This window comes from Oratosquilla oratoria, chromosome 12, assembly GCF_046742065.1.
Source record: "Oratosquilla oratoria isolate Oo_2021 chromosome 12, ASM4674206v1, whole genome shotgun sequence".
Lineage (NCBI taxonomy): Eukaryota > Metazoa > Arthropoda > Malacostraca > Stomatopoda > Squillidae > Oratosquilla > Oratosquilla oratoria.
In genome coordinates this window covers 35,430,573-35,574,751 of record NC_134788.1, presented here as the reverse complement: position 1 = coordinate 35,574,751, position 144,179 = coordinate 35,430,573, and the positions used below count along the sequence as shown (strand labels likewise).

The following is a 144,179-nucleotide window of genomic DNA, read 5'->3' as shown; positions in this document are numbered from 1 at the left end:
TGTGTGTGTGTGTCTTTTTTCAGGCAATTAGATTTGAGGCGACCAGGGGAGGGCTGGGGGTGGGGTTAGATTGAGAACGGCAATGAAGACCCATCTGGGGTGTGGTTGGTCCTGCAAGAGGGGAGGACGTCGGGGAGAAGCATCCCCCACAGCTCATCCCGAAATTCCCTCGGGTGATGAACATGGTCTTGGGCCCAAGATGTCTGTTTGCCGTGACCCGCTCTCCTCCACTTCTCCCACGAGGAGACCTGAGATCAGATGTTTGCTTCCCTAATCTTTCTGCTTGCCAGTAGCATAGAAGCTGTCCTACACTAGCAGTTGACCTAGGTTTCCCCGGGACCTCCTGGTAACTGGCAAAGACCCTTGGAGCTCTTGTTGATGAGATGCTGTGTTGTTGTTGGGGAGCAAAACTAGTGTAGGGAAGATTAACACAACACTAACCCACACTAACACAACGCCGACATTAAATTTGTTCAACATTTCCTCCCAAAGGGATCTTCGAGTGCATTTTTTTTTTTTTTTTTAACCACAATGGGCCTGTGGGTTTCTAGTTGGTGGAATTCAAGGCAGGAGCATTCATTGGATACAAATGTTCACTCAAGAATACATATTGGTTTGCGACTTCTTTCATGACTCCTTCCTGTCATCCAACATAAGTCTTAGAGGGGGTTTATACGGTCTAACGGTTCGTCGAACGCGGTTCGACAGACACGTGTGTGTCTAAAGTGATGTGTGAACGGGGTATTTGGGGTTTAACCAACGTGTTCGGCAACCAAATACCCCGTTCACACGTTCACACATCACTTTAAACACGTGTCTGTCGAACCGCGTTCGACGAACCGTTACACCGTGTGAACCCCCTCTTAAAGGTTCTCCTTGCAATTTTCCCTCGGGGCCCCATGTGGCCATGGACAAGAACGCTACCACGGTGTTGCCCCCGTGTGACATAGAGTGGAAGGGAATGTGGTGGAGCAGAGGGATGGATGAGGGACCCCAGCCCTTTCCGTGTTCTTCTCTTGCAGTTAGTGGTCTGGGCACGTGGAAAGAATGAGCGGGAAAAAAAGACGAACAAGGAAAGGAGGGGTGGATGGGGTGAGTTTGAGGTGAAGACCAAAAATGAGGTAGAGGATGCAAGAGAAATGTCTGTTGAGCAAGAAAGAGAGAGGGCAGTATGTAGGTGTGAGTGTAGAGTGGTTTTGAATCGGTGAGGAAGCAGAGGGGATAAACCAGCTTTGGCTAATGAGACCTGACCTACTGTGGAGGTGCTCCATTTTGTTGCTTTCCCTCTTGACTTGAGCAGTGTGGTGGGAGATGGGTGACCCTTCATCCAAGAGGAGCTAAGATGTGAGGGAAACAGTGAATGGCTTTTTGGATGGGTGGAGGGGGGTAAGTGTAGGATGGGTGTGTGTTTTGACATAGCCATCCCCTTTAATAGGTGGGCAGGACCATTTGTGTGTGTGTGTGTGTGTGTGTGTGGCCAAAGGAAGATGCAAGAAGAATTGTGGAGAAAGAGGCCATTCTTTGAAGTTGTGGGAGCAACTAGTCTTTTCTCTTTTCGTTAAACTTGCTCCCCACCTCCCTCTTTTTGTCCTGTTGTTGTTCTTGTTGTTGTCGTTCTGCCTTACTTCTGGTAACCTTGTCTTTCTGCATCCTGATACTTGTGTAGTCAGTACTGGTGTTTTATAATGTGTAATATATACCGTTCTTGCAATGTTAGGGGCCAGCAGTGGTCACGGACTAGAAGTTCCTTATCGTGCAAGATGGATGTGAAGAGGTAGTTGTTGTCTCCCTTTTTTAGGATTTGCATTTTTACAAATGTTTGATCATGCAGTCATGTTTATAGAATTCAGTCTTACTTTTTTCCCGCTATTTGTTTTTTTCTGACCTCTTCATTTGAGCTTCAAGATGCTGTAATTGTCTTTTGTGTACATGTGTAAATGGAAACGGGTCGTGCTCCATCATCGCACGAGAGCGAGAAAAAGGAACGGGTGTGCCTTGGAGCCGTGGTGTTCAGTTTGTGTGTTTGGCACGTAGTTTGCTTCACGTGTGTTTTCTGTGCTCAATCTTTTGTCATCGCGTATTTGCAGGAGTGCACGCGAGGGTGGCAACCAGTATGACAACCTTGGGTTGCACGACGACAATGCCCTCACCACCACCGACGATGATGACGACGACGACGACGACGACATTGGCGACGAGGGTGAGGAAGATGACGAGCCGAACAAGCCCAACAAGAAGATGCTGCCCTCCCATTCCCATCACCATCCCCATCACCATCATCACCACCACCATCACCCTGGACACCATCATCACCACCATCACCACCACCACCGCCAGCAGCAGCAGCAACATCCACCTCCTCCCCTTGAGCTGCCAGGAAGTGGCTGTTCCAGATCTCTCCAGAAGGCAGGAGGGACGGCTGCAGACTCCTCAGTCAGTAGAAGCAACAGCAGCGCCGGCGGCGGCGAAGGAGGAGGCGGAGGCGGGGTAAGAAGAAAAGGCGAAGGGGAAGAACTGAAGCCGAGGGAGGGAGAAGAAGAGGAGGAGGATGTTCGGGCATTTGAAGAAGAAGAGCGACGGCTGGCACACGAGAGCAGTGCCGAGCGGGAGTTGGCAGCGGGCTCAGGAACGGGAGGTGGCGGTGGCGGTGGAATGAACTGTGCTCCTTATCGTGCGGGAGCTGGACCTCCTGTTCGGGTCTGCCTGGAGGTGAGTAGTGACAGTAGTTGTCTGGGATCCCCTCTCTGCTTGTAGGAATGTTGGTCTTGTGAGTGTGTGGTTGAATATGGTTGTACTTAATATGGATGATGTTGTGATGCATGAGGTAGAATGGGTGGGGGGATGGGGGGTGAGGTAGTATGTGTGAGCAAATTTTGACGCAGCCCGAAGGGATTTCTCCCCGTCTTCTCCTTTATGCATGGGGGGGGGGAGAGGAGGGGTCGCCGATTTAATGAAGCGGCCGTGCTGTGTCTTGTGACACTGCTTCTGACCCAGGGCAGTGGACAAGGTGCAGGGATGACCCGTCATCCAGGAGGTGCTAAGATAAGAGGGAGGGTGGAGGGGAGTGGAATATGTAGGGGACGGGATGGGTGGGAGTGGTTTCTATGCCTTTTTCTTTTTGGCTACCCCCCGTGTAAGGGGAAAAAGCCTTTGGTATATGTATGTATATATATACTGTATATATATATATATATTATATACAGTAGTACCTCTCATTAACGGACGTTAATTAGCTGTGTTTGCGGTGATTTCGCTGTGTTTTGAGTGTTTGGAGTGGTTTTTGGGTGATTGCATAATGATTGCACAGCACTAAACAACAAAAACACCGAAACACAGCGAAAACATCGCAAACACAGGTAATTAACGTCCGTTAATGAGAGGTAGTACTGTATATATATACATACATATATACATATATATATATAAACATATATATATACATATATATATATATACATATATACATATAAACATATATACAGTGCTCGACAAAATTCGCGCCTGCTTAGGCCAGACCGGGCGCAAACTATGGCGAAAAAATGATGGTCATTTTGATGGTGAAACAAAGATGTCAGAACTCGCGCCTGCCTGTATGACGTCACTGCATCCAAGGACGATGCGACCAGGGAAGCTGGAGCGCGTCAGTTGCCTCAGGGCATTCGTGGAGGTAGGGTGTGTGTGGCGTTGTGCTCGTGTGGGGGCCAAGTTTTGTGTCGCATTTTATTTACCTTTTTTCCCTTTTCAGTGTAAATATGGCTCCGACCAACCATTTAAGCAATGAACAGATTGCACAGGTGCTGGTATTGAAAGATGCAGGCCATGGAACGAAAGAAATAAGTGACTTGATGAACATAAACCCTTCCACAGTGCGCAGGTGGATAAGGCGTCGACGCCAAGAAAACAGTGGTGCAGACAGATCCAGTGCCTAGAAAACACACTGGCAGGCCTAGGAAAACTTCCCATAGGGCTACTAATGGCCCTATGGGAAGTTTTCCTAGGCCTGCCAGTGTGTTTTCTAGGCACTGGGTCTGTCTGCACCACTGTTTTCTTGGCGTCGACGCCTTATCCACCTGCGCACTGTGGAAGGGTTTATGTTCATCAAGTCACTTATTTCTTTCGTTCCATGGCCTGCATCTTTCAATACCAGCACCTGTGCAATCTGTTCATTGCTTAAATGGTTGGTCGGAGCCATATTTACACTGAAAAGGGAAAAAAGGTAAATAAAATGCGACACAAAACTTGGCCCCCACACGAGCACAACGCCACACACACCCTACCTCCACGAATGCCCTGAGGCAACTGACGCGCTCCAGCTTCCCTGGTCGCATCGTCCTTGGATGCAGTGACGTCATACAGGCAGGCGCGAGTTCTGACATCTTTGTTTCACCATCAAAATGACCATCATTTTTTCGCCATAGTTTGCGCCCGGTCTGGCCTAAGCAGGCGCGAATTTTGTCGAGCACTGTATATATATATATATATATATAAATAAAATTCTTTCTTTTTTTTCTTATGGTAGTTGTACATGGAGTTACCCCTGGATTATGTGAACTGGTTTGATAATGTTTTCTGTATATATATAATATATATATATTTTTTTCTTTTGGTAGTTGTACATGAGTTACCTCTGGATTATGTGAACAGTGTTCATTATTACTCAGAGTAAAAGAGAACAAAGCAGTGGATTTATATTATATAATGTGAGTAGTGTGATGCATCGTACATATGGCAACCGATGCTGGATGCGAGAATTCGACTTGTACTGAAGTGGTTAAACTCTTGTTGCGGACTTGCATCCATTTCACCACCACTCTCCTCTGGTTGCCATGATTGACAATTTACAATTGCACCTGCCTTTCAAATTTTAGTTTTTCTTCTTTTGATAGATGCAATATCAGTCTCAGCTATTTCGTATCAAACACTTCCAAATCCAGAACTGGGCGTGTTATTGCCGGACAGGCCTCTTCGCATAATATGGAGGTCACTCATCTACAACTAGAAAATAAATATAATTGAGACGACAATACCGTCATCCTTGTATACCCAGTCGTGTGTCAGGACACCTGCATTGACGTCATTGTATGGAAGGGGTTCATTGTGTCTTTGTAAACCCCAGATTTATTCATTTTTTATTCATTCATTTATTATGATTTTTTTTACGTAATTGTAATATACAAAATGTTTATTTTCTTGCTTGCCCACCTCTTGTTAACGTGAGCATACCCATCCTCAGGTTTGTGGTGGAGGTGGCATGCCAGGGGACGGTGGTGAGACGAGCCCTTCGGAATGGAGCGAAGAAGAGGAAGAGGACTGTGCTGCGTCGGAACCTCTCCTGGACCATGAGTCTGCGGGCTACGTCACAGACGATCCCGCACTGGACCATGCGTCAATGATTAATGACGCTGGACTTACAGACGCTGAAGGTGATCACGGCTGCACATTTCAACTGTAAAGGAGGGTATTGTGACCATTGTTGCCCAAGATTAAGGCTGTGTTTACACCAAGCAAATTGAATCGATTCAATTCATGAAGGATCAACACGATTCATGAATCGTGTTGATTCACCATACTAGTTTCAATGTAACCGTTTACACCTGGCAAATCGGCACGATTTGAATTGACTCGATTCGCCTAGTGTAAATGGGTACATTGAAACTAGTGTGGCAAATCAACATGATTCATGAATCGTGTTGATTCTTCATGAATTGAAACGATTCAATTCACTTGGTGTAGATGCAGCCTAAGTCACCACTCTCCAGTCAACACTGCTCATGATACACAGCTACCTTGATATCAGGCTGTAGGACTATAGATATTCCCTGATGCACAAATATACAAAACAACAAACCCCCAGAGATGCAAACTTGTCTTTAAATTTTGAACAACACCACAAGAGTTCCCTAGTTCAACTGCAAGAGAGGGGCACGTTTCTTGTTCCTATTTTTGTGTTCATTTATGCTTTTTGGCTGCAGGTGCTCTAAGCGACGTCAACTCAATCTACAATGACCCACAACAATACGATGGTGACATGGACGACACCAGTATGTCGTCTCGGGCATCATCACGGATCTTTGACTCTGAGGCCATCCTGAATTTTGACTCCATCAATGCCTTTTACGAGTCTGAGTACGACAACTACCGGCCAGGTGAGAGTGGGAGCGGAAGTGGAATCTGGCTGATTCAGTGCCTCCTTTTCATGTTGGGCACACAGTTCACTGGAAGAGTCCTCAGTCTCGCCCATCCATGCCATCACAAAACACGACCAACCAAAAAAAAAAGAGAGCATATGACTTGTACATCAAGCTACCACCTGAACCTCGCATACATATACTAAAGGCTTTTTTCCCCCTGACAAAGACATATAATCCACTCCCACCCATTTCAACCCCATCACACTCCACTCCCCTCCATCCCCTCTCATCTTGGCTCCTCCTGGATGACTGGTCATCCCTGCATCTCTCCCACTGCCCTGGGTCAAAGGTAGTGTATCAAGACACAGCACATCCACAGGAAGGCCACTTCATTTAATTGGCAACACCCCCTCTCTGTCCCCACATGCAGAAAAAGAGAAGACTGGGAGAAATCCCTTTGGACTGTGCCATAAATATCATTCAAACATACTCCTCACCTCCCATCCCCCACCCACCCACTCTCTTCCATGCATCTCAACATCATCCATACACAACCATTCTCCACTCATCCTTATCTTCTGTCTTCTCCCTTCCTTAACAGACATTCCCCTCTTTCCCAATTCCCCTTTTACCCCATCCATTCATTTTATCCTTGGTCGCCCCATCATGTTCGCTCCTTCCACCTCTGCCTTCCTTCCACACCTCTTTTACTAATCTTTCTTCACTCATTCTTTCCATGTGTCCAAACTATCCTAATACTCTTTCATCAACCCTATTTCCCAGCTCCCTTTCCACCCCTGTTCTCCTCCTCATCTCATTTCTCACTCAATCCATAGCGACCCCAGTTGTACTTCTCAGCCAGGAACCTCGTCTCAAACACAAACTCCTCTCTTCCTTTCTTATGATCCATGTTCCTGCACCCATACAGTACTGTCAGCACAATCATTCCTTTATACAATCTCCTCTTAGCATTCATTCCCAAATGTCTTATTTCTCATTACAATTTTTAATCCACCTTAGGCATTTACTTGTTTTTTTTCAATCTACATTTACCTCTACCATCAGTCCTCCTTTTCCCACCACATTCACACCCACATATATAAAAATATGCAATTTCTCTAGTCTTTTTCCCCTAATACTCCCTTCCAACTTGCTGCCACATTCTCCCCTTGCACATATCATCACCTTATTTTTACCCACATATCTTCAACTTCCTTCTTTTGCACACCTTTCCAAACTCTGTCACTAACTTCTTGCCATTAAGGGGGTACGCGACACCTGGAGGTCATTTTCTAAAATATTTAGAGTAAAGAGCTGAAACTTCTCAGGTAAATAGGTATCCATATTGCCTACATTTTAGGTGAAGCAGAATGATGTATGTACACATGTACGTATACCAGTAGCGACATTTAAAAGTGCACAGCACCATAATACGTGGACCAATTTGTTTTATATTTTGGCTATGATTAGTCAGTAGGCACACCTAGGGCTGGTCATTGAGTAATTGAACAATTTCCTTTATACTTTTGCATACAGGCATTTCAATTTTAATGGCTGGCAAAAATAGTGAAAAATACAATTTTTTTGCTCTTGTTTCCATTATTACTCCGAACTCTTTCATCCTATTCAAAATATTCGAACGATCGGCCCTAGCAGTTACTAAAAGTAATATTCCCTGTAAGTTTCATCTAAATCTAATGTATATTATATTTTTTATGATTAAAAAAAAGTAGAAAAATATCGAACGGAGATATGGCAACTTGAAATATGAATATATCTGTAACTTGCTTATAGTTTCACCAATTTGACTGATTTTTTCATGGCTTAATTCTTATTATATAATAAGTAAGTACAGTAAAAATTATCAACATATTTTAATTATAAGTACTTTAAATACTGAAAAACTAAAGTATAATTATGTCACAGTAGTGACGACGCACAGACGACAACATCATATAATTTGCTTTTTTGCACCTTTGGCGGTTTCTTCATATGAAACCTCTCTGCTGGGGGTCTTCAGGGTATCTAAATCATTGGAAAGAGGTTTATTTTCCAGTAGTGGGCGCCTTCTCTTTCCTCATCAGATTCCCCTCGCCAATCTATGTTGGTAGGGCACCCCCTCCAGCATCATATGATGTCCCTTCTTCTTTCTTCTTCCTGTATAGCCTTGATCTTTTTCCTCTTGCTTTCTTCTTTGGATTTAATCTTCCTCTTTGAATTGTTTAGTCTAATGTTGTCCTTTACCTCTGTCACCGTCACAGAGGTGCAGGTGAGGGCGGTGGTGGAGTAAGAGGTGGTGAGATCTTTAGTCGTCTTTGACTGCTTGCCATCTTTAACTGCTGTTTTTTGTCATTGTGATGTTCTTTTGTTCTTTTTGCTACCCATGATGACTGTACTAAAGAGTAATATGTACTAGCTAAAGTAATAGATTGCAATGAGAGCTCATGAGACATGCGTACTTCCCTTTTCAGAGCTAGCCGGTAACTAACGCTTAGTTTCGCACAAAGTTGGCGAAATATTGTCCCTCCACCTTCCTTCCCCTCCACAATCGTATTGGCCGTTGATACACTGGGCGAGTGTAAATTCAATCAAATTTCAACGTTATTCGCTGCGCCTGAAGGTCCTAAGTGGCACGCCTCCTTCTAGTGTGGGTTGCGCCTTTAAATCTGTCCCTTTAATCCTCACCCAGGACCTTTAAATTGCGCGCGGCTGGAAAATTATTTGTCGGGATTTATTTCTAAGTGGTATACGAACATTTTGAACACAGTTTTGAAAAATGCCATATCTTGACCAAATTCACCCCCCCAGGTGTCGCGTACCCCCTTAAGTGTTGTGATGTCAGTAAACAACAACTGGCGTATCTCCCACTTTTCTCCATTTTCTTTAACCATCTCCAACCACCAACCCATTACCAGTTTTGTGGCTCACCATTGTACTTTTTCCAATCTGTCAATGTCTTTAATGAGATTCGGTAACTATACGGATACAGCATATTCAAAATGTGGATGAACTAATGATTTATATAGCTCGTTAATGACAGATGGACTTTTAAAATCAAAAGAACACACAGTCAGTCCTTGAATCTTACTTGCCTTCTCTGAGGTTGAAATACATATAACTTTCAGTTGTACTTATTGTTATTTTTACCTTTGTGCATAACCTTACATTTATTTGTGTTAAATTTCATTGTCTACTTTTCAGACCATTGTTGTAGTTTATCTTCTGAATATCTAATTGGTTTAAGTGATTATTTGCCATTCTGCACAGTATTGTTTCATCGGCAAATTTGGAGACAGTAGATTTCAGTCCTTGGTCTATATAATTTATGAATACTATGAATAGAAGTGGCCCAAGGACAGAACCCTGAGGAACTCCACTCATAACATTTTTCCATTTAGAAGTTTTGCCACTTAGAACAACTGTGTTTATGATCGTTTAACCAATTACTAGTCCTGTTTAATAGGCTACCACTTGTCCTGCTTAATAGGCTACCACTTATTCTGTGTGAAGTTAATCTAGTAAGTAGTCTTTTGTGTGGGATGATAATGATCCTTTTTAATTTGACAGATTGGCATTGTTTCCCTTTGTTCCACTGTTGATCCCTCTCATACATTATTGTTGTTTTTATACTTAACCACTTCATGCTGGGCCAAAACCTCGTGGGCAGCATTAGCTGCCAGACGTACAATGTTGCGTCATAATACTCGCATTATAAAAAATAAAGTCGCCGCTGTATCGATCGTTCTCTCTTTCACCCGTGAATTTTTGATAACCATAGAAAATATGATGAAGCCAGTTTACAGAGTATGGGGGTCATGCAGGTACAACTACAATAAATATAACGAAGACGCTGATATGACAGCCTCGCGTACCCACTTGCTCCTCATGACGCCTACGTAGGCGTCACCGTATGGAAGGGGTTAAACAGTGCAATTTCAGATTTCTGAGCAATGTTTTTTTATTTCTCGTGTGCAAGCTTGTTCTCTAAATCATAGGTTAGTTTCAAGAGGCGAGATTACTTTATTCGGTATTTGGATTTCAACTGGAATGCTGTTACGATAAAAGACACTGAACATGCCATCTTACTCTAGCCTTATCCAGACAACAACACAATATTTTTTCCCCTTAGTGCAAGGGTTCTCAGCCTTACTTGGCCCATTCACCCCTTTCACCATTTGTCTGAATGTCATTCCCCCTCCTTTCCAAGATTGCCTGTTTCAAAAAGTGCATTCTAAATAATATGCACTTTACTGAAAACCCTTTTATTTTTTCCAAATTAGTATATATTTTTCCCATATTAGTATAATTCCAGCCCAGGTGACAGGCCAGATAGGCCAAAACCTAAAATTGCTTTCCTCACTGCGTAAACTGACTGTGGTCACAAATCACCCCCAGAAAACCCAAAATTCCCCCTTGGGGGTGAATTTCACCCCTAATGAGAACCCCTGCCTTTGTGACTTTTGGCCCAATGTGGCTGTTGTTGTTTTTCCTTAAACTATCCGAGGAGTCCCGTCTCCCTGAGGAATGGCACAGTTGTTGGCGTGGGTGACTTTGTACAATGCAGTCTTTCACAATGTGTTATATAGGGGTGAAGTGTTTGGACAGTTATCTCTGATGCCTTTACTTGGATGGTTGTATATGAATGATGTTGTGATGCATGAGGTGGAATGGGTGGGGGGATTGGGGGTGGGGTAGTATGTGTGAGAAAAATTTGATGCATGAGGGGACGGAGAGGGGGGGTCGCTGATTTAATGAAATGGCCTTGCTGTGTATGTGCTGTGTCTTGCGACACTGCCTTTGACCCAGGGCAGTGGACAAGATGCAGGGATGACCCATCATCCAGGAGGTACCAAGATAAGAGGGAGTGTAGAGGGTGGAGGGGAATGGAGTGTATTTAGGGATGGAATGGGTGGGAATGGTTTTATGCCTTTGTTTTTTGGCTACCTTCCTTGTAAGGGGGAAAAAGCCTTGGGTATATGTATGTATCTGCGATGTGATCATCTAGTCCAGTGGTTCTCAAACTATGGGTCGCGACCCAAAGTTGGGTTGGGAGATCAATTTTGATGGGTTGCAGGGACACTGAAAATTCTCAAGTTTTCAGAGTATTTCAACTACTTGACTAATTAATTTAGTTTTCTGAAGGAAATGCAGTACCATGGATTCTGTTAGTTTTGTTAAAGAAAAGCTGTACACATTTTTTTTTTCTCCCGAAGTAAAGGGTATATATCAGTGTCCATTTTGTTTCTCTTTTTTTCTGAGTCGCGAAGGATTGAAATGTTCCAAATAGGGCTGTTCACAAAAAAGTTTGAGAACCACTGATCTAGTCCAATCTGGTTGCTTGGGAGCCACGGGTCTCTGCAAAGGCCCCATGGCACTATGGATCGATTAACGTGCAATCGATGATTTGTGGGCCCATCTCTTGGCTGTTGCTAGCTACCCAGGAACTGTGTGTCTCCAGCAGGAGAGACCTACCTAGGGTAGTGGATGGATTGATACAGTCAAAGTTTGATTTATTTTTCTATTTTTTGTGTCTGTTTTGGATCCTGCTCAGGATGGGCCAATTGAGCTCTTAGTACTAGATATGGGCCAAAAGGTCTCCTGTTGGTGGCATGCTCCGCCTTTGTAATCCTTTGTAAATGTTGATGATGACCTGAACCTTTCAGGCAAGCAGACAGATGCTGCTACAGATCTCGACCTGCCCTGACCCATGTTGTATCTTTCCCCAGGTGCCAGCGCCATAGCATCTGATGCCGAAGCCCTCGACACCGAAGAACCACTGTCGGACGTTGATATCGTTAATGTCGTGCCAGACGAAGTAAATGTGCACAAGATTCGTTCCATGTCGGAGAATATCACACGCAAGTTTGGTCAGTCGTCTGGCAACGTGGGAGGCCCGGGGAGTGGGGCCGGTGGAGGGCGTGTTGGACCTGACGGGGACAGTGATGATGTATGATGTTGGGTGCTGGCCGTGCGGCAGGGTCTGGCTCTTGAGACGAGTGTGTGACCTGCCAGCCGCTCGCTCTGCAGCTGCCGCAACCCAGCCAGCCCTCCAACCCTCCAAGGAGGCAGCCCTGTTATATAAGGGTTCCTTTCTAATGGAACCAGTAGATCGCCTTACGAGTGTATGCAGCAGGGGACTGCTAAAGTGTATCGTGGACATGGGCCGGAGAGCCTTTCTGAAATTGATGTTGCCCGCCCCACACATTCGCTAAGTGTAACCCTGCAAGTGTGTGTGTGGTTTCCTTCAGCCGATTAAAAGTGCCTGGCAGCACTCGGAACAAAACGTCCATTGTCGGGGTAATAAAAGGGTCAATTCGTCGAGGCGTCGACCCTTGCATTGGGGTCGAGGGTTCGCTACTTGGCCCAAGAAAGTTGTTTGGTGGTCGCCTTTTAAGATGTAAATCAGCTTATGCAGTGCAGAGAATGAGGTGTTGTAAGATGTGGTTAGACGCGGCTAACGTAGAACAGACACGTGCCTCACCCGTGCTTGCGACTGCATCGGCCACCAGCTTTCGCTGCCTCAGCTGTAGATAGGAGAGATTGAAGAAGAAGAAGAAGATGCTACGATGCTGTAGCGTAGGAGCCACAGGCCCATTCCCTGCACTTGACAACTCTTGTCCAGAGAGGCAAAACCTCGGCCAGACTGGACGTACAAAAACAACAATTGATGATGATGTCCGTGGGAGGTCTGACCCAGTGTATTCCTTCATGCAAAGGTTGGTGCGTGCAAGTTTTTAGTTTGAGTAAATGTGCTTTGTCACTTGTTCTTTCCAGACGGTAAAATTAAGTTTAATTCGAGGGGCTGAATGGGTGGTCAGGGCTGGTTTTCTGGAAGGCACCTCCAAGAGTGAGGACACATGTACACACACACACACACGGATCGGACGTATCCAAGAGCGCTCTGCAAAATAGTGCTAATCCAGCTATTTCTTGACCGAAAATTGCTGAATTACCTAGTTGTAAACAAATCGGAGGAGGGCTATGTCGAGTGGTACCGAAATGTAGAAAAGTGATTTAAGGGTAACAAGAAGAGTAAAACGAAGGAAAATGGATGATAAACCAATTTATGCAGAGACAACCAAAAGAAGACTGGATATGAATAAGTACGAAACACCTTTGGGAGTAGTTAGAAAGAAATGATGTAACATGGATACCCCCTAGATATGAAGACGAATCATTTCATGGACTCAAAGCAGAAAGAGGTTTCAACTTCAAAAATATATCAATAAGCCAACAAATATTTGAGATGCAGGGATGACCCGTCATCCAGGAGGTGCTAAGATGAGAGGGAGGGTGGAGGGGTGTGGAGTATATTCAAGGATGGAATGGGTGGGGATGATTTTATGCCTTTTCCTTTTTGGCTACCTCCCTTGTAAGGGGGAAAAAGCCTTGGTATATGTATGTATGTATGTATAAAGAGATGAGTGAATTGAGGAAGGAAAATGCACTATTAGTTAGGGATTGGAGGAAATAAAAAAGGAACTGGCTAAAGTAAAAAATTATAATGAAGAGATGAAAAATGAAAAAATATTAATAGAAGCAGGTAGAGTTGGTGAAAATATGAAAAATCAAACATGATGGAAATTAAAAACCAAATGGATGAAGACAAAGAACACCAAAAAATAATATTTAAAGAAATAATCAAAGAACAAATGAACGAAAATACAAAGGACACAGTAATAAAAGAAAAAAGAGATTGGGTAAGAGGCACAATAGATACATATACCAAAGGCTTTTTCGTTTTTTCACTCTAAGCACCTCCCTACATTTTGTCCTTTTCCTCTTTCTCCATCTATCCTCCACTCTCAACTTACTTTCCATCAAAAAATGATCTGATATTCCCTCACCCACTCCCCTTAGCACATGTACATCCTTAACTCTTCCTATTATACTCCTATCTACCACTACATAGTCCATTAATGCTCTATCTACCACCCTTCCATCCACCACCCTCTCCTAAACACAATACAACAATCTAAGAACAAACTTGATCTTGCGAGATACAAAAGTGGGTCACTACGAGCATAGCTCCTCTTCCTGTATAATACAACCAGGTAAATACACACACACACGGAGGTGCGGCAGTACCTGGTTCGAATCCTGCCCAGGGCCGAAATTATTTCAGTATCGCTGCGCTTCGGGTCGTTACTCCGACTCTTGTGGGCGGGGAGTTGGGGGTGTGTGTATGTGTAAGGTCATAGCATTACCCATAGATTGGTCATACGAGCTCTGAGCTCTCTTCTGGGAGGGAAATAGCTGTTGATCATGAGTCCAACATGTGATCCAAAGACCAAGGTGAATACACACACATACACGCACACACACACACACACACACACACACACACACACGTACACACACACCATATATGGAAAGACCAAAAACAATGGGTCTGCCAACTTTGAAAGATTGAAGAGAAAGAGGTGATGTGATTACAATGTTCAGGAGGTCATTAAAGGGGATAGATTCATTGCATTGACAGAAGAGATCTGATTAAAGATGAGAGGGCTTTAACCCCTTCAATACGGGCCAAAATCTCGCGGGCAGCATTAGTTGCCAGACGTGCATTGTTGTGTCTTAATACTTGCATTATAAAAAATAGTTACCGCTGTATTGCTTGTTCTCTTTCACCCGTGAATTTTGATAACCATAGAAAATATGATGAAGCCAGTTTAGAGAGTATGGGGGTCACGCAGGTACAACTACAATATATATAATCAAGACGCCGACATCGGCATCCTCGTGTACCCACTTGCTCCTCATGACACCTACGTAGGCGTCATCGTATCGAAGGGGTTAAGAGGTCATGGGAATCAATGAAGAAAGACCACATGATGTCTAAAAAATGTGAGGAAATATGGTTTTCTAAATAGATGTATAAATACGTGCAATAGCTTAGAAGTTGATATAGCCCAAGCTCAAACAATACACAAGTTTAAATCTAAATATACATACAAATTAGACCAACAGATTTTTCCTCCTTACAAGGGATGGATGACAGGTCATATCTGCATCTCGTCCACTTCGGTACAGTGAGACCTCTCATTAACAGACGTTAATTAGCTGCATTTGCGGTGTTTTCGCTGTGTTTTCGGTGTTTTGGAGTGGTTTTTGGTTGGCATAATAGTGATTGTACGCACTAAACAACAGCACCAAAAACACAGCGAAAACACCGCAAACGCAGCTAATCAGCGTCCGTTAATGAGAGGTCTCACTGTACATGAATTTGAGTCGAGGTATGTTAGAAAATTAGAGAATGAGAGATGGGACCCAACAAGCCTTCCTCCTCCTTCGCCGTATATCACAATTAGGCAAATACACATGCACGCACACACATACACGCACACCCAAGATAGGATGGAATAGGTATGCACCTTTTCATATGAAGTTTAAATCTTTCCGGAAATAAAAAGTTGAGTGTTTAAGCGGAGAAGTGAGAGCTCACAAAATTTCTTGTTTCCAGAAAATGCAGGCATTCCCCCTCTCCCTCGCTGAGGTTGAGGCAGGTCCAGGTGCTTGCTTGCCTGCCTGCTTGCTGGGTTCTCACACCAGAACACGGGAGGCTGATGCACCTTCAGTTTACAAAGAGGAGACTCTGGCGTCCTTATGGATAAGGTTTTCTACCCCCTGCCTTGCCTTGAAGAAGAAGAAGAAGAAGAAGAAAAAGAAGAAGAAGAAGAGGGTAGTGAAGGGTAGGAACTGTTTTGGGGACAAATCTTGACTTGACTTTGGTGAGAGTATACTAGCTGGCTGGCTAGTTGACTGGCCATCTGTTTTGCTGAAGAAGAGGTTAATTTCTGCCGGGGCAGAAGAACTTATCAGGGTACCTCGGGCGGAACCAATCTTCAAACCCGAGGAGGAGAGAGCTGTTGATGACTCAGGTTGGAGTAGTAGGAGGTGGCGGTGGTAACCGGGGCAAGGCAATTGACTGACTCAGACAGGGAGGGAGAAGAACGATGTCGCAAGTCTCCGCAGCAGGCAGGACGGTTAGCCACAAAGTTCCTCTTGTAGCATCTCTGTTTGCTTTTTCCTTGTGGATGACAATCCTTCAGTGGCTACCAGGGAGTACTTGAGTTCGCCAGCCAGCCAGCCATCAAACCGTACAAGCCACGCAGCTGAATGTAAGCGTCTGGCATTAGGCAGGACGAGTAACTGAAAGTATCTGCTGGGTTGTGACGATAGTGATGGTGATGATGATATGATGGTTACAACTATAACGACACCAGCAGGAGCAGTACCCCCGCTCTGGCGCTGCTGCTGCCGCCCTGCAGTACCGTAGTGAAATGGAAGAAAACAACCTCGGCAGGTAGATGGGTCTGTATACATGGCAATATAGTGGCGGCATCTCTGTCTGGCCCCTGAGGAGGTGCGGGCCGCCAGACGACAGAGAACGTCTTTGTGTACGAGTCTTTCAGCCTTGGTGTGTCTGTCTGTCTGGTTGTTGTTATTATCATCATCATTATCATCATTATTGTTATTGTTATTATTATTAGTATTATTGTTATCAGTGTCATTATTTTGATCATTATTATAATTATGGTGTTGTTACCTTGCTGAGATTTCCCGTTTCAGATTCTGACTACGTTATTGTAGTACGTATTTAAGTCTGTTGCAAGACGACATAACGCCCTGACGTGATGATGTTTTTGATGGAGGAGGAGGAGGGACAAAAGCTGTGAAGGTCAAGTCGGGTCAGGAGGGAGGCTCGACCCCTCTCCGCTGGGGCCGGCCGCCAGGAAAGGGTCCCTTCTTTCCGAGGGAGGGACTCCAAATTATTATTTTGAAGTGGCCTCCTTCCTCTTTTGTTTTGTATTAGTCTATGTGAATATTTGTATATAAGGATATACAACTATATATATGTGTGTGTGTGTGTGTGTGTGTGTCTGTATATATATAAATATATATATGTATATATATATATATATATTATACATACATGCATGTATGTATGTATGTATGTATGTGTACTGGATGGGGATCAAAGAATCAGGACTCACAACAAGTCATGCCAAAATTACAAATGTAGAGACCATACAGAGAGAAAGACGAAATTTTGAGAAGGGTATTGTATCGGGAAGTGAAGAAGCACTTAAGTGTTTGTCACTGGCACGTAAAGGAAAACAGACATGTACGGCAAATACCAAGAACAATAAGTGGTTTGGTGTAGGAACCGGAGGAGAGAAATGTGCGGATTATTATTATTATTATTATGGTTATTATTATTGTTGTTGTTGTTGACAAGATACAGGGATCCAGATGGTGCCAAGATAAAAGGAGGGTGGAGGGGAGTGGAGTAATGGGGATGGAATGGGTGGGAGTGGTTTTCTATACCTTCTTCTTTTGGCTACCTCCTGTGTAAGGGGGAAAAAAGCCTTTGGTATATGTATTATCATTAATAATAATAATAATACATACATATACCAAGGCTTTTTCCCCCTTACAAGGGAGGTAGCCAAAAAGGAAAAGGCATAAAATCATTTCCACCCATTCCATCCCTGAATACACTCCACACCCCTCCACCTTCCCTCTTATCTTAGCACCTCCTGGATGACAGGTCATAATAATAATTGATAATAATTGTGGTGGATGGGAGTGGAATAGGTATAGGCTTGGACTTGGATACCTCTCCTAAAAGGGGGGAAAAAACTTTTGCTCTATAGATAGATTAATTAGTAAAAAATGATAATTAACTATAAATTATTATGTTGAGAAAACACAGGGAATGCTACAAAGCCAGAACAGGTAGTGGGGCAGGGGGAAAAGCTCTTGCTGTATAGGTAGATTAATTATTAGAAAATTATTGTAATTAACTATGAATTATTATTATGATGTTGGAAAATACTGCAAGAACAGGTAGTGGGGCTCCAACCTGCTTCCTTCTGGATCACGTTTTCGCAAATTCACATCAAAAAGGAAAGTTCCCTCCCTCTAGAATTCAATGGTCTTCAACATAGTATGTCCCACCTTATCACTAATGTTACCCATGTGGCGATATACAATTATTATCATTCAAAAAATAAACTCCCCTTCAGCTGAAAAAAAGCATAAAACCTTGGTTTAAAACCACCTCAAAAGAACAAGGAATAAAAAAGAATATATGTATATTGCCCACCAGCACCACCCTAGATGGAAACTGGCAGTGGGTGCAGTTTCCATTTTCAGGAAGAGACCAAGTGTCATAACTGAGCGACGTACTTGTGCCGTTCACGAGCAGAGAAAGCATCTTTCGGAGAAGGCGGTTAGATTACACGAAGAAGGAAATGAACTGATGTTGGTTAAGATTTATTTTTTGATACAGGGTTGTTGTATTCCCTTGTTGTTGTTTCTTTGGCTTTTATGACAGGGATGTAGATATTGTGAAAGAGAAATGGAGAGCATCTTCATGAATTTGTGGGAGACTTATGACAGCATTCCATAAGTAAGGGCTGGATTGTTGTTTTTTTGGCTTTTATGACAGGGATGTAGACATTGTGAAAGAGAAATGGAGGGTATCTTCATGAGTTTGTGTGAGGCTTATGACAGCATTCCATAAGTAAGGGCTGCTGGCAGTGCTTTTCAGAACAGGGTGATGCTGTTGGGCAATTTTGTGGGAGGCTTATGACAGCATTCCATAAGTAAGGGCTGCTGGGAATGCTTTTCAGAACAGGGTGATGATGTTGAGCATCTTCATGAATAATTTGTGGGAGGCTTATGACAGCATTCCATAAGAGAGGCGCGTGGATCTGCTTGGGTCTCGTTCCTCAAGATTACGTAAACTAACTGTAGCAGTTGTAAGAAGGGACAGGCTGCCATGAATAGGGTTGTTGACACCAAAGTATTGTGTACAACAAAATTAATGGATCTTGAATGTGTGCATACATGTATGCATGCACACACACACACACACACATGACTTATTAAAGTGGGACAAAAGAGAAACAAGAAACAAGAGGACACAAATAGAAACTAAAGAAAGACAGCTACAGAAGAGACCTGAAAAAGAATAGCTTCCCACATAGAGTGATTGATGTATGGAACAAACTAAATGGAGAAACAGTGAGTGCCAAAAGTATACATGATTTTAAGAATAAGCTGGATGCGGAGAGATTCGAAAACGGTTCACTACAAGCATAGCTCTCATCCCGTAAAATACAACTAGGTAAATACACATACGCACACACCCTTCCCATAAGATACTAGGTAATTACACATACGCACACTCACCTTAACCCATTCAACTGCGATGACAAGATTCTCGTCATATGGTCAAATAAAACAAAAAATAAAACACCAAAATGTTTGATCAAACAGCACCAGAAAAAATATGACGCCAGTCCTCGCTTCGCACGAAGCGAGGACTGACGTCATATTTTTTCTGGTGCTGTTTGATCAAACATTTTGGTGTTTTATGATTTTTTGTTTTATTTGACCATATGACAAGAATCTTGTCATCGCAGTTGAATGGGTTAAAAAAAAAAAAATTCCACAGAGTGTCTGGAACAAATTGGATAAAACAATAGTGAGTGCAAGCACCGTACAAGAAGTTAAGAACAAACTGGATGCTGCACTTTGAGCATAGCTCCCCTTCCCATGTAATACAACTAGGTAAATACACACACATGCACACACCTTGTGGCACAGTGGTAGAGTTTCCAGCTGCCACTACGGCAGTCCGGGTTCAAATCCCGCCCAGGGCTGAAATACTTTCAGTATCGTGGGCAGGGAGTTGGGGTGTGTGTGTGCGTGTAAGATCACAGCATCACCCATAAATCGGTCATATACATGAGCTCTGAGCTCTCTTCTGGGAGGGAAAATAGCTGTCAGTCATGAGCCCAACACGTGATCCAAGACCATGGGGGTGAATCACACAATAGGAGATGGGGTGTAGTGAGTTTGATTCTTGTATAGTTTTTCAAGGTAAACACTCGGGGTCCTGAAGTTTGCTCTTGTCTGGTTGTCGTGGTGCAAGTGTATCTTCTCAGAGTTGGAGTAATGAGCTGTGTTTGCAGTGTTTTCGCTCTGTTTTCGGTGTTTTTGGTGCCGTTGTTTAGTGCGTGCAATCACTATGCAATCACCCAAAAACCACTCCAAAACACCGAAAACACAGCGAAAACACCGCAAACGCATGTAATTAACGTCCGTTAATGAGAGGTCTCACTGTACAACCATTGGCAAGTTACTCCTCTCCTTTGTCGTCATCAGCATACAGTCGTTCAAGGTCATTATCATACCGTGTCACGCCAGAGAGACAGCCACGCCTTTGCTCTGTTGTTGATTGACCTGACAGATGTCTGTGGATGTTATGTGCATCACACTCAAGGGGTAGGCAGGTACATAAGAACATAAGAATGAAGGAGACTGCAAGAGACCATAAGGCCTACACTAGGCAGCTCTGTATCCATCACCACCTTGTCATCCCCCCCATCCATAAAGTCATCTAATCGTTTCTTAACCCATTCAACTCCGATGACAAGATGTCTTGTCATTTGGTCAAATAAAACAAAAAATCATAAAACACCAAAATGTTTGATCAAACACCAGAAAAATATGACGTCAGTCCTCGCTTCGCTGCGAGCGAAGCGAGGATTGACGTCATATTTTTCTGGTGTTTGATCAAACATTTTGGTGTTTTATGATTTTTTGTTTTATTTGACCAAATGACAAGACATCTTGTCATCGGAGTTGAATGGGTTAAAACAACTGATAGTTTCAGTGCTCACTACTACATGGTTACTAAGTTTATTCCATTTGTCGACCACCCTATTAGTAAACCAATTCTTGCCTATTTCCTTCTTAAATCAAAATTTGTCCAGTTTAAATCCATTACTGCAGGAAGAAGATAATCCGTGGTCTGAATTTGTTGTCCGCATTCACCACAGGGTGTGTACTCAGCACATCCCGCATCTTACCAGGTTGGATTTGGTTTTCCCCACCCTGCTCTTGCCCGATTCAGCCAGCACACATCAATTCCTTCTCTGCAGTGTAGTTCCTCTTGGCAGATTTTCCCTGGGGTTGGTTGGCAATGGTCTTCTTTCAAGGTGACTGGCCCCATAGTTGTTGAAAAAGAAGGTCCTGCATCAAGAGTATTTAGAATTCAGAATATATACCAAATGCTCTTTCCTCCCTATCAGGGAGGTAGCCAAAGTCAAATTGTATATCTACTCCCACCCATGCCATTCCTATCCTCTCATCTTGGCTCCTCCTGGATGACGGGTCACCTTTGTATCTCGCCCATCGCCCTGGGTCAGAACCAGTGCAGCAAGACACACAGTTCATAATAAAATACTAGATTGGAACTATATATGTGTGTTTGTGTGTGTGTATACATACATTATATATATATATATATATATATGTATATATATATATGTTAGTGAATTTAGGGAGCAGGTTCTTTTCACTGCATTTCTTATTAAATAGCACAGCAAATTGGGTGTTAGTTATCTTCTATTGAGACTTTCTATTCTTCTAATAACTTTTTTCTCTGAAGGAAGGAGAGGGTATACAATACTTCCAAACGAGTCCATGATTGGGTAGGAAAACTAACATATATATGTATGTAAAGGGTTGGACTTTGGGAAACTTGATTAGGTGAAAAAGTAAGTAATTTGGGCCCCACCTGCTTGGCTCTGCTCTGCTTTGCTTGTTTCGAGCACCACGGGTGCTGAGCCAAGAGTAATTGGCAGCAAAGATCTCAGGATGTAGTCAGAGATCATACCTTGAAGCACATCATGGCCGGTGTGGATCTTTTGACCTCCTTCCACCTCCTCCTCCAATGGAAGAGGAAGAAGAGGGACTATAGATGTAGAGGGCCCACTTGCAGCAGCAGCAGCATGGGTACATAATGGACATCAATTCACTGGAATCAGTACAGAGAAGAATGACCAAAATGATACATGGACTCAGAAATTTGCCTTACAAAGAGAGGCTTAGGCACCTTAACTTACACTCTCTGGAAAGACGCAGAATGCGGGGTGATCTAATAGAGGTGTTCAAGTAGATCAAAGGCTTTAACAAGGGTGATGCAAACAAGGTCATCGTATTAAAACAACAGGGCAGGACTCACAGTAATGGTTTTAAACTGGACAAATTTAGATTTAAGAAAGAAATAGGCAAGAATTGGTTTACTAATAGGGCAGTCAACGAATGGAATAGACTTAGTGTCCATGTAGTAGTGAGCGCTGAAACTATCAGATGTTTTAAGAAATGATTAGACAACTTTATGGATGGGGATGGCAGGTGGTGATGGATACAGAGCTGCCTAGTGTAGGCCTTATGGTCCCTTGCAGTCTCCTTCATTCTTATGTTCTTATGTTCTCAAGGATAGAAATGTTGGACTTGGGGATTCTCTTGATCAGAAGGAGGTATCTGGTGTTGCATTTCATACTTGGGTCACAAATCAGAGCTAGTCAGGTTGGGTGGAAGTCTACTGAGAGGCAAGGTTGTCTAAGAAGACTCGGATGAACTTGGGTCAACTTAGATGTGGGGTGAAGTGACGACAATCTCAACCGTGCTAATCACGAATGTAAACGTAACTTGGTAAATTGGCATTTTGTTGTAATTGCAGTAGTAATGGTAATAAACGGCAGCAGTTTATTTTTTCACCCAAGACTGTCGTTTAACCACAAGTAGGTTGCATGAGAGCTGGCTGAAGTGTGGCAAGGTCTTTTGAGTTGCCCAGCAATCCTTTTCACTGCAGGTAAAGACAACCAGCCAGGTCCCGATGTTGTGTTTGATACATTCCCCAGTACGCATACGTGCGCATGTACATACAGTGGTAATCATGCAATTATCTAATTGAACCAGTAAGATAGTTAATGTTATCTTGGTCCAGTCAATGGTTCCCTGTTTAGGTGGTAACAGTCACTCATGTTATTAAGCAAGTAGAATTTTTGTTTATTATTTATTTACATATTTTTTTGTTTTGAATGTTTGTGTCCGTCTGCATAGTGTACATATGTTATATCCAAGCTGTGCATAAGTGCAGTACGCCGGCTCACCGACGGGAGTGTCGGGCCCTCCGTCAGTGTGAGCTATGAACTGCTTCGTACTACCTGGCATTGTCTATGTCAAGCTGTCAAGCAATTTGCATGACCCCTCGTTATTAAGACGAGGGATGCCTTGCCTTCCCGTCTGCCTATCTTCCTGTCTGCCTACTTGCCTGCCTGCCTGCCTGCCTGCCTGCTTATTAGCCTGTACATGAGCAGGCGGCATGTGGGTGGTGATGGGCAAGCAGACGTGTGGTTGGGTAGGTGGGCATGACATAAGGAGTCTCCTGGTTCACTTTGTAAATAATCATAATAATAAATAGAGTTTTTATGACTGGCTGCCTTTATTTCTATCCCAGTGATGTTTTCAGCTTATGTAGATGTATATGTATTATACTAATGACCCAATTTCGGAGAAGAATAGGCGAAAGTAAAGAGATCCGAATATTTCGATCACTATCTGTGATCCTCTTCAGCAGATGAAAAGAATCACAGATAGTGTTCGAAATATATGGTTCTCTACTTTCGCCTATTCTCCAAAAGTGGGTCATTAGTATAATTTTACCAATATGCTACGACATTACTTTGTTGTGATATATGTATATATGCGTAGTTCTTAATTTGCACGAGTTTATCTTATGCAAATTTGGCTTAACATAACTGATGAAATAATACATTTTATCTAGTAAAAGAGGTGTGGAAGGCAGATGTGGAGGGAGTGAACATGAGGGGGCGTCCTAGGATGAGGTGGATGGATGGGGTGAAGGGGGCTTTGGGGAAGAGGGGAATGTCTGTTGAGGAAGGAAGGGAGAGGGCAGAAGACAGGGGTGAATGGAGAATGGTTGTATATGGATGATGTTGTGATAGCATGAGGTGGAATGGGCGGGTGGATGGGGGGTGAGGTAGTATGTGTGAGCAAAATTTGACGCAGCCCGAAGGGATTTCTCCCTGTCCTCTCATTTTATGCAATGGGGGGACGGAGAGGGGGGGGTCGCCGATTTAATGAAGCGGCCTTGCTGTGGATGTGCTGTGTCTTGCGACACTGCTTCTGACCCAGGGCAGTGGACAAGGTGCAGGGATGACCCGTCATTCAGGAGGTGCTAAGATAAGAGGGAGGGTGGAGGGGTGTGGAGTGTATTCAGGGATGAAATGGGTGGGAATGATTTTATGCCTTTTTCTTTTTGGCTACCCTCATTGTAAGAGAGCCTTGGTATATGTATGTATGTATCTGAATTATGCAATTTGTTGGAATTAAACAAGTCTGGTTCAGATTTTCTTTTTTACATTTATTCCCCCACAGCCCCCCTCCTAATTCTCTTTGTCAATGTCTGTCATTGTGAATCCATTATTAGTTAAATTTTTTTTTTGCTCTATTTAGTTCTTGGTGGAGAAGGAGCCAATTGGAAGAAATTTTAAAGGCTCTTGTGACATAAGCACGTATCACACTAATTTTATATTTGGAAGGGCATTCACTCGAGCCATTCAGACATCTTCCTGAGTTGCTCGGTTTTTATAGACACAAGTGATGAATGCACCTTCCAAGCCATCTACCCACACATCTAAAAAAGGGATTTTATTATCAATGCTCCTCTCTATAGTGAAACTAAGGGATGAGTTTTCTTCCATTTTGTTTTCAAGGCATTCTAGTTACTCTTCTCCTTCAATATCTACAAAAATGTTGTCAATATATCTAAGGTTATCGGGGGTCTGGCTTAATGTATTAAGGATGTGGTTCTCAAGATGCCGCATGTAGGCCTGAGCAAATAGTATGCCTAAGGGACTAATAGCAATGCCATCTGTTTGGAAATAAAGTTTGCCTGAAGGGCATCTAAAGGGAACTTCTTTGGTACAAGTCCATAGCATATTTTCTAGGGTGAGGCATGGTATCTTTGGAGGAGGCAAACTATTGTGATTTAAGATATTCTGTAAAATGATCTTAATAGTGTCTTCTACGGGAGTGTCCATAAACTTTCTATGTCAAGGGAGGCTAGGATTCCTTGAGGATTAGTGTTTCTAAGGATATCTACAAATTCATCTGTGGAGCGGAGAGCATGGATAGTGGGAATAAATGGAGTGATTGGGTCATTTAGTTGTTTAGCTAGTTGGTATGTGGGTGTGGGAATTTGAGAAATAATATGTCTCAATTTGTGTCCTGGTTTATGGGTTTTCCCATTACCATAGAAATTCCCAGGTTCATAATGACCTTGCAGAGGAGAAAATTTAACCCCATCCCTAGAAGCATTTGCATTGTCGATTGATTGAGTAACTTTCTTCCGGATTTCCTCTCTAGGGTTCATTTTCACATGTAAAAACTTTGATGGGCCCTGCAACAAACTATCAACTTTATCAATGTATTCCAAGTGGTTCAGAATAACAAAAAGGTCTGATTTGTCCACTCTACGTATAACAATATCATTATTCTCGCACAGTTGTTTAGCTGCCTGGTGCAACTTGGCGGTGAGTAAGGAACTATGACCATGAGCTCTATGTTTGGTGCTTTCAGCTTGTAAGAGTTCTTTTATGTCAGGGTTGATATCAATCTTACCTTTCTTGTGGAGTTCACACAGATTCCTGATTAAGAGTTCCAGTTTAGCTGTTTTCTCCGCTTTCTTGAAAGGGTCCAACGAAGAGTACATAGGCCACACAACACAAACATTATCACAAAGGCTGACATTTCACATGCTATAAAAAATCACATCACAAAAACACACAACACTAACATACCACAAGACCAACTAAACGAAAACACCGTCATAATTTCAAAAACCAACAATAAAAGAAAACTGAAATGTCTGGAGGCAGTTTTTATAAGAAACCATATGCCAAACATTAACATCCAGCAGAACATGTGCGGACATTTGGAACTTTTTGGGGCACCCACCCCGTGTCATGCCACAAAGATGACGAGTCTGGTAACACTCATGAACCACCATCTCTCCTAGTATTCCATCTTTTGTATTTTTTTACTTATAAGCATGTATGTAGCTTTAAAAATAAAATTTACTAGAAGATGCCTATATAAGCGAAACGTCGTAATGTTCTAGTTTTCATATCCAACCACAATGGACTCGACCGGAAATATTGTTTATCATTTACCAATTTCTAAGAAGACAATAATTAGAAGAATCGAAAGTGTTAAGAAAAAGATCATGAATGCTGAGTATGCTGTGATAAAAAAAGTATATATATATATATGTGCAGTATATATATACACGTACAGCGAAACGTAATTATGAAATTAAGGTTGCTAGTCAAGCAAGATCCAACCCAAAGGGGTTTCTTTCATTTCTATAGAACAAAAAATAAAGAATAGGACCAATTAAAGACGATGAAAATATCATGATAGAATTGGAGAAAAAAATGAGTGAGGAGTTTAACAATTATTTTCTATTGGTGTTGACTAATGAGAGGTTAGATAAAGTACCTGACTGCAATCTGATTTTCAGAGGGGATGAAGAAAGTAGTCCATCTAATATCAGCATTAGTAAAGTAGTAGTCAAGCAGATTGAAAGGCTTAAAGCTACAAAATCCCCGGGTCCAGACGAAATTTTTCCGAGAATGCTAAAGGAGTGTAAATTTGAAATCTGCGACCAGTTAACTGAAATATTTAATAAATCAGTAGACACTGGTTTTGTGCCAACTGCTTGGAGACAAGCAAACGTTCCTGTTTTTAAGAAGGGAGATAGATCGTCTATATGCAACTACAGGCCAATCAGTTTGACATCGGTTATAGGAAAAATGCTTGAATCAGTAATAGTAAATAGACTCAGAGAACACATCGAAAGACATAATTTAATTCGTGATTCACTGCATGGTTTCTCCAAGGGTAAGTCATGTGTGAATCTTCTATCCTTTTACACTAAAGTATATAAGGCATCAGATAACAATGATAATTACGATATTATTTAACTTGACTTTAGCAAAGCATTCGATAAGGTGCCACACCAGATACTAAATAAAATCAAAGCCCATGGCATAGAAGGAAAAGTGTTAGAATGGATTAGAGCTTGGATTAGTAACAGAAAACAGCGGGTCACCATAAATGGAGTAAAATCTAGGTGGGACAATGTTACTAGTGGGGTCCCCCAGGGCTCGGTTTTGGGTCCCTTGTTCATTATGTACATAAACGACTTAGACGACGGGATAAATTGTGATGTTAGTAAGTTTGCGGACGACACTAAAATAGGACGCCTAATTAGGTCAGGAGACGACGCAGAGATTCTGCAGGACGATCTTAACAAATTGTTCACATGGTCGGTGAAATGGCAAATGAACTTCAATATCTCTAAGTGTAGCGTGTTAAACGTAGGGCTACACAACCCCGAAAATAGATACAGCATAGATAACACGCTTTTAGAGAAAACTGAGTGCGAGAGAGACTTTGGAGTTCTAGTGAGTCCGGACCTTAAAACCAGGAAACCGTGCATTAGCGCCAGGAATAAAGCTAACAGAGCATTAGGTTTCCTTGCTAGGACGGTAACGAATAGAAGTGCAGAGGTAATCATTAAACTTTAGCAATAGTTAAACCTATCCTTGACTATGCGGTACAGTTTTGGTCTCCGTCCTACAGAATGGACATAAACTCACTAGAATCAGTACAGAGAAGAATGACCAAAATGATACATGGACTCAGAAATTTGCCTTACGAAGAGAGGCTTAGGCACCTTAACTTACACTCTGGAAAGACGGAGAGTGCGGGGTGATCTAATGGAGGTGTTCAAGTAAATCGAAGGCTTTAACAAGGGTGATGCAAACAAGGTCATCGTATTAAAACAACAGGGCAGGGCTCGCAGTAATGGTTATAAACTGGACAAATTTAGATCTAAAAAAGAAATAGGCAAGAATTGGTTTACTAATAGGGTGGTCGACGAATGGAATAAACTTAGCAACCATGTAGTAAGCGCAAAAACTATCAGTTGTTTTAAGAAACGATTAGACGACCCTATGGATGGGGATGGCAGGTGGTGATGGATACGGAGCTGCCTAGTGTAGGCCTTATGGTCCCTTGCAGTCTCCTTCATTCTTATGTTCTTATATCAAACTTTGGTGTGATGAAAACTAATCTGTTATCTAACTTTTCGCCTGAATGCGGATTTTTTTTTTTTTTTAAAGCTTAAGGTGTTAGTCCATCTTGGACGAGGGCGTTACCCACGCCTGGCATGGCTTTTCGCGCGAAAACATGAAGGGTGTGGTAGGTAGAGAGGGGCTTGTTGCCAAGGGAAAGAAGTCACGTAGGTTGCCAGGAAAGAATGTGGGTACGCCTCACGGCTTACGTTTAATTGGACCTGCGATCAAATTGATTCCTAAAAACATAAACATACAAAAGTAACAGTAATTTTCGCCATTACAACAGGTCCCGTGGCCACTGTGGGGTCGGCCATATTGGACGTTTAACGTGAGTTACAAACACACGGATAGTTAGTGGACGTTCGGAGTTTATCAGAAAACTGGGGGATCTTTTGTGTAGCTGTTGGCTGCAATAACAGACAGGAAAAGTATCCGCACCTCTCATTCTATCGTTTCCTTACTGAGACTGAGACTGAGAGAAGGGAGAGATGGATTGCAGCTGTGAAGACCCAACTCAGTTAGTACTCCAGAGTTTGCAGTGCCCATTCCATATCAGGTTGGTATTTCATCTCTAAGGCGATATGGTTTTCAAAAATAAAAATAATAATTCAATATTTATTTAAAACCTTAAACCTCCAAAAATGGACTTACAACGCAAGTTCTATTAGAGTGAATTTGTACAATTTCAGTCTTTCATTCACTTGATGCCCCACAAGATGATATACCCATCACAGACGAGGTGGTTGTCATTGGTTGCTGTTGTTCAGAGGATCTTGGAGCAATGGGAAGCTCTTCGGTTGTTTTTCTCAGACATGTGGTTATCTGAGAAGCTAGTTGCTGCTGAGCTCATTTTCAACTCTACATGACCCTTTCATTAAGTTGTACTGTTACTTCCTAGATTGGATTTTGCCAAAGTTCGCTACTTTTAATAAGTACTTCCAGTCAGATAAGCTAGTGATAACAGTGCTCCATGAAAAAGTAAGTGTTCTTTTTAAGGATATTCTCCTTTCATTCAGGGAGAGAGAATATGTAATGAAAACAGAGCTTTGTTTGATAGATCCAAATATAAACAATAAGCATCTTAGTGACCTAGAAATATATCTAGGTGTAAGTGTTACGGGAAATTCAAGACTCCCGTGTAACAGCAAGAAAATCTGAGTTGCAGGATTTTTTCCAACGCTGCCGCAACTTTATATCTGTTACTTGCTGTGGAATTAAAAAAGAGTTGTGATTTCAGCGACAATGTCATCTCAAAACTGAATTGTTTAACTCCAACTAATGCTTTATCATTGAATTTTAGGAAGTCAGTTCCTTCTTTGGTACCCCTAGTAACTGCATTGCCCCTTCTTATACCTCCAGAAGACAATTCATTATTGCAAAGACTGGATGATCGATGGCGAATATTGCCACTGGAGTGTGACAGCTCAGCCTTGAGTACAGAGGACAGTGATAAGTTTTGAACCGCATTATTAAAAGATAAACCAAACTTAACAGAAGTTTTACAGTGTGCACTCTCTGTTCTTAGCCTACTCCATTCGAATGCAGAATGTGAGTTTGTAATAAAATTAACCTTTTCAAAATTAAGGCAAGAAATAGGTTGAAGACAGCAACTGCCGCATGGAGTATTTTTATGTCACCCATAAGAACGGACAACGATGTCGAGGGGTGGCATCATGCCATTAACCGTAGGGCAGGTGACAGGTGTGGCTTGCCTCTTTACCAACTCATTCAATTGCTTCATGACGAGGCAAGAATCGCCAGCCTTCAAGTCCGCCTCGTATCAGATGGTAAGCTACGTAGGATTCAGAGGAAAAAGTACATTCAGTTGCAGAAGAAGATCTTTGGTATTTGGCAGGCCTATAGCGACGGTAGGAAAACGGCGGAACAGCTTCTGAATGCGTCTTCTCACTTGAATGGTCCCGTGATCAGTCACCAATAGGCCCATCAAGTTGTCCGTCCACTAGGCCTATGTTTGTTTAGGTCCATCTTAGTTTTATTCCGTAGGATTTATTTTGATACCGGTATAGGCCCTAAAAACTTTGTAGTGGTGTCCAAACAGGCATATTGTACTTTAACGTCCAAACTATAGCATAAATATTTCTTTTTTTGAGATAACAAACCAATTTCTTTTCTTTGCAACTGACCAATTTCTTTTCTTTGCAATGAAAGCTGTTTCATTCCCGTTTGAAGTGTAAGCTATTAATTTTCATTTCTAGGTTAATTTGTTAACCTTATCTATCGCCAAATCGCCTGATTAGGCAAATACTTCTGTCTCCCATAAAGTTACTTTATAAACCTGCACACATCGTATTTTTTATCATATTCGGATCTCAAATGCGAAAAAATATAGTATAGAGAAATATAGCGAAACGACCGAACAATGTAGCTAAATGACCCAATGTAGCGAAACGACCGTGGTCGTTTTGCTACATGGCCAGTTCGCTACATTGTTCGGTCGTTTCGCTACAATTTTTTTCGAATTGGAGATCCGAATATGATAATATATATATATATATATATATATATATATATATATATATATATATATATATATGTATATATATATGTATATAATATATAATGTGCTATTTCTATAGAATACTAGTAGTTACCAATCCATTTGTTTTTCAAATGTGCTACTTTTTTTTTTATAAGACGCGAATAGAACAAAAAATCAACGATTTTTCTGCCAAATGTGAAGGGAAACATCGACATATAAAACCACAATCGACGGCATTTTGCCTAGTGTGAAGATGGAAATCAACAGCATTTTTGCCGTCGATTTACATGATAATCGACGGTAATTTTGCTTAGTGTGTAGATGGAAATCAAAGGAGGAAAACGACGGTATTTTTGACGTCTTTTCGCCCTGTGTGAAGGAGGAAATCGACGGCATTTTTACCTTGTGTGAAGATGGAAATCGACGGTATTTTTGCCTAGTGTGAAGACGGTGTTTTTGCCTAGTTTAAGACGACATGTAAGGTAAAGATGTCATGGTATCAGGGAGCGAAATTTTCAGGTCAGCACGTGGCCTTACGTAACAATGAACGAAACATTCTGAGAAAGCCGTGTAGAGAAAAATGTTTTAAGATGAAAAGACGATGAATTTTGACAATTGTGTTCTTAATTAAACTGAGCTAAACATTCTGAGAAAATCCTTAGATACATGTAGAGAGAAATGAAAAGACGATGAATTTTGACAATTGTGTTGAACGAAACATTCTGAGAATTTTTTTAAACACGTGGAAAAAAAGATGGATTTTGATGCGACGTGACGTCATAACGTCGGCATCAGAGCGCGGGAAAATTTTTCGGTCCTTGTGTATGGTCATGACGAATAAAACAAAAAATAAATGTGAAGCAAGACGTCGACATAGAAAACCAAAATCGACGGCATTTTGCCTAATGTGAAGATGGAAATCGACGGCATTTTTGCCTAGTGTGTACATAAAAATCTACGGCAATTTTGCCTAGTGTGAAGATGAAAATCGACGGCATTTTTGCCCTGTGTGAAGGAGAAAATCGACGGCAGTTTTGCATAGTGTGAACATGAAAATCAACGGTATTTTTGCCCAATGTGTAGATGGAAATCGACGGCATTTTTGCTTAGTGTGAACATGAAAATCAACGGTAGTTTTGCCTAGTGTGAAGATGAAAATCGACGGTATTTTTGCTTAATGTGAAGATGAAAATCAACGGCAGTTTTGCCTAGTGTGAAGATGAAAATCGACGGTATTTTTGCTTACTGTGAAGATGAAAATCAACGGCAGTTTTGCCTAGTGCGAAGCTGAAAATCGACGGCAGTTTTGCCTAGTGTGAAGATGAAAATCGACGGTATTTTTGCTTTGTGTGAAGATGAAAATCAACGGCAGTCTTGCCTAGTGTGCAGCTGAAAATCGACGGCAGTTTTGCCTAGTGTGTACATGGAAATCGACGGTATTTTTGCCTAGTGTGAAGCTGAAAATCGACGGCAATTTTTGCCTAGTGTGCACATGGAAATCAAAGGTATTTTTGCCTAGTGTGTAGATGGAAATCGACAGCAGTTTTGCCCTGCGTGAATGAGGAAATCTACGGCATATTTGTCTAGTGTGAAGATGGAAATCGACGGTATTTTTGCCTAGTGTGCACATGGAAATCGACGGTATTCTTGCCCTGTGTGAAGGAGGAAATCGACGGTATTTTTGCCTAGTGTGAAGATGGAAATCGACGATGTTTTTTTCCTAGTTTAAGTCGACGAGAAAAGGAAATTAAGATGTCATGGTATCAGTGAGCGAAATTTTCAGGTCTGCACGTGGCCTTACGTAACAATGAACGAAACATTCTGAGAAAGCCGTGTAGAGAAAAATGTTTTAAGAAAAAAAGACGATGAATTTTGACAACTGTGTTCTTAATTAAACTGAACTAAACATTCTGAGAAAATCCTTAGATACATGTAGAGAGAAACGTTTTAAAAATGTAGAAGAAACGATGAATTTTGATAATTGTGTTGAACGAAACATTCTGAGATTTTCTTTAAACACGTGGAAAAAAAGATGATGGATTTTGATGCGACATGACGTCATAACGTCGGTATCAGAGCGCGGGAAAATTTTTCGGTCCTTGTGTATGGTCATGACGAATAAAACAAAAAATAAATGTGAAGCAAGACGTCGACATAGAAAACCAAAATCGACGGCATTTTGCCTAATGTGAAGATGGAAATCGACGGCATTTTTGCCTAGTGTGTACATGAAAATCGACGGCAATTTTGCCTAGTGTGAAGATGAAAATCGACGGCATTTTTGCCCTGTGCGAAGGAGAAAATCGACGGCAGTTTTGCAGTGTGAACATGAAAATCAACGGTATTTCTGCCCAGTGTGTAGATGGAAATTGACGGCATTTTTGTCTAGTGTGAACATGAAAATCAACGGCAGTTTTGCCTAGTGTGAAGATGAAAATCGACGGTATTTTTGCTTAATGTGAAGATGAAAATCAACGGCAGTTTTGCCTAGTGTGAAGATGAAAATCGACGGTATTTTTGCTTAGTGTGAGGATGAAAATCAACGGTATTTTTGCTTAGTGTGAAGATGAAAATCAACGGCAGTTTTGCCTAGTGTGAAGATGAAAATCGACGGTATTTTTGCTTAGTGTGAAGATGAAAATCAACGGTAGTTTTGCCTAGTGTGAAGCTGAAAATCGACGGCAGTTTTGCTTAGAGTGAAGATGAAAATCGACGGTATTTTTGCTTAGTGTGAAAATGAAAATCAACGGCAGTTTTGCCTAGCGTGACGCTGAAAATCGACGGCAGTTTTGCCTAGTGTGTACATGGAAATCGACGGTATTTTGCCTAGTGTGAAGCTGAAAATCGACGGCAGTTTTGCCTAATGTGTACATGGAAATCAAAGGTATTTTTGCATAGTGTATAGATGGAAATCGACGGCAGTTTTGCCCTGTGTGAATGAGGAAATCTTCGGCATTTTTGTCTAGTGTGAAGATGGAAATCGACGGTATTTTTGCCTAGTGTGTATATGGAAATCGACGGTATTTTTGCTTAGTGTGAAGATGGAATTCGACGGTGTTTTTGCCTAGTTTAAGACGACGTGATAAGGAAATCAAGATGTTGTCATGGTATCAGTGAGCGAAATTTTCAGGTCAGCACGTGGCCTTACGTAACACTGAACGAAACATTCTGAGAAAGCCGTGTAGAGAAAAATGTTTTAAGAATATAGAAAAGACGATAAATTTTGACAATTGTGTTCTTATTAAAACTGAGCGAAACTTTGAGAAAATCCTAAATACATGCAGAGAGAAACGTTTTAGAAATATAAAAAAGACGATGAATTTTGACAATTGTGTTGAACGAAACATTCTGAGAATTTTTCTTAAACACGTGGAGAGAAAGATGTTTTAAAAATATATAGAAAATATGATGGATTTTGTTGCGACTTGACGTCATAACGTCGGCATCAGAGCGCGGGAAGATTTTTCGGTCCTTGTGTATGGTCATTGCGCGTAGGCAACTTTTTCCTTGACTTTGGCGATGAAGACATATTTCTGTATTTTGGGGACCAAAAACTCGATGGAGATAATCAGGAAACTTAATATATACATATATATACAAAAATAGCGTTTTCTATCGACGTCAGGAAAATAATGACGGCAATAGAGCGCGGTGCATTGTGGGATTAATGACGTCTTTCCCAATGTGAGAATCTAAAAATTAGTGTTTTTCTTTTTCTTTTTGTCATCTATGCATGAGCACAGTCGTATGATTAAGCAGTTGTTACACATAGATTATATTTCTGACAACAACATATTTCCACCAAAACGTAAATATTTCTTGTTCAAACTCACCCTTTTTGGCGCATTCCGTGTACTGCAAAGTATATACATTAAATACAATGTCTTCATTTGATTTCTTCTTCCTTAAAGAACCTAATATTGCAAATTAATCGACAAAAGTAATTATAAAGATACCAAGTATCAAGATGATATAATGTTAATCATCAAAATTCGCAAACACAATAGCAAATGTACTTCCAACCTCTATTTGAATAACGACAATATGACTTCCGTTGCAGACATCTAGACGTCTCTAAGGACATATTCAACAGCATATGACGGAAATATAATTTGTTGTTTGGAGCTTTGAAAAAAATGAAATTTGTAACCATATATCAAAACCCCACGAATCAAAATACCATAGTCAATATTATCCCATTGTTCATAATCACACACATAATATTCCAGGATGTTGATAGTATTAATAAACACTATATGTTAAAGTATAATTTCATTGGATAAATTTATTAATAAATATAGGCATAGGTTAATTGGCGTGGGATTTTTACCAATGGGATTATGACCTTCTGGGACTCTGTCATGGATTCGACACAGGCAGGGTCATCATATCAAGACAACAGGTCAGGACTCGCAGTAATGAATTTAAACTGGACAAATTTAGATTAAGTTGTTTTAAGAAACGGTTAGACAACTTTATGCACAGGGATGACAGGTGGTAATGGACATGGAACTGCCTAGTGTAGGCCACATGGTCTCTTGTAATCTCCTTCGTTCTTATGTTCTTAACCCACTGGGCGCCGACGACCGTTGAGAGTTTGTCCGAGTCAGAAACGACTTTGGTGCCAAAATTCAAATTTTCAAATATTCAAATATTTCCGTTACATCTAGCAAAGATGAAGGATGGACGAAGAGATTGTGTGAACCTAGATACGGATGTCAGACATACTGTTGAATTGTTCTTAGGGATGTCTAGGTTTCTGTAATAAGCGAAGTCATATTCTAGTTATATTCAAATGTTGGAGGTTGGAGGTAGGATGTCGGAGGAAAAATAGCCCAGTGTGATAACCTTCCTGGAGGTCAGCCATATTGGATTTGCAAGTCTGCACCTAGATGCTACGCAAGTTTGACGACAATTATTAAAAGATCAAACTATTTGTAACGAAAATTCCCTTAACGATAAGAAATATAAAATAATGAAAATAATAATATATATTTTGGCATCCGGCGAATTCACCGACAACAATTCATCGACACGCTCAGTTCATCGATATACACAATTCATCGAAAAATAAAAATGAAAATATTCTAATTTGAAATATATAACTAGGTCGTGTTTTCATCCTTGATTTAGCATAATTTTACTTTTGATAATTAAATAATTACTTTCATAACCTTTATTTAGGATAAGAATTTCTTTTCGTAGTATCTATCAAGAATAGTTAAAATTCTTTAATGACAGAACTATTGAAAATGACAAATTAGTTTAAACTAAACTTATAAATTGGTTTACTTAAAGTGATAAAGCTAGGTTATGGGCTATTGCCCGCAAATAATCAACGACGTTGCTATATGAAGGATATCTCTCTACAATGTTTTTTTATCCGTTCAGAAGTCACGATATTTCTTTCTTTGTGGTTGAGATGAAGTACCAGCCAAGTATTGATCGACTTTGACTTCATTATAGTTTTGTTCTTTCTTCAGGCAGTCGAAAAAATTCCAAATATTAGGGCCGTGGTGTCCAGCAACCTGTGTCTCAAATGTCCTATGCAATAGTTTTAAGTACTAATTTGTCATTTTCAATAGTGCTGTCATTAAAGAATTTTAACTATTCTTGATAAATACGAAAATAGTTTCTACCTTGTTTTTGTAGTGTTCTAAAAAAAGGCTATGAAAGTAACTATTTAATTATCAAAGGTAAAGTGTGCTAAATCAACGAACAAAACTATAATGAAGTCAAAGTCGATCAATACTTGGCTGGTACTTCATCTCAACCACAAAGAAAGAAATATCGTGACTCTTCTGAACGGACTAAAAAAAAAAAAAAAAAAAAAAAAAAAAAAAATGTAGAAAGATATCCTTCATATAGCAGCGTCGTTGATTATTTGCGGGAAAACATGTTTGTCAAACGTGTATGAAGTGATGTTTGACCGTGTGAATGGTTGTCAAACGGTTTGTCAAACGTATTTGAAGTTATGCTTGACCATGGGAATGTTTGACAAACTGTTTGACCGTGTGAATGGTCCTTTATACGTGAATATCTCCCTTCGACATGTCGATTTGTACACAAACATTTCACGTCGACACGTTTAGTCGACACGTTTAGTCAAAGGGTTTGTCAAACACGTTCGACAAACGTGTTTGAAGTGACGTTTGACCGTGTGAATGGTTGGCAAACGGTTTGTGCAACGTGTTTGAAGTGATGTTTAACCGTGGGAGTTTGACAAACATGTTTGTCAAACGTGTTTGAAGTGGTGTTTGGCCGTGGGAATGTTTGACAAACATGTTTGTCAAACGTACTTAAAGTGGTATTTGACCGTGAGAATGTTTGATAAACCGTTTGACAAACCGTGAATATCTCCCATCGACAAACATTTCACGTCGACACTTTTGTCAAACATTCCCACGGTCAAACATAACTTCCAACAAGTTTGACAAACGTATTTGTCAAACGGTTTGTCAAACATATTTGTCAAACGGTTTGTCAAACATTTCCACGGTCAAACATCATTTCAAACACGTTTGACAAACGGTTTGTCAAACATTCCCACGGTCAAACATCACTTCAAACACATTTGACAACCAATCACACGGTCAAACGTCACTTCAAACACGTTTGTAAAACGTGTTTGACAAACCGTTTTGGAAACCGTTTGACTAAACGTGTCGACTAAACGTAAAGACTTGAAATGTTTGTGTACAAATCGACATGTCGAAGGGAGATATTCACGTATAAAGGACCATTCACACGGTCAAACTGTCAAACGGTTTGTCAAACATTCCCACGGTCAAACATCACTTCAAACATGTTTGACAAGCATGTTTGACAAACCGTTTGACAACCATTCACACGGACAATCAACACTTCATACACGTTTGACAAACTGTTTGACAACCATTCACTCGGTCAAACATCACTTCAAATACGTTTGACAAACCGTTTTACATGCGCGTTAGACAACCAAATACTCCATTCACACGGTCAAACATCGCTTCAAACACGTTTGACTAACGTGTGTTTGAGAGCCACCATTCACACCAGTGCTGCACTTGTACAGCATCTTACTTAGGTGTTTATCTAAAGACACGGGAGTTCCATTATTCGTACCAAATAATCAAGCCTGAACAAATCAGGTACGTGGCTATAGGACATCCATTGTGATCGGTTTCTTCCATGCCCTGAGGCACCCAAACTCCTGCATACAAGGTATTCCTTGTCAATTAAATACTGACGCCGTGCGAACTCTTATTATCTTTTTTCGTCAGATATGCAATGCCGAACCTTGTGAGTGGATGTGTGATTCACTACCATTGTCTTGGATCACGTGTTGGACTCGTGATCGACAGCTGTTTCCCTCCCGGAATTGAGCTCAGAGCTCGTATGACCGATCTATGGGTAATGCACGCACACCCACCCACACACACACACACAACTCCCTGCCCACGAGAGTTGGAGTAACGACTCGCAACGTAGCGATACTGAAATTATTTCAGCCCTGGGCGGGATTCGAACACCGGACCGCCGTAGTGGCGGCTGGGAACTCTATCAATGCGCCACGAGTGTGCTATAGAATTAGTGTGTGTGTGCGTGTGTGTCTGTGTGTGTGTGTATCTACCTAGTTGTATTATACGAGAAGGGAGCTATGCTCGTGGTGCCCCGTCTTTGTATCTTAAAATCTTGAATGGTGTTTGCACACACTGCTTCTTTGTCTAATTTGTTCCAGGTATCTATCACTCTGCGTGGAAAGATATTTTTTCAGATCTCTTCTGTAATTATTTTTTTTTTAGTTTATTTTCGTGTCCTCTTGTTTTTCCATTGTCCCATTTCAATAAATCATTCTTATCTAAGATTTCCATTCCTTTCATAATTCTATAGATAGTAGGTCTCCTCTTTCCCTTCTTTGTTTCAGAGCTGGTAATTCCAATTTTGACAGTCTTTGTTCATATGTCATTTTGGAAAGAGTTGGTGCCAGTTTTATTGTTCTTTGTGTTCTTTCTATTTTTTTTTTTATATTATTTTTGGTACTAGGTGTCCATAGTGTTGCTACGCACTCGAGTTTTGGTCTTATTAGTGTAGTTATTTATTCATTTTTTTTTTTTTTTTATCATTTCCTCATCCAAATAGACAGATGCCACTTTTATTGACCTCAATAAATTGTAGGTTTCTCCGACTATTTTATTAATATGTTTGTCCGGTGTCATGTCTTTGCTGATCATCACTCCAAGGTCTTTTTCCGAGTTTACGTTTTTGACCTCTTCTTCACCAATTTTATAATCTCGATATTCTGTTTTTACTTTTTCCAAATTCCATTATACTATATTTCTTGATATTGAATTTCACTTCCCACTTTTGAGTACATTTCTAGATCCTGTCCAAGTCTTTTTGTAATGAGTTGCAATCCTCCTCCGTTCTTACTTTCTTTAGTATTTCTGCGTCGTCTGCAAAGAAATTCAAATAACACTACTCCTTCATCCATGTCATTTATGTATATGGCAAACATGATCGGGGCCAGTAATGATCCCTGCGGGACACCACTTATCATTTCTTTCCAATTTGAGAATTTATCTCTAATTACTACTCTCACTTTCCTCACAGTCAGGAAGTCTTTCATCCATTCCAATAATTTTCCTCTGATGCCACCTATTGACTCTATTTTCCTTATTAGTTTCTTGTGTAGTACCTTATCAAATGGCTTTTGTAGGTCCAGAAAGGCACAGTCTGCCCAAACCATCTCTCTCTTGAATTTTATCTATCAATATCGAGTAGAAGCAGATCAAGTTTGTTGTACACGATCTTCCTTGTCTGAATCTAAATTTATTTGGATTCAGTATAGTTTTTTCTTCCAAATGTTTAACCCATCTATTTTTAATGACCTTTTCACAAATTTTTGCTACTGTGCTTGTCAGGAGACCGGTCTGTAATTTGATGAATCTTCCTTGTTTCCTCCCTTATAAATCGGTACAATATTTGCATTCTTCCAGTCCGTGGGTTAGGCCTAGGTCTGTGTTTTGTTTTTAAATTCACCAATATCTTCAAATAAGTCTCTGTATGATACTAAAAGCTTAAAAACAATGTAAAAACGTGTGAGCGTACTAAAGAATAAATGCAAAAAACAAACAAAATCAAACTAAAATGTCTGTAAACGGAAGAAAACAAAGTGATTGTCGTTTGCTAACTGTCCTGCCCACGTCTAAAAAAATAATAAATCGTTCATTTACAAGAGTGTCTGTTTATTTGTAGACTCCCATGTCGTTTTCTTGAATATATGTATTATAAAAGAAAATGTGGAGATATTACGCCACTCAGTGCTGATCGCACCCATCGTTGTTTACGAAACAAAACCGGTAAAAGATGACCGCAAAGACGTGGAATCTGTTTTGGGGTTCTTCTTTTGTCAAAGCTCCTTTTCAAAATGGTGTTGGTCGGTACGTTCATCAGTTGTTCGCTAGATTCTTTGGTCGTTTCGCTACATCCTTTCGGTCGTTTCGCTACATTTCTTCGGTCGTTTCGCTACATTCTTCGGTCATTTCGCTACATCCTTTCGGTCGTTTCGCTACATTCTTCGGTCATTTCGCTACACTGTTTTTTTTCGCATTTGAGATACGAATATGATAAAAAATACAATGTGTGTAGGTTTATAAAGTACCTGTAACCCATTGGGCGTTTCGCTACATGGCCAGTTCGCTACTAACGATTTGCTACATTCTTCGGTCGTTTCGCTACATTTGGCTACGTTGTTCGGTCGTTTCGCTACATTCTTTCGGTCGTTTCGCTACATTCTTCGGTCGTTTCGGTATATTGCCAGTTCGCTACCAACCATTTCGCTACTTTCTTTGGTCGTTTCGCTACATTTGGCTACGTTCAGTCATTTCGCTACATTCTTTCGGTCGGTTCACTACATTCATTGGTCGTTTCGCTACATTTCACTACACTGTTTTTAACGCATTTGAGATATGAATATGATAAGAAAAATTCGATGTGTGCAAATTCATAAAGTAATTTTGTAGGCTACGGAAGCATAATTTGCAAACTGGCCATGTAGCGAAACGACCTGTAACCGCTACAATCTTTGGTCGTTTCGCTACATTTGGCTACATTGTTCGGTCGTTTCGCTACATTCTTTCGGTCGTTTCGCTACATTACACACACACACACACACACACACACACACACACACACGCACACACACACAATCACGCCGTCGTCGCCGTCCGCCGTCGTCACCAAGAAGAAGGGGATTTACGACGAAAAACGAAACCTGGTTTGTATTGTAGGGGTGGGGAGTGATCGTGAGTGTCCGAAATGATATCTCTGCAGTGCTAGTCAATTGTATTATCATGGAATTAGCGAAATTGAAAGAAAACAACGACTCGAGAGACAATCACGAAACAGAGCCATCTAGCGTCAGACGATCGAACCGCAATGTAAACAAATCCACGTGCGACGAAGACGACTTCACAGGATTTAACAAATATGAAAGTCGATTATTAAAGATAGAGAAAGATATGAACAAAACTAGGACTCGGTGGGAGAATGAAATTATGGACTTAAAGGTCAGATATCAACAGATATACCATTCACTAAAAATCATCGAAAAAGTACTTTTTAAAAGCATACAAATAAAGTTTTTACCTATTACAGAAGAATTTATTCAGAAAATTCACTTTTAATTGCGCCTCGCATACCACTTTTCCGAAGTCTAGATATTCAGAATAACAATATTGTTTGTTTGGCAACTGTGACGTCACGAACGCGGAATTCCCCGAACCTTTCCCGAAGCGCACGGGCGGAATGTTTCGAATAGCAGACGACGCAGTGAAATGAAGACAAAACTGTTTTTTGCCAAATTTGATAAGATGTAGATGGTGGAATTATATAGAATACTGTCAGTATGTTTTCTATGTACATTAAACTGTAAATACAAAAAGTTATTGAAGTCTTGATATCTGACCTTTAAAGGTCAGATATCAAGACTTCAATAACTTTTTGTATTTACAGTTTAATGTACATAGAAAACATACTGACAGTATTCTATATAATTCCACCATCTACATCTTATCAAATTTGGCAAAAAACAGTTTTGTCTTCATTTCACTGCGTCGTCTGCTATTCGAAACATTCCGCCCGTGCGCTTCGGGAAAGGTTCGGGGAATTCCGCGTTCGTGACGTCACAGTTGCCAAACAAACAATATTGTTATTCTGAATAACTAGACTTCGGAAAAGTGGTATGCGAGGCGCAATTAAAAGTGAATTTTCTGAATAAATTCTTCTGTAATAGGTAAAAACTTTATTTGTATGCTTTTAAAAAGTACTTTTTCGAGCAATACGATGATTTTTAGCGAATGGTATATCTGTTGATATCTGACCTTTAAGAAATTATATCATAGGATTAAGGGAATGCTTAGCACACGCGAATCACGAAATCTCTGACCTAAGAAAAACCAACTTGGATCTCACAAACGAGATCAAAGAAATGAAAAGGGATATAAATGAGCTGAAGAATGATAATGAAAAGAAGAAAACTAATGAAAATAACAGCAGCGACAATTTAAAGATAGAGGTGAACAACAGATTACATGAGTTGTCACAAAAGATCGAAGAGAATCTAGGTGAAGAAAGTATTCAGAAAATTAAGAAGTGGAAGGAAAACATCGAAAACAAGGAAACTGCTTTTAAAGAAATAGTCAAGCAGCAAATGCAGGATAATGCAAAAGACACAATTATCCAAGTGATTAATGAAAAAGCAAACTGGGTCAGGGATACAGTAGATAGGAAAAATGTATTGTGATCTATGGACTAAAAGAAAAACAGGGATTGGCGAGGTACATGAGAGAAAAAGAAGAAAATGAGACAGCAGTAGAAATTCTAAATGAAATTCAGGAGGGGGGGTGAAGAGATTCAAGCATAGACTTAGAAGAGACACACAGAATCGGTCGCTACTCTAAAGATAGAAATCGACCTCTAAAGATAAAATTAAGGTCACAGATGGTAGTAGAAGACATCTTTGAAAAAGTAGGCAATTTGGCAATGAGTGAAAAGTACAATAAGATATGGATAAAAAGAGAAATGAGTACTGAGGAATTAGAAAAAGAAAAGTCACTAAGAAAAGAAGCAAAAGAAAAAAAACTTGTTGAGAACGGAGACAGAATGCAAAGAATTCCATTGGAGAGTAATCGACATGAGATTGAAACAGTGGCACATCAAAACGAAAAAACCAAGGACAGAAAAGATAATGGAGAAGGAAGAAAATTAAAAGTGGCCTATACTAACATTGACGGATTAATTTCAGGTCTGAACGAACTCAATGATTATCTGTTAGAAGAAAAACCAGACATAATGGGAATTGTAGAGACTAAACTAAGAGGAGAAATACCATCTATTGATATTGGACAAGGGCTATACAATTACTGGATAAGAAACAGGGACAAAAAGCAGGGAGGGGGAATCATGTTCTTGGTCAAGAAAGACCTAAACGTGACAAAAATTGCAGAGGGCAAAGGTAATGTTGAACTGATCATGATAAAAGTCGAAGGCAAGAATATGAAAAATAGAAAGTTTGTGGTGACCTATGTGCCCCCAAGAACGAATGCTTGGAAAGAAAATGAACACACAAAAATGCTAGAAGATACAAGAAAATCACTAAATGAGATACTAATGGGTAAGGGTAATCTAGTAATTATGGGAGACTTCAATTGCAAAGAAATTTGTTGGGACAACATGACAGTACGAGGAGATGACGTGTGGGGCAATGTACTGCTAGACATGACCATGGAGTACACAATGACCCAGTGGGTCAGTGAAAACACAAGATACAGAAACAATGAAGAGCCATCAAAACTAGATTTAATATTTACAACGGAACCTGAAATAGTGGACAAAGTCCGCTACAAGACACCAATTGGGAAGAGTGACCATGTACTCATCGAAACTGTACTAAAGGAAGAAATAGAGATGAAGAGGAGCGAAAAGCATAGGAAAAGAAGATTGATGTACAACAAAACAGACTTTGCAAAACTAAAGACGTTCTTCCAGAATGCAAACTGGGAAAAATTCTATATGAAAGAGACAACAGTGGAAGAGAAATGGAACATACTGTTGGATAATTACAATGAAGGGGTAAACAGGCATGTACCAAGACAAAAGCGAGAGAGAGAGTACATTAAATGTTGGTTCAACAAAAGATGCAGTGAGGCAAAAGACAGAAGGGACAAAGCTTGGAAAAGGTGGAGAAAAGACAAAAAAACAAAGCAAATGGCAAATTTATATAAACTATAGAAATTAGTATGTTAATGTGAGAAGAGAGGAGAAAAGGAACCATGAGAAGGATATTATAGATAAATGCAAAAATCAGCCCAAGCTATTCTACCGGTATGTAAATGGTAAACTTAAAACCAAACAGGAACTAGTGAAACTACGCCAAGGAAATATAGAATACACAGAAGAATTAGAGATGGCCGAAATCATGAACAACTACTTTAAATCTGTCTTCACCAGAGAGAAAATACAAAATTGGGACGTAGATAGTAACAAACATTCTCCCCACATGAGTGAATTTACAACATCACAAAAAGAAATATCAGAACATCTATCAAAATTGGACGTCAGAAAATCACATGGCCCGGATGGAATTGCAAATTGGATTCTAAAAGAATGCAAAGAAGAGCTAACGGACAAAATACACATCATAATAAGTAGCTCACTCAAGGAAGGAAAGATACCTAATGACTGGAAAAATGCTAGCATTGTACCAATATATAAAGGAGGAAACAAGGAAGAACCCACCAACTATAGACCAGTATCACTAACAAGCACTATAGCCAAAATTTGTGAGAAAATCATCAAGAATAGATGGGTAAAACACCTGGAAGATAACATATTAAACCCAAGACAATTCGGGTTCAGACAAGGTAGATCATGCACCACAAACTTGATATGCTTCTACTCAAGACTAATAGACATAGTGCAAGAAAGAAACGGATGGGCTGATTGTGCATTCCTAGACTTGCAAAAAGCATTTGACAAAGTACCACACAGAAAAATACTAAAAAAAACTGGAACACATAGGAGGAATACGAGGGAACCAACTAAAATGGATGGAGGACTTCCTGACTGGAAGAAAGATGAGAGTAGTACTCAGAGAAAAATATTCAGATTGGAAATAGGTGATCAGTGGAGTACCGCAAGGATCTGTACTGGCTCCAATAATGTTTGCCATCTATATGAATGATATGGACGAGGGCGTGAACTGTTACATGAGCTTCTTTGCTGATGACGCCAAACTGTTAAGGAAAGTAGAAACTGATAAGGACTGTGAAGCACTGCAAGAAGATCTGAATAGGGTATGGAACTGGAGTCAGAAATGGGAAGTGGATTTTAATACTAAGAAGTGTAGCATAATGGAGTTTGGAAAAAGCAAAAACAGAATATCAAGAAAATATACAATTGGAACCAAGGAGGTAAAGAAAGTAGGATCCGAAAAAGACTTGGGAGTTATTATCACAAACGACTTGTCCTATGATACACAGATTAACAAAATTGTCGGGGAGACTTACAACTTGCTAAGATCAATAAAAGTGGCTTTTGCTTACCTGGACGAAGACATGATAAAAAAAAATATTGGTTACATTGATAAGGCCTAGACTAGAGTATGCGGCGACATTGTGGTCCCCCAGTACCAAAAAGAACATAAAGAAAATAGAAAGAATCCAAAGAGCAGCTACAAAAATGGCACCTGCACTTGCAAACCTATCATACGAGGAGAGATTGGCTAAACTGGAGCTACCGACACTGGAGGAAAGAAGAGAGAGAGGAGACCTACTAACCATCTACAGAATCATGAAAGGCACAGAGATACTTGATAGAGAAGAATTACTAAACTGGGACAAGAGAAACACAAGAGGACATGGAAGGAAATTAAGAAAACATAGTTATAGAAGAGAACTGAAGAAAAACAGTTTTCCACATAGAGTTTTAGACACTTGGAACAAACTGGACAATGAAATAGTAAGCGCAAAAACCATTCATGAGTTTAAAAGCAAACTAGACACTGAGAGATGCAATGGCGGGACAACACGAGCATAGCTCCCCTTCCCGCAAAATACAACTAGGTAAATACAACTAGGTAAACACACACACACACACACACACACACACACACACACACACACACACACACACACACACACACACACACACACACACACAAATAAGAGATCTGAAAAAGAACAGCTTTCCTCACAGAGTAATAGACAGTTGGAACAAGTTAGATGAGAAAGTGGTGTGTGCAAAAACAATACATGAATTTAAAAGTAGTTTAGATAAAATGAGATATGAAGACGGGACACCACGAGCATAGCTCCCCTTCCCGTACAATACAACTAGGTAAATACAACTACAACTAGGTAAATGCACACACACACACATATATATATATATGCACACACACACACACACACACATATATATATATATTTGTGTCAATTGACAATTGGAAATAAACTCTTCTGCTGGGATTCGAACCCTTGCCTGAGCGGCTTGCGTCTTTACAAGACAAGGACCGTAGGACGGTCCTTGTCTTGTAAAGACGCAAGCCGCTCAGGCAAGGGTTCGAATCCCAGCAGAAGAATATATATATATATATATATATATATATATATATATATATATATATATATATATTACATGGGGCAAATGTCCTCTACCCTTATGCAAACTGTCCTTGTTCCTTTTTCATGTATATATATATAATATATATATATATATATATATATATATATATATATATATAAAACTATGTACTTTTTGCACTGAAGATGTAATATACGAAAGCGCTCTGCTTCGTTAGTTTCTTTTTCCATGTGGTCTACTTTGCATGAGTGAACATACGTACCCGTGTTCTTATTAGTATACGTTTGTGTGTGTGTGTGTGCATCAGTTACCCCCGGATTCTGTGAACTGGTTTGATCACGTTTTCTGCGTTTATTATTACTCAGAGTAAAAGAGAACGAGTAATACAGCGCTGACTTTATATTTTATAATACGAGTAGTGTGTTGCATCGTTCATATGGCAGCCGATGCTGCGCGCGAGAAAATGACTCGTACTGGAGTGTTTAATCTTACTCATTATTTAGAAGCTTAACCCTCTACCCGGCAAAGACGAGTAAATTCGTCTTCACCCACATTTTCTCCTTCAGAGTATGACGAGTAAACTCGTCCAACACATAATGTTTCAAAAACAGACACAGACGAGTATAATTGTTGAATTAGGGCCCTTCTCATCCACCAACGAGTATACTCGGTGAATCGTACGTCTGGTAGCTGTGTCAAGAGTTTTTGCGAGACTAGTTGAGCCTCTGTTAGCATTAGAAATGGAGAGAGCGGTTTGAGGTGGGACTTCGCCAGGGTTGTGTAATGTTGCCTTGGATGTTCAATTTATACATGGATGGAAAGGTACAAGAGGTAAACGCAAGGGTAATGGGCCGGGGATTGGAGATGGTTACAAAAATTGGCGAAAATGGGGAACAAGCCTGTTGTTTGCTGGTGACATTGCGTTTGTGGCAAGATCAAAGGGGGGATTAAGGAAGTTAGTGACCGAGTTTGAAAAAGTGTGCGAAAGAAGGAAGTTGAAGATAAATCTGTGCAAAATTAAGATGATGAGACGTACAAGGGGAGTATGTGGCAGAAAATTGGAAGCGAGTAATAAGGGAGAAAGACTGGAGGAAGTGGATAGCTTAAGATACTTGGGTGCGAATGTGGCGGGAAAGGGAGTAGAGGTAGAATGCAGATTGAGACAAGCAAGTAAATGCCTTAGAGCATTAAAAAGTGTAATGAGAAATAGACATCTGGGAATGGATGCTAAGAGATTGTATGAAGGAGTGATTATGCTGACAGCATTGCATGGGGCACAAACATGGAACATAAATGAGGAAAACAGGAGTTTGAATGTGTTTGAGATGAGGTGCCTGAGAAGTAGTGCTGGGCAAATACCGCTAATTTCAATACCGGAATTACCGGTAAACAACAATGCCGTTACCGGAATTACCGGTAATTTACCGGTAAAAGACTCGTGAGGTAGTAGTGACGTCCCAAGTTCGAGTCGCCTTTATGACTTAAATCTAAACAAATTTCATCCTACTATGGTGTGTAGTCACAAGTTTTGTAACGTCGTCACTACAAAAATCCTGCGCTCCGAGTCGTTACTCCAACTCTCGTGGGCGGGGAGTAGGGAGGGGGTGCGTGTAAGGTCACAGCATTACCTCCTCTCCCTCAGTGCATAGGCCTACGCACCAATCCCCCCCTCCCCCTCTCACACTCCACTTCCGTCTCTATGTAAGTGCAATTTCATACAAAGAATATATTTTTCACATAGAAACACAATTTCATGAAAGAAAAATAATTACATGCATCATTTTTACACATTACACATAAAAATTCATTTCCAAAATCACCCATTTTTCATTTAGTCAGGACAAAGTTTTTTTGTACAATTGAGGTTTTAAAGGTTTTGTGCGAGATGAATTGACATATGTAGGTCATTTTCATAATGTTTTTTTTACCAAGTTCCTCTTATATTAGGCTCAGGAACACAATCCTCTTTGAATTTCTGTCAAAGTTTTTTTCAATTGTTCATAGTTGTCATTTTTTATATTGGAATTACGTTAATTTTGTATTAGCAGGACTCTACGATCCCTATATTTATATTATAGTACCTTTAAATGGACAAAAAACACACGCATATGTTTTATTTTAATTTTTTATTCTGTGCATCCATTTGGATACATGCCCACCGGAACATAGGCTGACTAATCGAATACGTACATTGTGCACTGAACCTCTGCGGGCCGAGATGCGAACAAAACGATCTAGCACGACTGTTAATTTTCATATTCGAATACGTACATTTCGTACTGTGCATCTGTGGGCCGAGAAGGGAGCAGGACGATCTAGCACGTTGAATACGTTCCTGTTAATTTTCATCCTACGTAGGGCCGTCAGTACTGTCACTCAGTACCACCAAGCCGAAACGTGCTTACCGCTCTCTGAGTATTATGGGATAGCTTATCGGTTAACGGAGCCTAAACGGTAGCAGATTTTTTGCTGGTAAGCTACCGTCAAGGTTGTTACCGATAAAACCCGTAACTACCGGTAGCTGCCCACCACTACCGTCACTCAGTACCACCAAGCCGAGACGTGCTTACCGCTCCACGAGTGTTTGGTATAGCTTATCGGTTAACGGAACCTTAACGGTAGCAGAATTATTGCCGGTAAGCTACCGTCAAGGCTGTTACCGATAAAACCGGTAACTTTACCGGTAGCTGCCCACCACTACTGAGAAGTATTGTGGGGGTTACTAGGCTGGATAGAGTGAAAAGCGAAGTGAAGAGGAGAGTGGGGGTGGAAAGGGAGTTCGGAGATAGGGTTGATAAAAAAAATATATTGGGATGGTTTGGACACCTGAAAAGAATGGGTGAAGAAAGATTAGTAAAAGAGGTGTGGAAGGCAGAGGTGGAAAGATTGAACATGAGGGGGCGACCAAGGATGAGATGGATGGATGGGGTAAAAGGGGCACTGGAAAAGAGGAGAATCTTACTACATTGCCTCTGACACAGGGCAGTGGGCGAGATGCAGGGATGACCTATCATCCAGGAGGAGCCAGGGAAGGGGGTGGATGGGAGTGGAGTATATGGGGGATGGAATGGGTGGGAGTGGATTTTATGCCTTTTTTTTTTTTTTTTTTTTTTGCTACTTCCCTTGTAAGGGAGAAAAAACCGTTAGTATATGTAAACTATATAGTGGGAATTCTATTGTGGGGTTGTATCATTTCCATACAATACCTTCACAAGTTGTGGTGACACTAATGTAATGCAAGTCGAGAAGTTTACAACCTTGAAGGTGCACTGGTTTACCACATTTGTCTACCTCGGGAGATTGATTGGGGTCACAGGACTTGTCCCTCGTGTAGATGTTAGACCTTTGGAGTTTGTTTTTTTTCCAATAAACAGTAGAGCCTCTTGGGAGCTGAAGCATGTGAAGTTCTATGTGATATCTTTGAAGACTGTCCTATAGCCCAGTGTCATTTCCTTTTTGTATTTACCTAATTGTATTTTGCGGGAAGGGGAGCTACACTCGTGGTGTCCCGCCTTTGTATCTCACAGTGTCTAGTTTGCTTTTAAACTAATGAATGGTTTTTGCGCACACTATTTCACTGTCCAGTTTGTTCCAAGTGTCCACCACTCTATGTGGAAAACTGTTTTTCTTCAGATCTCTTCTGTAGCTATGTTTTTTTTTATTTTCTTTCCATGTCCTCTTGTGCTTCTCTTGTCCCATTTTAACAAGTCCTCTCTATCGAGTATTTCTATGTCTTTCATGATTCTGTAGATGGTCAGTAGGTCACCTCTCTCTCTTCTTTGCTCCTTTTCGGTAACTCCAGTTTAGTCAATCTCTCCTCATATGACAAGTTGGCAAGTGCAGGTGTCATTTTTGTTGCTGCTCTCTGGATCCTTTCTACTTTATATTCTTTTTGGTACTGGGTGACCACAATGTCGCTGCATATTCTAGTCTAGGCCTTATCAGTGTGACCAATATTTTTTTAAATAATTTTTTCCTCCAAATATGTACATACATATACCAAGGCTTTTTCCCCCTTCCAAGGGAGGTAGCCAAAAAGGGAAAGGCATAAAAACACTCCCACCCATTTCATCCCTAAATACACTCCACACCCCTCCCACCCTTCCTCTCATCTGAGCACCTCCTGGATGACGGGTCATCCCTGCACCCTGCCCACCGCCCTGGGTCAGAAGCAATGTCGCAGGACACAGCACATCCACAGCAAGGCCGCTTCATTTAATCGGCGACCCCCCCTCTCCGTCCCCCCTTGCATATAAGGAGAGGACGGGGAGAAATCCCTTCGGGCTGCGTCAAAACTCACTCACACACACTACCCCACCCCCCCGCCCATTTCTCCCCATGCAGTCACAACATCATCCATATACAACCATTCTCCACTCACCTCTGTCTTCCGTCCTCTCCCTTCCTTCCTCAACAGACATTCCCCTCTTCCCTAAAGCCCCCTTCACCCCATCCATCCACCTCATCCTAGGACGTCCCCTCATGTTCACTCCCTCCACATCTGCCTTCCATACCTCTTTTACTAGTCTTTCTTCACTCATTCTTTCCATGTGTCCAAACCATCCTAATATTCTTTCATCAACCCTCTCTCCCAAATCCTTTTTCACCCCTGTTCTCCTCCTCACCTCCTCATTTCTCACTCTATCTAGCCTAGTAACCCCCACCATACTTCTCAGACACCTCATCTCAAACACATTCAAACTCCTTCTCTCTTCTTCTATTATGTTCCACGTTTCTGCCCCATACAGTGCTGTTGGCACAATCACTCCTTCATACAGTCTCCTCTTCGCATCCATTCCCAAATGTCTATTTCTCATTACACTCTTTAAACCACCAAGGCATTTACTCGCTTCTCTCAATCTACGTTCTACCTCCACCTTCACTCCACCTTTTCCTGCTACACTTGCACCCAAGTATCTAAAACTATCCACTTCCTCCAGTCGCTCTCCCTTAATGTTCACTTCCAGTCTACTGCCACTTTCACCCCTTGTGAATATGTAAATGCCATTTTTATTGATCATAGCAAGTTGTAGGATTCTTCGACAATTTTGTTTATCTGTTTGTCATAGGACAAGTCGTTTGATATAATTACATCTAAATCTTTTTCGAATCCCTCTTTCTTTACCTCCTTGGTTCCAATTTTATATTGTCCTGATATTCTGTTTTTGTTTTTTCCAAATTCCATTATACTACACTTCTTAATATTGAAGTCCATTTCCCATTTCTATACCTTATTTAGGTCTTCCTGCAGTGTTTCGCAATCCTTTTCAGTTTTTACTTTCCTTAACAGTTTGGCGTCGTTTGCAAAGAAGCTCATATAACATTTCACATCATCATCCATGTCATTCACATAAATAGCAGACATTATTGGAGCCAATACAGATCCTTGCAGTACTCCACTGATCACTTATTTCCAATCTGAATATTTTTCTCTGGGCACTGCTCTCATCTTACTACCAATTAGGAAGTCCTCCATCCATTTTAGTAGGTTCCCTTTGTATTCCTCCTATATGTTCCAGTTTTTTTTTTTTTTTTTTTTTTTTTGTATTTTGTCAAAAGCTTTTTGTAAGTCCAGGAAGGCACAATCAGCCCATCCATTCCTTTCTTGCACTGTCTATTAATCTTGAATAGAAACATATTAAGTTTGTACTATCTAGCATTTTCGTATGCTCGTTCTCTTTCCAAGCATTCATTTTTGGGGGCACATAGGTCACCACAAACTTTCTCATTTTCATGTTCTTGTCTTCGGCTTTTATCATGATCAGCTCTACATTACCTTTGGCATCTGCAATTTTTTTCACATTCAAGTTTTTCTTGGCTAAAACCATGATTCCTCCTCCCTGTTTCTTGTCTCTGTTTTTAATCCAGTAATTGTATAGACCATGTCCAACATCGATGGATGGTATTGTAATAAACCCAAGGTGTTTTGGGCTTGTGGCTTTGGGCCTGGCGTGTTCTAGTGCAGTTTGTGTAAAGTCCGGTCTTTTGGTCATTTAGTTAGAACTATCATTTTGATGATAATCTGTTTTATTATATATTAGGGGTGAGTTACATTTTCTTACAATATAGTTGAAGGGATCAATGCCTGCTTATAGTACTCATGAAAAATGGACTTGCGCTACCCAGTTTCAAAACCCATCAACCCTTTTGGCTCCATCAGGAAGAGCAGACACTCTGCCACTGAACTGGGCCCCAAAAATATGTATATTTAAAACGATTAAACTTTTCCACTCATGAAGAGCCGACAGCCAGTGACTCTTCCTTGCCTAATTTCACATGATGGTGTATGGAAATAATTCCACACAAATACAATACAAAGGTCCAAAGTTTATTCCTAGAGAGATTTGTGGAAGGGTCCAAGAAATGTTGCCAGTTTATGTGGGGTTGCATACTTAGTCTTTACTTTTTCTTTTAGGAATGTCCCCTGTGGGGCTACAAGGAGAAGGATGCCTAGTCCCAATCCTTGCCCCTTTCTTCTCGCCTCTTACGATCCAAGTGGAAATACTTGGTGGCAGTGTTCTTTTCCCCCATCACAGGGAATTGGAATGGGTGGGAATGATTTTATGCCTTTTTCTTTTTGGCTACCTCCCTTGTATGGGGGAAAAGCCTTGGTATATGTATGTATGGATACTTAGTCATTAAAATTCAAGGCAACAATTATAATTACAATATAAAGTTATTAATGTTTTTAGAACACACTTGTCCTGACAAGGCAATTATTTTCTTCTAATTATTTACCATGAAAATAATTTTCAGTTCTGATGTTATCAAGTCCTCTTAAAATTTTGTCTACATTATTGATCAACTGTATACAGTTGTTCCTTAACATACACAGGGGTTAAGAAATAAACACACATATGTTGAAAATATATATATTTTGCTGCCCTCATAACACCATCCTTGACCCCATTTACTTAAGTAAAGAATAACCCTATGTACATGTTTATGAACACCTTATCTAATACTGAAAAAGAAAATGAACTTGAATAATGTACAGTAAAGGATAACCCTATGTACATGTTTATCAACACCTTATATAATACTGAAACATAAAAAGAACTTGAATAATGTACAATACAATGCAGTACACTAAAGTGTAAAGATGGAGCCCTCATTCTACTCATCCCTTCAGCATCCACCTCCTCATCACATATTTCTGCTGTACTTAAAACTACTCTGCATCATTACTAACAGTACTTAAAGAAATACAGCAGACACAATTTCCACACTAATGCAAGTGGGGTTATAGCGAGACTGAAGAAACATGATAACATGGCTGGCTTAACAGGTGGAGTGCAATATATCATGTGACAAGCTATCCACAAGCTGAATCTCAGCAGCAAACTATGGATCTTCGACACCATTTATATATATTACTGCAGTCACCTATATATGCTTATAACTATGTACATTCCTCCTTGCAGTCAAACATTTACTTTCAAAAATGCACTATAAAACCAGATGGGTGAATAGATGACTGCATCTCAATTTTCGAAAATTTATGTTTATGCACATTATCAACACAACCAAAGGCATCTGTTTGTGTTGTTTGGATGAAAGAAGTTGTGAATGGCAGTGTTAACCTATGGTAGGACACAGGTCTCGTCTATGGTATCTTTGTGTCTTGTCTTTCTCCAACAAGGCTCACCCATAAGAACTGTATATTACAAGTGACCTAACAGGTGTGGCACCCACAAATGACCCACAACCACCAATCCAGTTGTGAATCAGTTTTGCTCAGAACCTAGATGTCTTGGAATAAAGCAAGAAGAATGAAGAGCTACTGATGTGAACCATCCCTACACTTGTACAGAGCTCCTCAATACCCAGACCCCATTGCCATGGCTGAAAATATTACTCTCAGAATAAATGAATGTGGGAGCAATAAACTTGTGGATTCTACATACTTTCTGTACATGAAATCATCTGGTGTGATTTTGAAATTAATAGTAATAGTTTAAAGAGCTGCAAAGATCATTTGGCCAATACCACTATCCACCCAGTAAAGAAGTACTGTACTTTTAGGTAGGCTTGATATAATTTTATTAATGGTTCAGAGTTTAAAAAGTAATAGTCTACAACACATGGATGGTGTAACTTTTGATGCAGAAATATGTACAACTTATTTCTTGGTTGCCATACAGCTCATCTATCTACACATAGAGAACAATGGTGATACAAATATCATGACTGTATTTCATATTCAAGGTTCCTTTCATACATGGGCCACCACACCTTTATTGAGCACCATCTTCCATGAAAAAGCAGCATAGGATAGGTTTTTTACTATGCTGGATTATTACATACCTCTTGAGATAACGTTTCTTGTGAGAAAGCCAAACTGCACATCACACAAAAAAGGTCTGCTGTGTGGGTTCTAAGTGTAGCTTGAATTCCCTCTTTTCTAAGAAAGCTGAACTGCGATGGTCACAACTTAAAGGCTTTCCTCCAATAGGGATATTTTTATCTCTTTCAGGATTAATCTTATCTTGGAAACTTACATCTCATATGTCACACTAGAAAGGCTTCTAGCCTGTGTGGGTCATCACATGATTTTTGAGACCACCCTTTCGTGAGAAAGCTGCACCACAAAGGTCACACTGGAAGGGCTTCTCCCCTGTGTGGGTCATCACGTGTCGAGTGAGGTTGCCCTTTTCCGAGAAAGCTGCAACACAAAGGTCACACTTGAAAGGCTTCTCTCCTGTGTGGGTCATCATGTGTTTTTTGAGATCACCCTTTCTTGAGAAGGCTGCACAGCAGAGACTACACTTCAAAGGCTTCTCTCCCGTGTGGTTCATCATGTGTTTCTTGAGATCACACTTTCTTGAGAAGACTGCATCACAAATGCTACACTTGAAAGGTTTTTCTCCCGTGTGGTCCGTCACATGCTTCTTAAGATAACCCTTTCTTGAGAAAGCTGCATCACAAAGACTACACTGAAATGGCTTCTCTCCTGTGTGGGTCATGACATGATTTTTGAGATCACCATTTCTTGAGAAGGCTGTATTGCAAAGGTCACACTTAAAGGGCTTTTCTCCTGTGTGGGTCATGACGTGCCTTTTAAGATCACTCTTTCCTGTGAAGGCTGCACTGCAAAGTTCACACTGGAAAGGGTCCTCTCCAGTATGGATCATCCTATGACGACTGAGAAGACCCTTTCGTGAGAAAGCTGCCTCACAAAGGTCACACTCGAAAGGTTTTTCTCCTGTGTGCATTATGACGTGTCTATTGAGAACACTCTTTTGTGAGAAGGCTGCATTGCAAAGGCCACACTGGAAAGGCTTCTCCCCTGTGTGGGTCATCAAGTGACGACTGAGACCGCCCTTTTCTGAGAAAGATGCTTCGCAAAGGTCACACTGGAAAGGCTTCTCTCCTGTATGGGTCATCACGTGCTTTTTGAGATCACCCTTTCTTGAGAAGGCTGCAGTGCAAAGGTCACACTGGAAAGGCTTCTCTCCTGTGTGGGTCATCACATGACGATTGAGATTACCCTTTTCTGAGAAAGTCGCATCACAAAGGCCACATTTGAAAGGCTTCTCTCCTGTGTGGACCCTCACATGACTGCTGAATTTGCTCTTTTTGGAGAAAGTTGAATTGCAAAGGCCACACTCGAAACGTTTCTCTCCTGTGTGGGTCATGACATGCTTCTCGAGATCACCCTTTTTTGAGAAGGCTGCATCACAGAGGTCACAATGGGAAACTTTTTGGGCCATAACATGTCTTTTGAAATCAGCTTCTCCTTGGAAGGCTGCATCATTAAGGTCACACTGTAAAGGCTTCTCACCTGTCTGGGTCATCATGTAATGATTAAAACTGTCTTTCTCCAAAAAGAATTGTACCACAAAATACACACAGGAAAGGCTTCTCTCATGTGTGGGTCATTACGTGTGTTTTGAGATCATACTTTTAGTGAGAAATCTGCATCATCAAGGCCACGCTGGAAAGGTCTCTCTTGTGCGGATCATCACATGCATTTTGAGATAATGATTTTGTGAGAAAACTGCATCATCAAGGCCACACTGGACAGATTTCTCTCCTGTGTAATCTAACCCTTGATGATCAAAAGAAGTCTTTCTGCAGAGAAATGTAGTTTAGAAACTAAAATTACTTTTCTTCAATGTTGGACATCACATCTTTTAAGATTACGTGAGAGGAGTATGCATTACAAAGGTTATATGTAAGTACTTTTTCTCCTGGATGGATGGGCCGTGACGAATTTGAGCTCATTCTCGTGAGAAATCAGAATTGCAATGTCCAGGGTGGAAAGTCATCCCTCTTATTTGGATGTTTGCATGACTGAGAAGATTTATGTGTTTTAACTAATTGTAGTATACAATAAAAAGAAAAAAAAAATTTGGGTCCCCTCTCTAATTCTCTCATTTTCTAACATACCTAGGCTCAAATTCATGCACGTGTGTGTGTAAGCTACACTGATTTTGACTCCTGCAGATTTTTTCCAGTAAATGTATAGAATTTTCAGGCAACTATTCCAGTGAAATCTGTTGTTTCAAGAAATGTCTAGCTGAGAATTTGGTTTCTGAGGGTATTATGTGCATTTTTTTTTTTTTTTATGGGATATCTTTGTTTCCTCAATTGTTAGATATTGAGCCACAAATACATGGATAAGTGTAGCTCTTGTAAGCTGTATGTACACAGCAATAAGTGTTTCTGCTCTCCAAATCCTTCACCTACCACTGTAGATTCTTTCGAGATATTTATGTTATGTTTGGTTAGGTTACATAATTTTAGAATATACAAGGAACAATTGTATTACAGTAAGGTTAGTTTATGTTTTATCAGAAAGGAGTATGGCCACTAAGGTCTATTAAAATAATGCCACTATTTTTGTCATGCACTTTCCATTGTTTTTTCATGTAAAGTGCTGCCAGCATACAATTTTATGAAATCTACTTAATGGTGAATGTTGTTTCTATTACATTTGTGTGGAATTCAAAATAACAAAGGGGGAAGGCAGAGCTGAAAATAATGGGCAAAAATATAGTAAAAGCCTTAAAAGAATTTATATTTATTCTCTTGTCCCTTCAAGCCTCAATAATAAATAAATCAGCAGCAGTTGGAATAAATCTCAAACTCATAACATGGGAAAATAATTAAGACTTTAATACTGAAGGAGATGCTTTTGCTTTTGCTTTTTGAGGGTAAGTGAGGGATACTATTGGAGAATTAAAATTCAGGAAACATAGTTTTCCAATAAGAGTGAATACCAAATGAACTACAACTTCATCTATTGGACATCATAAGCTGTACATTGAACACACACGGTATTGTACAAATTTACCAGAATATAGGTTAGGTTAGATTACAACAATTAGCATCAATCCTGCTTAATTCTACAATGCTATCCTGGCAGCTGGCTATTCCAATATGATGGAATTCTTGGCAAGAATCTCTTGCATAATATGATGTAATCTATCACTAATTGTTCAAAGGGTAATGGTGGGACATTGCAACCAAAAATGACACAGGAGAAAGACGGGGATAATAGTGGCCAACATTCAATTTGTCTCCACACATTGCAGATGACAAACTTTTACTATATTTTTGGTCATTCTTTTCAGTCTACCTCCCCCTTTATCTTAAATTCTGCATGATAATTGTAATACCAGATTCACCATTAAGGTTGCTGCCATGGTAAATTGTCAACTCAGCTTTTTTATGAGAAAATTATTTTAGCGCACTCGAGAGATCAAGATATGGCACCTCCCTTCCCTTCACTGGCCACTCCACCCCTGGAAAAGGTTCAAAGGTGGACAGACAACAAAACTTGCACTGGAGCTGGGACATTTGATTGCCTTACAAAGCAATGTTGACAATTAAGCCAGACTTTCCTGCAGAGTAAGGAAGGGCATGACTGAAACATAATATGCTCCATGGTTTTGAAGATGTCCCCTACACAAGATTTCTAATAGAAATGACAACAACCTTAGAAAACATTACTTATAATAACTGACAAAACCGGATCACTGGAGAACAGAAATTGGTTTACCATTGAGTCATTGAACACTGGCATTCCTAAAGGTAGGGATCATGGCAAGCAGACGATTTAGTGCCCCACTATTGCTTGAATAGGTAATGACGGGAACTGCTTTCCAAAACTGAGCTTACAATTTGCGTGCGTGTCTAATCTTATACATCTACACCCCCACAAGTTGAATACTGGGCCTGCTTCAATGTCACTCCTTAAAGTTGCCTCGTTATTAAACTACACCAGTATCATCAACGTATCCTGCATTTTCCCTTACCCACATACACACAGCTCGATTGTGAAGAGAAACAATGAATATACCGTATACACACTTGGCAAGTGCTTATTATAAATATTTATGTTCATTACTACGCTTACAATTTTCGTGATCCTGGTTTCATAAATGTCCCGCCGCGAAGTTTAAGTATGCTTACAGTTTCAGGTTCAGGTTCCAAGCGGTATTTCGCCTTCAAATTGGTACACCTCTATTTGTACCTTCTTCTTACCCTAATTGCCTATGAGGCGCTTCGTTTTTGTTTGATCTTCTTCGTTTATAGTGCGACCGCTTCCATTATCTTCTTTTCTCGTTTTCCATAGTTTGTAGTTTCTAATTACTGCTTTGCTTCCCCGAATAAGAATTTTCCTGCTGACAATTCATCATTGTCAGTGAAGCAGGAAGTGTATTAGGTCCTCTTATTTTATCTTCATGTTGTTTAAACAAACGAGCCCGTTTTAGAATTGATTTCCCATACTCCCATCCTGGCACACACGCACACACATATACTACATCAACCTGTCAGAAATTTTAAGCATATATACATTTCTTAGTCGCACGAAGTATTATTGATGGAATACTGATGTCAGCATCTTTCCTATAATAGATTCCGTAAAAGTAATGCGCATAATCGAATAGAATTGAGTGAATCCTTTGCAGAGCCAGCTAGGATATGCACGAAAATGAGATGAGGATAATCAAGTCCTACAGCTTCCATTTAGCACCATTTCAATCGAACTGAAAAGAAATCGGCGATAACAGATTCCCCTGACGTCTAGCTTTCCCTGGGGCAAAATTTTCAGTGACGCCCCCTCCCCCTCCATCACCACTTTCCACGTCCACCATCACTTACTGCCTATTATTGGCGAAATGAACATTTTATTGTTTTCTATCATTATTTAATGTCCCTATTGCAGAAAGGAACAAAAAATCATATTCTCTTGCTAATAACGTAAAATTCGTATATACGGTAAAACATTCAGGGATCCTTTGACCTTTTCTATTATAATTTTCTTTTCAGCCTTGTGGACGGCGTATCCAGACTAGAATTGCCGCCCCAGGGCAATTGCCCCCCCCCCCCCAACACACACAACATGTGAGGGCTCTGATTGTATCCTTTGGTACATACAACCAGCCACTTACATAGTTATGGCTCCCTACATCTAACTGGCTGTGTAAAGGACGTACTTTATTTGTAAGCGCTTCAATTTCACACAAATTTTATTTATATGAAAGGTATTGACCACAATAAAGAAAATCAACATAATGCCGTTATAATAATACTTGTCTAGCAGATATAGAAATATTAGCCCCCCCCATTTGTAAAACTTTTTTTTTTTTAGCCAAGTTTAAATCTCATTTTCTCCATCTAGAGGGAAAATATGTGAAGTGAGTTCTTAATGGGAATAATTTGTTTAGAATTGCAGGGATATTTTAAATTCTTGGAACATCTGTAGGTTCACAACGAAGGAAAATCTTACAGGTGAAATACAGGAACCTTTAGTAAACAATCGCCAATTGGATTGTGCCTTAATTATTTCTCGTCACAGGCAAGTCGATATGTTTGTCACAATTTGTAATTGGTGAAGGATACACTGGTGAATATGTTGTTGGTCATCATTGAGATCAAATTGAGGACTGACGTGTTGAGAGAGGTCTAATATTCCTAGATATGTGAGTGGGTGGTTGGGGTCGAGGTGGAAACTGAATGCCCCGTTTCTGAATATCAGTTTCCTTCTAGGTAGTAGGACATATTTTACATTATGTGTCAAGTTATGTGTTATTGGAACAACCGGCAATTGAAATAACATATATCTGAATAAGTATGTAAATTATTATAACCTAACCTACCAGTAAATGTCTGCACTCCCACATGCAATGCATGCAGCCTATGTCAGTAGGTTTTGAGGAAATTCTGGTGATTTTGTAAACTATTTCTTTTGAAAACCATTGTTATCATATTACCTGGATTTTAGGTCTAGTCACCTTCGGCTGCCATAAAGAAATTAAATGAAACAAAAGAGATTCAAACAGCAACAGACCTGTTGGTTAGTGGTGAAAATGTTAAAACTTAAGAAATCCTTTCACTGTATTGGTGTAGTGATTCATCATAGCTAGCACAAAGCAATTTTTTTTTTTTTTTTTAGCAGGAATGGTAACTTCGTTCATCTGCAGTGAAGGACATAAAGAAAAATGTACTATATTTTATGAATAAGTAGTATATTGTAGCCACTGGCACCTGTATGACAGCTTTTCTTGGGAACCACCCACCCAGCATTGGGGAAGAAGCTAGAAATTATGATTCAGATATGGACTGCCATACCCATACCTTGTTGGGGAGCAGCCAACGGCAAGGCCACTCAAATGATAACAAAACAAGTAGAGAACAATAGTCTTATAAAATTTAGTCCTATTGCTCTCCTACCTCATCCTGAAACACTTCACTGAGACCCAAAATGAAGAGATCCCCAAATTTGAAAAGAATCAACAGTGGTACTTATGGAGGAATGACCAACTCCTCTCCACAAAGAGTAATCACCAGTCACCAACATTATTAGCAAACCAAGCACCATAGTCAATGGCTGCAACTTTTCCCCTATCAAACAACATCACCACAGCCTAGGCATTACCTCATGTGTACACGGAGAAATAATCTTTAAGTTTACTCACTCATTTTTTTACTCTTCATTTATGGAGCTAGTGTGAGTACCTCAATTTTGTTGTTTCCTTTTTTTGATATCCTTATTTAGCTGATGTTATTTTTTCAATTACATTTGTCCCATTATTTTATTTTTCTGTTTCACAATGAAGATAAGCTTCAATTTCCTCTTGTTTATGCATGTAACTTAAAGGAATTGTTTAATAACTGAAAGCTTCCTTTGGAAGAAATTAAATGTGGGGCCTTTTAAGTGGAATGTATTTCATCACCTGAAAGTTAATGATCTTGTAATTAGAGTACAATAAGGTTACTCTAAATCCTTTTTGCTTCCTCTGTGAATAGGGCAGCCAGGACAAGTCAAATCATTGTATAATGAAAATTTGGCAGACATTAAATATCATAGACTCCAAAGAGGAGACTGTCATCAGTGGTCTCATTAATTGTAAGAAAGTTTACTGGGCTCCTTTGCAAACTAAGTAAATTCTTTACACAAAATGCAAATATACTGGGTAGTAAATTCCAATGTCATGAATTAAGGTACACACACATGACTCTGCAGATACCATCATCTTGCACATTATGTACTTAAATTTGACAAGTTCTAAGATTTAAATAAGTTGTATATTGTCAGTGTATCTTTGTTTCACTCTTAAATTGATGAACCAATTATTATTATTACAATTATTATCATTAACCAGCTTGTTCGTGTAGTGGCACTGCTCTCAATTGCTAATTCAGTGATTCTAATGTGAGCTTCACCAATGGCTGAAAGTTTCAGCACTGCTGCACTGCAAGCTGGTACTCCAACTCTGATGCATAAGGAGTTGTGTGTGTGTGTGTATGAGGTCAAAGCATTACTCATAGGTCAGGCCATATGTGAGCTGAAAGCTCTTATCTGGGAGGGTAATACCTGTGACGTCCAACCCTGGATCCAAGACTGCTGAATCACACAGACACACACACACATATATAATGTATGTGTGTGTATAATATATATAAATGTACATTTATAATTTTTCGTTTCTTTGGCAGGACATGAAGATTACCATCTAGATCTTATTGGAAGATCATATATTCACAAAATGCATACAGAAGAAACATTCCATTGTAGCCCATGCAGCCCAGCTTGTTCACAAAAAAGTAATCTTAGGAGGCATGTGATGATTCACACAGGAAGAATGACCTTCCACCGTGAACACTGGAATGGTGTTTTCTCACAAGAGTAAATTCAAATATCATATCACCATATGATGGAGGACTTACTGTGGTCTCTGTAATGCAGCTTTTCTTTGAAAGACTCGTTTTGATTGTCACTAGATAACCCACATAGGAGAGGAACTTGTCCATTGTAATGCAGCTTTCTCAGAAAAGTCTGATCTCAAAAGCTATGTAATGACCCACAGATGAAAAAGGCCATTAAAGTGTGTCTTTTCTCATTCAGCCATCCTAGAAAAAGGCTGTCTCAATTGTGCAAGATGACCCACACAGGGGAAAAGCCTTTCCAGTGTGACCTTTGTGATTTGGCCTTCATAGAAAAGGATAATCTCCAAAATCATTTGGTGATCCACTCAGGGGAGAAGCCTTTCCAGTGTGATCTTTGCGATGCAGCCTTCTCAAGAAAGGGTGATCTCGAGAAGCATGTCGTGACCCACACAGGAGAGAAACGTTTCCAGTGTGGCCTTTGCAATTCAACTTTCTCAAAAAAGAGCAAATTCAGCAGTCATGTGAGGGTCCACACAGGAGAGAAGCCTTTCAAATGTGGCCTTTGTGATGCGACTTTCTCAGAAAAGGTCACTCTTAATCGTCATGTGATGACACACACAGGAGAGAAGCCTTTCCAGTGTGACCTTTGCACTGCAGCCTTCTCAAGAAAAGGAAATCTTAACAAACATGTTCTGACCCACACTGGAGAGAAGCCATTCCAGTGTGACCTTTGTGATGCAGCTTTTTCAGAAAAGAGCAACCTCAACCGTCACATGATAATCCACACAGGGGAGAAGCCTTTCCAGTGTGACCTTTGCATTGCAGCCTTCTCAAGAAAGGGTCACCTTGAAAAGCACGTGATGACCCATACAGGAGAGAAGCCTTTTCATTGTGACTTTTGTGAGGCATCTTTCTCACAAAAAGGTTTGCTCAGTCATCATGTGATGACTCACACAGGGGACAAACCTTTCCAGTGTGACCTTTGTAATGCAGCCTTCACAGGAAAAAGTGATCTTAAAAAACACGTTATGGCACACACAGGAGAGAAGCCTTTTCAATGTGACCTTTGCAATGCAGCCTTTACAAGAAAGAGTGATCTCAAAAAGCATGTCATGACCCACACGGGCGAGAAGCCTTTCAAGTGTGCTCTTTGTGTTGCAGCCTTCTCAGAAAAGGGCAATCTTGATCGTCACATGATGACCCACACAGGAGAGAAGCCTTTTCAGTGTGACCTTTGTGGTGCAGCTTTCTCACGAAAGGGTGGTCTCAAAAGACATGTGATGACCCATAGAAGAGAAACCTTACCAGTGTGACATTTATAAAACAGTTTTCTCATAAAATTGTGGTCTCAATAAACACGTGATGACCCACACCACAGGAGTGACATTTGAGATGCAGCATTCTCAGATAAAATTAGTCACAAAGGGCATGTAAAGAGTCACACAGAAGCGAAGCCTTCATGTTCTGGCCATTTCAACACAGCTTTCTTAGAAAAGAGCAAAGTCAAGCTACACTTCGAGGGCCCACACAGGAGAGCTTCCCTTCCTATGCTGGTTTTTCACAGAAAATTGTTGTAGTGATGCAGTGACCTCTGCATTGAATATACTTTGAAATGATACACTCATATTATCTTCAGTACTGTTTTCTGTAGATAGGAAAAGGTGTATGGTAATCAAGTAAACAGATATCTGTATTAGAAGTTACATAATTTATGTACTGTAGATCATTACCATTTTAGACATGAAGTCATTGACAGCATGATATTAAAACTATGTCCATGTACTTTAGTGAGCAAATTGTGTTGTTTGCCACATGCTCTTATTCATCATTAATGCAATTCTGTACCTGGTAATCCTTGCACCTTAATTTGCAAATAGTGTGTAGAACCCACATGCTATTTGCTGCCACATTTAGTTCTGCTTGAATAATAATATTGTCATGCATGACAGTGGGGTCTGGAGTATCTATAAAGAAGTCCTTTATAAGTGTTGGTGTGGTGCTCTTCAGTCTCCTTGCTCTGTTCCATGGTATCTTGCGGAATTTTATTTTATTTATTTATTTTCATGCCTCATGTGCCATGTCACTTACAGTATAAATCTCTCGTGGATAGTCCTTGTTGGGGGAAATTGAGACACCAGAATACCATAGGTTGACACTTTGCCATGCACAAATTTAATTTGTGCAAACGATATGTAAAGCTTCTGTCTCTGGTGTTTATTATATGCACAATAAAATGACATTTGAAAACAGCATTTCAGTTATTCATCCATAGATTAAAAATGTTACTTTGTTATTGAGAAATCTTGTTTTAGAGACCAGGACATATCTTTCTCCGATGTTATGCTAAGTGGGGAGAAGTGTTTTCACCTTTGGTAGAATACATTAATATTTTCTCAGCAGTTATTATAAATAGAAATTTATATTAGCATGAGGAAATGTCATACTTAAATTCAACTAACCTGGACAATGACAGGAATGCATTTAACAATAGTATTGAATTGTGCAATGGTTACATTAAATTTTTGAGGTTTACAGTGTAAAATTAGAGTTAACAGTTGCATGTATAATTGTAAAAGACCAATCGTTATGTGACGCCACGAAGTGCATTGTATTTCACTGTCAGTAACCAGTTCTATTCTTAAGGACAGTATTTTGATGAAGAGGAGACATAAAGGTGGTCAATGAGATGAATAAAGTTAAAAATTATTTGCATTACTGAGTTGGCTTTCAGTCTTTAAAGAATGCTAGCTGACTTTGGTCTGGAAAGTTTACCACTAAAGTTCCTAATGGATTGACTATTATTGGGTTGATGGATAACTGAATGATATGCTCTGACCTTGGTTTTATGGAATATATTTAAGTACGGTATCACTTCACTGTAAGCTGGGTCAAGTATACTTGATTATACTGACAAGGTTAAGTAGGAATGCCACCATAAGATTTTGAGATGCACTCATCACAAGACAACACAATGGCAATACATCCAACAGCTTTGGGTATTGGCGTTCTACTGAGCCTCTAAGTGTAGGATGCTTGTATTGGGCCTCCCAGGCATACAGGGTTGCCTGATCTAAACTGATGTCATAGGATAGTATACCTATACAGTATAAAGGTGTGTTATTGATATGAGTACATATATAGAGCATCTACACGCTATGATGCATACAGGAAAAAGAGAGGAACTAGGTGCAGATGGAACATATATAAGTATATATGACATGACTTCATGCCATGTGGCACTGACACAGTTGCATAAATGTGTATATGATCCAAAGACACATAGAAATGCACACAAATAGGCTCATCCTAATTACACATCAGTCATATTACAATATCACTACACTATACTTATGCAATTAATACTATGTGGTACTATTACAAGGAATTAGATGGTTCATTTTGAGTTGACTTCTGTAATGAGCTGGTATATTTTTCTCAAATACAAAATTCTTTTTCAGAAAGTCAGTACCAGCTGTGCCAGTAATAAAAAGTAATAGGGAGACAGGATTTTTCCAAGTTCTCTGTATACCAAGGGCTTTTCCCCCCATACAAGGGAGGTAGCCAAGTCAAAAGACAAGTACCCACTACAACCCATTTCACTCCCATCCATTACACTTTTCTCCCTCTCATCTTAGCTCTTCATGAATGACGGGGCATCCCTGTATCCAAGTATCTGCTTCCACCACACAGTGCTGCCAGCACTGTTATCTCTTGATATAGTTTCTTTTTTGCTTCCACTTCCAAATACCTATTTCTCATGGCATTTTTCAATCCCCCAAGGAAGGCATTTACTTGCTTCTCTCAGTCTACAGTTTACCTCCACCTCCACTCCTCCCTTTCCTGCCATAGGCGGCCCCAAATACCTAAAGCTGTCCAGTTCCTCCAGCTTCTCTTGATCCTTTAAGATGTACTTCCAACTTAATGCTATCTATTCCCCTTGTACATATCCCATTACTTTTACCCACAATTACCTTCAATTTTCTCCTATCGCATGCCCCCCCAAGCTCCGCCACAAACTCCCTTAATCCCCATTCTGATCCTGCCACAAGTGCAGTATTGTCAGTAAACAACAACTGGCTTACCTCTTACTTTTCTATATTTTCTTTAACCCCCTCTAGTCCCCTGCCCATTATCCTTGCCTTTACTTCTTACACCATCCCATCCATGTACACATTCAACAGACATGGTGACGTAACACATCCCTTGCGCAGTCACACTTTTACCTCAAAACACTCGCTCTCTTCATTTCTAATTCTAACACAGGCTCTACTACTCTTGTTAAAAATCTTGACTGCCTTTAACAGTTTTCTTCCGGTTCCATCTATCTGCAAAACTTCCCAGAGTCTTCCTGTCTACCCTGTCATAAATCTTTTCCAAATCCATAAACCTTTCAAAAATCCTTACCCTTTCTCACATATCTGTCTTACCACAAAAATCTGATCCACACAACCATAACTTTTCCTAAACCCACACTGTTCCTCACCAATTACTGCCTCTGTTCCTCTCCTTATCCTCTCAATCAAAACCCTCCCATAAGCCTTCACAACTACACTCAACAAACTGATTCCTCTGAAACTACTGCAATCACATTTGTCCCCTTTTCCCTTGTAAAGTGAAACTATAAGGCACCCAATCCTCCAGCACTCTACCCTCCTTTAGACAAACATTAAACAACCTCACCAGCCAGTGCACCATCACTACACTTCTCTTCTTCAAACACTACATGACACCAAAGTAACCCAGGTGCCTTACACACACTCATCATTTTCATAAGTGCTTACACATTTTTCCTTATTCCTCCATTTTCCTCAGCCAACACTGTCATTTTCTAACTGCTTCCTACTGCAACCACTTTTCCCTCCCTATCCTCCTCCACATTTAGCAACTCCCTGAAATACTCTGCCCATCTTCTCCTTGCTGCCGCCTCTTCCGTTATCATCTCTCCACCTGCACTTTTTACTTTTTCTTCTCTATTTGATTCATCTCCCCTTCATCTCTTAATTTCCTTCCAATTTTTTTTATTATTATTTTAAAAAAAATCCTGTCATACTTTTCCCCCATTGTACATCTGTCCTCCTTTTCGCCTCCTTTATCTTATATTTTGATTCTTTTCTTTGTAAAATTATTGCAATAATGAAAATTGGACTTGATAACTGGAAAACATTTTCTCACAGATAATGTTCTGGAAGAGGCTCACGCCTATGACTCCAGCTCAATATCTTGGTTGCCATTAACACCTTGGACGCGTGTGGTAGCCGTGGTGGTTATTTGTGCCTTGTAGTCAAATGTTTGTTACTGACCTTCCCATACTTTATCTAAATTTCACTCAAAATTAACCACGGATTCTACATTGATCACCATATCCGGCAAGTCGTTCCAATTGTTAATTATCCTATTTGATAAAAATATTTAATTACTTTTTTGTTTGCCTTGATCCCGTCTTGTAGATCTTCTTTGAATTTCCTCTTGTTATGTTTTCTTCCCTTATCATCGAAATTCCTTTTGTACAATCTGGGTCATGATCTTGCACATCTCAATTTGATCGGCTCTTTATCTGTGGGCCAGTGTGGGCAGTTCTACTTTCTTGAGTCTTACCTCGTAGTTTAATCCCGTCAGTTCTGGTACCATTCTTGTAGCACGATGCTTAATGTCCGCAATTGCCTACACATCTTTGACCAGGTGAGGACACCAGATCTGATTTGCATACTTTAGGTGAGGCCACACCTAATTATAACCAGCATATTGTTTTTCAAAACCTAAACCTTAGTGTACTGGTTGGAAAACTCCCAGACCCTCTTATGCCTTTACCTTTTTTTCTTTTTTTTTTTCTTTTTTAATGTCCCCTTTCGGGGCTACAGGTAGTAGGACTCCTAATCCCATCCCCCGTCCCGTTTTTGTCGCCTTTTACGACTCAAATGGAAAGACTTGGTGGTAGCATTCTCTTCTCCCACCACAGGGTAGGCAAAAAAAAAAAAAAAAAAAAAAAAATATATATATATATATATATTCAGACAAATGGTACTGGACAGTAACAAGGGGTTGGGGGACAGCATAACGGAGGGACAGTCGTATGGGATGAGGAAGCAAAGAAGGGTGTAGAAGAGAAGAAGCAGGCATTCATAGATTGGCTACAAATTAGGACGAGGGAATCGTATGAGAGGTACAAAGTAAAGAGAAGGGAAGTTAAGCATAAGATAAGGGAAGCAAAGAGGAGAGCAGATGGGGTAAGAGTATGACAGACATTTTTGAAAGTACTAAAAAGATGTTTTGGAAGGAAATTAAAAGAGGAAGAGGAGGCGAATCAAGTAGAGAAGAAAAGGTAAAAGGTGCAGATGGAGAGATGATAATGGAAGAGAAGGCAGTGAGAGGCAGGTGGGCAGACAGAGTATTTTAGGAAGTTGCTAAATGTGAAGGAGGATAGGGAGGGAAAATTAGGTGCAGTGGGAAGCGCTAAGAAAATGAGAGTGATGAGTGAGGAAAATGGAGGAGAAATAGGGAAGGATGAAGTGAAAGCAGCTGTTAAGATGATGAGAGCAGGTAAAGCACCCGGGTTGGATGGATGCCATGCAGAATGTTTGAAGAAAGGAGGTACAGTTATGGTGGACTGGCTGGTGAGGTTATTTGATGTTTAAGAGAGGGTAGAGTGCCGGAGGACTGGATGAGTGCCTGTATAGTTCCACTTTACAAGGGAAAGGGGGACAAGTGTGAGTGTTGTAGTTTCAGAGGGATCAGCTTGTTGAGTGTAGTTGGGAAGGCTTATGGGAGGGTCTTGATTGAGAGGATTAGGAGAGAAACAGAGGGAGTAATTGGTGAGGAACAGTATGGGTTTAGGACAGGTAGAGGTTGTGTAGACCAGATCTTTGTGGTAAGACAGATATGTGAGAAAGCTATAGGAAAAGGTAAGGATGTTTTTTTGGGCTTTTATGGATCTGGAAAAGGCATATGACAGGGTAGACAGGAAGGCACTGGGAGGTACTGCAGATTATTGGGATAGGAGGAAAGCTGTTAAGAGCAGCCAAGAGTTTTTACGAGAGTATTAGAGCTTGTGTCAGGATGAAATGGAGAGAGTGAATGGTTTGAAGTAAAGGTGGGACTTCGTCAGGGATGTGTTATGTCGCCCTGGCTGTTCAACTTATACATGGATGGGGTGGTGCGAGAGGTGAATGCAAGGGTAGTGGGTCAGGGGTTGGAGATGGTTAAAGAAAATGGAGGAAAGTGAGAGGTGAGACAGTTGTTTGCTGACGACACTGCGCTTGTAACAGGATCAGAGGAGGGATTTAGGAAGATAGTGACAGAGTTTGAGAAGGTGTGTGAAAGAAGGAAGCTGAAGATAAATGTGGGCAAAAGTAAGGTGATGAGATGTACAAGGGGAGAGAGTGACAGCATGCTGGAAGTGAGTATGTAGGGTAAAAGACTGGAGGAAGTGGTTACTTGGGTGCGAATGTGGCAGGAAATGGAGGAGTGGGGGTGGAGGTAGAATGCAGATTGAGAGAAGCGAGTAAATGCCTCGGTGGATTAAAAAATGTAATGAGAAATAGACATCTGGGAATGGATGCTTAGAGGTTATATGAAGGAGTGATTGTGCCAATAGCAATGTACGGGGCAGAAACATGGAACATTAGAGAGGAAGAGAGAAGGAGTTTGAATGTGTTTGCGATGAAATGTCTGAGAAGTATGATAGGGGTTACTAGGTTAGATAGGGTGAGAAATGAGGAGGTGAGGAGGAGAACAGAGGTGGAAAGGGAGCTGAGAGATAGGGTTGATGAAAGAGTACTGGGATGGTTTGGACACATGGAGAGAATGAGTGAGGAAAGATTGGTAAAGGAAGTATGGAAGGCAGAGGTGGAAGGAGTGAACATGAGGAGGCGTCCTAGGATGATATGGATGGATTGGGTGAAACGAGCATTGCAAAAGAGGGGAATGTCTGTGGAGGAAGGACGGGAGAGGACAGAAGATAGAGGTGAATGGAGAAGGGTTGTGTATGGATGATGCTGTGATGCATGAGGGGTGGGTGGGTGGGGGATGGGGGTGAGGAAGTATGTATGATAATAAATTGACGCAGCCCGAAGGGATTTCTCCCCGTCTTCTCCTTTTCTACGTGAGGGGACGGAGAGGGGGGTCGCCGAATTTATGAAGCGGCCTTGGTGTGGATGTGCAGTCTTGCGACACTGCTTTTGACCCAGGGCGGTGGACAGGATGCAGGGATGACCCGTCATCCAGGAGATGCCAAGATGAGAGGGAGGGAGGGAGGAGGGTGGAGGGGAGTGGAATGTATAGGAAATGGAATGGGTGGGAGTGGTTTCTATACCTTTTTCTTTTTTGGCTACTCCCCGTGTAAGGGGGAAAAGCCTTTGGTATATGTATATGTATGCATATTGTTTTTCTTATCCATTTTCTCGGCAAAGGGTTCTGAGAATGCCAGGTTGTCGTCTATTACTACTCCAATACATTGAATAATTTAGTTGTGTTCACTTCATTCCCTAGCTCTTTGTAGCTGAGACGATATTATTTCTTGGTGACCATGCGGCTGATAAGCTAAATAAGTGCAAGTAATCGCCTTTGCAAAACATGTATCCCAGCTGTGGATAAAAAGAAAAATGACCCAGCTAGGGGCTGATGGAAGACAAGTGGCCCGATGTTGGGCTGATAGGAGTTAAAATCACTGATGCGCTGACGCAAGGTCTAAATATACAGGTCAGACCGTTTACATTCTTCTGCGCAGCTTCTGACGTCATTTGGCTGAGTCCATTTTCTCTTTGTGATACACTGAAGAAAACTGTGAAACGCCAAGGAAGACAGGAACTATAATATTTTATATATTATATATATATATATATATATATATATATATATTATATATCATATATATTATATATTCATATATATAGACAGGAACTATAATATTTTATATATAATATATTTTATATAATATTTGTCAGAATATAACTAATTGCGTGGAGCAGTGCGAGCGAAGGCGACGTCATTTTCGAACGACGGACCAGCTTCAACTGACAGCTATAGGACCCGCTAACCCCACTTTGAACAGCCAGGTGACGTTCACGGGGCCGCTGCGCCAACTCCCTCGAAATTCGGTCGTAAGTGGTTAGACCTTATATTCTTAGATCTTGCGCTGACGTTGGCCCAATGGACATGCAAACGACTATCATCGGTGGGCCAATAGATGCACAGTTATCGGCCCACCAACGTTGTGCCATCTGGGAATTATAATGAAAATTATTGACAGTGATAATAACAATGATAATGATAGAGATCATATTGACAATAATTAATAAATAACTGGTGAAGGCCATGACAAGATATAGAAAGATTAGTCACCCCTTTACAAGTTGTTTGTTTTCTTCGCGAATTGTAAACTACGTTTTCTCCAGTCAGGATGTAAATATAAAAAGGGTATTCTGGTATTAGTCTTTCTCGCCACAGGCAAGCTGTGTGTCGCTATTTATAATTGGCGCAGGATACATCGGTGATAATATAACATGTGAATTGCAAGACCAAATGGAGGGCTGTGTTGAAAAAAGCATAATATTTATAAATGTATGGAGTGGGTGGTTGGTTAAGTTTTGAAACGCAAAATGAAAGGGTTTTGGAAGAGTAGTTTCACTTCAAATAATTATAATAGGATGTAGGTTACATTACTTGTTATAGTTTCTTGATGTTAGGACAGCCAGTAATTGGAATAACCTATTCTTGAATAAAGTACCAAAGAGCTTAATCATTGTAACCTAACCTAACCTAGTTTAAGTAAATTTCTACAATACCCCAAGCGGCTTATGATGTGTAAAAGTTTTAATGTAACTTGAGTGATTTTGATATTTGTTCCTGTTGAAAGCCACTGTTATTATTCTTGGATTTAATTCTTTATAACACGCTTGCTGTGCATGTTGTTGAGTCCAGATGTGTCTTTCAGTAGCAAAAATCTTGAAATATCTTAATCATAGGGAAACAGCTTACAATCACCAAAATCTAGCTAAAGAACGGTCACTTTTTAAACTTTGCTAGTGTTTGGAAAGCGATATATGTAGGAAGTGTGAGAAAATTAAGCATTGAAAAAAATACAGTATATGTCAGATCAGGTGATCTCATAGTGGCCTTTGGATCACCTTTGGATCACTTGTTGGACTCGTGATCGACAGCCATTTCCCTCCTGAAAGAGAGCTGAGAGCTCGTATGACTGATCTATGGGTAATGCTGTGACCTCACACACACACACACACACACAACTCCCCACCCACGAGAGTTGGAGTAACAACTCGAAGTGCAGCGATACTGAAATTATTTCAGCCCTGGGCAGGATTCGAACCCGGGCCGCTGAGGTGACAGTCCGGGACTCAACCAACCGTGCCACTGAGTGTTGTGCAGGGTATGCTGTGACTGAAACCACCAACTATTCATCACTGTATGCTTACCTTTTCATGTTTTGGGAGGTTTAGGGTGAGGAATCAGTAGTTCATAATGGTGTGGAAACAGTTTTGATGTACAAAATGTAGCAGAAAGATTTATAAAGGTAACCAGAAAGTCGGGGCTGGCCAAGGAAACCCGAATGGCTTCCAACCACCTCCAGTTAGTGCCAGTGGAGGGGCTTGCAATTCTAGACAAACTGATGTGCGGTCATTGTGAATTAAAGTGCACCAACTTGAGTAGGGAAAGTGATGGTCTGCTTTGTGACTTTTGTGGATATTGGGTGCATGCTTCGTGTGAGGGCCTTGGCAAAGAATTTTATATAATTTTTTTCAAAACTAACTTTGGAAACACCCAACATGTCCTAATACTGTAACTTAAATTATCATAAGATTGTATCTAGGTAAATATTGAAGCAAATGGGTCTGTTTAGACAGTGTGTAGAGTCAAGCATACAATGTATTGTATCTAGGGAAATATTGAAGCAACTGGGTCTGTTAACCCCCAACGTATGTTGTCCGTGTGACTTAGTGTAGAATAGCAATCTGATGAGGACCTCAATGGAAATAAGCGTACATGCTTTTTGTGTTATCCTCGGCAATTTGTATTTATTATTCCGAACTATGTGTTCTTGTCATTGTTTGCACTTAATGTACATTGATTCATTGCCAAATAGTCTATCTATCTATCTACGCAATTTGCACCCTTTTTTTCCTGGATTTTCGTTCTCTGTCGTAGTTTCAGGGAGAAGACAAATACAAGGGGACATAGAAGGAAAAAACAATTACAGGAGAGTCTTGAAAAAGCACAGCTTTCCCCACGGAGTGGTGGATGTATGAAACAAACTTGTATGTGCAAAAACCATACACGAAATTAAGAGCAATTTAGACACTGCGAGATACAGAGACGGGACACCACGAGCGAGCATAGCTTCCTTTCCCGTAAGATACAACTAGGTAAAGACACACACTTACCGGCAGTGTAAGACCGTAGACATGTAAGGGAGGAGCAAATCATCCAACATCACAAGGACATGTTGGACATGAGGGGGTGCTCAACGCCTCTGGCGACACCAATTGCAAGTAGGAGCCACCGTCTGGGTTTAGGGTCAGGTCACCAACACTTGGAGCAGGACCAGCAACGCAGAAGCATCGCTCAACACGGTACACCTCATAGTCGAGATGGCTGACGAATTATATACCGCAATTCCCTTTGACGTCTCTGTTCGTTTAATTTTTCTTTCGCTCGCGTCCCTCCAAGCCCAGTATGAGATTAAAGCACATATTCTTCAACACACTCATTTTCCCTTCGTGTTTATCAGATTATCAGGCCAACACTATTCCATCAATAGGCAGTTCCAGTTTGCCCACCCACCTGTAAAGTCTATAAATAAAGGAGTCACTCATTTAAGCAAGAACTTTATTCATCATACAAAACTTGTTTACCAAGGATCGCAAAGGAGGAGCATGACCTTTTGTTTCATCATTCGAAGATAATAATAAATAAATGAATAAAAAATACAATGATAATAAATAGTAAAGGGAAATAATAAACAAACAGGTAAATAGTTAATAATAAATTTACATAAATGATAAATGATAATCAAGCAAATAATAAACAGGAAAAAATAATAAATACTATAAAATAAATGGCAGGCATTACAGCATCTTGCTCAGGTGTTTATCTAAACGAATCTTAAGGCTTCGATCTGAAATATATTGCACTGCCTCTGCAGGAAGTTAATTCCATTCATTAACTACACGGTTGGCGAAGTTGTTTCTACCCACTATTTCCTCACAGTTCGAGACAATTATTTCTTCATTTCTGAATCTACTTTTTTTTAAGGAAAGCAAATTTATATGTTTTAGTCAATTTTCGTATGATTTATGTTTTATATTTGGAATCAGTTTTGCGGCTCACCGTTGTACTTTTCCCAACCTGTCAATTTCTTTAACGAGATTCGCCAGCCATACGGCATATTCCTAATCTGGACAAGCCAACGATTTCTATATGTGTTTATGTCTAATATTGAAACAAAGAGCTACAAGAACGTTTTAATAATATACACTACACTAATGACAATATTCAAGGTGGAAACAATGATGGCAACAAACATTATTTAATTTCATTAGTCCTCTACTCCAGCCTCCAGATCATCACAATTGCTAACAAATATTTCATAAAGACTCCATCCTCCATTTCCTACGTACTTACAAAGGATTGCAAAGGCGGAGCATGCCGAAAGGAAACCTTTTGGTCCATAGGTATACTTTAATAATAAACAAACAGGTAAATAGTAATAATAAAAATGAAATGTAATAAACCATGCACCATCACTAACAATACTGCCAATAATAGAGCAAACACATTACCTAAGGTAACACAAAAGTGGTGATAGCGAAACTCAAAGAGCAGTGTGCAATATGGCGAGCCGCATATAACCGTGTGACGTCAATTTTAATGGTTTGTGACCATCCTACATCGCATAGGTTACTTGACCTTTTATCTGGTATGGGTTGCCATGTGGTTTTTTAGATGATGATGCTTTCTCCTCCTACAAAATCCGTCGCAAAGGTCACACTCCAAAGGCTCCTCTATTGCGTGGGTCGCCATTTGGATTTTGAGATGACACTTTCTTCCAGAAACTGTGTCAAAATGGTCACACTTGAAAAGCATCTCTCCTGCGTAGGTTATAGCATGATATCGAATATTTAACTCTATTGTGTCAGCTGTGTCGCAATGGTCACACTTGAAAGGAATCTCTCATGTGTAGGTCGATATGTTATCTCCAATGTGATATTTCGCAATGAGAAAAGCATAATAAAAGCCATATTTGTATAGCTTCTTTCCTGTGGGACCATCACGTGATGTTTGAGATCACTTGTTCCCTTAACCCATTAAACTCGGATGACAATATTCTTGTCATTTGGTCAAATAAAACAAAAAATCATAAAAGACCAAAATGTTTGATCCACCAGAAAAATATGACGTCAGTCCTCCTCGCTTCGCTCGCGAGCGAGGAGGACTGTCATATTTTTCTGGTGTTTGATCAAACATTTTGGTCTTTTATGATTTTTTGTTTTATTTGACCAAATGACAAGAATATTGTCATCCGAGTTTAATGGGTTAAAGATAGCGCGGCAAAAGTCACACTAGAGAGGTTGCTCTCCCTTGTGGGTCATCATGTGACGTTGAACATGTGATTTTCTTTTGAAAGCTGCGTCACAAAGGTCACACTGGAAAGGTTTCTCATCTGTGTGGGTCAGCATGTGACGTCGAAGGTGTGATTGTAATTTGAAAGCTGCGTCGTCGCAAAGGTCACATTGGAAAGGTTTCTCTTGTGTGTGGGTCATCATGTGACGTCCAAGATTTGACTTTCTTCTGAAAGACGAGAGGCAAAGGTCACACTGGAAAGGTTTCTCGTCTGTGTGGGTCATCACGTGACATCGAAGAGTTGACTTTGTCGTGAAAACTGAGTCGCAAAGGTTACACTGAAAAGGCTTCTCTCCTGTATGGGTCATCAGGTGATTTTTGAGAGCATCCTTTCCCTTGAAAGTTGCGTCGTCGCAAAGGTCACACTGGAAAGGTTTCTCTTCTGTGTGGGTTATCATGTGACGCCGAAGATTTGACTTTGATTTAAAAGCCGAGTCGCAAAGGTCACACTGAAAAGGCTTCTCTCCTGTGTGGGTCATCATGTGATATTTGAGATCATTCGCTTTCTTGAAAGCTGCGTCGCAAAGGTCACACTGGAATGGCCTCTCTCCCGTATGTGCCAACACGTGATATTTGAGAGCACTCGTTCCCTTGAAAGCTGCGTCGCAAAAGACACACTTAAAAGGCTTCTCTCCTGTGTGGGTCATCATGTGATATTTGAGAGCACTCATTGTTTTGAAAGCTGCGTCGTCGCAAAGGTCACACTGGAAAGGCCTGACTCCCGTATGGGCCAACATGTGATATTTGAGGCCACTCGTTGCCTTGAAAGCTGCGTCGCAATGGCCACATTTAAAAGGGTTTTCTCCTGTATGGGCCATCATGTGATATTTGAGACCACTCTTTCCCTTGAAAGTTGCCTCGCAAAGGTCACACTGGACAGGTTTCTCTTCTGTATGGATAATCATGTGACGTCGAAGATCTGCTTTGGATCTGAAAACTGTTTCGCAAAGATCACACTTGAAAGGCTTCCCTTCTGTATGGCTCATCACGTGGCGTCGAATATTTCCCTTTGTTGCGAAAGTTGCGTCGCAAAGATCACAATGGAAGGGTTTCTCTCCTGTGTGGGTCATCACGTGACACTGAAGAGTCGACTTTCTTGCGAAAGCTGCATCGCAAAGGTCACAATGGAAAGGCTTCTCTCCTGTGTGGGTCATCACGTGACGTCGAAGATGTGACTTCTTTGTGAAAGCTGCTTCGCATAGGTCACAATTGAAAGGTTTCTCTTCTGCTGTGTGGGTCATCATGTGACGTCGAAGCTTCGCCTTCATTTTGAAAGTTGCATCGCAAAGGTCACACTGGAAAGGTTTATCTCCTGTGTGGTTCGTCATACACCTACTGAGACGACTCTTGTGGGAGAAACCTGCATCGCATGAGCCACACTGGGATGATTGTTCTCCAGCGTTCATAGCGAATGTATAGAATTGAAGACCAATTCTCCAAATAATATATAGATTGTTAGATCCTGGATCTGAAAACATATACGTAAGCTTTTAAACGTTTGTAAACATTTGTAAATCATAATGTAGTAAATATTGTTACGGTGCTAGCATATCTTACTCTATATTACAATCCCCCTGCGCCGTGAAATAGTAAAGATTTCTATATTATTATTGTTTTATGTATTTTTCTATGGTTAGTTTGTGTTCTATTGTTAGAAATAATAAATAAAAGTATGTAGGATTCTTGGATGTACAAAGGAAATGTGTAATTAAAGAGAACCATTGTTACGACTGAGGGGGTTACTACGTAGGAGTCAGTGTGATCCGGGACATAATCCCTCCCGGACACAATCCACCCGAACAATATCCCTCCTGGACAGAATCCCTCCACAAAAGTGAGCGGGCTGGACAAAATCCCCCACATTCAGTTTAGCAGCTCTCCCATTATATATTATCACATGCAAAACAATTAACATCTTACTTTATCTTACAGAGGTGCTAATGAATACAGTACAGACATTTATATACTTGTTTGAATAAATCATTTATAAAAAAGTTTTTTGCATCACTACTACACCTTACAAACATATATGAAAATATTATATATATTAAAATACATAAATAAACATATGCTCATATATACAGTCAAATATCATATGAGAATATATATTAAAATACATACATAAACATATGCTCACATATACAGTCAAATATCATATGAGAATATATATTAAAATACATTAATATATAGATACATTAACATATTAAAATACATGAATAAACATATACTCTGGGAGGGATTCTGTCCAGGGGGATATTGTCTAGGGGAGATTCTGTCCAGGAGGGATATTATCCGGAGGGATTGTGTCCGGGGGATTGTGTCCAGGAGGGATTATGTCCGGACACCGAGTCAGTGACCAGTTCAGTTCTGTCCTGATGGTCGAGGTTGTCAGCTGAGTCCAGAACGAAAGGCTACCAGACAATTGTGGTCAGCAAGACAGCTGGATGGACGTATGAAGTATAAATGACGCAGTAGAGAATTGTTAACATTTAATCTATTTGTTAGAAGCTGTCCAATTGCAGCAGCCTGATAAACCTCTAGGAATTATGGTCTGAGTGGTGAGGTACGTTTATGTTCCATTGTTATCTGATGGTACATGTATATATATGTACATATAAACCTTGCATGCAAAGATATGTAAATGCAGTTCTGTGGTTTATTTCTGATAACCTGATTGTGCGTCTCCACAGTTCACTCGGTGTGGTAGGTGACAAGAGTCTTGTTCACACGAAATGGATTATGGATTAGCTAGATAAGTTGTGGATTAGCTAGGTATTATTATTATTATTATTATTATCATTATTAGATTATCATTATTATCATTGTTGTTCTTATCACCAGTTAAAACTGGTGAAGGGGTAAATTACTGATAGGCGCGGTTATACACGACTTATCGTGTACACCGCACGTGGGAGGGGCGCAGCTGACAGACAGTCTGTACGGTGTGGTCTAGGTGTGATGTGTTGTATCAGGTGTTTGTGTCGGTCGTGCAGTTTTTCTATGTGTCTCTTGTGAAGTCTGTGTTTGTGTTGGTCGAGTTGGCGGATGTTGGAAACTCGGTGTAAGGAATCAGCGGCTCTGAAGTCGCCCAACAGGCTAATTCGTTTTGAAAACATATTTTACAACATTTCTCCTGTTGATTTGATCGGATAGGATGTTGTGATTCTAACGTCTGGGAAATAAACATTTTTATTAATACAAGCGTGGAATCCCAGTGATTTGTTAGAGAAACGACGACAGTATTATTAAAAGCTGTAAATACAAGCGCATTCTTCGTACCATACCTAACCTACAAAGTCTCTCTCTCTCTCGGTCTGTCTGTCTTTTCACGGAAATAAATTTAAATGATTAAGTGTTGATTACAAGTTTTGTTTATTGTATGTGATACGAGTTTTGTGTCTCATCACTGTTCTCTCTCGCCTCTAACAGTCATTAACAAGGTTTGTTGGCCACACCAAAACGAATGCACCCATCTAGGTGGACGGGGTGAACATTAGAAGCAAATAGATTTAGCCGCTATCCCTAGCATCCCATTTTCTTTCTCTGTGAACATATACGAGGCTTGAATATTCCTAGGTCGTTACCCCAGGATCATTTTCAATCTCCACTTCTATTTATTATAGTTTTTCTCTCAAAACGTGTAGGTATAAGTATTCATACATATGTTTGCTAGACTCACAACTGCATTTATTACCTATATCACTGGCTAGCTCTTGCCATTCCGAGTAATAAAAAAAAAAAAACTACAGGAAATTAATATTAACGTCGGCAGCGATTTTTTTTTTTTATTTAGATGGGCATCTTCATATTTACCATGAGCTAGGTTAGGCTACGTTGCGTTACTTCTCCCGGCTGCAATTCTTAACAATATCAATGGGCCTCTTATTATTCTGACCATTTCTAATCCCAAGTATAAGGATCGCAAATTAATTACAACGTAGGAAACTAATTTTGAAAAAAATGAGACAACCTAAAATATTGGTTCATTATACACTAAAAACCCGGCCTCAAAGCTGCACAATTCTTATCTGTCATTGCTTATTTCTTATCATTCCAAGTATTTTATAATCCAGATGTAATTACCGCAAATTAATAATAACATTGGTAGCGATTAAGAAAAAACAACAACTAGCAAACATGGATGTACCCAATTCTACACTTACACGACTTAAATTTCTCTTCAGTTGTAATTTGAAAGTGTTCTAAAACACCAGCACATAACGTAAACCATTTCCTACTTCTTTAAGGGATAATATTACTTGAAATGCTTCCTTTGTATTTTGAGTATCCCAATCCATCTGCACAAGTTTTCAAACACTGGGCTTCCTTCAAGGCCCTTGCATTACTGACCTACATCATTATTCCCAAAGTATCCAACACCTTAACACCTACAACCATAATAATGGCCTGCAACTTCCAGGCATCAGTCTAACCATGCAAGCTGTAGCTGACTGGCGAACGCCAACAAATAAAATTTTCCTTACCCGTGGGGCTACCTTCGTTGCTCGCAATCTTGTGACTCCTGAGCGTCTAACACATTTCCAAACAATTCGAAATGTTCGTGCAACACTACAAGGGCATCTTTACCCAAAGAAAATTTTCCTTACAACAAAACAAAGAAAACTTGAACCACATGATTTATTAAGGGTACCTAATTTGTTTTTATTTCCTGAATGAAAATCCCTTTTCGCTCTCTCTCCTTTACAAGCTGTATTTAGGAGGAAATAGAGATATTATTGAGGTATTCGTGTCTTGTTGCCCAGGAGTCAGTGCTGCTTGAGGGGGTATATGACAGAGTAGGTATAGTTAATGTGGAGTGTTGTGCAAATTGGACAGCGTGGCATTATGTGTGATATTGTGAAAGTATGAGATTAAAACAGATCTTCTTCAATCACTAGCCAGTTCCAGTTTGCGCACCCGCTTGTAAAGGTCTACAAATAAAGGAGTCATCCATTTCAGCAAAATCTTTATTCAAGTTATCCTGCAAAACTTCATTACAAAGGCGGAGCATGCCGATAGGAGACCTTTTGGTCTATAGGTCGGATGCTAAAAATATGATAAATGAACAAATATAAAGTATAATGTAAATAATAACAACAAATAAATGCAATTATAGTTAATAAACAATTACATATACTATGCTTAATCACTATTGTCATTAATAGAACTAGGTTGGATGCTAAAAATATGATAAATGGAAAAATAAAATTATAATGTAATAAAAAATAAATGCAATTATAGTTAATAAAAATTACATATAATATACTATGCACAATCACTATTGTCAATAATAGAGGAAACACATTACCTAAGTTTACACAAAAGTGGTGATAGTGACACTCAAGAGGCAAGGAATCGTGGGTTGCTGTGCACTATGGCGAGCCGCATATAACCGTGTGACGTTAATCTTCATCATTTATGAATATCCTGAATCGCAAATGTCACTTGACTCTTTTTTTTTTTTTATCTTATATGGGTCGCCATGTGCTTTTTGAGATTATCTTTTCTCCTGCAAACTGCGTCGCAAAGATGACATTCCATAGTCTCCTCTACTGTGATATACATGATATCACAATGGTCACACTTGAAAGAAATCTCTCGTGTAGGTAGGTCGACATGTAATCTCAAATGTGACATTTCGCACTGAAATCTGCATCGCAAAGGTCACATTTGTAACATTAGCTTATCTCCTGTGTGCTACCATACTCCGTATGTTAGTCACCCCTTTTTGTTTTTCCTTTCTCTATATATTCTAATTTCTACGCAACAAAAAGTTATTCGCAAATGAATATATTTACGTATATGTTGTATGTCATATTCTAATTACTGTATGAAAACTCAAGGATGTATTTGCTTTATTTTCTTGCGATGTATAGATAATGTATGATTTGTATTAGTTATCGTACATGTCGACATATCGGTTGTTGGAACTTGCTAGTTGTCGACACAGCCTAGAAAGAGTCTTTTGGTCCTCTCTTCTTGGCACAGCCGATCTAGTAACATGTATGTGTTACTCTAATGGGGGATTCAAAACATGTGCCTTGTTGTGGCATATTTGATAGTAAAAGGTGGGGAAATGCTGTGCCAGAGCATATAATTAAGGTATTGTATCAAGGATTAATAATTATCCTGGTGTTATTGAAGATGTAATTGATATTCAGTGATATCTATTCCATACCGTGCGTATGCAGGTTATCTCAATTTGGTCACATTAATGGTGAACACTAACACAGTGACTGATATTAAGTGATATCTATTCCATATCATATGTCTGCAGGTTATGTCAATTTAAGTCCAAAGATATAGGAAATGTGAACATCAGAGTATACATCTACCGAATGACTGCAGTGGTAATATGATGTCATTCCATGTCTTATATGTGGACGTTACATTGAGTTAATACAAATTATTATTTTTTATATTGTATACTAGAATTAAGGTTCAATATATGTATTTTTATATGAATATCTTTGTCTAACCTCAGTAGATGATATTAAATTTGTTCAGCCACCTTTAAGAGATGAGGCAGCACTAATAATGATAAGTATTGTCCTCCTTGACATCTTATTAATTCTCTATTTTAGGGATTGGAGGTTATTGTTGAGACCGTAACATGTGGGACCATCACGTGATATTTGCGACCACTTGTTCCCATAAAGGTTGCGCGGCAAAGGTCACATTAGAGAGGTTGCTCTCCTGTGTGGGTCATCACGTGACATCGAAGAGTTGACTTTCTTGCGAAAATTGCGCCGCAAAGGTCACACTGGAAAGATTTCTCCCCTGCGTGGGTCATCACGTGATTTTTGAGAATTTGCTTTCTCTTGAAAGCTGCGTTGCAAATGTCACACTGGAAAGGCTTCTCTCCTGTGTGGGTCATCATGTGACATCGAAGCTTTGACTTTGTTTGGTATGTTGCGTCGCAAATTCCACACTGGAAAGGCTACTCTCCTGTGTGGGTCATCAGGTGATATCGAAGAGTTGACTTTCTTCGGAAAGCTGCGTCGCAAATGTCACACAGGAAAGGCTTCTCTCCTGTGTGGGTCATCATATGACATCGAAGCTTTGACATTCTTTGGAAAGCTGCGTCGCAAATGTCACACTGGAAAGGCTTCTCTCCTATGTGGGTCATCAGGTGACGTCGAAGACTTGCCTTTGCTGCGAAAGATGCGTCGCAAAGGTTACACTGGAAAGGCTTCTCTCCTGTGTGGATCATCACGTGACATCTAAGATCTGACTTTGTCCTGAAAGCTTCGTCGCAAATGTCACACTGGAAAGGCTTCTCTCCTGTATGGGTCATCATGTGATTTTTGAGAACACTCTTTCCCTTGAAAGTTGCGTCGCAAAGGTCACACTGGAAAGGTTTATCTCCTGTGTGGTTCGTTATATGCCTACTGAGACGACTCTTGTGGGAGAAATCTGCATCGCATGAGCCACACTGGGATGATTTTTCTCCAGCGTCCATAGTGAATGTATAGAATTGAAGAGCAATTCTCCAAATGAAATATAGATTGTTAAATCCTGGATCTGAAAACATATACGTAAGCTTTTAAACGTTTGTAAATCATAGTGTAGTAAATATTGTTACGGTCTTAGCATATTTTAAACTGTATTATAATCGTCCCTGTGCAGTTTTCCTTTCTCGGGCGGTAAAGGTTGTTTTGGCACCCCTTGGAAATAGTGAAGATTTCTATATCATTATTGTCATAGGAATTTTTCTATGGTTACTTTAGGTGTCCTATTGTTAGAAATAATAAATAAAAGTATGTAGGATTCTTTGATGTGTAAAGGAAATATGAAATTTTTAAATAGAACCATTGTTACGACTGAGGAGGTTAGTACGTAGGAGTCAGTGACCAGTTCAGTTCTCTCCAAATGGTCGAAGTGACCAGTTCATTCCTGACGGTCGAGGTTGTCAGCTGAGTCCAGAAGGGAAAGCTACCAGACACTTGTGGTCGACAAGACAGCTAAATGGACGTATGAAGTATATATAAAGGACGCAGTAGAGAATTGTTAACAGTTAATCTATTTGTTAGAAGCTGTCCAATTGAAGCAGCCTGCTAGACATCTAGGAATTATGGTCTGAGTGGTGACATACATTTCCTCCATTGGTATTTGATTATATATATATATATATATATATATATATATATATATATATATATATATATATATATATATATGTATATACATGATTTTAAGAAATCTACAGCGACAATGGCGTTGTTGAGTTTATATTGGAGCTTTAATTTCTCTCGTGCAACAAGTTTCTGTGATGGTTCCAAATAGCTGAGAAGGTGTCCAAAAGACATTTGGTGCGGTTTTCTCTTTTTTAATTCTCCTATACGTATTTCGACCTTACTCGGTCATCCTCAGGGAGGGAGTCTGGAATTCTGGAATTCAAGAAAAGACCACCTCGCTTGCGCGGGATCGGGTTTTGTGGGAGGGGAAGAACGTCTGTTAGAAAATGAAAAGATAGTAGTGTATAAAAGAGGGCTATTGCCACCGGGCGAATCGCGAGCAATTAGGGGCTAGATTGTTGTCATGGCATAGGAGGACTTGACCAGGAGCTTGGAGGGAAGCGCCTGACGCCGGAGGTTAGGAGGTTGGGATTACCAACGGGGTTACCAGCGGGGTTAGGATCACCAACGAAAGTTTAGAAAATGGTAGGAGGCGTAGTAGTAGAGAAAGGGGGAAAAACGGAAAAATCTTTAGTGGGAGGTAAACTGAAATGAGAAGATGTAGTATAAGAGAAAGTGAGAAAGGAAGCGAATTTTAGTCGAAGAAAAAGGAAGTGTATATGTTTGTGCGTGGGATGCGGCTATGTTCGTGAGAGGTGTATGTGTGTAATTTACGGTTAGTGAGTAGATTTCACTTCCCGCGTTTAGAGGGCGTTCCTGATTAGCCCCAGGTAAGGCATGAGGATTCCTGTTTTACCCCAGGTCAGGTTTGAGTAACGATATTATTATTATTATTATTATCATTATTATTACCATTACCATTATTATTATTACATTATTGCGGTTATCACCAGTCAAGCTGGTGAAGGGGTGTGTTACTTGTTGGTGCGGTTATACACGTTTTATCGTGTACACCGCACGTGGGACGGGCGCAGCTGACAGATAGTCTGTACGGTGTGGTCTAGGTGTAATATGTTGTATCAGATGTTTGTGTTTGGCGTGCAGTTTTTCTAGGTGTCTTGAGTGAAGGAGGGAGTAACAATAGTTGGTGATTACAGGGGTTTAAATACAGGCCGTACATTGGCCGAACACTGGGATAGGTCATTTCATGTAGCCGTGATCCGTAGCGCTGCGTACGTGGAAGTAGCAACTTCCTTGTGGATTGTGGAAAGGGGTGTTATTGTTTGTGTTATGTGCGTCTACTGCTTGGGAGTGTGGTTGTGGGCATGAGTTGTATGTTAATGGAAGGTTTCTCGATGTATATGTTCACTGCTTCGGCCATCTTAAGGCGAAGGGGGTCGTGAGCTTTGTAGATTATTTTAGTGTTTTCGTTTAGTGTTTGTCTGGTGATGGTGGTTTTGTGTTCTTTTGTCATGTGTGTTTTGATGGCGCCATTCTGGAGGTGGTATGTGAGTCTTTTGGAGAGGGTCATAGAAGTCATGCCAATGTATGAGGAGGTGCGGTGCTGACAATCACCGACAGGGCAATCAAAATTATACACGACGTTGACTTCTTGTAGAGGAGGGTTGGGGGGCTGGCTGTTGTTCTTAATAACCAGGGTGTGTGTTTTGGAGGTTTTGTAGTATACGATTAGGCGTATCTTAGTGTCTGGGTTGTTGGGTCGAATGTTACGTGTGATAATATTTCGAAGTGTTCTTTCGTCTTCTTTGTAGCCGGTGTTCATATGTCCTTTGTAGTACAGGTCCAGTGTTGGTATATTGGTGTTTGTGGGTGTTGGTTGGGCGGTAAAGGAGTTCATCTTGTTTTTGGCATGACTTCTATGACCCTCTCCAAAAGACTCACATACCACCTCCAGAATGGCGCCATCAAAACACACACTGGGAGAGGTCATTTCATGTAGCCGTGATCCAACCCCCATCCCCTACCACTAATATCTGAGAAATAAACATTTTGAGTAATACAAGCATGGAAACCTAGTGATTAATGGGAAAAACAACAATATCATTAGAATAAGCTATAAAAACAAGCACATTCTCCCCCCTACTCGTTCCATAACTAACCTTCAACATCTCTGTCTTTTCACAGAAATGGTTTTGTTTTAGTGTTAATTGTATGTTTTGTTTCTTGTATTTGATACGAGATTTGTGACACGTCACTGTTCTTTCTCCCATCTAACATTATTTAACAAGGTTCGTTGGACACACCAAAATGAATGCACCCATCTGGGTGGACAAGCTGAACTTTGGAAGTAAATAAATTTAGCCACTAACCCTAGAAGGATTACAAAGGCGGAGCATGCCGACAGGAGACCTTTTGGTCCTTATCTAGCAAATTTGAAAACAGTAGATTTTAGCCCATGGTCTATATCATTTATATATACTATGAATAGAAGTGGCCCAAGAACGGAACCCTGAGGAACACCACTTGTAACATTTTTTCCATCTAGAATTTTTTCCATTTAAAACAACTCTCTGTTTTCGATCATTCAACCAATTACTAGTGAAACTTAATAGGCTACCATTTATTCCGTGTGAAGCTAATTTAGTAAGTAGCCTTTCGTGTGGGACGGTATCAAAAGCTTTTGCAAAGTCTAGATATATCAAATCTATATTGTTTCTTTTGTCATAATTCGAGATAACTGTGTTGTAGAATTCGAGTTAGTCACGCAAGAACATTTCCGTCTAAAACCGTGCTGGCTATCATTTATCAAACGGTTACTTTCTAAATGATGTTCGATAGCATCTCTGATGATAGTTTCCATTATTTTTCCTACAATTGAAGTCAAACTTATAGGCCTATAGTTATTTGGTTTCTTTTTGTCACCTTTTTGAATATGGGAGTAACGTTAATTAGCTTCCATTCTCTTGGGACATCTCCGGATATGATGGATTTCTTGAAAATAATTTCTAATGGAACAATTTCATTTTTTATTTCCTTTAAGATTCTTGGATGCCAACCGTCAGGCCCTGGTGTTTTATTAACTCTGAATTTCTCTATACACATTTCATTTTATTTTATTTTATTTTATTATTATTATTATTATCTATTTATTTTATCTATTCATTTATTCTTTTATTTACCGTAGTAAGTTTACCCTAGACTTTTCACAGGTTTCAGTTTGGAGTTCACTTTGAGGTGTTTCGTTTACGAATACATACATATACCAAGGCTTTTTCCCCCTTACAAGGGAGGTAGCCAAAAAGGAAAATGCATAAAATCATTCCCATCCATTCCATCCCTGAATACACTCCACACCCCTCCACCCTCCTTCTTCCCTCTTATCTTAGCACCTCCTGGATGACAGGTCATCCCTGCATCCTGTCCACTGCCCTGGGTCAGAAGCAGTGTCGCAAGACACAGCACATCCACAGCAAGGCTGCTTCATTAAATCGGCGACACCCCGCCCTCTCCTTCCCCCCATGAATAAAAGGAGAAGACGGGGAGAAATACCTTCGGGCTGCGTCAAATTTTGCTCACACATACTACCTCACCCCCACCCCCCCGCCCATTTCACCTCATGCATCACAATATCATCCACATACAACCATTCTCCATTCACCCCTGTCTTCTGTCCTCTCCCTTCCTTCCTCAACAGACATTCCCCTCTTCCCCAAAGTCCCCTTCACCCCTATCCATCCACCTCATCCTAGGACATCCCCTCATGTTCACTCCCTCCACATCTGCCTTCCATACCTCTTTTACTAGTCTTTCTTCACTCATTCTTTCCATGTGTCCAAACCATCCTAATACTCTTTCATCAACCCTATCTCCCAACTCCCTTTTCACCCCTGTTCTTCTCCTCACCACCTCATTCCTCACTCTATCTAGCCTATTAACCCCCATCATACTTCTCAGACACCTCATCTCAAACATATTCAAACTCCTTCTCTCTTCCTCTCTTATGTTCCATGTTTCTGCCCCATACAGTGCTGTTGGCACAATCACTCCTTCATACAGTCTCCTCTTAGCATCCATTCCCAAATGCCTATTCCACATTACACTTTTTAATCCACCAAGGCATTTACTCGCTTCTCTCAATCTACATTCTACCTCCACCTTCACTCCACCTTTTCCTGCCACATTTGCACCCAAGTATCTAAAACTACCAATTTACTCCAGTCACTCTTCCTTATGCTCACTTCCAGTCTACTGCCACTTTCACCCCTTGTACATCTCATCACCTTACTTTTACCCACATTTATCTTCAGTTTTCTTCTATCACACACTCTCCCAAACTCTGTCACCAGCTTCCTCAATCCCTCCTCCGATCCTGCCACAAGCATAGTGTCGTCCGCAAACAGCTGGCTCACCTCCCACTTTTCTCCATTTTCTTTAACCATATCCAATCCCTGACCCACTACCCTTGCATTTACCTCTCGCACCACCCCATCCATGTATAAGTTGAACAGCCAGGGTGACATAACGCATCCTTGACGAAGTCCCACCTTTACCTCCAACCACTCACTCTCTCCATTTCTAATCCTGACACAAGCTCTACTACTCTCATAAAAACTCTTGACAACTCCGAGCTTTCCTCCTATCCCGTATATCTGCATGACCTACCACAGTGCATTTCTGTCTATCCTATCATAAGCCTTTTCCAGATCCATAAAAGCTAAAAAAAAAAAAAAAAAAAAAAAAAAAAATCCTTCCCCTTTCCTATAGCTTTCTCACATATATGTCTTACCACAAAAATCTGATCTACACAACCTCTACCCGTCCTAAATCCACACTGTTTCTCACCAATTACTCCCTCTGTTCCTCTCCTAATCCTCTCAATCAAGATCCTCCCATAAGCCCTCCCAACTACACTTAACAAGCTAATCCCTCTGAAACTACTACATTCACACTTGTCTCCCTTTCCCTTGTAAAGTGGAACTATACAGGCACTCCTCCAGTCCTCCGGCACTCTACCCTCTCTCCAGCAAACATTAAATAACCTCACCAACAAGTCCACCATCACTGTACCTCCTTTTTTTAGACATTCTTCAGGACATCCATCCAGACTAGGTGCCTTACCTGCTTTCATCATCTTAACAACTGTCTTCACTTTATCCTTCCTTATTTCTCCTCCATTTTCCTCACTCATCACTCTCATTTTCTTAGCATTTCCCACTGCAGCTATCTTTCCCTCCCTGTCCTTCTTCACATTTAGCAACTCCCTAAAATATTCTCTCCATCTTCCCCTTACTGCATTCTCTTCCATTATCATCTCTCCATCGTTTACGAATACCGAGCTAAAATAATTGTTTAAAATATTACACATTCCTTCATTTGAATATTCAACTTGACCGTCAGCAGATAATAGTGGACCAATGTGATTCCTAATAACCTTTTTATCTCTAATGTAACAATGGAATTCTTTGGGATTATATTTGGATTTATCAGCGATACTCATTTCGGTATTGTCGCTTTCTCTTTTTATTGTCTTTTTTAAATCCGTGTTGTTACATAACTTTAATAGTCATTAGATGCAACCGAGCACTTATATTTCTTATAAGCCTGTCTCTTTTCAGCAAATAATATATATATATATATATATATATATATATATATATATATATATATATATATATATAAATATATATATATTTTTTTTAGTTTCTTTGTTGAACCACTTTGGGCGAGCCTGGTTTGGGGGACGTCTGTCCTTAAAAGGGATGTATGCATCATCTTAGTAAGCGTACTTTGAAATATTTCCCACATCTGATCTACAGTTTTTTCGCTTAATTTTGTATCCCAATCTGTAAGCTGAAGCTCCTGACGTAGTCCTATAAACAAGTATCTATTTTAAAATTTGTTAGGCGTTTGAATCTAAGTTGTGATCGCTATTTGCAACAGTTTCACCGACTTCTACATCAGTTACCATCCTTTCGCGGCTAGTGATCAATAGATCGAGCAAGTTTCCATATCTTGTGGGCTCTTTCACATGCTGAATTAAGTAATTGTCACCAAGAAAATCAATCAAGCGACTACCTATATGGCCATGTGCAAGGGTCAGCCAATCAATGTCAGTAAAATTGAAATCCCCCATTATCAATAAATCCCGGTTGCACAAACTAGACAGTTCTTGAAATAACAGTTTGTCGTCTGCTAATGATAGTGTCTTTGGCCTATATATTACACCTACATACATTTTTTGTCCATTTGTTTGGGTTAACTCAACCCACAAACTATCATATGCATCCCATTTCACTTTCTCTAAAACACAAGCATGAACATTGTTTTTAACGTACAATAGAACACCCCCACCTTTCTTGTGGTTTCTATCCTGATGAAAGTGTTTAAATCCCGCAATATTAAATTCAGCTTCGAACTCTGTACCATTTAACCATGTCTCGGTTATTCCTATCATATCGAGATTTTCGCTTTTGACATACACCTGTATTTCTTGAAATTTGTCCCTAACATCACGTACATCTGGTCGCTCATGGTCTTCCGACCTCTTTTGTACACTTTGTCCCCGTTTGCTTTCTCCAGGAGGCACATGCAATGCTTAAATGTTTTTAGGTCATTACCCAAAGTTAATGTTCAATCTCCACTTCTATCATTACTGTGGTGCCGTCGGCGTATGGTTGATTGGCACCCAAGACATGCAATACTATTCAATTGATGAATGGAAGGGCAAGATGTTTATAACGCCTCTGTAGAATACTATTTAACCAAGAACATCTCCTACGAGAAAAATAGATCTAATGTTGACTTGGGAAATACGATATTAAGCTTAATGATTCCTATTAGCGCTAGAATTTTCAATTGTCTCGGATTTCACGAGGCAAAGGGGTGACTTAGCTAATTTGGAAACCGATATTTAAAAAAGAAAAAAAGATACGACATAAATTGCTGCATAAGTATATTTAAAAAAAAATGTCTCTTAATGTTATCATTTTTACTTACTGGTGTGTGATAAGGCTTTGTTAATTTAATTATGAGGTAAAACTAAAAATAGGTAATTATTTTTACTGAAGTATGAGCAGTAAAAATTAAGAGGATGTTGATTACGGTTTGTGCATTTTATCTGAGTGTTGAATAATAATGGATATCACTGTCACGTCCTGTATATGAAGATAATCAGTGAGATAAAAGATAACAGTGGTGGCAGACGTACGAAGTGAGCGACGTTTGTGTAAAGAATGGCCTCTTCGATCTGCTGGGAGCTATTTTCAAACAAATATGACTAATTTTACGTGTGCCGTGGCAGACTACACGTCAGATTCAAGAAAAAGAGAAAGACAAATGTTAATCGTACCGGAAAAATTAAGTCTTCGATGCAAAATTATATTTTCTTTAGATTATATGGATTTGCCTATTGCTTGGTGCATTCAAATGAAAGTATATGTCAGTATACGTTTTTGAAGTCGGTAGAAAATGACAAATTGCTTGGCTTGATACAATCATAGGCTGTTTTACTAATATCACCTGTAATTATAAATAGAGGCTCAAACAATGCTATATGCCGTTTGCAATCATGAAATTAATTGACTTAAATTTCAGACACAATAAGGTACAACGATACACCTCTGTAAGCTTATAAAACTTGCCCAAAAAAGTATTTATTTTCCGGCAAGAATTACAAAATCTGGCGATGTCTGGTATCAAATCGCTCACTGCGAAAGGTCCCATTACTTTGTAGGAGTCGCTGCCACCACCAAAGTCGATCATGTATATGCATATGATTTGGAATTCAAATTGCTCTTAATTAAACAATATTTTATTCCATTCTCCTCTTTTGAAGCCGTTCAAGATGTTATAGTAGTCGTATCGAGGTTGGGTAACGAATCTTTCGAGCTTACGGGTCATTTCCATGCAGAATTTTTTGGTTAGGTCAGGTCAGGTCAGGTCAGGTTAGGTTAGGTTTCAGGTTAATATTCATTTCTTGCCTCTCTTAACCCATTAAACTCCGATGACAAGATGTCTTGTCATTTGGTCAAATAAAACAAAAAATCATAAAACACCAAAATGTTTGATCAAACACACACCAGAAAAATATGACGTCAGTCCTCGCTTCGCTGCGAGCGAAGCGAGGACTGACGTCATATATTTCTGGTGTTTGATCAAACATTTTGGTGTTTTATGATTTTTTGTTTTATTTGACCAAATGACAAGAGATCTTGTCATCGGAGTTTAATGGGTTAAATTGAAATCAACTGCATGTCGTAAATTGGAAAAGATCCGATTTTTCTCTCCAGTAATTATTAAATCGTAGCAAAAATAGTAAGCAACTATATGTGGATTCTATTCATCAGTCATTAAATTGTAACAATGACAGTAAAAAAGATATGTGTGGATCTTATTCAAGTCACTACATTGTAATAAAAATAGTAAGAAAATATACATTGATCATATTTAATGATTATCGTACTCAACAAAAATATATGTAGGTCATATGCAACAAGTTTGTAATTCAGCTGACTTGGGATTAATAACCTCATGTTCGAGATAGCTTTCGACGCAGTTATGAAGTTCAACGCTCAATCCAATGGCATTCCAAGACGGTCATGGGCAAGGGCGTGATTCTTACGATCCAACCTTCTGGCCACTAATTGTCTATTTCATCTATTTTCTATCAAACCTAACCTCATATTTCCTGTGTCTTTATTATAGAACGATTCCGGACAAAATTTCACTTAACAATTTCACAACTTCTTCATCCGATTGATACGCGATTCCTTCGACCACCTACATTACGCAACAGTTTTTGTTTGCACTCCCTGAACCCGTTATGGTAATTACGGTTTATCAAATACAAGAGTGTCTGAGAACTTAAATGATGTAGAACTTGAAGGCTTCTTATGAGAAGACGTAAGAAAGGTCCCTTGCCGACTGGTTTCAAGAATGGTCAGACGACTGGTACCAGAGCTCTGGGTGTTCTGTTCAGGCCGACGATAGCGGCCATATCCGGCGGGACGTGTTTAAAAAAAAAAAAAATCGAGGTCACGGGTTAAATTTTACTTTAAGCAAATTCTCCAAGTTTCCCGGTTTTTAAACCAAAATTACTTTTAGGGTGGAGAGTTTAATCGTATCTTATTTAAAGTTGCTCCCGATTCGAAAGAAATTAATACTTTGAGGGAAAGTTCCCGAACTAATGTTTCCAATAATAACATTTCTTCCCCGATAATGGGAATAGCTGGGGCGTGAGACTCCTCTAAATTATTAAATACTTAATACTAACACCTACCTATCATATCTTCAATATAAATAAATATATTTCACTCATAGTCACATATATTTCCATGAACTTTTACAAAACGCACTTACATACTTTCTAATGGCGATAGTTGGGACGTGGCACTAATCTAAGATGCGCAGTTTCCGCAGAATAAGACTGACGAACGCGTTCGTATCTGTGTCAATCTCCTGGCTCCCCCTTCGTGCTATAACGTGGGACTTCATTTCCCTTCTCAAGTCAATCCCTAGCCATCACAATTCCCCCTAAACTATTTCTCTGGTAAAATACCGAACTGGAGATTGAGAATATTTCTCATTCTCTTACATCTAATGGCCCTAGTCCACGTCTCCGTCCGAACGCGTCCTAGTGACGTCACGGATGGGCGGAGCCGAAGCACGCTCGCTGGGAAAACCCAATTAAACGAATATAATATTCATGTAAGGTTTCTGGCCTTCAATTATTTTTTCATAACTTGTAATCGTAATAAGTCACCATCTACATCATTTTAAGTATTCTTAGATACGTTTGCCAGCCTCAAAACTGCAATTCTTACCTACATCACTGGCTAGTTCTTACTATTCTAAGTAATTTGAAAAACATGCAAAACTACAGCAAATATTAAAGTCGGCAGCGATTGTTAAATATTTCAGACGGACATCTTTATATTTACCATGAGCTAGGTTAGGCTACGTTAAGTTATATCTCACGGATGCAATTCTTCACGATATCATTGGGCCTCTTATTATTCTGACCATTTCGAACCCATTACCTGTACTTAAGTATCGCAAATTAATAACAACGTAAGAAAAGGTTTTTTGAAGAAACAACCGAATATATACACTAAAAACCCGGTCTCAAAGCTGCAAAGTTCCTAACTGCCATTGCTTATTTCTTATCATTCCAAGTATTTTATAATCCAGATGTAATTACCGCAAATTAATAATAACATTGGTAGCGATTAAGAAGAAAAGGCTAGCAAACATGGATGTACCTAATTTTACACTCACTCGACTTAAATTTCTCTCCAATTGTAATTTGAAAGTGTTCTGAAACACCAGCACATTATGTAAGCTACTTCCTAGTTCTTAAAGGGGCTATAGTTACTTGAAATGTTTTCATTGTATTTTGAGTATCCCAACCCACCTGCACAAGTTTTGAAACATTGGGCTTCATTCAACACCCTTGCATTACTGACCTACATCATTATTCCCAAAGTATCCAACACCTTACTACCTACAAACATAATAATGGCCTGCAACTTCCAGGCATCAGTCTAACCATGCAAGCTGTAGCTGACTGGCGAACGCCTACAAATATCCTTTTCCTTACCCGTGGGGCTACCTTCGTTGCTCGCAATCTTGTGACTCCTGAGCATCGTCCCACGAATGTTCAAACAATTTGAAATGTTCTTGCATAATGTTTTGTTCAGTGGTAATATGAACACAATTGTCAGAATGTTTCGCTCAGTGTTAAAATGAACATAATTGTCCAAAGTTATCGTATTTTCCATACGAGTATTTTTCATATTTTCTCTACAAGTGTTTAAGGGTTTTCTCAGAATTTTTCGCTCAGTGTTAATATTACCACAATTGTCAAAAAAATTCTATACCTTTAAAGCATTTTTTTCTCCACGTGTTTAAGGGAATTCTCAGAATGTTTCGTTCAGTGTTACTATGATCACTTCAAAATTCATCGTATTTTCTATTGGGGATCGGATGAAAATGAGACTAGATCTTCTGATGTTACGTGAAGCGTGGTCTGGGACTTGTACAGTCCTTTTGAACCATCACATGTAGCTCGGTTGCTAGCGTCTAGACCTCGTGATTATGGACGCACGGGTCAGGGTTCGAATCCCATGGCAGAGCTTCTAAAAAAAAAAATATCTTCTCTATATATTAGAAAAATATCTTTTTTCTCAGAATGTTTTGTCAAATTTGACTATTTTTTATATTTAAAAAAAAATTCTCTCCACGTGTTGAAGGATTTTCTCAGAATGTTTCGTTCAGTGGTAATATGAACACAATTATCAGAATGTTTCGTTTAGTATTAAAAGGAACATAATTGTCAAAAATGATCGTATTTTCTATACGAGTATTTTTCATTTTTTCTCTACAAGTGTTTAAGGTTTTATCAGAATGTTTCGCTCAGTGTTAATATGAACACAATTGTCAAAAATCATCTTTTCTATGTCTACAATGCATTTTTCTCTGCACGTGTTTAAGGGTTTTCTCAGAATGTTTCGTTCAGTGTTAATATGAACACTTCAAAATTCATCTTTTCTATATTGAAAAAAAAATTCTCGATGTTTTCTCAGAATGTTTCACTGAGTGTTAATATAAAAAATCAAAATTCATCGTCTTTTCTATATAAAAAAATCTCTACGCGTGTTTAAGGATTTTCTTAGAATGTTTCGCTCAGTGTTAATATCAACACAATTGTAAAAATTCATCGTATTTTTTATATTTTTAAAACATTTTTCTCTCCACGTGTTGAAGGATTTTCTCATAATGTTTCGTTCAGTGATAATATGAACTTGTCAGAATGTTTCGCTCAGTGTTAAAATGAACATAATTGTAAAAAATTATCGTATTTTCTATACGAGTATTTTTCATATTTTCTCTACAAGTGTTTAAGGGTTTCTCAGAATGTTTCACTCAGTGTTAATATGAACACAATTCTCAAAAATCATCGTTTTTATATCTTTAAAGCATTGTTCTCTCCACGTGTTTAAGGGTTTTCTCAGAATGTTTCGTTCATGTTAATATGAACACTTTTCAAAATTCATCGTCTTTTCTATATTTCTAAAAAAAATTCTCTCGGTTTTCACAAAATGTTTCGCTCAGTGTTAATATGAAAATTTTCAAAAATCATCGTCTTTTCTATAGTAAAGAAATACTGTACACGTGTGTAAGGATTTTCTCAGAATGTTTCGCTCAGTGTTAATAGCAACACACTTGTCAAAATAATTGTATTTTCTATATTTTTAGAACATTTTTCTCACCACGTGTTTAAGAATATTCTCATCATGTTTCGTTCAGTGTTGATATGAACACAATTGTCAAAATTCATCGTCTTTTCTATATTTTAAAACGTTTCTCTCTGCATGTATACAAGGATTTTCTCAGAATGTTTCGCTCAGTTTTAAGAAGAACACAATTGTCAAAATTCATCGCCTTTTCTATATTCTTAAAACATGTGTTTAAGGGCTTTCTCAGAAATTTTCGTTCAGTGTTACGTAAGGCAACGTGAACTAAAAATTTCGCTCCATGATACCATGATTGATTTCCCTTTCACGTCGTCAGTAGGCAAAAACATAGTCGATTTCCATCTTCAAACGAGGTGAAAACACCGTCGATTTTCATCTTCACACTAGGCAAATATACCGTCGATTTCCATCTTCACACTGGGCAAAATACCGTCGATTTCCATCTTCACACTAGGCAAAAATATCGTCGATTTCAATCTACACACTAGGCAAAAATGACGTTGATTTCCATGTTCACACTAGGCAAAACTGCCGTCGATTTCCATCTTCACACTATGCTAAATACCGTTGATTTTCATCTACACTAGGCAAAAATAGCGTTGATTTCAATCTTCACACTGGACAAAAATACCTACGATATCCTTCATACTAGGCAAAAATGGCGTCGATTTACATATACACAATAAGAAAAATTACCGTTGATTTTCATGTACACACTATGCAAAACTGCCGTCGATTTCCATCTTCACACTAGGCAAAAATATCGTCGATTTCCTCCTTCATATTAGGCAAAAATGACATCGTTTTTCATCTTCACACTAAGCAAAAACACCGTCGATTTCCATCTTCACACTAGGCAAAAATAACGTTGATTTCTATGTTCACAGTAGGCAAAACTGCCGTCGATTTCCATCTTCACACTAGGCAAAACTGCCGTCGATTTCCATCTTCACACTAGGCAAAATACCATCGATTTCCTCCTTCATATTAGGCAAAAATAACGTCGATTGTCATCTTCACACTAGGCAAAAATACCGTCGATTTCCATCTTCACACTAGGCAAAAATAACGTTGATTTCTATGTTCACACTAGGCAAAACTGCCGTCGATTTCCATCTTCACACTAAGCAAAAATGCCATCGATTTCCTCCTTCATATTAGGCAAAAATAACGTCGATTTCCATCTTCACACTGGTCAAAAATAACGTTGATATATATGTTCACACTATGCAAAACTTCCGTCGATTTCCATCTTCACACTAGGCAAAAATACCTTCGATTTCTTCCTCCATACTAGGCAAAAATGACTTCGATTTCCATCTTCACACTAGGCAAAAATGTGCCGTCGATTTTGGTTTTCTATGTCGATGTCTTCATATTTGGCAGTAAAATCGTATATCTATTGTTCTATTTTCGAAAAAAAAAATCCTTCAACGCGACAGATATACCGTCAAAATTTCCTCACATGGACTTCCTTCACGCATGACAAAAATACAGTCGATATTTTCCCCAAAAAAAACCGTAAAGGTGTTTTTGTCCCTTGAGAATATAAATAAACATAGAAATACAAATATAATAAAGAAAAATAAAGGAATAAAAATTAAATCACATAAAACGCAATATGTAAACAAGTAAATAAATAGATCAATAAAATTATTAAACAAAATAAACTTTTTACCCTTACGCTGCCGTATTCTTGCGCATTGTTACATGTTTTTTTTTTTTTTTTTTTTAGATTAGTGTAAAAGCATAATCATTACTTCATTTAGTTTTTGTCTTGCCAAAACGATGCTTACTATCTAATTGATATAGCAAAAAACTGTCATGCTTATGCATACTGTCTTTTCGGAGAAATAATGCGAAATATTGGAATAATTTGAGTGAAAATGGGCTATTGGCAACTCGACGGCAGTGCTGGAATATGATTGGATAAATTATGTCGTCATACTGAATTTAGATCTTGACTAATGTCGAGGGGAATATGCCGTTGAAAAACGAACATGCCTGTTTTGAATTATATATATATAAATACATATATATATATATATATATATATATATATATACATATATATATATACATATATGTATATACATATATATGTATATATACATATATATATATACATATATATATATACATATATATACATATATATATATATATATACATATATATATATATATATATACATATATGTATATACATATATATGTATATATACATATATATATATATACATATATATATACATATATATGTATATATACATATATGTATATATATATATATTTTTTACTCTGTTACACTTATAATAGAATTTATCGGCATTCTCCAGCGCTTTTCCTTTTCCATTCATCATGGATGATTTCGTTCATAAATTGAATGAAGTTGATAGGAACTCCTTCCTTAAACTCAAGATAATACAAATTAAAATAGTTAAATCTATTAGCACGGTTGATTTTAACCAAAATTGTCTCCGTGAGAACCTGTGCCCTAGAAAAAAAAACTATATATATATACATATATATATATATATATATGTGTGTGTGTGTGTGTGTGTGTGTGTGTGTGTGTGTGTGTGTTACGGTATCACATGGACATTAACTCACCTTTTCTATTGCCCAGCAAGTTATAAAGGTCTGCAAACAAAGGAGTCATCCTTTTAAGCAAGATATTTATTCAAGTGCACAACAAAACCTCTTCTTCAATATTGAGACATGAAGCACTACAAAAGCAAGCAGCCTAGTCGAGGGTTCGAGTCCCAGCAGACGAGTTTAATTTCAAATATAATAGAGTACACTGAGGTGTAAAACTGGATGGCTTCTCCACTTGTCCCTGTTCCCTACTCCAGCCTTCAGATCATCACCAATGCCAACAAACGAATATTTCATAAGAACAGCATCCTCCACTTCATACTTGCTTGCACTGCACTTTATAATACACTATGCATCATCACTAACAATACTGGCAATAATACTGCAAACACATTCTCCATCTTAACACATGTGGGGTATGGGATTGTGGACTGGTGCGCTGGATGGTGTATAGAATGCAATGTGGGGAGCTACATATAATTTAAATTTTGGTAGACTACTCATGGATGTTCAACAACATGTATATCCCCCCTCCCCCAGAAACCTGTGTATGTTCAAAACAAGGCATATTCCTCATAGTTGTCATCCATGTATTTTCAAAACTGCAAATTATTAACACCTGACATGGCAGCTTTGCATATTGTCTGCATGAAAAAAAAAATCAAAGTGTGTCAACCTATGGTAGATCATAAATCTTGTCTATGGTATCCTTATGTTTAGAGTCATTCTCCAAAAAGGAATGTCCACAAAAGTTGTATATTGCAAATGACCTGACAAATAAGGTATACAAAAAAGAAAAAAAAACATTACAACCATCAGTCCTAATATGACTCAGTCTTACATCCCAGCAGATCTCAAGGAACAAAGCAAGGAGAACAAGGGCCCCGAGTTTGGCATAGCACCAATACTCATAACTGTCATCCAAGTTTAACTGAGCGCAACATGCAGCCCCACAGTAACTTGCACCCATCCTTGGATCTTTTCACAGATCTATGAAGAAACCTTCCACTATTTACCTATCCATATACCAGGAGCTTTTTTCCCCTTATAAGGGGGGGTAGCTGAATCAGAGGCACATACTTATTCCCACCCATTTCACTCCCACTACTTCCATCTCAGCTTTTCATGGATGATGAGTCTCGTACCTGCATCTGCCAACTGCCCTGGGTGGTCAAACACAATGCAGTAAGACACAATACATCCACAGCAAGGCCACTTTATTAAATTGACAACCCCCACTTTTATCCCCTCTTGCAGCAAAAGAAAAGACAAGGAGAAATCCCTTTGGGCAGCATCAAAATACCATTCAAAGGATTACAAAGGCGGAACATACCGACAGGAGACCTTTTGATCCATATCTAGGTCGGATGCAATACAAAAATCATAATAATAAATAAAAACTATAATAATGTTAATAACAAATAAAATACATAAAGAGATGGATAGGTATAGTTAGATAATAAACAAACAGGTAAATAGTAAATAATTATAAATTGACATATAACTAATAATAAATGAAAATCAGACAGACAAAAGATAACAAAACAAAAACAAATAATATAACATAAATTATAATCATTACAGCATCTTACTTAGGTATTTATCTAAATGATTCTTAAAGCTTCGAACTGAACTACATTGCACTACCTGTGCAGGAAGTTTATTCCATTCATTAACTACACGGTTGGCAAAGTTGTTTCTACCCACGTCCAAATTGAATCTATTTTCGGACAGTTTGAGACCATTGTTTCTTGTCTGATTCTCATTTTGTGTGAAAATTTTCACACATAAGCATCACCTATCTCCCACCCTTTCTTGCATAAAGGTATCATTCATACACATTCTTCACTCATCCCTATCTCCTCCTTTCTCCCTTACTTCCTAAACATTCCCCTCTTGCTCAACACCTCCTTCACTCCAGCCATCCCCTCAAATTCACTCCCTTTCCCTTCCACACCTCTTTTACTAATCTTTCATCACTCATTTTTTCCATGTGTCCAAACCATCCCAATAATATTTCATCAGCTCTATCTGTCATCTCTTTTTCCTTTCCCACTGTCCTCCTCACCTCCTCATTTCTCACTCTTTCCATCCTAGTAACCCCTACCACAGTTCTCAGACATTTCATCTCAAAAACATTTAAACTTTTCCTCTCTACCTCTCTTAAATCCCAAGTCTGTCCCAGATGGAATGACCATGAATTCTTGTGTCTGTAAGTTCAAAGAGGGTGATCTCTCCTGAATTAGAAGAGCTTCTTGTGTCTTGTGCTTGTCCTAAGATTATAGTGTTTTCAACCATCCACAACACTGATGCTCTTGAATGGCTGACCTCTCTCTATTTTTTTCTCCTATTTGTTGTTCTTTTGTTACATATTCCCCCATTTTTTGTGCATAAAATCCTGTTCCCTGACCTCTTTTCAATACTTTTGAAAATGTACAGTGTACAAAATGTCACATACCACTAAAGTTCAATTTAATCTTCTCTTGATTTTGACTCATGTCCTTTGGACGAGCCATATCTATCTTAAGCAATGAAGCCAAGTCTATAGTTAGAGGATTAGAAAATCTCCACAAGAAGATCATTAATGTAAATATTGCCGTTTTCTTCAGTGATATATATATATATATATATGAGGCATCACATGGTAAAGTATACACAAGTGACACCAGTTTGAAAATTGAGATAGTGCTATCCCACATTCATTCAGACCTTATATTTTCATTTGAACATCGGCGATGTGTAAAAATACCTCCACTATAAGGTCGAAAATCTGTAAGAAAATAGTGAGTTTACACCCTTAATGCTTGCCACATGCTTTTATGACTCTCTGCTCAATGTAAAGTGTACACAAATGCTGGATAAAGTAGACATGATCAGCTTTCAAATGATGTATTCGCCATTGTCCTACCTTTAATAGTTTTTACTGTATCAAGCTTCAAAGTTGAGATAATTTCAATTGTGATTTCTGACACTTTTTAAATATGGCACTTGTGTATACTTTACCACACAATGCCTCATATACATATATATATATATATATATATATATATATATATATATATATATTATATATATATGTATATATGTGAATAATTCGCTAGTGGACAGCGACATCAATCATACAATCCATGACCGTCGCGCAGAGGATTCGAACCACTGCCTATAGACCCAAGAGAGTCCACAGCACCCGCCTTTGACCACACGACCACAGACGATCTGTGGTCGTGTGGTCGTGTGGTCAAAGGCGGGTGCTGTGGACTCTCTTGGGTCTAGAGGCAGTGGTTCGAATCCTCTGCGCGACGGTCATGGATTGTATGATATATATATATCTATATATATATATATATATATAATATATATATATATATATATATATATATATATATATATATATATACACATTTACTATTAAAAAAACAGCAAAAGAGTTTGTGATTAACATTTTTGTGAGCTCTCAAACATTTGAAAAGTAGATATCTGGTTGGGGGAGAGAGAATCAAATTTCCAAGACTCATAGGAAACACGAAGGTTATACAGGGCACAATAATACAGACCAGTACAAACAAAATACAAGAAATAGAAAAAAACAGCACTATAGATAAAGTAGCAAGGCGTTTCACAGAAGTTTCTGCATTCTCAGTTGAAGTGTGGATAATAGGGAGAGAATCCACATTCTAACTGATCTGAAAAACATAGGTAGAAGTCACCTAGTGGTAATTAAGGGAGGTCACTTGTAGGACCGCCAACCTCAAGGAGAGGTCACATGTAGATAGAGAGGGTACTGGAGCCAATATATATATATATATATATATATATATATATATATATATATATATATATATATATATATATATATATACATATATATATATAATATGTATGTATATATATATATAATATATATATATATATATATATATATTCTTTGTTACAATATACATTTTCTATCTACTTATAGAGAACAGGAATGATCAAGAGAATATGACAGTGCATTTTATGTTATTTTTTCTTTTCATCATGCATAGCTCACCACATCATTACTCAGAACAACTGCCTATAAGAAAACAGTATTGGAAAGGTTTCCATACTATGTTAAATCATCACTTGTCTTTAAAGTTCATACTTTTGTGAGAAATATGAAACACACAGGTCACATAGGCAAGGCTCTTCTTGGCGTAGGTCAAACTTGAAAGGCTTCTTTCCTATGTGGATATTCAATCACCTTTTGAGGCCAATTTTATCCAAGAAAGACTCATCTTAAATCTCTCACTACACAGGCTTCTCTCCTGTGTGGGTCATCGCGTGTTTTTTGAGACCACCCTTTCGTGAGAAAGCTGCGTCACAAAGGTCACACTGGAAGGGCTTCTCCCCTGTGTGGGTCATCATGTGTCGAGTGAGGGAGGTTGCCCTTTTCCGAGAAAGCTGCAACACAAAGGTCACACCTGAAAGGCTTCTCTCCTGTGTGGATCATGACGTGCTTCTTGAGATCACCCCTTCTTGAGAAGGCCGTATGGCAAAGGTCACACTGAAAAGGCTTCTCTCCTGTGTGGGTCATCACATACTTTTTGAGATTACCTTTTCCTGGGAAGGCTGCATTGCAGAGGTCACACCGGAAAGGCTTTTTCCCTGAGTGGATCATCATGACATGACGATTAAGAAGGCTCTTGTTTGAGAAAGATCCCTTGCAAAAGTCACAATGAAAAGGCATCTCTCCTGTGTGGGTCATCATATGCCGTTCAAGATAATCATCCTTTCTTGAGAAGGCAGCGATACAAAGGTCACAGTGGAAAGGCTTCTCCCCTGTGTGGATTACCATGTGACGACTAAGATTGCTCCTTTCTGAAAAAGCTGTATCACAGCGGTCACACTGGAGAGGCTTTTCTCGAGTGTGGATCGGAACATGCTTTTTGAGATCACCCTTTCTAGAGAAGGCTGCATCACAAAGATCACATCCAAAAGGCTTCTCTCCTGTGTGAATCATCATATGACGATTAAGACTGCCCCTTTCCGAGAGAGAAGGCTGCAGCATTGCAAAGATCACACTTGAAAGGCTTCTCTCCTGTGTGGGTCCTCACATGACTGCTCAATTTGCCCTTTTGCGAAAAAGCTGCACCACAAAGGCCACAATGGAAGGGTTTCTCTGTTGTGTGGGTCATGATGTGGTTCTTGAGATCACCTTTTCTTGAGAAGGCTGAACTGCATAAGTCACACTGGAAAGGCATCTGTCCAATGTGGATTACAACATGGCTTTAAAAAGCTTTGATCACAAAGGTCACATAGGAAAGACTTCTCTCTCTCTCTCTCTCTCAGGTGGGTCATTATTTGATGACTGAGATTACCCTTTCCTAAGAAAGCAGATACTTTGGAAAGACTTTTCTCCTGCATGAGTCATCACATGGTTTAGGAGATTATCACAAAGGTCACACTGGAAAGGTTTCCCCCATGTGGGTCATCATGCATAATTGACAAAAGATACACTTGAAAGGCTTCTTTCACATATGGGTCATTACATGATTTTTGAGATCATGCTTTTGAGAGCTGAATCACAAAAGTCACACTAGCAAAGCTCCTCTCCTGTGTGGGTTATCCAATGATGATCAAAAGGAGTCTTTCCAATGAAAATTGCATTCCAGTAACCAGTGACTTTCTATTGTGTCTTTTGAGATAACTCCTATGTGAACATGATGCATTACAGAATCATGAATCAATATTTGAGGTCACTCTTGTGATTAAAGTATCCCTGTGTTCACAATGGAGAATCATCCCTCTTATTTGAATCTCCACATGCCTCTTAAGATTACTTTATTTGAGTAGGCTGTCATGCATAGGCTACACTGGAGTGGTTTTTTTCCTGCATGCACTTTTGTGAATATAATTTGAATATATACTAAGTGAATTTTCCAACAATAGCTAGTTGTTTATAGAAATTTCCTGCCAAAGAAACAAAAAAATATATATACTTTTTTCAAACTTGGCACCAGGTGCAAAGGAGGCAGATAAACTTTTTATCAGCAAGAACACCAATGACAGTCTCCTCCTTGTTGTCAATGACATTTATTTTGGCTACACTTTCTTTACATACTTATTCTTCTTGTCCTGGCTGCCCTACTCACATAGTAAGAAAAAAAAATTTTGTATCCATGTTGCACTCTGAGAAAAAAGACCACAATTTTAAGATCACAATATAGATTCCACTTAACCTTTTCAATACAAATTGAATACTCATGCAGTGTTAGGCTGGCTGATGTTCAATAATTTGATGATGCATCATAATACATGCATTATAAGATATAAAGTTACAACTGTAATAGTTCATTTTCACCCTGAGCATTGATAACCACAAAAAATGCAATTAAGCCTGTTCACAGAATATGTGGGTCATTCAGGTACAACTACAAAATAATCATGAAGCAAAGCCAAAAGCATCCTTGCATACCCACTCACACCTCATGATGCCAACGTCAGAAGCATTCGTGACTGATTTGGAGAGATTCATAAAAGTTGCCTCTATCACATAACTTATACAAATGATATCGTGTAAACTTGTAAGTACGCCGAATGCGTGTTTCTCAAATGAGGGACCACACTCTATGAGAGTGCACAGAGTTTCCCCTCACCATCTACCTTACTCATCAACCAGAAATTAAGAGACAAAGAAAAACACCAAGTGTCCCCAAGGTCAAGGTAAGTCGTAATTATTGTACATACAACACACATGAAATATTCATGATGAATTACTATAAATTCTATGACACATGTGAAATATTCATGATAAATTATTATAAATTCTACAACACATGTGAAATATTCATGATAAATTATTATGAATTCTGTAATGACATACTTGGTGTCATAATTATCTTTACAGGGTTCAATGAATCCCCTGCTGATCAAGTGTGTAGTTTCAACTTGGCAGGATTGTTACAGACAGCCTGGAATATCACCAGTATTAACTCAGTGGGATGGTAACCTTGTTTAAAGTTCATACCATCAGCATTGTTTATCAAAAGGGTTGGAGAAATCTTGCTTTGGAAGTCATATACACCTCCACAACACCATCAAGTAATCATGTGAGGGCACCTAACTAGTGACTTACTTATTTCAATTTAATGTGAGATTAAGAGACTACCTTATGTGACTCCCATCTCTCTAACACTTCTTAGATGTGATAGTTAATATTCTAATAAATTTTACCAATTTGCATGATTATGTACACTTTAACTTTCTACATCACTAATGGTAATGTTCCTTTAGTACATGTATGGTAAGTGTATTTCATATCTCCTTAATGACATATCTATTATCACAATAACCGTTGTGCGTGTTCACTGCTCAATTTTCATTGTACTCAAAGAAGACACTTTTGTCTACCTTATCCATCCCTTTCAGGATTTTGTTTCAATAAGGTCTCCTCTCTGCCTTCTTTTTTCTAATGTTCCAAGTCCAGTCCTCGTGGGTCGTTTAGATCTAGAACTAATTTTGTCATTTGCCTCTGAACTTTCTCCACTTCCAGGGACCAACTTTTTGCTGCATATTTCAGGTGTGGTCTTACTAAGAACAGTTTAGTGTCTTACACTTCTCAATGTCTATGTATGAAAAAAAATTCTTAAGAAGGCCAACTATCCTCTTACCTCCTGCTGCTGTCCTAGCAATATGTTGTGCTGGTTCAAGGTTCAATGAGACAAAAACTTCCAAATCTTTAACAATGTCTGTTTCAGTAATGTAAAAGTTCCCTAAAAATTCTGAACTTGGTCACTGGGTATCACCTTGATTTTGACACGTTTGTCACTTTTAACAATCCACTTAGAGTCTGTTGAATTCATGCCCCCCCCCTTTTTTTTTACACTCACAAGTACTTTCCTTTGTCCCTATCAGTTTTGCATAGGTCTCTGGACACTTTAATGTTTCATAACAGAGTCATCAGAAGCAGAAGAGTCAAATTTGGAAGCTATGCACAAGATTTGTTTTACTGAAATTTCACTATCCAGCACTATTTTCAACAGTCTGGATCCTTTGATGTTGGCTGGGGCTACATCATTAGAGCTGGGTTCCTTGCCTAACTTGCACACTGCCTTCATTTTTTCTCCCAAGTTTACTGGACCAACACCTATTTCACCAAAAAATTTGTGTCATGGGGTTTTTTCAACCAGTCATCAGTTGCACCTGATTCTGGAACATTAGCCAACACACTACAGCTCAGTCTTAAAGTTCTATCTCTCTCCAAGTCCTGAGCATACTTTACCTGTTCCTCAATTTCCTCACTGACTAAACTGGCAATATCTTCCTAGATTTCCGTTTCAGTGGTTTCATCTTGCTTCTGGACTTTATCCTCTAGGACACTTTCATGTCGTGTGTTTGACTCTACACATCGTCTTAACAGACCCAGTTGCTTCAATACTTCCCTAGATACAATACATTGTGTTTGACTCTACACATCGTCTTAACCCATTCAACTCCGATGACAAGATGTCTTGTCATTTGGTCAAATAAAACAAAAAATCATAAAACACCAAAATGTTTGATCAAACACCAGAAAAATATGACGTCAGTCCTCGCTTCGCTGCGAGCGAAGCGAGGATTGACGTCATATTTTTCTGGTGTTTGATCAAACATTTTGGTGTTTTATGATTTTTTGTTTTATTTGACCAAATGACAAGACATCTTGTCATCGGAGTTGAATGGGTTAACAGACCCAGTTGCTTCAATACTTGCCTAGATACAATACATTGTGTTTGACTCTACACATTGTCTTAACAGACCCAGTTGCTTCAATATTTACCTAGATACAATACATTATGTGCTTGACTCTACACATTGTCTTAACAGACCCAGTTGCTTCAATACTTGCCTAGATACAATACATTGTGTTTGACTCTACACATTGTCTTAACAGACCCAGTTGCTTCAATATTTACCTAGATACAATACATTATGTGCTTGACTCTACACATTGTCTTAACAGACCCAGTTGCTTCACTACTTGCCTAGATACAATACATTGTATGCTTGACTCTACACACTGTCTAAACAGACCCAGTTGCTTCAATATTTACCTAGATACAATACATTATGTGCTTGACTCTACACATTGTCTTAATGCAATGTTCCTTTTTGTGATGGTGCTCAAATTTTTGGTCTCAATATTCCTATTTGTACAAACATTTTAGTAATATTAGCAAAACTATAACAATGTTTATGTGTCATATGTGTACTGACTGGTATTACTCATGAGTGTCTCTGGTCCCCTTAAGCAAAGGAACAACAAAATAATGTTAAACTGTAACAAAACAGTAGAATGAGGTACTTCTTAATTTACTGCCAAGAACTGAAAGAAGAGAAAAGTAGAACAAAATAATGGAGAGGAAATATTAATAATGAAGAATAAGCTACAGGAAAATGTCTATTCGAATAAGTAAACATTGAAGATAAAAATGAAAATCTGCACAAACTGGAAAAAGCTGATGAACGAAGTGAACGAAAAACCGAGTATAGACAATGTAAACAAATTAAATCATACCAAACAGAAGCGCGTTATAGATGGAAGTAAATAGAACATCGCATACACCCGGTGAGCAATTTCTGAAATTAACCTTGCAGTTGCAAAACAATTTGAAATTCCTTGGTCATTGTGAAACGCTGAAGGTTGACGAAGATTGTAACCAAAAAGGCTACATAGGCAATAAAAAAAAAAGTAATTTGAAGGCGTTCGGCAGTCAACTACAGCCTACATGGTTGCATTGGTGCTTGGAAGTTGCAGGCCATTATGTTTGTAGCTGTTTTGGTCTTTGATACTATGGAAAGAATATCGTAGGTCAGTAATGAGATCAAATTAGATATTACTGCGTTGAAAAAAGCCCAGCTATTCAAAACGCCCTTCCAAGAACTAGGAAGTAGTTTACATTATATACTGTTATTTTATGGTTTTCTAAAGCTAATAAGCCTAATTGAAACGGCATTTACATAAAGGATATGGAATGCTTAGGATGATAAAATCTAGCTCATGATATAGGTAAGAATTGAAGGTATGAGACATGCAAATATCTTTGTAATATTAAATATACCAAGATGTACGCCTGTCTAATTATTTTTCGCCAACGTAACTATTAATTTGCATTACTTGTGTATGGGGTTTCAAATACTCAGCAGAATACTAAGAGCTTGATATTGATATAGGTAAGAATTGCAGTTGTGAACCCTAGCCTAACCTGATTCTTGGGAAATTTAATGATTTTCGCTCATCTTAATTTTTTTTAGAAGTTGCTACTGATATAACTATTTATGGTACATATATGATTCAAAAGACTCAGAATTCAGCTGTGAGACTGGCAAGCACTTTAATAGATACCTAGAATTACTAGGAATTATATGACTCATTATAGAGACTATACAGGGAAAAATTAAAGTGGAGAACGAACATTACCCTGGTATAATGACCAAAGAATACCCAAGCATTATATTTGTGACCCCAGAGTAAGCAAATAGGATGCTGGGGATAGGGGTTCAAATTATTTTCTTGAAAGTCCAGCTGTTATCAACAAGTTGTATAATGCTGGTCCACCACCACCAATAATAATAATGATAATAATAATAATAATAATAATAATGATAATGATAGTAATGATAATAATAATAATGATAATAATAATAATAATGATAATAATTTGTATAATGATGGTCCACCACCACCAATAATAATAATAATAATAATAATAATAATAATAATAATAATAACAATAATAATAATAATAAGTTTATTTGGCAATAAATCAAATACAGATAACAAAAAAACTCAGTTCAAAACCAAAATTGCAATTGCTGAGGATAACACAAAAAAGAATGTGAGCTTGTTTCCATTGTGGTCCTAATTAGACTGCTATTGTTACAGACTATATACATGGGGGTTAAGGGGACCAAAAAACAGTCATGGATAATACCAATCGGTACACATATTACACATTAACATAATTTGCTAATACTGCTAAAATGCTTGTAACACAGAGGATTAAGACCAAAATTTGAACACGAAAATAATAAAGGAACGTTGTATTATGCATCAGGAACAACAGAATAGTATTAAAAGGTACCAAAACAGTAAGAGTGAGTACCAGATCAGTGTAGCACCATTAGTGATATGCCACATTCTGCTACTGCTGTAAAAGCAAGTGTAGGGCAATAAAGGGGGATCCATCCCAGGGTATAAGTAAATATCAAATATGGAATAAAAGGTTTCAGGCCCTCAACAATATCAACATGTAGTTAAAGTGAATGCTACATGGCAGCTTGGATCACCTGTTAATCAATTACAAATTAATTGATTAAAAAGAAACTGTGCCTCAGGACAGTGGACAATTAGACATTAGTTAGAGCACCAGGATGTCAATTTACATTTAAATCAATAGCACCGGAAGCAAAGTACAAGGGACCAGTACTGGTATAAGTAAAACTATAAGGAGTTGGGGGAAAGGTCCAATTACCTTGTTGCCTGGTACTCTGATTCACCAGACTAGTATTATGGTCAGATCATAACCGTTCTGAGACCATACCTGAAACATACACCAAACTATGACAAGCAAAACAAAGGTGGAAACTAGTTTTGAACATCAAACATTGTTATACTACGCGAAACCTCTGAAGGACAAAAAGGGAACGTTAGAATGGTTAAAAGTGAATGCAGATTTGGATGGTATTACTCATGGAGGCTGATACCCCTCACTAGGCTAGTAGTACATACAATCAAGGATGTTCTCGGTCCACAGCTGAGACTTATAGTAATCCTTGACTTTTTTTTTTTTTATTAAAAAAAGTAATCTTGCTATCTGACTGCTTGATGGACACAGTAAGTTCCATGATTATCTGTGGGGTTTTTTTGGGAAAGAGTTACAATAAATGACCTTTAACTTCTGGGTTTGGTTCTCAGCAGATAACATAAAATTACAACTCACATATTAAGGAGCATAATTATGAGCGATATTGTAAACATGGTTTAGTTTCAGCAAAAACTCGCATCAAATATAAGAAACAAAGCATACAAATGTCACTGAAAAAAGTCAGTAAAAGAGAGAATGCTTAGGTTAGGTATGGTTAGAATAGGGGAAGAATGTGCTTGTAGCTTATTCTAACAATTTTGTCGTATTTTCTTTCGTAAATTACTGGTTTTGCACACTTCTCTTACTCAAAATGCTTATCTCCCAGTGCGTACCCGGATGCTAGTGGCTGGGTGTGGTGGTTAGTAATAACAAAAATGGTTTCCGATTGAATCAGAACTTACAATTCGATCAAACTAACATTAAAAATGTTGAAAATGTGCTTCAGAACGAATTAGCTTGTTGGGTGGTTCGCGAATATTAGGATTTATATCCCTAAATGGAATGTAACTTTGGATGATATGATATATTTGTTTTCTCAGGTCAGTTTTCCTCCAGTCCATTGCATCAAGCTCATACAGACCAGTAAAATTATATTTTCGTTAGAGCCTGATATTTTGGCAACTAGCGACTAGTAGGCTGAGTACATTTCCATGCCACTTGTATGCATTTCCACGCTACACTAATTGGTTTTACTAAAGAAATTCACACCTAGGCGATATATGGTAAACTACATTACATCAACGTAATATATTTTTTTCGCGGCGGAAAAATGCTAAAAGCAAATACACTACCGAACGGAGCTGTGTCGAGAGCTCCGAAACGCCACGTTTGTGTTGTCTGTCCTGTCCCATCGGAGTCATTTTGACGATGGCGATGGATATTTAACCTCATAGGAGGTTAGGTTAGGTCAATTCATCATACTTTGATTTATTGGACTTCCGCATCTATCAAAATAAACATGGCGTCGCGAAGCTCTCGTCGCGGCTTCGTCCGATAGAGTATAGCTTTTAGCAATTATTTTTTATTATTCATTTCCGCCAAGAAAATCATATTATGTTGATGTATTCTAACAATTAAAATTTATATTTAATTCTCCATTGCCATATCGTCTAGGTGTTCACTTCTTTAAATTCATCAGTGGTTGTCTTGAGTGACATCCAATGAATATCTGTGAAATTTATATTATCATCAGGACATCACGATCGGATAGTATGGGCCATTAAATGGTCAGTGGTTACAGTGACAAAGTAAAAAAAAAAAGTGCCAAGAGATCCTTCTGATATTTTGTCGCAGGATGAAGTCCATGGAGTCCGCAGCCAATAGAGTGAAACTAGTGGCAGAGGTTGTGTGATACCCGTTCGTCGAGAACTGGTCAGAACCGGGGCCTCTAGTGCGAGTATTCAAGTGGTCGATAAATTCATAACCTAACATATCGGAAGATATTGCTTCCAACCACCATCTGCTGCTACAACAAATTCTCCCCACATTCCTTCCTTCCTGGCATGCCGTATCTTCCAGCTGCACCATCAATTTCTTCATCACCAACTCACGCTCTCAAGTCACCCTACACTACCACCGAGCAATTGTGTGATGGGAGTGTCACTGAAAAACGGACACCGCCTGGGACCTCCCACTGTCCGGACAAGCGTGCTAACCGATTACACCACTGTCGCCTCTAGTGACCACTGGCACATCAATTCATTCCAACGCTTCCCACACGAACCAACAAATAATTCCAGAATTCTTTCACACCCTGATGTTAGGTTTGTTATTGAAACTTGGGTCAGTGTAGATGCAGCAGGCCTGTAGTATAGGACATAGAAAAGTTTAGCTTGTCTATCTGTCTGCCTGCCATAAATTTTCTGTCACGAAACACCTCCGACACTGTAGGACCAATTGTTGCCAAAACTGGAACCTAGATTGATCACACTTATGTCAAAGGACAGCAGACTTGGGTTTCTCTGTTTGCTAGGGGTGTTGGAGAGAATTCGGTAAGGTGTTGGTAGTGACAAATGACAGCAAAATATTTCTATTTGATTCTCAATATGTCATGCGACATATATATTTTTCATGGTGTGTTTATATGTATTTCGATAAACTTAATTTTTTATGGTTAATCCAACATTATATTCAGTAACGAATCAATTTCTTATTGTCTACAAACGATTACAGGCGTTTACTCTTTTTATTTTGTATTTCCAGGACCAGGATTTAACAATCCAGATTTCACCAGGAGAGTCAATCTTAAATTCTATACATTCACTATGGACGCCAGAGAAAAAATATCCGAGTGTGGCTCACGTGATGCAGATTCCTCCCACAAGAGTCGTCTCAAGAGGTATAAAATGACCCACAGAGGAGATAAACCTTTCAAGTGTGAGTTTTGCACCGCAACTTTCACGAGAAAGGCAAGTCTTGGACGTCACGTGATGACCCACACAGGAGAGAAACCTTTCAAGTGTGACCTTTGCGACGCAGCTTTCATCGCGAAACATAGTCTCGAATATCACCAGATGACCCACACAGGGGAGAAGCCTTTCAAGTGTGAGCTTTGCGGCGCAGTTTTCAGAGGAAAGTATAATTTCAAGAGCCACATGATGACCCACACAGGAGAGAAACCTTTCCAATGTGACCTTTGCGACGCAGCTTTCAGATGGAAGCATTCCCTTAGAGTTCACATGAAGACCCACACAGCAGAGATTCCTTTCAAGTGTGACCACTGCGACGCAGCTTTCAAAAATAAAGATAATCTCAAAAGACACATGACTATTCATACAGGAGAGAAACCTTTCAAGTGTGACCGTTGCGACGCAGCTTTCGTTGCGAAACAAGGTCTCGAATACCACCAGATGACCCACAAAGGAGAGAAGCCTTTCAAGTGTGAGCTTTGCGGCGCAGTTTTTAGAGGAAAGCACCACTTCAAAAGCCATATGATGACCCACACAGGAGAGAAACCCTTCAAATGTGACATATGCGACAAAGTTTTCACGAGGAAAAGTTCTCTTAGAGATCACATGAGGACCCACACAGGAGAGGAGCCTTTCAAATGTGACCATTGCGACGCAGCCTTCAAACATAAAGGTAATCTCAAAAATCACCTGGCGACCCACACAGGAAAGAAGCCTTTCCAATGTAAACTTTGCGACGCAGCTTTCATTGCGAAACGTAACCTCAAATGTCACCAGATGACGCACACAGGGGAGAAGCTGAAGTGTGAGTTTTGCAACGCAGTTTTTAGAAGTAAGAAGCAGCTCAAAGACCACATGATGACCCATACAGGCAATAAACCTTTCCAGTGTGACCTTTGCGACGCAGCTTTTACAAAAACGTCAAATCTTCGATATCACGAGATGACCCACACAGGAAAAAAGCCTATCAAGTGTGACATTTGCGACGCAGTTTTCAAGGGAACAAGTGGTCTCAAATATCACGTGATGACCCACACAGGAGAGAAGCCTTTCAAGTGTGAATTTTGCGACTCGGCTTTCAGAGCAAAGGAAAGTCTCAAAAACCACATGACGACCCACACAAGAGAGAAACCTTTCCAGTGTGACCTTTGCGACGACGCAGCTTTCAAGAGAAAGAGTGCTCTCAAGTATCACGTGATGACCCATTCAGGAGAGAAGCCTTTTAAGTGTGACCTTTGCGACGCAACTTTCAGAAGGAAGGGGGAAATTCGACGTCACATGATGACCCATACAGAAGAGAAACCTTTCCATTGTGACCTTTGCGACGCATCTTTCAAGGAAACGAGTGGGCTCAAATATCATTTGATGACACACACAGGAGAGAGGCCTTTTCAGTGTGACCTTTGCAACTCAGCTTTCAAATTAAAATCAGTTCTTCGACGTCACATGGCGACCCACACAGGAGAGAAACATTTCCAGTGTGACCTTTGCGACGACGCAGCTTTCAAGAGAAAGAGTGCTCTCAAGTATCACGTGATGACACATACAGGAGAGAAGCCTTTCAAGTGTGACCTTTGCGACTCGACTGTCAAAACGAAGGAACATCTTCGACGTCATATGATAACCCACACAGAAGAGAAACCTTTCAAGTGTGACCTTTGCGACGTAACTTTCAAGGGAACGAGTGGGCTCAAATATCACGTGATGACCCACACAGGAGAGAAACCTTTTCAGTGTGACCTTTGCGACTCAGCTTTCAAATTAAAATCAATTCTTCGACGTCACGTGATGACCCACACCCAGGAGAAAGCTTGTTAAAATTTTGCTACCGACGTTACTATTAATTTGCTGTACTTTTGCATGTTTTTTTTTTTTTAACGACTCCGAATGTTAAGAGCTAACCAGTGATATAGGTAAGAAATGTAGTTGTGAGACTGGCAAACATATCTATGAATACTTTAAAGATGTAGATTGTATGGCTTATTACGACTACACATTATGAAAGAAAAAATATAGTAACTATAAGTAGAGATTAAAAATTATCTTGTGTTTTAACGACCTAAGAATATTTTATCATTGTATGTGCTTCCCAGAGAAAGCAAATGGGATGCTAGGGTTTGTGGCTAAATTTATTTACTGCCAAAGTTCAGCCTGTCCACGTAGACGGGTACATTCGTTTGGGTGTGGCCTACAAACCTTATTTAAGACCGTTATATGGGAGAAAGAACAGTGATGAGCCACAAAACTCGTATCAAAATACAAGAAGCAAAACATACAAATAATAGTAAAAAAAAAACATTTCCGTGAAAAGACTGACAGAGAGAGAGACTGTGTAGGTTAGGTATGGTAAGAGTAGGGGGAAGAATGTGTTTGTTTTTTAGAGCTTATTCTAACATTTTTGTCGTCGTTTCTCTCGTAAGCCACTGTGCACCCAGACGTTACTGGTAGGGGCTAGAAGGGGGAGGGGGGTTGTTCAAACAATTTATTTCCGATAGAAACTAAATCCTATCCTATCAAATCAACAGGATATCTTTTTTTTTAATGTGTGAAGCTCCTGTAACGAGATGATCTTTTCTAAAGTCAGGTATCACATACTGTATATGCAAATGTTGATTGTGGTTCTTATTCGTGGTTAGAGCCTAATTGTAAATCCTACAGGCATTGTTTTCATCACAACCACCTCTACCGGTTAACATATTTTTGCAACTAGTGTGTCGACCTCGTCACTTTCAGTTCCCTTCTCTCCGTAATTACTGTTAACTGTCCCTTTAAATTGTTTTGTATTCTTTCTTCCCTTCACTTTCTTTTCATCATTGTCTTAATGTAAGTTAGTCACTCATCTGTAGGCCCCATGCCTCAGTTCCTCCTACTTAGTCAAGTTCCACTGAATATAAGCTGCTCGTAGGATATTTAAAACGGTTTAATTTTTTTCTTGAGTCTTCACTACTTCTACAACTTAGTTTAAGTACACCAGAGGACTCCCCCTGGGATCCCCAATCCACTCACCAAGCTAACTCTGCTCCGACATCACTACTTCATCCAATAAGTGCCTCCCCTTAAAGGCGTGACTTTTCTTCCTTGTACTAATAATTTTTCTCCACCCTTTTCTCCAATCAGAGAGACTGTTACAATGTTTCGAGCAATACTGCTTACGGAAGCAATCTTGGTCACGAAGCGGAATGGCTTAGTGTTTACATATCGTCACATCAGCGCCAATATCGATACCCTAACTGTGTTTACAAACTTTAGACGGTGAGCGAGATTATGCAACTCTACAACTCCTTCGCGGCTATAGTTTTCAAAGCATTTAACTCGTAAAAATGAATTTCTCGCCACTTACCTCTCTACCTATTTGTCTTCTACTTGTCTACCTTTATCTAGCAGCCTCTTACATAGTGACCAGTAGGCTAAGTACATTCCCATGTCATGTATATTCTTTTCCATAGCTATCATCAGGCTATCGAGATAAAAAGAGGCATCTTCCATTGTGTTTGGATATCATGAGCCAATGAATGGCCAGAATTTACAGTGAAAAACAAACAAACAAACAGGAGATCCTGTCCATGGTGAGGACCGGTGTTCTATCGCAGGATGAAATCCATAGAGTCTCCAGCCACCCGGAACTCAAGATATTCATCCGTTTTAGACGCCAATAGAGTAGAACTATTGGCAGAGGTCGTGTGATACATGTTCGTTGAGCACTGGCTAGACTAGGGGTCTCCAAAGTGGTCTGTGCGAGTACCCAAGGGGCCAATAAATACCCAGTCTATCATTTCGGAGGAGATTGCTTCCAACCATCATCTGCTGCTCCACACACATCTCCAACCATTTCTCTCCGCTTTCCACCCAAGCAATTGCGTGATAGGGAATGATACTGAAAAGATGGCACCGTCATGGAGCATCGATGAAGGTGGTAAGTTGAGGACATAAACTCACGGGTTTACGAGCCAAGTGGTTGAGGGAGCCAGGGTGGCTTGAGATGGCCGTGCGTCCGTTGGCTTCGGGCGGAGCATGCCGACAGGAGACCTTTTGGTCCATATCTCGTTGTGCAGCATCCTTCTGCCAGCCCCAACCCCCTTTGTACGGTTGAAAGGGGGTCAGTCGAGATGAAGTCGATTACCATTCGACTTCATTGGTGACTCGTTTTATAATGGGGTATAGTAATTGAGTTACGTTAATAAATTTAGTAGCGGATACTTGAAAAGAGCAAATGGAACGGATTGGTGTATGTCGAGGGAGAAAGAGTCCTTTATTGCATTTTTTTGTTGAAAATTAGCGAAATGACATCAATCCAGTTACCTAAGTATGAGAAGAGGGGGAGTCAAGAAGTAAGTCAAGGTTGGAGTGGGCGTGCGTGATTGGGTTAGCGCCACGGACGAGGGTATAAGCAAGTTGAGATATCTTGATTATGTATGATTTAGTGTACCAATAGTTTTGAAGTTTAATAAAACGACAACGAAGGCAGCAGATTCTCTCAGTTCCCCCTGTCCACCGGTCGTTGTGTCCGTAAAGTGTCAACCTCTAGGAAGACAGGGCATAACATGATATCGGTAAGTATTCCATGATTCTCGTGGACACGGATATGGAACTAGAAATCATGACCTCAAACTGCCAGGAAATATATTTTATTTGGGAGTGGATAGAAACAACTTCGCCAACCGTGTAGTTAATGACTGGAATAAACTTTCAGTTCGATGCTACTCATACATATTTACGATGCAAAATTGAATGACGAGGTCAAAATTTGATACTTTTTGTGCATTTTTGTATGGAAATGGATACTTATGTAGTTCACCATCTTATCGGAATTTTTTCCTTTGTATTTCAGTCAAACGTCACTGACATTTCTTTTGAATTTGTTGACGGCCTAAATGAGCCCTTTTGCTCCCTCATTCATATCAAATTCCCAACTCCGAGGCCCACCAGTACAAGCAGTTTGTCAGCTGCAAGATGCTCACCCATTTTTCCAAACCCAGCCAGTCAGTGTTGCCGTTTTATGGGATTAAGAAAAGTGTGAGGGAAAATGACTCTGTGTGACTGTGTCTGTACACCTGCTTCGGTCTGTCAAGAAGCGCCAAGCGAAAAGAATATGACTATCAATCGTACTGTAAGGGCTACGGTGTGAGAAAATCCAATAATGCAACTTATTATATTCAAGAATTAACCTCCATATTAAACACTTTGTAAGAAAATACTTGGATATTTTTGGATACTTTTCAGTATTTCTACGGATACATTTTTGATAAAATTGTGGATACTTTTTTCATATTTTCCTCTGGGATCATGATGATCCGGAGATGTCTTGTTGATTGTCTCAGACTGGCGATTTCCCGTCTAGTTTTCTCTGTTTTCTTTTGTTTCGGTGGCTGAAGCAGTTGGTTCAAATCCTACATGCGACTGTCATAAGAAATATCAGATTAACGTCGCTGTCACTAGCGAATTTCTCTCGTTGCCACTATAATTTCCCCTGTTGTTTTGGCTAAGGTGACGAGTCCTTCCCAATGATTGTTGGTGTCTTCACTGCTGGTGTGCGCTGCTTCTTCTGTTTTCATTTCTTTTATAAAGTACCTTATAAAAAGGGTATTGGAGTAACGATCGTAAAGTATCTAATCATTATATTTGTGCTCTAGAGGAAGCAATTGGGATATTGTGGTAAGCGGCTACGTATATTTACTTGAAAAGTACAGTGTTTATCAAGAAATTGTAGATCGCTGGTCCACCTACAGTGGTATTTTTTATGCCCTACAAACCTTGTTAAAAACAATATTGGGTGAAAGAAAGTATAGTGGCATGCCACAAAAGTCACATAAATTACAAGAAATAAAACATGCACAGGCTACTTAAATCTTTGTGCCTTTTGACTATTCTGAAAAAAGTGTTGAAAGAAGCCCAGCGTCTCACAACTTGTGCAGGTGGGTTAGAATACTCAAATTACAGTGAAGGCACTTCAAGTACCAGTAGCCCTTTAATAACTAGGAAGTAGTTTACTATATATAGAGGTTTTAAAACACTTTCAAATAACAATTGAAATTTAACGTGTGTAAAAGTAGGTAAATATGGAGATGTTTACCAGTCTTATTGATATATTTATTGATTTAATCACTACAGATGTTACTATTACTTTGCACTTCTTACATCTGGGGTTTAGAATACTCAGAGTGATAAAAGGTGGCCGATGATATAGGAAGACTTTTGCAGCCTTGAGACCAGCTAATATCTTTATTATACCAATAAGTTCAGCTTCAAAAAACAGTGTCATCATTAATTTGTGATACTTATGCAGTGGTTTAGAAATGGTCAGAATGATAAGAGCTATCCAATGATATAAGTAAGAGTTCTTTGTCATCTATTGTAGTGTAACCTAACCTAACTCTTGGTATATAAATATGCCCATCTTATTTTTTATTTTTTCCTCGCTGCCGACGTTACTATTAATTTGTGGTACTCATATATCTATATATATATATATATATATATATATATATGTATATATATATATATATATATGTATATACATATATATATACAAATATATATGTGTATATATATATACATATATATATATATATATATATATATATATATATATTTCACGTAAGTAGCAGTTGCCGACAAGACTAACGAGTTAAACACCATGTGAGGACGGAACCTTTGTTTGTACAACGTATCGCTTATGACAGCTTTTTCAAGTACATCATATATATATGTACAAATGTATATATATATTAGATATATGTATGTGTGTGTGTATGTATACATGTGTATACATATACATACATATATATATATATATATATATATATATATATATATATATATATATATATATATATATATATACAGTATATATATATCTTTCAGCTCCCCAGAGAAACCAGATAGGATGCCAGGGTTCGTGGCTCAATTTATTTACAAAGTTCAGTTGGTCTACCTAGATGGGTATATTTGTTTTGGTAAGACCTACAAATCTTGTTAAAGACTGTAAGATGGGAGAAAGGACAGTGGTGAGGCACAAAGCTTGTATCAGACACAAGAGACAAAACATACAAATGCCACTAAAAATCTTTAAACCAGATCTCTCTGAAAAGTGAGAGAGACTGAGACTGCTTAGGTTAGGTATGGTACAAGTAAGTGGAAGAATGTGGTTGTTTTTATAGCTTAATCTAACCATGTCTAGTGCTAAAATGGCACAGCTGCTGCCAAAAATGTAGTGCCAATGGTGACACCAAAATGTTTAATGAATAGATGGATGAGATGTATATAACGCCTCTTTAAAACAGTGTTCATTCAAGAGCGCCACCTATGAGGAAAATCAAATATGTCTATATATAATGGTGATTTGGGAAGTATAAAACTAAGTCTAATTATTTTAGTAGTAATGACTGCCAACACCCAAATGCTCCCCAATAACACATAACTTGACTCTACTACTTCTTGAATAAACACTATTTTATTCCATTCTCCTGTAAAGCCACTTTAACGTTACTTATAGTAGCAGTGTCCAGATTGGGTAATTAAAGAATATTACTAGTTATCACTCAATTATTAAATTGTAACAGAAATAGAACAAAAGTATATGTAGGTATTATAAAAAATTACAGTAAACACAATTTGGTCCAAGGTATCTGAACAAAAAACCGTCATGGATTATCATCTTTGAGACAATGATATACTAGCTAGCATATATAATTCAATACCTAATGGCATAGTTAGGAGAACTTGGATTCTTACAATCTAACCCTCTAGCTATTTATCCAATGTTTAGTTCGTCGACTTCCTATCAAACCTAACCTAAAATTTTCTATATCTTTGGGAGAGAGTACCTGTGGCCACAATTGCACTTTACAATTTTCACAAATTTTCCAAAGAGATTCTTTTGATCACACCATGGGAAAGGGAGCTTTGTATCTTGCAGTGTCTAGTTTTTTCTTAAATTCATGTATGTTATTTGCACACACTATTGTTTTGTCCAGTTTGTTCCAAGTGTCCACCACTCTGTGGATTTTTTTTCAGATATCTTCTATAACTATCTTTTTTTATTTATTTTTTCCATGTCTTCTTGTGTTTCTCTTCTCCCAATTTAGCAAGTCCTCTCTATCAAGTATTTATGTGTCTTTCATGATGGTCAGTAGGTCACCTCAATCTCCTCTTTGTTCCAAATTTAACCAGTCTCTCTTCATATGACAAGTTTGAAAGTGCTGGGGCCATTTTCGTGGTCGCTCTCTGGATTCTTTCAATTTTCTTTATATTCTTTTAGGTACTGGGTGACCATAATGTCATAACATACTCCAGTCTAGGCCTTATTAGTGTGACTAGTATTTCTTTTGAATAATTTCTTCATCTAAATTGGTAAACACCACTTTTATTGATCTTAGCAAGTTATAAGATCCGACAATTTTGTTTATTTGTTTATCAGAAGACAAGTCGTTTGAGATAATTACTCCCAGGTTTTTTTCAGATCCCACTTTGCTTAGTTCCAATTGTATATTGTCCTGATTTTTTTTTTTTTCTTTTTCTTTTTTGGACTTCATTTCCAAATCTCGTTTAGGTCTCTCTGTAGTTCACACTCCGTTTCGGTTTTCACTTTCCTCAACAATTTAGAATTGTCTGCAAAGAAGCTCATGAACATTTCACATCTTCATCCATGCCATTCACATAAATAAGGAACATTACTGGAGCCAATACAGATACCTGTGGAACTCCAATAATTACCTCTCAACCTGAACACTTTTCTCTAAGCACTACTCTCAATTTTCTACCATGCAGGAAATCCTCCATCCAACTTAGTAGGTTGCCTGGTATCCCTCCTATGTTTTCCAATTTTTTGAATTATTTTGTGTGGTACTTTGTCGAAGGCTTTTTGTAAGTCTGGAAAAGCACAATCAGCTCATCCATCCATTTCTTGTAATATATCTATTAGTCTTGAGTAGAAACAGATTAAATTTGTGGTACATGATCTTCCCTGTCTGAATCCAAATTGTCTCGATTTTATTATAATGTTTTCTTCCAGGTGTTTTACCCATCTATTCTTGATAATTTTCTCACACATTTTGGCTACAGTGCTTGTTGATAAGACTGGTCTGTAATTAGTTGGTTCTTTCTTGTTTCCTCTTTAAGTATTGGTACAATGTTGGAATTCTTCCCAGTCCTTTGGTCTTTTTTCTTCTTGGAGTGAGCAACTTATTATGTTGTATATTTTGTCCATTATTTCTTCTTTGCATTTTTCTAGTAACCAGTTTGCAGTTCTGTCTGAGTTGTGCGATTGTTAATTGATCAATTATTTCTTTTCATGTTATTATTATTTCCCTTATGGGGGAAAATCATACTTCACTCCCTTTGTTCCAATGTTGTACTTTTTCTCTAGTGAAAACCGACTTGAAGTGATTGCTCATGACTTTGGTCATTTCTAGATCTTCTGTGTATTCTGTATTTTCTTGGCATAGTTTCATGATTTTCTGTTTATTTTTAAATTTACCATTCACATATCTATGGAATAGTTTGGGTTGATGTTTACATTTTTCTATGATGTCATTTTCATAGTTTTTTTCCTCTGCACACTTTTACATATTAATTTCTATAGTTTATATATATTTTCCATTTATTTTTCAATATTTTCCCCATATTTTCCAAGCTTTGTTCTATCCTTTGCCTCACTGCATATTCTGTTGAACCAGCATTTAATGTACACCTTTTGTTTCTGTCTTGGTACATACCCATTCACTCCTTCATTATAGATTTCAATCAAGATTGCCCATTTCTCTTCCACTTTTGTTTCTTCAGTATAGATTTTTTCCCAATTTGCATCTTGAAAGAATTTCTTTAGTTTTCCAAAGTCTATTTTGTTGTATATCAATCTTCCCTTTCTGTATTTTTCATTTCTCTCCATATATATTTCTTCCTTTAGTTCAGCCTCTGTTAGTATGTGGTCACTCTTTCCAAATGGTGTCTTGTATTCAATTTTATCCACAATTTCAGGTTCTGTTGTAATTATTAAATCCAGTCCTGACGGTTCTTCATTACTTCTGTATCTGGTATTTTCATTGACCCATTGTGTCATTGTATGTTCCATGGTCATGTTCAGTTGTACATTTCACCATAGATCCTCTCCACCCTTCACTGTCATCTCCCAACAGATTTCTTTGCAGTTAAAATCCCCCATAAGTACCAGGTTACCTCCATCCTTTAGTATCTCGTTTAATGAATGCCTTGCACCATCTAGCATCCTTGAATGCTCGCTCTCTTTCAAAGAGCCCGTTATTGGGGGGCACATAAATCACCACAATCTTTCTACTTTTCATGTCTCTGTCTTTGACTTATATCGTGATCATTTCCACATTGTTTTTACCCTCAGTAACCTTTGTCACATTTAAGTTTTTCTTTGCCAAAAACATGATTCCTCATCCAAGTTTCTCATTTCTGTTTTTAATAAAATAATTGTATAAACCGTGTCCAACATTATTAGGCGGTATTTGACACCTTAATTTCTTCTCCACAATCCCCATTATGTCTGGTTTTTCATCTGACAGGTAATTGTTTAGTTCATTCAATCCAGAGATTAACCCGCCAATGTTAGTATAGGCCACTTTTAATTTTTTCTTTCTCCATCCCATTTTCCTGTTTTTGTTTTGCCCACTCTGATGTACCACTTTCTCAGCCACATGTCTATGACCCCTCTAATAGAACTACTTGCCATCGGTCTCCGTTCTCTCTGCAGTTTTCCTTAGCTTCACCTTTTAGTGTCTTTTCTCTATTTCCTCAGCATTCATTTCTATTTTTATCCATATCTTGTAATGTTCGCTCCTTGCCAACTTGCTTTTTCTAACATGTCTTCTACTACCGTTTGTGATCTTAGTGTTATCTTTAGGGGTCGATTTCTTTCCTTAAAATATTGTCTATATCTTTCTCTACTTCCTGGTCACCATCTTGTATTTCTTTTAGAATTGATATTGCCCTTTCCTTTTCTGCCTTTTCTCTCGTGTATCTCACCAGACCATGTTTTTCCTTTTAGTCCATACACCACATTATATTTTTCTATCCACTGCATTTTCTTTAATTACTTGAATGAGTGTATCCTTTTCATTTTCCTGTATTTGTTGTACTATTTCTTTAAAAGCAATTTCTTCATTTTCTCTGTTTTCATTAGATTTCTTGATTTTTGCATACTTTCTTCACCTAAGGTTTCTTCAATTCTTTCAGCCATTTCTTGTATTTTTTGTTACTTACCTCTTTTTTAAGTTCTCACTATTGGTAGTATAATTAGTTTTCATCTTTTCATTTCCACGTTTAACTTCCCTTATATAGGTTTTTAATCCCTTTAGCTCATTTCTTAGTTCAGAATTTTATTTCTTCGGATCAGATATCTTATTGTTCTATGAATTCGTTCTCCCACCATTTTCTATTATTACTCAACTCCATTTCCATATCTATGATTCGACTCAAATTTCTTCTTTCGTGCCTACCAAAACCAGAAAAGGGGTCTTCATTATACAGTCCAAACCTTCCTGGCGTTTCAAATCCTCTATTTACATTAGACCTAGATGGCTCTGCTTTTGAAAGACATTCGACTCGAAATTATCGTTTTGATTTTCTTGCATTTCCTCTCATTAAATCAATTTAACACTGCAGAGAAATAATTTTGAGTGATCACAATTGCTCCCCCTCCCATTCACTACAAACCAAGCCTCCTGTTTTCCTTGCACTATTGAGAATTTTCGTCTTCCTTCGAAGCTCAAGTTCGTAGATGTTGTTAGCTCGGAAGCTCGGGTGCGTTTACATATGTTTGGTTATACTCCATCAACCCATTTTCTCCCTGTTATGATGGTGGGGGGAGGTTCCGGGCTTTAGACTCATTTCACAGATAACTTAGAATGGCTGAGAGTATTAATATACCTGTTATGTAGGGGGTTCCGGGCTTAGACTACCCATGCCCACACGTGAAACACAGCATGGCTAGCGAACTACCGACTACCGCTTCGTACTATCACTCAAGACTTTGTTATTTCGTTTCTCGATATAATATCTACATCTCATAACACCCCCTAAATTATTCCTCTAATGGAATCCTGAACTGGAGGGTGTGGGTTTTTCTCAATCTCCTAAATCTAAGGTTCCCATTCTATGCTTAAAAGTGGCAGTTTGCCGACAAGATTGACGAGATAAACACCATATGAGGACGGAGCTGTAATATGAGGAAAAAGCTGTAATAAGCGAAACGTCGTACAAATAAAGGCTCCGTCCTCATATGGTGTTTATCTCGTCAATTCCCAGTCTATGTTTACATCCGAATGCGTTCTAATGACGTCACGGAGGGGTGGAGTTAGTTCACCCATAATGCCTAGCGATTTCGCTAATATATTTTTGTAGAAAAATGCAATTAAACGAAAATTATGTTCAATTATCTGGCGGTACAAATGTTGCCGTCGTTTCTCTCGTAAATGACTGGGTTTGCACGCTTGTCTTACTCAAAATGTTTATTTCCCAGACTTTAGTGGTAAGGGGCTTGGGCGCGGGGGGAGACGGTTAGTACAAACAAGTTATTTCCGATAGAAACACAACATCCTATTCGACCAAATCAACAGGAACATTTTTGTATAAAAAACACGAATTCGCCTAATGGGTGTCTTGCAAATATTAGGATTTACATCCGTAAATGGAATGTAACTTCAGATAATATGATATGTTGGTTTTCCACACTCAATTTCCTTCCAGTCAATTGTGTGAGGATCCTTTGACAAGGTGATCTTTTCTGAAGTCAGATATCACATACTGCATGTGCCAGTGTTTGTGATTCTTATTTTGTGGTTAGAGCCTAATTGAGGCATTGTTTTCGCCACCTCCACCGGTTAACATATTTTTGCAACAAGTGACCAGTAGGCTGAGTGCATTACCAAGTCATGTATATTCTTTCCCATACTGCGCTATGTAGTTGTCGTGACAGACATCCAATAAATGTCAGTAAAATCGATAGCTATCATCAGGACATCAAGATCGGAAGAGGCATCTCACAAACCTTAGTCACCCAGACTACCAACGAGCAGTTGCGTGATAGGGAGCGTGTCACTGAAAAGCTGGCACCCCCCCCCCCCGGGAATCGATCCCCGGGACCTCCAACTGACCGGGCAGGCGTGCTTACTGATTACACCACTGTCGCCTCTAGTGACCTCTGGCACAGCAATTCATTCCAATACTTCCCACAGAAACCAACATATGAAACCAGAATTCTTTCACAACCTGATGGGTTTGTTATTGAAATTTGGGTAAATGCCGATGTACCGCACGCCTGTAGTATAGGGATCTGAGAAGTTCAGCTTGTCTGACTGCCTGCCTGCCATAGTTTGTCTGTCACGAAACTGCTCCGCCACTATGGGAAAAATTGTTGCCAAAATTGGAACCCAGATGGGTCATTGTACTTATAGATGATCATATGCCAAATGACAGCAAACATATTTGGCTCTCTCTGCTAGGAGTGTTGAAAAGCTTGTGTTAAGATGGTGTTGGTAATGCCAAATGAAACAAACCTATTGTTCTGTTTATTTCTCAGTATTTCATACGACATATGAATTTATCATAGTGTGTTTATACGGAATTGGGTAATTAAAATGATATGTTTAATTCCAACTTTATATTCAATATTCAACACGTTTCTTATTATTTACAAATTATTGCAGACGTATAAAAGCTTTAGTTTTTATTTTCAGGATCAGGATTTAACAATCCAGATTTTCCTTGGGGGAGTTGACCTTAAATCCTATACTTCCGCTATTGACGCCGGAGAAAAAGCATCCCGATGAGGCTCACGTGATGCAGATGTCTCCCATAAGAGTAGTTGTCTCAAAAAGAATATAATGACCCACTTAGGAGAGAAACCTTTCCATTTTGTCCTTTGCGGCGACGCAGCTTCCACAACAAAAGCAATTGTTCGTTGTCACATGATGGACCAAACAGGAGAGAAACCTTTCAAGTGTGACCTTTGCGACGCACCTTTCACAACAAAGGCAATTCTTCGATATCACATGATGAACCACACAGGAGAGAAGCCTTTCAAGTGTGACATTTGCGAAGCAGATTTCAAATTAAAATCGCATCTCAAGCGTCACGTGATAACCCACACTGGAGAGAAGCCTTTCAAGTGCGAACTTTGTGACGTAGTATTCAGTATGAAGCATAATATCAAAAAACATATGGCGACCCACACAGGAGAGAAGCCTTTCCAGTGTGATGTTTGCAATGCAGCTTACTTTGCCAAAGTTGACCTTGAACATCATCAGATGACCCACACAGGAGAGAAACCTTTCAAGTGTGAGCTTTGCGACGCGTTTTTTAGAAAAAGGTCAACTCTCAAAGACCACATGATGACCCACACAGGCGAGAAGCCTTTCCAGTGTGACCTTTGTGATGCAGCTTTCACAAGAAAGGCAACTCTTCGATGTCACGTGATGACCCATACAGGAGAGAAGCCTTTTAAGTGTGACCTTTGCGAAGCAGCGTTCATAACAAAAACAAATCTTCGATGTCATGTGATGACCCATACAGGAGAGAAGCCTTTCCAGTGTGACCTTTGTGACGCAGCTTTCACAAGAACGGGTGATCTGAAATGTCACATGATAACCCACAGAGAAGAGAAGCCTTTTCAGTGTGACCTTTGCGACGCAGCTTTCAAATTAAAAGCACATCTTCGACGTCACATGATGACCCACACAGAAGAGAAACCTTTCCAGTGTGACCTTTGCGACTCAGCTTTCACAACGAAGGTAACTCTTCGGTATCACGTGATGAACCACACAGGAGAAAAACCTTTCAAGTGTGACCATTGCGACGCAGCTTTCAAAAGAACGAGTGCTCTCAAATGTCATATGATAGCTCACACAGGAGAGAAGCCTTTCAAATGTGATATTTGCAACGCAGCCTTCACGGCAACCTTAAGTCTTCGACGTCACGTGATGACCCACACAGGAGAGAAGCCTTTCAAATGTGATCTTTGCGAGGCAGATTTCAGAATGAAGCATCACCTCAAAAGGCACATGGCAACCCACACAGGAGAGAAGCATTCTTAGTGTGTCCTTTGCGACACAGCTTTCGAACGTGACCTTTGTGACGCAGCTTTGGCAATGTAGTCAAACATTTGAATTCGTGCCATGATTCACACAGGAGAGAATCCTTCCAATTGTGACTTTAGCTACGCACTTTTCTTAAACTAAAATCTCTGAGATTATGTCACAACTCACACAGAAGAGAAGTCTCTTAAGTGTGAACTTTGGAATACACCTTTCAGAGGAAGGCATCATCTCAAAAACCATATGGTGGCCCACCCAGGAGAGAAACCTTTCCTATGTGACCTATGCGGTACAGCTCTCATAGTGAAATGTGACCTTGAATATCACATGACCCACACAGGAGAGAATCCTTTAGGTTTGCGACGTAGTTTTCAGAGGAAAACATATTCTCAAAAGGCACATGACGACCCCACGTAGGAGAGAAACCTTTTCAGTGACTATTGCGAAGCAACTTTGAGGGTAATGGGTCCTCTCAAATATCATATGATGACTCACACGGGAAAAAAGCCTTTCAATCGTGACTTCCACTTCACAGCTCTCATGACAAATCCTTATCTAAAAGCTTGCACGAGGACCCACACAAGGGAGAGGCCTTGTGTGACCTTTATGTTAAATCTTTCTTACACAAACTAATTTGAAGATTCACCGAGGGGAAACACCTTTTCAATGTGACATTTCCATTGCAGCTCTCAATAAAGAATCTTGACAGACATGTGAAGATCTGCACACGATAAAAAGTATTTGAAATGACCTTTGCAGTTTTTTTTCTTCACAAAACATCAATATTTATGTCGTACAGTGACCCATACAGTGGAGAAACCTTCCCGAAGTGTATTCTCAATAAAAGTGTGTTAACCTATATATGAAATAAATAAAAAAAATTGCATCTTTTCTTTAAAAATTGATGAAACGTCACCTCAAAAGGCACATGGCAACCCACACAGGCAAGAAACATTTCTAGTGTGTCCTTTGCGACAGTTTTCTAATGTGACATCTTATCTATATGGGAGGAGTATATGATTACTTGAAAACGCAATACATACTTGGAGTTGAAACTATTCATTTAAATGCTAAAACATTACCGCTTGTTAGTCCTTGAATAAATGTATTTGTCTTGTAAAAAACAAAGACGTGTGACTCTACTGCGGTTAAAAATGTATTATTTAACCTATCCAACAAGATTTTATTTCGGCCGAGAGGAACCCACCACACATCGAGAAGTTTAACAGAGCATGTGTAGTTTCCTCCCAATTTACGTTTCATTAGCCCAGGACATTAAACTCTACCAATTCCAGAAGTGGGTTTATGTCCTGGGACCAAACGTTCGCACAAGTGGCTATTGGCGAGTGTTGGATTAAGAGACCTAGGTTTACCGCCTTGGTGGCGTGTGGTCAATGTGTTTCTCGCAGTGCTGAGTAAGTTATGTTTTGATGTACCAATGAAAGCGGTAACTTCAGGGCATACACCCACGAGTTTATGAGCCATGTATTTTAGGGGGCCAGGGTGGCTTAGGTTCTGGGACCTGTGCAGCGTCCCTCTGCTACTCCCACTGCCCATTGTAGGGTTGAGAGGGGTCAGTCAAAACGAAGTCGATTACCATTCGCCTTCATTGGTGACTCGTTTATCAATGATATATAATACTTTAGTTTCACAGGCCCCATAGCAAATGTTTGAGAAGATTGAGCGGATTGTTGAGGGAAAAGAATCTGTTGCTGTACTTTGATGAATTTTAGTGAGATTGCATGAGTATCGTGGGATAGGTGGAAAGTCGATGAGTTCGAGCCAAAATCCGAGTTGGAGAGTTGGAGTTCCTATCTAGAGCGGATTCTGCTGAACCGTTTTTTTTTTTTTTTTTTCAGATTCTATATCCTATCAAGTTTTTTCCCATGTCCTCTTGTGTTTCTTTCCCAATTTAGTAAGTCCTCTCAAGTATTTCTGTGCCTTTCATGATTCTGTAGATGGTCAGTAGGTCCCCTCTCTTCTTTGTTCCAAAGTCGGCAATATCAATTTAGCCACTCTTCATATGACAAGTTTGGAAGTGCTGGGACCATTTTCGTGATTGCTCTCTGGTTTCATTTTTCCTTATATTCTTTTAGGTACTGGGTGACCATAATATCGCAACATACTCCAGTGTGAATAATGTTTTTTTTTTTTTTAAAGAATTTCTTCTAAATAGGTAAACGCCACTTTTATTGAATAACACTATTTTATTCCATTCTCCTGTAAAGCCACTTTAACGTTACTTATTGTAGCAGTGTCCAGATTGGGTAATTAAAGAATATTACTAGTTTTCACTCAATTATTAAATTGTAACAGAAATAGAACAAAAGTATATGTAGGTATTATATTAAAAAATTACAGTAAACACAATTTGGTCTAAGGTATCTGAACTAAAAACCGTCATGGATTATCATCTTTGAAACAATGATATACTAGCTAGCATATATAATTCAATACCTAATGGCATAGTTAGGAGGACTTGGATTCTTACAATCTAACCTTCTGGCTATTTATCCAATGTTTAGTTCCTCTACTTCCTATCAAACCTAACCTAAAATTTTCTATATCTTTGGGAGAGAGTACCTGTGGTCACAGTCGCACTTTACAAATTTCACAAATTTTCCAAAGAGATTCTTTCGATCACACCATGTTTATTTGTATTTTACCTAGTTGAATTTACCTAGTTGTGTCTCATGGGAAAGGGAGCTATGTTCATGGTGTTCCACCTTTGTATCTCACAGTGTCTAGTTTGTTCTTAAATTCATGTATGTTTTTTGCACACACTATCGTTTTGTCCAGTTTGTTCCAAGCGTCCACCACTCTGTGGATTTTTTTTTTTTCAGATATCTTCTATAACTATTTTTTTTTTTTTTCCCATGTCCTCTTGTGTTTCTCTTTCTCCAATTTAGCAAGTCCTCTCTATCAAGTATTTATGTGTCTTTCATGATGGTCAGTAGGTTACCTCAATCTCCTCTTTGTTCCAAATTTAACCAGTCTCTCTTCATATGACAAGTTTGAAAGTGCTGGGGCCATTTTCGTGGTCGCTCTCTGGATTCTTTCAATTTTCTTTATATTCTTTTAGGTACTGGGTTACCATAATGTCATAACATACTCCAGTCTAGGCCTCATTAGTGTGACTAGTATTTCTTTTTAATAATTTCTTCATCTAAATTGGTAAACACCACTTTTATTGATCTTAGCAAGTTATAAAATTCTCCGACAATTTTGTTTATTTGTTTATCAGAGGACAAGTAGTTTGAGATAATTACTCCCAGGTCTTTTTCAGATCCCACTCTCTTTATTTAGTTCCAATTGCATATTGTCCTGATATATATTTTTTTTAGTTCCAATTGTCCTGATTTTTTTTATATTTTTTTGAACTCCATTATCCTACATTTCTTAATGTTGAAGTCCACTTTCCACTTCTGACCCCATTTCCAAACATTGTTTAGGTCTCTCTGTAGTTCACACTCCATTTCAGTTTTCACTTTCCTGAACAATTTAGAATTGTCTGCAAAGAAACTCATGAACATTTCACATCTTCATCCATGCCATTCACATAAATAAGGAACATTACTGGAGCCAATACAGATACCTGTGGAACTCCAATAATCACCTCTCAACCTTGAACTCTTTTCTCTGAGCACTACTCTCAATTTTCTACCATGCAGGAAATCCTCCATCCAACTTAGTAGGTTGCCTTGTATCCCTCCAATGTTTTCCAATTTTTTAAAAGATTTTTTGTGTGGTACTTTGTCGAAGGCTTTTTGTAAGTCTGGAAAAGCACAATCAGCCCATCCATTCATTTCTTGTGATATATTTATTAGTCTTGAGTAGAAACCAATTAAATTTATGGTAAATGATCTTCCCTGTCTGAATCCAAATTGTCTTGATTTTATTGTTTTCTTCCAGGTGTTTTACCCATCTATTCTTGATGATTTTCTCACAAATTTTGGCTACAGTGCTTGTTATGGAGACCGGTCTGTAATTAGTTGGTTCTTTCTTGTTTCCTCTTTTATATATTGGTACAATGTTGGAATTTTTCCCAGTCCTTTGGTATTTTTTCTTTTTTGAGTGAGCAACTTATTATGTTGTATATTTCGTCCATTATTTCTTCTTTGCATTCTTCTGGTATCCAGTTTGCAATTCTGTCTGAGCTGTGCGATTGTTGATTGATCATTTATTTCTTTTTGTGTTATTATATTTCCCTCATGGGGGGAAATCACACTTCACTCCCTTCGTTCCAATGCTGTACTTTTTCTTTAGTGAAAACCGACTTGAAGTGATAGTTCATGACTTTTGTCATTTCTAGATCTTTTGTGTATTCTGTATTTTCTTGGCGTAGTTTCATGATTTTCTGTTTATATTTAAATTTACCATTCACATATCTATGGAATAGTTTGGGTTGATGTCTACATTTTTCTATTTCTTTTTCCTCTCTGGACACATTTACATATTCATTTCTATAGTTTATATATATTTGCCATTTTCCATTTATTTTTTAATCTTTTCTCCATCTTTTCCAAGCTTTGTTCTATCCTTCGCCTCACTGCATATTCTGTTGAACCATCATTTAATGTACACCTTTTGTTTCTGTCTTGGTACATACCCATTCACTCCTTCATTATAGATTTCAATCAAGATCGTCCATTTCTCTTCCACTTTTGTTTCTTCAATGTAGATTTTTTCCCAGTTTGCATCTTGAAAGAATTTCTTTAGTTTTCCAAAATCTATTTTGTTGTGTATCAATCTTCCTTTTCTGTACTTTTCATTTCTCTCCATATATATTTCTTCCTTTAGTTGAGCCTCTATTAGTATGTGGTCACTCTTTCCAAATGGTGTCTTGTATTCAATTTTATCTACAATTTCAGGTTCTGTTGTAATTACAAAGGATTACAAAGGCAAAGCATGCCGACAGGAGACCTTTTGATCCATATCTAGGTCGGATGCAAAAAAAAAAAAAAAATCATATTAATAATAAATTAAAACTATAACAATGTAAACAACAATTAAAATACATAAATAAATGCATTGGTATAGTTGAATAACAAACAAACAGGTAAATAGTAAATGATAATAAATTGACATATAACTAATAATAAATGAAAATCAGACAGACAAATTATAACAAAACAAAAACAAATAATATAACATAAATTATAATAATTACAGCATCTTACTTAGGTATTTATCTAAATGATTCTTAAAGCTTCGAACTGAACTACATTGCACTACCTGTGCAGGAAGTTTATTCCATTCATTAACTACACGGTTGGCAAAGTTGTTTCTACCTACTTCCAAATTGAATCTATTTCCGGACAGTTTGAGACCATTGTTTCTTGTCTGATTCTCATTCAATGTGAAAATTTGGTCACTTTTGATGTTGTCAATTCCCTTTAAAATCTTAAAGACCTGTATCAAGTCACCTCTGAGTCTACGCTTTTTTAGGGAAAACAGATTCATGTGCTTAAGTCGATTTTCGTATGATTTATTTTTGATATTTGGAATCAGTTTTGTGGCTCGCCGTTGTACTTTTTCCAGTCTGTCAATGTCTTTAATGAGATTCGGTGACCATACGGAAACAGCATATTCCAAATGTGGACGAACTAACGATTTATATAGCTTGTTAATGAGTGATGGACTTTTGAAATCAAAAGATCGCGCAATCAATCCCAGAATCTTATTTGCTTTCTCAGAGGCTGAAATACACTGCTTGGATGATTTGAGGTCGTTACTGATAATTACGCCGAGATCTTTTTCACTATCCACTTTTGTTAACGAATTTCCAAATAACTTGTAATCGTACTTGCTGTTATTTTTACCTATGTGCATTACCTTGCATTTACTTGTGTTAAATTTCATTAGCCACTTTTCAGACCATTGCTGTAATTGATCTAAATCTTCTTGAATATCTAATTGGTTTGAGTGATCATTTGCCACTCCGCACAGTTTTGTATCATCAGCAAATTTGGAAACAGTAGATTTTAGTCCATGGTCTATATCATTTATATATACTATGAATAGAAGTGGCCCAAGAACGGAACCCTGAGGAACTCCACTTGCAACACTTTTCCATCCAGAAGTTTTTCCATTTAAAACAACTCTCTGTTTTCGACCTTTCAACCAATTACTAGTCCAACCTAATAGGCTACCACTTATTCCATGCAAAGCTAATTTAGTAAGAAGTCTTTCGTGTGAGACGGTATCAAAAGCTTTTGCAAAGTCTAGATATATTAAATCTATATTGTTTCTTTTGTCAAAATTCGAGACAACTGTGTTGTAGAATTCGAGTAAGTTAGTCACGCAAGAACGTTTCCGTCTGAAACCATGTTGGCTATCATTTATCAAACGGTTACTTTCTAAATGATATTCGATAGCATCTCTGATGATAGTTTCCATTATTTTTCCTACGATCGAAGTCAAACTAATAGGCCTATAGTTATTTGGTTTCTTTTTGTCACCTTTTTTGAATATGGGAGTAACGTTAGCTAGCTTCCATTCTCTTGGGACATCTCCGGATATGATGGAATTCTTGAAAATAATTTCTAATGGAACAACAATCTCATTTTTCATTTCCTTTAAGATTCTTGGATGCCAACCGTCAGGCCCTGGTGTTTTATTAACTTTGAGTTTGTCTATACACCTTTTAATTGTTTCTTTTGTTATATTTACCGTAGTGAGTAAGTTTACCCCAGACTTTTCACAGGTTTCAGTTTGGAGTTCACTTTGAGGTGTTTCGTTTACGAATACCGAGCTAAAATAATTGTTTAAGAGATTACACATTCCTTCATTTGAATATTCAAGTTGACCGTCAGCAGATAATAGTGGACCAATGTGATTCCTAACAACCTTTTTATCTCTAATGTAACTATAGAATTCTTTGGGATTCTCTTTGGATTTCTCAGCGATGTTCATTTCGTATTGTCGTTTTCTTTTTCTTATTGTCTTTTTTAAATCTCTCTGTATTGATACATAACTTTCATAGTCATTAGATGCACCCGAGCACTTATATTTCTTATAAGCCTGTCTCTTTTTAGCAATACTTTTTTCAGTTTCTTTGTCGAGCCACTTTGGGCGAGCCTGATTTGGGGGACGTCTGTCCTTAAAAGGAATGTAAGTTTGAATCATCTTAGTGAGCGTATTTTGAAATATTTCCCACATCTGATCTACAGGCCTTTCGTTTAATTTTGCCTCCCAATCTGTAAGCTGAAGCTCCTGACGTAGTTCTATGAACTGAGCTTTACTGAAATCGGGTATTTTAGAAGCACAAGTATCTATTCTAAAATTGTTTAGGAGTTTGAATCTGACTAAGTTGTGATCGCTATTTGCAACAGATTCACCGACTTCTACATCAGTTGCCATGCTTTCGCGGCTAGTGATTAATAAATCGAGTAAGTTTCCATATCTTGTGGGCTCTTTTACATGCTGAATTAAGTAATTGTCACCAAGAAAATCAATCAAGCGACTACCTATATGGCCATGTTCAAGGGTCATCCAATCAATGTCAGTAAAATTGAAATCACCCATTATCAATAAATCCCGGTTGCAGAAACTAGACAGTTCTTGAAATAACAGTTTGTCGTCTGCTAATGATAATGTCTTTGGCCTATATATTACACCTATATTCATTTTTTGTCCATTTGTTTGGGTTAACTCAACCCACAAACTGTCATATGCATCCTGTTTCACTTTCTCTAAAACACAAGCATGAACATTGTTTTTAACGTACAATAGAACACCCCCACCTTTCTTTTGGTTTCTATCCTGATGAAAGTGTTTAAATCCCGCAATATTAAATTCAGCTTCGAACTCTGTACCATTTAACCATGTCTCAGTTATTCCTATCATATCGAGATTTTCGCTTTTGACATACGCCTGTATTTCTTGAAATTTGTTCCTAATACTACGAGCATTAAAGTACATAGTTTTAAGAAACTCCTGATTATTTCTTTTTGACACATTTTGAGTTTCAATATCATGTCTTATATTATCATTTTGTTTTTTTATTTATGCCTTGCTCTATATTATTATTATTTGGTCCTTCATTGACATTCAATGCCTCATTAACATTTCTCCTATCAAAATTAAAATTTCCCCCATCACGGACATCTGGTCGATTACGGTCATCCGATCTATTTTGTACATTTTGTCCCCCTACGTCACCGACGGTTCTTCATTACTTCTGTATCTGGTATTTTCATTGACCCATTGTGTCATTGTATGTTCCATGGTCATGTCCAGTTATATATTTACCCATAGATCCTCTCCACCCTTCACTGTCATCTCCCAACAGATTTCTTTGCAGTTAAAATCCCCCATAAGTACCAGGTTACCTCCGTCCTTTAGTATCTCGTTTAATGAATGCCTTGCACCATCTAGCATTCTTGAATGCTCGCTCTCTTTCAAAGAGCCCGTTTTTGGGGGCACATGAATCACCACAATTTTTCTACTTTTCATGTCTCTGTCTTCGACTTTTATTGTGATCATTTCCACATTGTTTTTACCCTCAGTAACCTTTGTCACATTTAAGTTTTTCTTTGCCAAAAACATGATTCCTCATCCAAGTTTCTCTATCTCTGTTTTTAATCAAATAATTGCATAAACCGTGTCTAACACTATTAGGCGGTATTTGACACCTTAATTTCTTCTCCACAATGTCTGCTTTTTCCGCTGACATGTAATCGTTTAGTTCATTCAATCCAGAGATTAACCCGTCAATGGTAGTATAGGCCACTTTTAATTTGTTCTTTCTCCATCCCATTTTCTGTTTTTGTTTTGCCCACTCTGATGTACCACTTTCTCAGCCACATGTCTATGACCCCTCTAATAGAACTACTTGCCATCGGTCTCCGTTCTCTCTGCAGTTTTCCTTAGCTTCACCTTTTAGTGTCTTCTCTCTATTTCCTCAGCATTCATTTCTATTTTTATCCATATCTTGTAATGTTCGCTCCTCGCCAACTTGCTTTTTCTAACATGTCTTCTACCGTTTGTGATCTTAGTGTTATCTTTAGGGGTCGATTTCTTTCCTTAGAATATTGTCTATATCTTTCTCTACTTCCTGGTCACCATCTTGTATTTCTTTTAGAATTGATATTGCCCTTTCCTTTTCTGCCTTTTCTCTCGTGTATCTCACCAGACCATGTTTTTCCTTTTAGTCCATGTACCACATTATATTTTTCTATCCACTGCATTTTCTTTTAATTTCTTTAATTACTTGAATGAGTGTATCCTTTGCATTTTCCTGTATTTGTTGTTGTACCGTTTCTTTAAAAGCAATTTCTTCATTTTCTCTGTTTTCATTAGATTTCTTGATTTTTGCATACTTTCTTCACCTAAGTTTTCTTCAATTCTTTCAGCCATTTCTTGTATTTTGTTACCTCTTTTTTAAATTCTCACTATTGGTAGTATAATTAGTTTTCATCTTTTCGTTTTCACGTTTAACTTCCCTTATATGTTTCTTTAATCCCTTTACCTTATTTCTTAGTTCAGAATTTGATTTCTTCAGATCAGGTATCTTATTGTTAGCTTGGGTTAGACATTCCATTAATTCTACAATTACCTTAGTTCTATGAATTCGTTCTCCCATTTTCTATTATTACTCAACCATTTCCATATCTATGATTCGACTCAAATTTCTTCTTTCGTGCTTACCAAAACCAGAAAAGGGGTCTTCATTATACAGTCCAAACCTTCCTGGCGTTTCACATCCTCTATTTACATTAGACCTAGATGGCTCTGCTTTTGAAAGACATTCGACTCGAAATTATCGTTTTGATTTTCTTGCATTTTCTCTCATTAAATCAATTTAACACTGCAGAGAAATAATTTTGAGTGATCACAATTGCTCCCCCTCCCATTCACTACAAACCAAGCCTCCTGTTTTCCTTGCACTATTGAGAATTTTCGTCTTCCTTCGAAGCTCAAGTTCGTAGATGTTGTTAGCTCGGAAGCTCGGGTGCGTTTACATATGTTTGGTTATACTCCATCAACCCATTTTCTCCCTGTTATGATGGTGGGGGGAGGTTCCGGGCTTTAGACTCATTTCACAGATAACTTAGAATGGCTGAGAGTATTAATATACCTGTTATGTAGGGGGTTCCGGGCTTAGACTACCCATGCCCACACGTGAAACACAGCATGGCTAGCGAACTACCGACTACCGCTTCGTACTATCACTCAAGACTTTGTTATTTCGTTTCTCGATATAATATCTACATCTCATAACACCCCCTAAATTATTCCTCTAATGGAATCCTGAACTGGAGGGTGTGGGTTTTTCTCAATCTCCTAAATCTAAGGTTCCCATTCTATGCTTAAAAGTGGCAGTTTGCCGACAAGATTGACGAGATAAACACCATATGAGGACGGAGCTGTAATATGAGGAAAAAGCTGTAATAAGCGAAACGTCGTACAAATAAAGGCTCCGTCCTCATATGGTGTTTATCTCGTCAATTCCCAGTCTATGTTTACATCCGAATGCGTTCTAATGACGTCACGGAGGGGTGGAGTTAGTTCACCCATAATGCCTAGCGATTTCGCTAATATATTTTTGTAGAAAAATGCAATTAAACGAAAATTATGTTCAATTATCTGGCGGTACAAATGTTGCCGTCGTTTCTCTCGTAAATGACTGGGTTTGCACGCTTGTCTTACTCAAAATGTTTATTTCCCAGACTTTAGTGGTAAGGGGCTTGGGCGCGGGGGGAGACGGTTAGTACAAACAAGTTATTTCCGATAGAAACACAACATCCTATTCGACCAAATCAACAGGAACATTTTTGTATAAAAAACACGAATTCGCCTAATGGGTGTCTTGCAAATATTAGGATTTACATCCGTAAATGGAATGTAACTTCAGATAATATGATATGTTGGTTTTCCACACTCAATTTCCTTCCAGTCAATTGTGTGAGGATCCTTTGACAAGGTGATCTTTTCTGAAGTCAGATATCACATACTGCATGTGCCAGTGTTTGTGATTCTTATTTTGTGGTTAGAGCCTAATTGAGGCATTGTTTTCGCCACCTCCACCGGTTAACATATTTTTGCAACAAGTGACCAATAGGCTGAGTGCATTACCAAGTCATGTATATTCTTTCCCATACTGCGCTATGTAGTTGTCGTGACAGACATCCAATAAATGTCAGTAAAATCGATAGCTATCATCAGGACATCAAGATCGGAAGAGGCATCTCACAAACCTTAGTCACCCAGACTACCAACGAGCAGTTGCGTGATAGGGAGCGTGTCACTGAAAAGCTGGCACCCCCCCCCCCCCCGGGAATCGATCCCCGGGACCTCCAACTGACCGGGCAGGCGTGCTTACTGATTACACCACTGTCGCCTCTAGTGACCTCTGGCACAGCAATTCATTCCAATACTTCCCACAGAAACCAACATATGAAACCAGAATTCTTTCACAACCTGATGGGTTTGTTATTGAAATTTGGGTAAATGCCGATGTACCGCACGCCTGTAGTATAGGGATCTGAGAAGTTCAGCTTGTCTGACTGCCTGCCTGCCATAGTTTGTCTGTCACGAAACTGCTCCGCCACTATGGGAAAAATTGTTGCCAAAATTGGAACCCAGATGGGTCATTGTACTTATAGATGATCATATGCCAAATGACAGCAAACATATTTGGCTCTCTCTGCTAGGAGTGTTGAAAAGCTTGTGTTAAGATGGTGTTGGTAATGCCAAATGAAACAAACCTATTGTTCTGTTTATTTCTCAGTATTTCATACGACATATGAATTTATCATAGTGTGTTTATACGGAATTGGGTAATTAAAATGATATGTTTAATTCCAACTTTATATTCAATATTCAACACGTTTCTTATTATTTACAAATTATTGCAGACGTATAAAAGCTTTAGTTTTTATTTTCAGGATCAGGATTTAACAATCCAGATTTTCCTTGGGGGAGTTGACCTTAAATCCTATACTTCCGCTATTGACGCCGGAGAAAAAGCATCCCGATGAGGCTCACGTGATGCAGATGTCTCCCATAAGAGTAGTTGTCTCAAAAAGAATATAATGACCCACTTAGGAGAGAAACCTTTCCATTTTGTCCTTTGCGGCGACGCAGCTTCCACAACAAAAGCAATTGTTCGTTGTCACATGATGGACCAAACAGGAGAGAAACCTTTCAAGTGTGACCTTTGCGACGCACCTTTCACAACAAAGGCAATTCTTCGATATCACATGATGAACCACACAGGAGAGAAGCCTTTCAAGTGTGACATTTGCGAAGCAGATTTCAAATTAAAATCGCATCTCAAGCGTCACGTGATAACCCACACTGGAGAGAAGCCTTTCAAGTGCGAACTTTGTGACGTAGTATTCAGTATGAAGCATAATATCAAAAAACATATGGCGACCCACACAGGAGAGAAGCCTTTCCAGTGTGATGTTTGCAATGCAGCTTACTTTGCCAAAGTTGACCTTGAACATCATCAGATGACCCACACAGGAGAGAAACCTTTCAAGTGTGAGCTTTGCGACGCGTTTTTTAGAAAAAGGTCAACTCTCAAAGACCACATGATGACCCACACAGGCGAGAAGCCTTTCCAGTGTGACCTTTGTGATGCAGCTTTCACAAGAAAGGCAACTCTTCGATGTCACGTGATGACCCATACAGGAGAGAAGCCTTTTAAGTGTGACCTTTGCGAAGCAGCGTTCATAACAAAAACAAATCTTCGATGTCATGTGATGACCCATACAGGAGAGAAGCCTTTCCAGTGTGACCTTTGTGACGCAGCTTTCACAAGAACGGGTGATCTGAAATGTCACATGATAACCCACAGAGAAGAGAAGCCTTTTCAGTGTGACCTTTGCGACGCAGCTTTCAAATTAAAAGCACATCTTCGACGTCACATGATGACCCACACAGAAGAGAAACCTTTCCAGTGTGACCTTTGCGACTCAGCTTTCACAACGAAGGTAACTCTTCGGTATCACGTGATGAACCACACAGGAGAAAAACCTTTCAAGTGTGACCATTGCGACGCAGCTTTCAAAAGAACGAGTGCTCTCAAATGTCATATGATAGCTCACACAGGAGAGAAGCCTTTCAAATGTGATATTTGCAACGCAGCCTTCACGGCAACCTTAAGTCTTCGACGTCACGTGATGACCCACACAGGAGAGAAGCCTTTCAAATGTGATCTTTGCGAGGCAGATTTCAGAATGAAGCATCACCTCAAAAGGCACATGGCAACCCACACAGGAGAGAAGCATTCTTAGTGTGTCCTTTGCGACACAGCTTTCGAACGTGACCTTTGTGACGCAGCTTTGGCAATGTAGTCAAACATTTGAATTCGTGCCATGATTCACACAGGAGAGAATCCTTCCAATTGTGACTTTAGCTACGCACTTTTCTTAAACTAAAATCTCTGAGATTATGTCACAACTCACACAGAAGAGAAGTCTCTTAAGTGTGAACTTTGGAATACACCTTTCAGAGGAAGGCATCATCTCAAAAACCATATGGTGGCCCACCCAGGAGAGAAACCTTTCCTATGTGACCTATGCGGTACAGCTCTCATAGTGAAATGTGACCTTGAATATCACATGACCCACACAGGAGAGAATCCTTTAGGTTTGCGACGTAGTTTTCAGAGGAAAACATATTCTCAAAAGGCACATGACGACCCCACGTAGGAGAGAAACCTTTTCAGTGACTATTGCGAAGCAACTTTGAGGGTAATGGGTCCTCTCAAATATCATATGATGACTCACACGGGAAAAAAGCCTTTCAATCGTGACTTCCACTTCACAGCTCTCATGACAAATCCTTATCTAAAAGCTTGCACGAGGACCCACACAAGGGAGAGGCCTTGTGTGACCTTTATGTTAAATCTTTCTTACACAAACTAATTTGAAGATTCACCGAGGGGAAACACCTTTTCAATGTGACATTTCCATTGCAGCTCTCAATAAAGAATCTTGACAGACATGTGAAGATCTGCACACGATAAAAAGTATTTGAAATGACCTTTGCAGTTTTTTTTCTTCACAAAACATCAATATTTATGTCGTACAGTGACCCATACAGTGGAGAAACCTTCCCGAAGTGTATTCTCAATAAAAGTGTGTTAACCTATATATGAAATAAATAAAAAAAATTGCATCTTTTCTTTAAAAATTGATGAAACGTCACCTCAAAAGGCACATGGCAACCCACACAGGCAAGAAACATTTCTAGTGTGTCCTTTGCGACAGTTTTCTAATGTGACATCTTATCTATATGGGAGGAGTATATGATTACTTGAAAACGCAATACATACTTGGAGTTGAAACTATTCATTTAAATGCTAAAACATTACCGCTTGTTAGTCCTTGAATAAATGTATTTGTCTTGTAAAAAACAAAGACGTTGTGACTCTACTGCGGTTAAAAATGTATTATTTAACCTATCCAACAAGATTTTATTTCGGCCGAGAGGAACCCACCACACATCGAGAAGTTTAACAGAGCATGTGTAGTTTCCTCCCAATTTACGTTTCATTAGCCCAGGACATTAAACTCTACCAATTCCAGAAGTGGGTTTATGTCCTGGGACCAAACGTTCGCACAAGTGGCTATTGGCGAGTGTTGGATTAAGAGACCTAGGTTTACCGCCTTGGTGGCGTGTGGTCAATGTGTTTCTCGCAGTGCTGAGTAAGTTATGTTTTGATGTACCAATGAAAGCGGTAACTTCAGGGCATACACCCACGAGTTTATGAGCCATGTATTTTAGGGGGCCAGGGTGGCTTAGGTTCTGGGACCTGTGCAGCGTCCCTCTGCTACTCCCACTGCCCATTGTAGGGTTGAGAGGGGTCAGTCAAAACGAAGTCGATTACCATTCGCCTTCATTGGTGACTCGTTTATCAATGATATATAATACTTTAGTTTCACAGGCCCCATAGCAAATGTTTGAGAAGATTGAGCGGATTGTTGAGGGAAAAGAATCTGTTGCTGTACTTTGATGAATTTTAGTGAGATTGCATGAGTATCGTGGGATAGGTGGAAAGTCGATGAGTTCGAGCCAAAATCCGAGTTGGAGAGTTGGAGTTCCTATCTAGAGCGGATTCTGCTGAACCGTTTTTTTTTTTTTTTTCAGATTCTATATCCTATCAAGTTTTTTCCCATGTCCTCTTGTGTTTCTTTCCCAATTTAGTAAGTCCTCTCAAGTATTTCTGTGCCTTTCATGATTCTGTAGATGGTCAGTAGGTCCCCTCTCTTCTTTGTTCCAAAGTCGGCAATATCAATTTAGCCACTCTTCATATGACAAGTTTGGAAGTGCTGGGACCATTTTCGTGATTGCTCTCTGGTTTCATTTTTCCTTATATTCTTTTAGGTACTGGGTGACCATAATATCGCAACATACTCCAGTGTGAATAATGTTTTTTTTTTTTTTTAAAGAATTTCTTCTAAATAGGTAAACGCCACTTTTATTGAATAACACTATTTTATTCCATTCTCCTGTAAAGCCACTTTAACGTTACTTATTGTAGCAGTGTCCAGATTGGGTAATTAAAGAATATTACTAGTTTTCACTCAATTATTAAATTGTAACAGAAATAGAACAAAAGTATATGTAGGTATTATATTAAAAAATTACAGTAAACACAATTTGGTCTAAGGTATCTGAACTAAAAACCGTCATGGATTATCATCTTTGAAACAATGATATACTAGCTAGCATATATAATTCAATACCTAATGGCATAGTTAGGAGGACTTGGATTCTTACAATCTAACCTTCTGGCTATTTATCCAATGTTTAGTTCCTCTACTTCCTATCAAACCTAACCTAAAATTTTCTATATCTTTGGGAGAGAGTACCTGTGGTCACAGTCGCACTTTACAAATTTCACAAATTTTCCAAAGAGATTCTTTCGATCACACCATGTTTATTTGTATTTTACCT

General features: G+C 39.1%; 8 protein-coding genes across 18 annotated transcripts in view; 4 read left to right on the top strand and 4 right to left on the bottom strand.

The window, feature by feature from the left end:
* The window catches only part of LOC143031388 (uncharacterized), a 155,811-nt gene extending 137,638 nt beyond the window's left edge, over positions 1–18,173 (top strand). For 5 of the 6 annotated variants that reach the window (XM_076195136.1, XM_076195137.1, XM_076195138.1 and 2 more), the window contains 5 exons: positions 2,088–2,709; positions 5,234–5,423; positions 5,973–6,146; positions 11,858–12,847; positions 15,595–18,173. In XM_076195136.1, coding sequence (XP_076051251.1) covers positions 2,088–2,709; positions 5,234–5,423; positions 5,973–6,146; positions 11,858–12,084 — 1,213 coding nt within the window. In that variant the 3' untranslated portion in view covers positions 12,085–12,847; positions 15,595–18,173. Of the gene's footprint in view, positions 1–2,087; positions 2,710–5,233; positions 5,424–5,972; positions 6,147–11,857; positions 12,852–15,594 lie in introns of all 6 variants that reach the window. The other variant, XM_076195135.1, reaches the window with a different exon arrangement.
* A 6,874-nt stretch (positions 18,174–25,047) lies between these two features.
* LOC143030331 (uncharacterized) lies at positions 25,048–25,734 on the bottom strand. Its single transcript, XM_076193484.1, has one exon. It carries the CDS (start codon positions 25,732–25,734, stop codon positions 25,048–25,050), a length of 687 nt encoding a protein of 228 aa, XP_076049599.1.
* A 26,772-nt stretch (positions 25,735–52,506) lies between these two features.
* On the bottom strand, positions 52,507–58,788 carry LOC143031386 (uncharacterized). 2 transcript variants are annotated; one of them, XM_076195128.1, is made up of 2 exons: positions 58,657–58,788; positions 52,507–56,366 (listed from the first exon to the last, which is right to left on the bottom strand). In XM_076195128.1, exon 2 carries the CDS (start codon positions 56,090–56,092, stop codon positions 54,821–54,823), a length of 1,272 nt encoding a protein of 423 aa, XP_076051243.1. In that variant the 5' UTR covers positions 56,093–56,366; positions 58,657–58,788; the 3' UTR covers positions 52,507–54,820. The 2 variants fall into 2 exon arrangements, with proteins under 2 accessions (XP_076051243.1, XP_076051244.1); XM_076195129.1 differs by having other exon boundaries at positions 58,713–58,782.
* A 39-nt stretch (positions 58,789–58,827) lies between these two features.
* LOC143031387 (uncharacterized) lies at positions 58,828–65,463 on the top strand. Of its 3 annotated transcripts, none has more exons than XM_076195132.1 (2): positions 58,828–58,874; positions 62,244–65,463. In XM_076195132.1, exon 2 carries the CDS (start codon positions 62,615–62,617, stop codon positions 63,725–63,727), a length of 1,113 nt encoding a protein of 370 aa, XP_076051247.1. In that variant the 5' UTR covers positions 58,828–58,874; positions 62,244–62,614; the 3' UTR covers positions 63,728–65,463. The 3 variants fall into 3 exon arrangements, with proteins under 3 accessions (XP_076051247.1, XP_076051245.1, XP_076051246.1); XM_076195130.1 differs by lacking the exon at positions 58,828–58,874 and adding an exon at positions 58,904–59,747; XM_076195131.1 differs by lacking the exon at positions 58,828–58,874 and adding an exon at positions 59,761–61,254.
* An 8,837-nt stretch (positions 65,464–74,300) lies between these two features.
* LOC143030675 (uncharacterized) lies at positions 74,301–80,565 on the bottom strand. Its single transcript, XM_076193853.1, has 2 exons — positions 80,531–80,565; positions 74,301–77,514 (listed from the first exon to the last, which is right to left on the bottom strand). Exon 2 carries the CDS (start codon positions 77,450–77,452, stop codon positions 75,986–75,988), a length of 1,467 nt encoding a protein of 488 aa, XP_076049968.1. The 5' UTR covers positions 77,453–77,514; positions 80,531–80,565; the 3' UTR covers positions 74,301–75,985.
* A 480-nt stretch (positions 80,566–81,045) lies between these two features.
* On the bottom strand, positions 81,046–94,679 carry LOC143031385 (uncharacterized). 2 transcript variants are annotated; one of them, XM_076195127.1, is made up of 2 exons: positions 93,447–94,679; positions 81,046–83,570 (listed from the first exon to the last, which is right to left on the bottom strand). In XM_076195127.1, the coding sequence occupies exon 2, from the start codon at positions 83,506–83,508 to the stop codon at positions 82,987–82,989; it is 522 nt and encodes a 173-aa protein (XP_076051242.1). In that variant the 5' UTR covers positions 83,509–83,570; positions 93,447–94,679; the 3' UTR covers positions 81,046–82,986. The 2 variants fall into 2 exon arrangements, with proteins under 2 accessions (XP_076051242.1, XP_076051241.1); XM_076195126.1 differs by having other exon boundaries at positions 93,443–94,678.
* Positions 94,680–107,624: 12,945 nt separating this feature from the next.
* LOC143030674 (uncharacterized) lies at positions 107,625–115,236 on the top strand. Its single transcript, XM_076193852.1, has 2 exons — positions 107,625–108,504; positions 113,006–115,236. Exons 1-2 carry the CDS (start codon positions 108,474–108,476, stop codon positions 115,027–115,029), a joined length of 2,055 nt encoding a protein of 684 aa, XP_076049967.1. The 5' UTR covers positions 107,625–108,473; the 3' UTR covers positions 115,030–115,236.
* Positions 115,237–118,530: 3,294 nt separating this feature from the next.
* Positions 118,531–129,148, top strand: LOC143030673 (uncharacterized). Of its 2 annotated transcripts, none has more exons than XM_076193851.1 (2): positions 118,531–118,863; positions 126,909–129,148. In XM_076193851.1, exon 2 carries the CDS (start codon positions 127,056–127,058, stop codon positions 128,262–128,264), a length of 1,209 nt encoding a protein of 402 aa, XP_076049966.1. In that variant the 5' UTR covers positions 118,531–118,863; positions 126,909–127,055; the 3' UTR covers positions 128,265–129,148. The 2 variants fall into 2 exon arrangements, with proteins under 2 accessions (XP_076049966.1, XP_076049965.1); XM_076193850.1 differs by having other exon boundaries at positions 118,531–119,123.
* Positions 129,149–144,179: the final 15,031 nt, after the last annotated feature.

Bases quoted from the DNA above. Each gene is read 5' to 3' on its own strand.
- LOC143030331 (XM_076193484.1), bottom strand. From the start codon at position 25,734: ATGTACTCTTCGTTGGACCCTTTCAAGAAAGCGGAGAAAACAGCTAAA.
- LOC143031386 (XM_076195128.1), bottom strand. From the start codon at position 56,092: ATGATGACCCAGACAGGTGAGAAGCCTTTACAGTGTGACCTTAATGAT.
- LOC143031387 (XM_076195132.1), top strand. From the start codon at position 62,615: ATGAAAAAGGCCATTAAAGTGTGTCTTTTCTCATTCAGCCATCCTAGA.
- LOC143030675 (XM_076193853.1), bottom strand. From the start codon at position 77,452: ATGAACGCTGGAGAACAATCATCCCAGTGTGGCTCATGCGATGCAGGT.
- LOC143031385 (XM_076195127.1), bottom strand. From the start codon at position 83,508: ATGGACGCTGGAGAAAAATCATCCCAGTGTGGCTCATGCGATGCAGAT.
- LOC143030674 (XM_076193852.1), top strand. From the start codon at position 108,474: ATGGAAGTAAATAGAACATCGCATACACCCG. The intron at 108,505-113,005 runs GTGAGCAATTTC...TTGTATTTCCAG, and splicing joins TAGAACATCGCATACACCCG to GACCAGGATTTAACAATCCA.
- LOC143030673 (XM_076193851.1), top strand. From the start codon at position 127,056: ATGACCCACTTAGGAGAGAAACCTTTCCATTTTGTCCTTTGCGGCGAC.